The 115993-nt window shown below is 43.5% G+C and overlaps 4 protein-coding genes across 4 annotated transcripts; 3 read left to right on the top strand and 1 right to left on the bottom strand.

Annotated features, from left to right (window-relative positions):
- Positions 1-5601: 5601 nt before the first annotated feature.
- SPTLC2 (serine palmitoyltransferase long chain base subunit 2) lies at positions 5602-68746 on the top strand (the record flags this gene model as incomplete). Its single annotated transcript, XM_079536808.1, has 12 exons — positions 5602-5733; positions 17045-17239; positions 28579-28733; positions 29736-29884; positions 30194-30318; positions 30904-30997; positions 33547-33652; positions 34462-34681; positions 36440-36566; positions 63456-63591; positions 64354-64483; positions 68627-68746. The coding sequence occupies 12 exons, from the start codon at positions 5602-5604 to the stop codon at positions 68744-68746; spliced, it is 1689 nt and encodes a 562-aa protein (XP_079392934.1).
- Positions 68747-75656: 6910 nt separating this feature from the next.
- On the top strand, positions 75657-87887 carry ISM2 (isthmin 2; the record flags this gene model as incomplete). Its single annotated transcript, XM_079536769.1, has 6 exons — positions 75657-75791; positions 84552-84812; positions 85162-85522; positions 85918-86058; positions 86878-86955; positions 87370-87887. The coding sequence occupies 6 exons, from the start codon at positions 75657-75659 to the stop codon at positions 87885-87887; spliced, it is 1494 nt and encodes a 497-aa protein (XP_079392895.1).
- Positions 87888-96283: 8396 nt separating this feature from the next.
- AHSA1 (activator of HSP90 ATPase activity 1) lies at positions 96284-101445 on the bottom strand (the record flags this gene model as incomplete). Its single annotated transcript, XM_079537850.1, has 9 exons — positions 96284-96456; positions 96861-96912; positions 97436-97537; positions 98284-98418; positions 98729-98817; positions 100373-100490; positions 100842-100924; positions 101079-101269; positions 101366-101445. The coding sequence occupies 9 exons, from the start codon at positions 101443-101445 to the stop codon at positions 96284-96286; spliced, it is 1023 nt and encodes a 340-aa protein (XP_079393976.1).
- A 538-nt stretch (positions 101446-101983) lies between these two features.
- On the top strand, positions 101984-113386 carry VIPAS39 (VPS33B interacting protein, apical-basolateral polarity regulator, spe-39 homolog; the record flags this gene model as incomplete). The annotated part of the gene is made up of 19 exons (XM_079537010.1): positions 101984-102076; positions 102171-102270; positions 103495-103635; positions 104600-104638; positions 104965-105029; positions 106496-106552; positions 107504-107596; positions 108251-108284; positions 108733-108835; positions 108923-108950; positions 109139-109212; positions 110143-110218; positions 110498-110632; positions 111151-111192; positions 111561-111650; positions 112094-112180; positions 112558-112647; positions 112994-113098; positions 113366-113386. The coding sequence occupies 19 exons, from the start codon at positions 101984-101986 to the stop codon at positions 113384-113386; spliced, it is 1473 nt and encodes a 490-aa protein (XP_079393136.1).
- Between the last annotated feature and the right edge of the window lie 2607 nt (positions 113387-115993).

Below are 115993 nucleotides of genomic sequence, written 5' to 3'. Positions count from 1 at the left end.
CAACTTAAGGCCATTAGCCCTCATCCTCTCCCTGTTACCTGGGAGAAAAGACCAGCCCCCACCTTGCCACACCCTCCTGTCAGGGAGTTTCAGAGAGCAATAAGGTCTCCCCAGAGCCTCCTCTTCTCCAGACTAAACAATCTCAATTCCTTCAGCCGTTCCTCTTAAGGCCTGTGCTCCAGACTCTTCACCAGTTTTGTTGCCCTTCTCTGGACGCACTCCAGGTCCTCAATGTTTTTCTCGTAGCAAGGGGCCCAAAACTGAACACAGTACTCGAGGTGTGACCTCACCAGTGCCACATACAGAGGGATGATCATCTCCCTAGTCCTGCTGACTGTACTATTTCTGATACAAGCCAGGATGCCATTGGCCTTCTTGGCCATTTGGGCACACTTCTGGCTCACTTTCAGCCAGTTGTCAACTAACATCTTCAGATCCTTTTTCTCCATTCAGATTTCCAGCCACTCCGCCTCAAGCCTGCAGTAACACATGGGCTTGTTGTGACCAAAGTGCCACTTGGTCTTATTGAAGCTCACAAATTGGATTCAGCCCATCAATCCAGCCTATCCAGATCCATCTGCAGGGCCTTCCTACTTTCAGGCCGATCAACAATACCTTCCAACTTGATGTCATCTGCAAACTTATTGAGGGTGCACTCCATCCCTTCATCCAGATTATCAGTCAAGATATTAGACAGGGCCAGCCTCATTGCTGACCCTCATGGAACACCACTCATGACCGTTTGCCAGTGGATTTAACTCCATTCACCACCACTCTCTTGGAAAAGCTCTCCAGCCAGTTTTTACTCAGCTAAAAATATAGCTGTTTATAAGCCATAGGCTGCCAGCTTGTCCACGAGAATGCTGTGGGAGACAGAGCCAAAGGCTTTACTAAAGTCTAGGTAAACTATATCTGTAGCCTTTCCCTCATCCACTAGGCATGTTGCCTGGTCACATAAGGAGCTCAGGTTGGTCAAGCAGGACCTGCCTTTCATGTACTCATACCAGCCAGGCCTGATCCCCTGGTTGTCCTGAACATGCCAAGTAATTGCACTCAAGACAATCAGTTCCAAGACCTCCCCCAACACCAAAGTCAGGCTGACAGTTCTCCTGTAGTTCCCCAGATCCTTCTGACCCTCCTTATAGATGGGCATCACATTAGTAAGTCTCCAGTCATTTGAGACATCCACAGTTGATCAGGGCTGCTGATAAATGATGGAAAGTAGCTTAGCAGTCACTTCCACTAGCTCCCTCAGTATCCCCAGGTGGGTCCCATCTGATCCCATGGACTTGTGACAGTCTACATGGAGTAGTGAGTTGCTAACTAATTCCTCCTGAATTAGGTGTTATTCTCCTTCTCATCACCGTCTTCCAGCTCAGGGGGCTGAGTACTCTCAGGATGGTAAACACTTTTTTTCCTGGAGTATCAGCAGAAGCTCTCTGTTCAAGCAGGCTGGTCTTCTCCTGTTGGGACCTAAAAGGAGGTTCAGAACTTGAATTTGTTCTGAGTTTATTTAGATCATCTTCTTTGCAGCCATGTAGTCCAGAGACACAAGCTGTAATCACCCATATAAACAGGTACCTCATATGTCACACTGAGCCTGATCAGAGCTGCCCACGGGTATGACACCAGGAGCTCTGTGGGATGTGCTTGATGCTGCTTATGGCATCAGCTGTGCCCTGTGATGCATCCCCGTGCTGGGACCTGTCCTCATGGACATCCTGGGCTCTTCTGTCACTACAACCCAGGGTAAGTGTGGCTTTCCCTCCCCCCGTTCTGTACCAGAAGGGGAAAGGTGTCTCTCAAGCTCCATGTTAGCGTGGTTCATTGCAGAAGACAGGGTGGGTCTGAGGCCCCAGGTGCAGAGAAGCACTACATGAGACTGCCAGGTCCTGCAGGAGTTTATCAGCAGGTTCCTTCATGTTTTTTCTTTCTTGTCATTCCTAAACCAAAACTGAAACCATTGTATTGTACGAGTCTGTGCTAGTTGTGTTTCAGGACAGTCTGCAGGTGCCCATGTGTGGAAGGGGTCTGGGCTCTCTCATTGAACAGGTAATGTAACAGTGTGATCCAGTGCCCAGCAGCAGAAGCAGCTTGTCCGCTCCAGAAATGAGGCATCAGCAAATGAAACTCCTGCGTACACAGTGGGCAGGGGGCAGAGGGTGTTGCCTCAGACATTCCCTGCAGGTGCTGGCTGATGGACCATGATCCCATGGCACAAACTGGCCAGTACAATTCAATCATTTCTGTTCAGGTGGAGAGGAGCAGGAAAGAAAATACCAACAGTCAACCATGGCAACAGGGGGAAAATCCTTCAAAAAAAATGATATAGTATGAGGGTCCCTAGTACACCTCTCTCACTTGCTCATTCATTTCCTTGCTTTTTCATTCATAATCTTCTTTACATTTCCTCAGAAGTAATTTCAGCTCTACAAAAGCTCTCTGCTCCTTCTCCAGAAAAAGCTCAGCAGCAAGAGCAGTCCACGTGCTTTACCAACAGCACTAACTGCACATGCAATGAAGCAAGTCCACTTGCCACAAACATCCAAATGCTGAGCACAGGTGATTGCTGTTCTGATCATTAGAACCTTCCTAGCAGCACCAGCTTCACAGTCCTATCTTGTAACATGAGAGAGGGGACGTGGCCCATCCCATCCTTTGTCTCTGCTTACTGAAACCAGGTGAAGAAAGAATGTTTCTCAGACAAGTCTGTACGCGCTCCAGTGGCAGTCCAGATAGGGGAGCACACACAGCACACAGCACACAGCACCACAGCCTGTAAGAACAGGAATATGGCCTCACGCAGATCTAACTCTTCGTGCCCTCACACCCAGCCTGGACTTGCAATCCTTGTGCCTGTGTTTGTATCTTCATTATGAAAACCTCTCGTGTCCATAGGTGAGTCAGAGATATGAAGCATGTTGGACATGCTGCTCTGCCCATAAATGGGCTGAAAGAAACTGTAAAGCTCTCTCAAGCCTTCCTCGAGAAAGAAAAATGACTTCCAAAAAAACTAATTAACTTTTGCTAAGGACCCTATGTTCATACCTAGCTTGCAGTGAGATTCACGACAGAGGCCCCAGGATGCAACTACAACACAGGAGAAACAAAGAACAAAACCCACTATCAATAATAGCAAATTAGAAGAGGATGAGACTATTCACTCAACTTCATCCACCTGCTAAATTTGCATTGTGCTGAGATTTACTCTGGTTGTTTCAAATTACATTCTAGTAAATACTACAGCCCTTCCCTCTCAATTACTCTGGAGAAATCAAAGGTCAAACTCTTCTACGTTTTCAGTATGTATTTAGGCACTTTAGTTTTATTGCTCTCCTCCTACCAGCTGTTTGGTGGTGTGGTTTTCCTTTTGTGGGAGTTTGTTTTTATTGGTGGTACCAGCAAAATCTGGGAATTAAACTTGCCAACCCAGATGACAGGTTGGAAAGCCAACATTATTTCACTGCAGGACTGGGTGCTTGGGCAAGCATTCCCACTCAGCGTGCATACCTGTGATCCAAAGCACAGAGATTTTACACATTTTAACATGGGAATGTTCATACAATTTCTATGAAGTACCTGCCTATTCCTGGAATCGCTGTACATATCAGAATGTGGTACTACACATGTACTGTGTTAATTTAAGATTTGAGTAGGATGTCTTTGGTGACAAAAGGTTGCATGTTACATAAACCAGGTGCCACGTATCTTCAGAAACCTATTTACAAAAAATATGGCTGTTGACTAAGTTTTTAACTGGTGCTTTGATATTGTTATGGCTCTTATTATCAACCCCAGCAGAGAAGTTTAACTCTTCCACAGAGTTGGTGGAGTATTGAGTCTCTGCTTCTTAGGCTGCAGATGTTCTCCTTATTATCTAGGAACAAAAACTTTCCAAAGAGAACAGTTCCACTGAGGTGTTCAAATTACTTGCTGAAAGCCCTTAATTTATTGGCAGGGAAGGTACAAAATCTATTAACAGCTATCAGAGGTGGTTTTTTTTCATTTGTTTCTTTTGAGGGGAGCTATGACAGTAAACAAAATCTCCCAACCTGCAACTCAGCAACCACTTCTTGCTGCCTTCTCCATGCTAGCCCCTCAGGCTGTAAACAGCTGTTTACGAGGGTTGATAGTGACAGGACAAGGGGGAACAGTCTTAAACTGAGACAGGGAAGGCTTAGGTTAGATATTAGGAGGAAATTTTTCACACAGAGGGTGGTGATGCACTGGAACGGGTTGCCCAAGGAGGTTGTGGATGCCCCATCCCTGGAGACATTCAAGGCCAGGCTGGATGTGGCTCTGGGCAGCCTGGTCTGGTGGCTGGCGACCTGCACATAGCAGGGGGGTTGAAACTAGATGATCATTGTGGTCCTTTTCAACCCAAGCCATTCTATGATTCTATGGTGCTGAGAATTGGCAGAAGTTGTATAAAACAGGGCACAAATACAGACGCTTTTTGGTTTCCTCTGGTGTGATGTTTGCCAGCTCAGACAAGTAATATGAACCCTCAAAACTGAGGACAGAGCATTTAGTTTGTCTGGTCTCAGGACAAATGTATTTCCAAACCCCATCAGAAAATTCATAGTCAAACATACAGTGAGTCTAAACACAGGCAATTATCAGCCTACCAGCAGCCAGGGTACCACCCAGCAAGGCACTCAGGCAGACACAGCTTTAAGTCCCAGTGTAAACGCTACTGACTTCAGCTGTGTGTAGAACTGGTCTGCAGGGTTTGTCTGTCGGGTCACCTGCTGTCCAGGCAAACAAGGGCCAGAACTGCTCCTCTCCCTGGCAATCCGAGGGCATCAGCAGCTGACTTTGACCTCTTAAAATCGTTGCTTGGTGAACCTCACCCAGTAGCTCTCCCATCCCAACGCTCACTGACGGCTTCTTTTGTCCCTCACAAAAGCCGCTGTGACCCAGCCCGAGGCCCGCTCGCCAGGGACAACCCCCACGTCCCAAGGAAACCCGTTTCCTTATTATTTCTTTCACTTTGAACAACGAGAGCGGGCACGGCGCTTACCGGCCACAGCTCTCCTCCTGCTCCAGCGACCAGAGCACCATTGGGAACTGCAGGAGCATCAACTGGAGCAGATGCGCACACGGACGAGCATCGGCGCGCCAGCCCGCCCAAGCGCCCCATTGGCTGCCGCCTCAGGCACCGCCCTGCTATTCCCCCTATCATTGCACACAGCCCCCAGTCCGGTTCGCGCCCGCCCTCCGTCTCGTGCTGCCATTGGTTTCCTTATCCCCTTCTCTTCGTTCCCGGTTCTGTCTCTGACGGCTGATTGGGCAGCAATCACCATCTGGCTCCGCCTCGCTCCGAACTTTATGCTTTGCGACTGGCCGGCCGCTCCCTTCCCCTCGTTCCCCGCTCGCTGATGGGCGTGCTGCTCTCCCCATTGGGCCGCGCCCTCACGCCCCGCTCCTCCCCCCGTGCTCCACAGCACGCCGCGTTCAGTCGCCGCTTGTCTCTTCCCCGAGCGTGACGTCTCTGCCGCCCATTGGGGGAAGCAGCGGCTCGCGCTTCCGGTGCGGCGCGGCGCGGCCGGGTGGGGGCAGCGGAGCGGGAGAGGCGCGATCGTGTCCGGCAGCGGCGGGATGGAGCGGCCCGAGCGGGCTGCGGCGGCGCCGGGGCCGGGTGCTCAGCCCCGTGCCAACGGCTGCAGCGGCGCGGCCCACGGAGGGCTCCGCAACGGCTACGTGCGCGGCCTGCCCGCAGCCGACACCCAGGTCAGAGCGCCGGGAGTGTCCTGCCGCCCGGGCGCGGCCGGCAGCGATGCGAGGGAGGAGGTGGACGGGAGGGGAAGGGAGAGGGGGGGCAGGGCAGCGCCCGGCTCGGGAGTTCGGGGCGGGCGAGGCAGCGCCTCCGTGCTGGACTCTGAGCGGGCCGAAGGCAGCCGGCGGGCCGAGGGGAGAGCTGGGGGCCTGCGGCGGAGCCCCGCGGAAGTTCGGGTCTCGCAGCCCCGCTAGTGGCCCGGAGCCCGGGGGCCCCGCGGGTAACGGCGGCCGGGCCGCTGCCCATGTCTGGGATGCCTGGCCATCCGGGCTGGCCGTCCCGTGCCGCTGGGTTTCTGTGGCTTTAAGCTAGAATACCGCTCCCGTGTAACAGGTCCGTGCTTTAGCAGAAAGCAGCAATTAGTTCCTTGATGCTGCTCTGTTGCTACAGGTGCGGTGTGTCCTCTGAGCAGGAGCTTCCTAATCCGGGAGAGTGAAGGGCTTTGTGCAGTGCTTCTCATCTTGCTGTGTTATGGATGTATTGCTGGGCGTTTGCACCTTCACAGTTCTAGTTGTTGTCCTGCAGAGCACCCAACTTTTGTGTGGTCATGTTAGTGGTTCTCCCAGAAGCGGTCCCAGCAATATGGAACTTATTTTATCAGAGGTCTACACCTGATACTGCTGCTGGAGAGAAGCTTTCCCCTGCTGATGTCCTTCCTATTGCTCCCTATTTTCCCCTGCAGTTCCTCAGGGAAAGTTCATACTGTCACTGAGTGAACCAGGTTGAGAACTGATGCAGGCTAAAGGCACGCTTTTTGTTTTTCTTCCCAGGTTTAACCCAGGTCATTTCCTGCATTTCCTTCCCTGGGTGGGCACTCATGGTCTCTCCCTGGCACTCGGGAGCAGATAGCAGCACACTGTTGGGAGTGAACAGTCGGGGGAGGTTACGGCACCTTTTCTTGGCAGCTTATCCAGGTTTATTGTTGAGGAAGTTATGGCACTGGCAGTCTTGCTTTGCAGGCACCAAAAATTGCTCACTATGAAGCCTTAGGTTTAAATCTTTGTACTAAGCATGAGTAGTGGTGGTGTGCGTTCTGTTCTTCTTTTCCACCCCTTCCCCCAGCCCGTTCCACACATTTTAAGTGGAGGTTCTGCTTTAGAAGAACAGCAAAGAATGGAGTGAGGGAACATTTTCTTCAAGGATTGTATACAGCTGCATGTTTGGAAAACGTGAAAGATGGAGTATGTGAATGGAAAAGCTGCTGATGTCAAGCTGAAGAAGTTCAGTGTGTTATGAGAATTCATATTCATTTGTTGGCTTGTGTATGATAGTGTGTTTGAATATGTCTTGCAAACCAAAGGCACTTGAGATGATCGCTTCTAGAGAGAGGAACTCTTACTGTAGTGCTGATGATCATTGAACATCTTAGCAAAAAGCTGAAGTCTACTCATGCAAGGTGATTATAAGAAAGCTTTAAAGCTTTCTGGCACCTGCTTGTTGATCAAGAAGTTGTTTATGATTAGAAACCATGTGTTCCTTTCTCCAACGTCTTACATGGTCCAGATCCCTGACTTTCAAATTGAGGGTCAAAGTGTTAAAAGTCCCTTAATTGATGCTTGGGGACTGCTCAGGGCTACTCATAGTTTACAGGTTTTTTTGTTTGTTTGTTTTTCAAATATCAGCTGTTCTAGGAGTTTAGGACCCCCAAAGATACTGTCACGAAAACAACAAAGATTTGGCTGTTTGGCTTTTTTTTTTTTTTTTTTTTTTGAATCTTCATTGCTCTGTCTCTCCATAGGAGAACATGTTAATGCTTATCGTGCGTTAAATATATTTGTCTGTGTAGGTAAACGTTTGCATGTATGTATGTACCATGTATAACACTTGAGAATATGCAAGTGGCAAAGTCTGTGGAATGCAAAGTAATTGAGTACCAAAAAGGAGGTAGCTTATACGTGTAGTAACTGGGTAATAGGAAAGAACAGAAAAGTAAAGGATAGGCAGGGAAAAAGATTCTTTTGCAAGAGTGCCTGTTTGGTGCCTGAGAGAAGTAAGAGGCAAGAAGGTTGAGAGAAAATTAATATGTTGATGGAAAGAGGAAGGGGAAGAAAAGCCTTTGGTATAAGGAAGTGTTGCAAACGTTGATGATTTATCTGGAAAAACCTGGAGCTTGTGAGAGTATCACTCAGATACATCACCACACCTTCCTGTAGGGCTATGTAGGACAGGCAGACTTTATGTCTTTTTAACAGTGTAGAAAAATAGTAAGATTAACTGTACCTAAGATGTTTGTGCTGTAAGTTGCTCAAGTAAGCTTTATTTTATTCAATTTTTTTCCCCTATAAAAAAATTCAGGTTCAAGGGGATTATCTTTACAGCACAAACTTCAAGTTGTGCTTACAGCACTCACCACAATGAGAGACTGATATTTAAAATTGAATGTTCTCTACTGCCATTCCATCATGAACAGAAGAGGGTGGGAATGTTCACCTTCATTTTTAAATGCTATTTTGTCTCCTGCTGGGATCTAAACTGCTCATCCTTTTTCTTGCTAAGAGAAGAAACCTGCCTGCTGAAACTGTGGGAGCTGACTTTGGCTGCCTTGGAGATAATGAAATATTATCAGTAGCTCAGAAAGGAATAATTTGAAATTAGGATTTCAGCATGTAAAGAAAATCATTCTGTTCAAGTACCGAGATAAAGAAAGAGCTGTTATTTTGCTTTGCTAGGAAGTCCTGTGTTCAAAGTACTTTGATTCTGCAAACAATCAATCTCTTTAGAGATTCAAATTCAGTGAGTGCAACAATCCCACTGTAAGCTTTTTTTGTTAAAACAGGAACAGTAAAAATGGTTGAAGAACCATCTAGCAATTAAAAACTGTGGAAAGTTAGTGAAAAAAGTGAGCAACTTCTGATGCTGTGTACATTTAAGAGTGTGTGATTAAAATAAACTAATATTTGAGTTCTTATGCTTTAGTGTAATACCACGCTAGGTAAGATGAAGGCCTGACGTCCCAGAGAGTATTGTCTTGAATAGAGGAAATAAACATAACTGAGAGAAAGAAAGCAAGTCAAGTAAAATAATAGCACTCCAGGTTGTGTGTGATTCTGCTTTTTCTGTTCTTCTGGTCTCTTGGAGAGGGTGCTACGTGAGCTCAGTAGAAAAAACAGTAGTGAAGTTTTATTAAGACACTTTGGAATGCTATTTAGAGTGCAAGAATAAACACTTTTCCTTTCTGTGATACAATCTTAGGCTGGAATATGTTTCTCCAATGCAGTGTCTTTCTCTGAAACGAACAACTAAGGATTTTTTAAGATTGTGTTAAAATAAATAAATTCTTGCTTAGAGCAGGGAGATTGGGACCTGTTTAGTAAGACAAGATGCCCATGTTGACTTATTGTAATCTGTCTGCTACTTTGAACAGAAGTTCACTAATGTGTTTTTCTGGATTTCTTAATTGAGCTTCTCACGTTAGGATGGCTTCTCTTACAGTTTTAGATGTTGCTGAAGAAATAATCTCAAACTAAACAAACAAAAGAAAAAAAAATGGAATATAGGGTTGAGATTTCAAGTTTTTAATTTGTTGTGCACAGTACTTCCAAGTCAGTTATGTAAGTGTATTGTACAATACACTTATACAAAGAATTATACAAAGAATTTTTAAATTTCTGGATGATTCTAGGTTTTCAAATACTGTGCTAGAGTGATTTCCAGTTAGTGTATTACAGACATCCTTTAGTAAACAGGGTTTCACATGACTTCCTCAGGAAGGGAAGAAATACTTTGATTAAAGAGAGGGGGATGACTGAGAAAGCTGAATTCCTTTAAAACTGTTACAAGTCCTGAATTCTCACAGCATTAACACCAGCAGCATAAGCTTTTTGCTAGTAAGTGTTCAGCATGCACTTGCCAAACAGCTTCTGTGGTCCTTTGAGCTTGCAATTAATCACATTGCACAAAATCATCTCATGAAGTGCTTCAGGGTGCAATAGAATGCTGGCTCCATCCTCATTTTATAGATGCTGTTGCTGGAGTCGGATTGAGACTTCTTTGGGAGACTGTACTTCGGAAGAGGAGAACAAATACTGGAAGTTTTTCTCATTACAGCGAGTTCATGATTGCAGCGATATGAATAACTTTCATTCGAGGTGAACGAATAACCTTCACTTCAGATGAAGGTTAAGATAAAGATTTTTTAATAACTCTGTCTGCTAATTTTATATTAACATAAGAGGTTTGAGTATGAAATTGGTTAGTTTTTTTGAGCCTGTGTGCAAATTTTAAAATGCAAGTACTTCCTGACAGACAGAAATTGAATACTCTAGGATCTTAAGAACTAAATCTCATGAACATACTCATGAGGAAGTGAGAACACATGGAGCACTGTGCCCGGTACTGAGTTTCCCATTAAGATAGTCACGCATCCTCATCGGTCTATGAAACCATTGGAGGGCAACAAGAGGCTGAGGAAACTGAAGCATACGAGGTATGAGGAGAGACTGAGAACTACATTTCTTAGCCTAAGGAGTAAAGGTCCAGCTGGTTGGTTGGAGGTTGCAGAGAAGATGGTTCCAGGCTCTTGAAACTGTGTGGCAATAGGATGAGAAGCAACATGTTATTTGGAAGAATGAGAAACACTGACTAGATATTAAGGATGGTTTTGGTTTTTTTTTTTTTTTCATGAGAACAGTAAAATCCCGGAAGGAGTTCCCCAAGAGGCTGTAGTCTGTCCTTGGAGGTGTTCAAGTCTAGGCCGAATGTGACCCTCAAGACCCTGCTGTGCTCAGACCTCCTCTGAGCTAGGGGTGGACATGATGGCCACTGGAGGTTTCTTCTGACTGGAACTAGTCCATGATTGCACAGATAAACTCCTGGACTTTAGGAATGTGCCCTGGGTTAGACATGAGTGTTTCACCCTTGAACCCTGATAAAAATGTAGATGTTTGGGTTTTTAGCATGTATTCTGAGGCTTGTGTCAGGCACAAAGAAATTTATTGCATTCTGTTTCTAGCTTGGCTTTTTGATAATATGTTGCATCAGTAACACAAAACTGAACGGAGTAGAAAATTGGCTGACCTAGAAAAGACTGTGATCTCCTTCAGATGTTCTAACTGACAGAACTATTTCTGAAAAACCCTATCTGTGCAATGAGGATACTTTCCTAATAACAAATGTAATTATTAAAGTCTATAAGCCTTTGTGGAAGGAATAGCTAAACACATCTTTCTAGCTAATGAGTATTAGAAGCCATCATATTAAATTAGTGACTGTAACATCAGTGTCAGACTTGTCTGAAAATTTCTTTATCCGTACTAGTATAAGAACAAGCCCACAGTATAAGAACAAACCCACAATTAATGTGACTGGCTTCTCTTAAGTCTGTGTGTGTTACTGAGGCCAGTTTGAATCAAATATTGAAATAATGTTGAAACTACCATTTTAAATTAAGCTACATTGTTCCTTAAATGCTCCAATAACATTTTATAACTATATGCAAAATCACTTTTTGTTACAGCAACTACATGAGTGGGATCATTTTGAAGCAAGTTGTTTTCCTGTCTTAAATGTACAGCAAAAGCTGTTTTTCTTAAGTAAACATCATACTTTCAAACTCTCGACCAGAAAACCAAAGCTTTATTTTGATTTTTTTCTATTGACTTCAGTTTCTCTAGGAGCACAAATTGGGAGCCATGCTGAAGCTGGGGGCAAAACTCCCAGCCTTCATTAAAACATCATTCCTTGAGAAAGAGCTGTTCTGCCTTGAGAAGTGCAGCCTTGCTGACTGCTTATAGCTGAAGAGGCAGGAGCTGAAATATGTAGGAAGTGGTGGGTTTTAGCGTTTGTAAAAACTTGAGAGCCTGTGGCTTGGTCTGTTAGTGATCCCCTGACTTGTTCTGTCTTTGAAATTCTTCATTGCACACTTAATAACTGAATGTATGTAAGGCATGTTTTATCAAAATGCTGTGTATGTATCAGACTGATTGAACATATTAGATAACATAGTAGATCTGAGGTAACAAGATAAACTATCAGGAAAAAGTGTATTCTCAGGAGAGTTCTGATGGTCAGTTGTATACATGTAGGTCAGTACTAATCACAGGCAAAAATAGCTTTGATTGTATCACTCATTTAAAAAAGGAGGTATACATTTAAACTGTGAACGTGTGTGAGGGATTTATACTTCTTGCGTGGATACGGCAAAGGCATCCTAGTTATCAAAGGAATGTCAAATTTGTTGGGAAATAATATTTGCAGATTCAAGTGTTTGATAATCTGCACCAACAAGAAGAAATACTTAAGTGGCAATACACCTGTGTGATAAAGTTTGTTGTGTTTAAAAAAAAAAACAAAAAAAAAAAACAAAAAAAAAACCCTCCAATGATATTTTTTTCTTTCTCCTGAAAGATTAAAATGTGACTCAAACCAGTGCCTTCTAATTTTGGTAGTGAATCTCAGTGTTTTTACCATTGCAGCAGTTTGAGATGTGAAGGCTAAGAACAAAGCAGCACAAGAAGAAAGTCTGGAGGTGACAGGGAGGAGTTAACACAGAATAAGTAATAGCTCAGGTGAGGCTGCCTCGGGGAAATTACCATTTAGCGCTGTAGTTTCTTTCATTCTGATTCTCTTGATTCCATATAACAAATGTGACTGCTTTTGAGGTACATGCCCTGTCTTTCCATGTATTCCCTGTAACTGACAGGAATCTTTGACAAAAAAAAAAAGCAAGCAACATTGGGAAGTAGTAGTAGTATTATACATCTAAAACCAGAAGCTGTATGACTCCTAGTGGAATATCTGCAATATGTGTGGTACGTGTCATCAGAAGCTGCTACATTTTAATAGGAATTTTGCAGAGTTGTCTTCCAGCAACTTTTAAGGCATTTACATAAAATCACTGGGCTCATCTGGCTTTTGTTTTTCCTTGCAGCAAGAAGCAGAGCAGTTTAGCAGTTTTTTTTTAATACGGAGTGTTGTAGTTTTCCTAGGATAGCAGCGTAAGTGCTTATGGTGTTCACTGTTAACTGTGTTGCATGTGCTGTGCTTCTGTAGCATCTCTGCCTGAAGTGTATGCCACTTGTGCAGGGTATTTACCATGGCAAATGTTTTTAATAAACAACTTTAAAAGATTCATTGATTAAATCCTGTCTGTACTGTCTGCACTGGTGTCTATGCATGTTCCTGTGCTTACACATGGCTTTTGTCTTCTTGCAAAACTTCTGTAATGCTTTTGGAAGTTTATGTGCTGTCGTCCTGCCCTACAGTTGGAGTTTGGCTTTTGCATGCTCCTCTGTATTCACCTGTTTCTGCCATGCTGACTTTGATGAGAGGGAGCTCTTAGCCTAACTGGCTGCTGACATAGGTGTAGCACATGCCCTGAAAGCCCTTTCTCTGACTGACCTTGAGAAATAAGCTTTTCATTAACATATAGGTTAAGAATAATGCTAGCTTGATGTGTCCTGTTTTGGCTGCTTGCAGTGGGAACTTAATAATGCAATCTATCTGTTTGCTTGATTCTTTTTCTCCCCTTTATAAATCCATGATAGGGTGACACATGGAGGTCCTTCTGTGAAGACCTGTCCAAACTTAGAAAAAGGGCAGTTGTGAAGGTGCAAGTAAAAGCAAGTTTACTGTTAATGACTTTTATCAGTTGCATTTTTCCCTTACTTTGATAACTCTGATGGAGTTATCTGTGCACCTAATAAGACAGCAGAGGTCTCTGCTGGTGAAGCATGCAATTAGCTACATATCTAGTTGTGAATTTACGTTTAGTGGGATGACTTAAATGAGAACTGTGTCTGTGTAGAAGACACTGCTCTGTCCCTGATGCCAGGTGGCCTGCAATCGTGCTAAGAGCTACCAATGTAAGAATGTTACGTGAGAATTTGTTTTGTACTTGTCATTGAAGAATTTGCCTAAAGTGAGACAAGAAGCAAAACCTTTTCTCTGTGGAGCTGGAGTCTGGTTCTGGTGGTCCCTGAGCTTAAGGCGCTGCAAGAACTGATGCTGTCTGTAGGACAGAGTGTTCTTTAAAGCACAACTTTGCACAGCGCTTAGGTAAGAATGTAAGCTGAGGCGTGCTTACAGTGTGTGTGTACATCCATAATCCCATCCTCTGTACCAGAGACACTATCATGATAATTGTAGGAATTGTATGTAGGTCACTCCAAAACTAATGACTCCTATTTATTTCCACGGGAATCACAACAGTTACAAAGAACACTATAACACTACTTGATAGAGCAAGTTCTCAGCTACAAGATGCTGTGTTTTTGTTGTGTGTGTTTTTTTTTTTTTTTTTGTTTTTTTTTGTTTTTTTTTTTTTTAAACATAGTCACTACCATCAGCTATTTGCTGCATTTTTACCAGCTGTGAACAACAGTCTGCACTCATCAAAATCTGTACCAGCGGAGGATGACCTGCTGTTGCCACTGCTGAAACACATCACCCAGTGCCTCAGTATGCTCACATCCACTGTTTGGTCTCCATAAACATTCAGCAAGTCTTGATGAATGTCAGTGGGTGCCATTTTTTCTGCCTGGAGGAATTCAGTGACGCGCTTTTGCTTTTTCTTCACTCCCATGTCAAACACTGTTTTGTCAGGCTGTCCTTCTGCTCTGTATGAGCACAGTGGTAGAATAATACCAGGAAGTGAAATTAATTTGTCTTGAATCGATGCTTATATTACTTAAAGAGTCTGTCAAAAATAACATTTCATTAAGAAAAGGCAAGGCAACCTTAATTTTAGCATTTTTCACAAGCAGGGGCATCTCTAAAAGAGAAAAAGTGTTACATACTGTTTCTGATTAGAACTGATTTATTTATTTATTCATCAGTAGCTATTGGTGATTAACCTCAGCTGTTAGTTTGTAACCTTTTGTCTCTTCCTGAGAAAGGCATTAGAAGCTTTGATGTGATCTCCATTTATTAGGTGCTAAGCCATTTGAGTTGTCACTGCCATCTGTCTGCTCATCCAGAAATGAGCAACTACTTACAGACAGCTATAGGTAGTAGATGTTACACATCTCCAGAGTAGCTGCTATTCGGAGCCCAGGCTGTCAGCTTGAGGACACCAAATTCAACTGTAATTCATCAAGTTTTGAAATTGTAGTAACCTGGGAGCTTTGCTGCATGATGCAGTAAAACTTTGTGGTTTCATGAATTGGAGCTACAATAATAAAGTTAAGAGGTCTTGAGAGTATTAGGCAAGAGAAGGCACTTGTGTTTTTTTTCCTGTGCAGGGTTGACTTACAGAGCCTGCTGATTGTCGTTTGCTTTTACCCCTCCCCAGCAGCTGTTCATTCTTGTTTGTTGAGATCTCTTAAATGAGTTTGTGGAGCAGTGGTGTGAAGATTGTTAGAGTCTAATAAATAACTTTCTGCAAATCACTGTATTTGCAGCCTGCGTCAGTTCCATGTTGTTGGAGAGATGCTGTGCTGAAAGTCAGGTTAGCTTTCATTGTGCAAGCCAGAGCGTGGTGCAGATGGCTCAAAGTGGGAGTGAGTGGGACAAAGGGAGACGCTTTGGTTGGCACTGTTTGTGAGGAAAACATACTGTGAAACTCTGGCCTTGATAAAACTTTTAAGTTGCCTTCATCTTAGCTGCAGTTTTGTAAGCCTAGGGGGATTTCTACACTTGTCTGAAATTTTCTAACTTAAGCCACCAGGCAGCATGTTTTAAAAGTACTTCAGTATTAAACCTTGCCTCAAAGCACTGCAATTCTGTTATTTATATCTGGCATAAGTGCAGCTGCTAAAATACATTTCTACAGTATCTTTGTTTTGTTTCCACGCATGTACGAGTTCTCAAGTCTTGACAACCACAGTCACTACACTGTGAAATTCTATATTGCTCTGCAACCACCTGGGTGTGTGTTGGCAAAGGAAATAGGTAGAAATGGGTATTGGGGGAAAGGTAGTGTTGAAGTTCGTGCTCAGTTATTGACTGCGTAGCTATAGCTTGATTGTATCTTATGAAGCTTCTAAAAAGTAAGCTTAAGATAATAGTATCACACTTGAAATACAGACTTGCTACAGCATCTGGAATGAACAGATGCTGGTTTCCAAAGAAAGTATTGCATGGAAAGCTTGTGTGCTTTAATTGATTTGTTAGCTGTTAAATAAGTTACTTCAACTCTGGCTTCCCTTCCCATATGATCCTATGGATGCCATGCAAAAATGACCTGTACTGTTCTGCTGGACATGATTATCATTCTTTGATGTATTTAGGACCATCCTTTTCCCGAAGCGTTGATGTTTCTTTGGTTACAATGTTTTAAAATAGACTCCTTATTGTATTTGCCTATAACTGAAATTTGAGAACAGTCTACAGAAATTCAAACATCATTGTTGACCCGGCTCTTTTTTCAGTGTGCTGTTATTATTAATGTAGTAACTTATTGAAGCTTATCTTGGTTTCCTTCTTGTCATCCAGCCACTCCCTTGCACATCAGGCAACACCCTCCATAGTAGGTTTGGAGAAAGTTACAGAATTGTATACCAATAAGTAGTCTAGTTAAAACTGTGACATTCTTACAGCTATGGTGTTGCCTTGGGTGAGCACTTGCCTTGTTATTTCAAATACTTTCTGTAACAGTCACCAATACAACACATCAATCGTAATTGAGGTGCACACCTATTATGCAACTGGTCAAATTCTTTTTTTCGGGAGATAGCTTTTAGGTAACAAGATGATGTGCCGTGTGGATTTGATGCAGAAAGCTTTGCTCTGTTCTGTGTTCTGACATATATGCAATGTTGAGGCTGTGTATACAATGAGTTGTTTGTCTGTGATGCCATGTCCACCACATGGATGAGTACAGTGGTTATGTCAGCATCTTTAGGCTTAAGGCTATGGAGAAACACAGAGGATACTTGTTTTCTTACAGCAGTGTAGGCTTCCATAGCAGAATCTTGTTTGAATATTGTCCAGTTCTTTTGGATCTCATAATCCCGAGAATGCATTCTTTATCTTATTGAACTGTTCATTTCTGTTTCTGGATTTCTGTGGGTTTTGTTTAGTTGGATTTTTATTGTGGGTTGTTTTTTGGTGTTTTTTTTTTTTTTCCCTCTTTGGTAGGTCTTGAAAATCTCTGCTCTGTGAATTCGGTTATTTGAAAGTCTTGGTGGATGAGGAGGCTTTTTCACACCAGCCTTGTATATGGAGACTAACAGTGTTTGTCATGACTGAACCTAGCTGGAAGAATTAGGATTTGGGCGAGGGGAGGGCAGAATCAGTTACAAGATCAGAGGGATTACTCAGAAATGCCTGTTTGATGTTCCTTGAATGACTATCTTACAGCTGCCTCTGTTTAAATTTTTACTTCAGATAGATCACATCGTGCACAATGGAGGATTATACAAAAGACCTTTCAATGAAGCTTTTGAAGAAACACCAATGCTGGTTGCTGTGCTGACCTATGTAGGCTACGGTGTTCTCACACTCTTCGGGTATCTGCGAGATTTCATGCGGCAGTGGAAGATTGAGAAGTGTCAAAATGCAATAGAAAGAGAAGAACAAAAGGTAAAGACTGAGAAATTTCAATGTGGAAATTGTATGGCTGAGGCCTCTAGTTTAAATATTTATTTGCAGAGCAATATTGTTCAAAATTTTCTACTGTTCTCCTTGTATCTGAAATGCTCTGTGTGTTATGCTGGTACTGTGGTATGGTTAAACAAAACAATGTTTTGTTTATTTGGGTTATTTTTTGGTGGCATACTTATATGGTCTGTTTTACTGGAAACTACATCAACAATTATGTCAGTGTGCTGAGTGATGCCTCGGCTGCAGAAACAAGTGTTTCAGGGAGAAACACCTCGTATGCCAGCACAAGTAGCAAGAGAAATGCTTCTTGAAGGATCGAGCTGGAGTTTCACAGCAGTGGTATGCTTTCTGATGCTGTTCTGGTTGCTGTCTGTGTTTTGATTTGGAAACATTCTCTCCAGCCCAAGTATCTGTAAAGAGAAGCTTGCAGTAAGAGCCAGAGTGTAAATTGGATGATTTTGAATTAACATGAGATTCAAAACGGTATTGGGTTAGCTGGTGAGTAATTTGAGGCACTGACTCACTGATAGCATTTAAAGAATTTTAAAAGCCTTTTAGTGAAAGTTTCTGTTAGCAGTTAAAAAGTCTTGCCATCTCCAGCAGTTAGTCTAATACCGATAATCTTAAATTGTTTTAAATCATTTTTAGAGGCCTTTAGTCCCCACTCAAGTTACTGTTAAGGAGCTGCCACTTAAACTGGCAGTTTGTAAGCTATTTCTGCTAACTGTGAACTGTGAGCAGTGTGAGCTGTCCTAGCATAGTGTGAATACCAGTGAGGTTTCCTCCGAAAGTCAAAGTAGATTGGCTTACTCTTGCTGACTAGGGTTCTGTTTTTCTCGGTCACCGATCCAGCTTACAATACTTCAGGGCAGTTTGTTTTTCACTCTCTGGTTTCTGGTTCTCTAGGCAGCCACACAAGCAGTTGGAATTGGCTAGCAAAAAATGAGGGTGGGGGGAAGCAGCTCAAGAATATAAACAAATTACTAAGGATAGGAGAGTGGAAGGAGGAAAGACAAAAGACGACTTCTTTTAGAGGCAGCATGAGGCAAAGTTTGTATCATGCTGTGGTAGATGAGATAAGATGCAGTGCTGATGCCTAAAATGATTTCATGGTAGCTTCTTCATATACTTATAGTAGCTTGTGGTAGAATTAAGCTGACTCATGGTAAGACACATAATTCCAAAACAGAAATATTCTTTCAGGAATTTAATGAGGAATAGATATTTCATGTTTGTTAACAGTGGGGAAGCTAAATTTATACTATTTCCAAAACTAACTTCTGGAATCTAGAAGTAAAACTTTTATTCCCTTTCAATATCCAAAATCTGAATGAATATTGCAAGCTAAATCTCCATTTGTAACTTGATGTGTTTGTTTAATTTGAGCTACTTTGGTTTATATCACTTGAGAATATGACATCATTGTATTTTTCTACTTATATCCTTGAAATTGGTGCAGAAAAGAAGAGCAAACAGCTGCAAAAATATACCAGTGCTAGATGTTAGGAGTTTAAATATTTGTACTCATGATACTTGAGGATTAAAAAGAAGTAACTGAAAGATTGGCTACTGTATTTCTGTGAAATGCTTGTTCCCATACCAAGTGGGAAAGGTGCCTGCTTACAGTAGCCTTTTTCTATGAGAGTGGTGATAACTGTACATTCACTTCTGTTACAGAAGACCTCAGGCAGCAGTTCTGATTGGGGGTAGGTTATTGATATTGGGTTCTCCATAAGGACTGTCACAGGTGACACAAGCAGAGAGTTTGTTAGCAACTGATTATCCCAGTTCAAAAATAAATTTAATCTTAATTTTTTTATTTTCTAAATTAATTCTAGCATTGCATCTTCTCCTGAAAGGATTCTGTTAAACAAGTAAGTTTCCCAGATAGATGAATTGAAACTCCCTGTGTGTTGACCTTGGCTTTCAGGGAAGAGCTGCACGTGTTGTGTTTTTGTTTTGTGCATAAGATTTCTGTGGCTGGATCTCGTGAGAAGCACTTCTATCTGAAGGCTCAATTTGCTGTGTATCATGTCATGGATAGGCCAGTCTATACTGCATATGGATGGAAAATAAGAAGTTCTGTTCAAAAAAGTTCAGGAGTGAAAGAAATGCCAGTGTAGTGTACTTCCCTAAATCATGTTTTTAGTGCTTAGGTTGGAACAGCTATTTCTGATGCTGGACAAATAGAAAAGTGATCATGTTAGATCCAGAACTTGACCTCACATTTTGATGCTTTGAGCTTTTTTGTCTGCAAATGAATTGATGGTAAGGTGTTGCAGTGTACCCAGTGTGGGAGCCAGGTTTTGTTGTGGTACAGGGGAGTGCTCAATATCTTGGTTTGAGGCATTTTGTCATTTTCACATACTTGAATCTCTCAGGCAACTGGCTGACATCCCTATTGTCCTTTAGTAAAGAGGTATAGATACCAGCGTGCAGGAAAAGCTTAAAACTCCTGTTTTTAAAATTTAATATATCAGAGAAGCCCTGGTGTAGTTTCTAGCAGATTTAGGTCCAGTGACCTCTTTATGTGAAGTACTATTTTTATTACATGAATCTCAAATTGATTATAAATTTCTTAGCAATCAAGCAAAACAATTAGCTTTAGTTTTCTGAAATAGTTTATAAAACACTTTGTAGGTGAAGAGCTCAAAGCAAAGGCATTGGAAGTAACTGTGTAGATGAGCAGTATGAAGATGTTCTGTGTGAGCAGAACTAAATTACACTCTGCAAGGAAATGTCCCATATAGGGCTGAATGATGCGTCCTGAAGTCATGGAATTGAAGTATATGGATATTTCTCGTGGTGTGTTTCTGAAAATGATTGAAGTTAACAGCACTGAGTAAGCTTCAGTCTGGAATGTGGTTTTAGGAAAAAAAAGAAAAAAAAAAAAAAAAAAAAAGGGGAGAAAAAAGCCTTGTGATTTTTTTGTTTCGGAGAGCACTTGATTTCAGTAGCTAAGTTCTTGCTGAAACTGTTACATCATATTGTGTGCACCAGAACTAGAAAATGAACTGGACAAAGATAACTGGAAGAGTAGGATTTCTAATGCATGTATGTTGGGACTGCCTCTGACAGTGGGTAAATATCTTGCAACTTATTAGAGAGCAGCACAAAGCAATGAATGATTCTAGAAAAAACTAGTATTTGCCAGCACTACACAAAAAGGTAAAGGCTTTGCTAGTGTGGATTACCAGGAGGGTGTAGTCATTGTGTTTTGGCATCAGTTCAAATATATCCATCTGGGCTTTTCCTGGAAACTGGTATGTGTAGCATATCCTGTCAGAAACACTGGTCTGTTTTAGGCATGGGTGAGTGGAAAGATAAAAACTGCCAGTTACCCTGGAATCACTGTATGTGTACTCAGTTTAACCTGATGCTCAGGTGTAACTTTTTCAGTAGCCATGCTTGTAGCATTTCATAGGTAAAAGGAAAACTGCTTTTGTACTTCTCCTGATCTGATTTACCTACTAATTACATTGTCTATTTTGTACATGGAAGCAAACTGTCTGAATGGGAGTGCTAACTCTTTAATGTACCTCTCTGTGCTTGACTGCTTCCCTGTGCCAACAGTATTTCTGGTATCTGAAGCTTTCGAACATTCTACAATTGGATTTGTGGGGACAAGTACATTTGGGGTGGTGAACTGGAGACTTCTGCTCAGTATTGTCTTAGCATCTGCAAAGCTCATTGTAGGCCTGCGAGAATATAAAAAATTGCCCACAGTTGCTGCTGGACTTTTTCTTGTCTCACATAGCAGTGAGATGGAACCAGCCTTTTTCATTTTTATTTTTTTTTCCTTTTAGAAGCCTGTTTGTTGCATTTGCCTGCCTGATTTCCATTCAGAGTTAGTTTTGTTTTATTGGGGAGGGATGCATTAGGTGAATTGCAGGTAAGCCTTGTTGGTGCTCGTGGCACCATCTGTTAGCTTAGATGCAATGCTGTAAAAACTTGGCTCTAAAAGCAACATAATTGCTGTGTTTGCATGTTACTGTGCTCCAAGCTAATGGTTACAAAGCTCTCATTTTGACCTTCACTTATATTACTAATTAACAATATGATGAAATCTTGGATTTACGAGTTGCCTGTGCTAAGGCACTGCACCCCAAGGGAGAGCTTTATTCTTCCCTTGCTTCAATTCCTTACTGAAATTGCTATACTTTTCAGGCTTATGGAAGATCTCTAGTCCTTAAGTTTATGCATCTGAGGTTCTTTCACTATTAATGTTCTAGGTTTTTAATGCTTCCTTAGCACTCCTAAAAAGTAAAGCTAGTGTCCTGTATTGGACATGAGTTCTTTTACTCATAATTTGTTCCTTGAATTTCTGTTAACTTTTGAAGCACACTTTTTTTTTTTAATCTCACGATAATCCATAAGGTTTAAAGAACTTCACAATAACGTCTAAGGTTATGCTGCTTGTCTTGTAAGATTGTACTTGCATTATATCTTGGTGATATCGACCTGTTGTGGGTGCCTATCTTTCTCTCACCAGTTGAGCTTGTTAGTCTTCCTGCTTTGTCACCTTGTTTCAAAATGAAACACAATTTATCTGATTAGAAACATGAGGTAAGATTGGACTGTATCAGCCCAGGCATACCTGCTTGAGTTAGAACAATGACTAATTTGCAGCCTCCATTCCTAGCCAAGAACCTTGGCTAAAATTTCAGTTGACTTCCTGGGTCACATAGTTAATGTGCTTCAGTAACTACTGCAAAGTCACATTCTTATGCAAAGTGGTTAAGAAAAGCTGGAAGTGGTTAAAAATATCTGAGGTTATAACTGAAGTTCAAATCTCTTAAATTTTGTTTTTTTGTTTTTTGTTTTCTGCTTTTTTTTTTTTTTTTTTTTTTTTTTTTTTTTTTTTTTACCTCCTCACTTCATCCATCCCTATCTAAGATCCTGTAATAGAGCTTTCAAACACTTACCAGTTAACTATTCGGAATCTTAAGTCATGAATTGGGATCTTAGTGTATTGCTCCAAGTACTGTCGTGCTTATCACCACTTTGTTAGAGTGAAGTATTCATATATGAATTAAGCTTTTGAATGTGTTGATGTTTTTTTCCACTGCAAAAGGGTCAAATTTGTAAGTGCTTCAAGCCTGAAATCTGCCATCTTTTTGGGACAGTGAGATACTGAAGGTGAGGAAGGTTAAAGTTGTGTTACTTCTTCAGAAAACTAATGATTTTCCAGAGGATTATAACATTATTTGTTTACTTTCCACCTTGTTAATCCAATTTGATGGAAGGCCTTCAGAGGAGACATGGCAAAAGTGAATGCCAAACTATACTTCAGTAAAGGAACAAGGAAGAAATAATTCAGTGCATCGTAACTCTTTGAAATCTCATTCCCATTGTCTTCCTTTGCTGAGGAAGGACATAGAATGACTTGGGTTGGAAGGGACCTTAAAGGTCATCCAGTTCTGACACTCCTGCCATGGGGAGGGTCATCCCCAACTAGACCAGAGCCCCATCCAACCTGGCCTTGAACTCCTCCAAGGATGAGGCATCCACAGCTTCTCTGGGCTGCCTGTGCTGGTGCCTTGTCATCTTCTGAGTAAATAATTTTCCCCTATCATCAATCTAAATCTTCCCTCTTCTAGCTTAAAACCATTTCCCCTTGTCGTATCAGTACTGGATGGTGTAAAAGTTGATCTTTATCTTTTTCTTTATTCTGTGAAGGGGAGATCACTGGCTAAATCTCTTTTTTCCATAATTGAAATGATGAAAAAGAGTATCTTTGTGCCTTCTTGGCGTGTCATTATGTGCAAGCAATTCAGAAGGGAAAGTAGATGCAGCAACATTTACCTAGAAGCTGTCTTTCCTGTGCAGCTTCAGGCAGGAGGATGTAAAAGGTGAATCTAGATGGTTTGTTTACTCTAATCTAAAAGTTATGAAACCATAAAATGGGGAAGCTAAAGGAAAATGTACTCTTCCTTCAGTTGAGCACTGCAAGTAGAAGCTTCTCAGTACTTATTTGTGTGAATTGTTATTAAAGAAACTGGTATAAATGCTCCCAGTTCTGCTTCCGTGTTAGAAATACCAGGCACTAGTATTCGGTCAGACAGATCTTCTATCTTATCCTGCCACCTAATAAAAAAATGCCTCTCTCCATATTTTCAGTTATGTTGTTAAAAACAGGAAGAAATGTGATGCTGGCTCTTTACCTTTGTCATAAGTCTACATTTTCCTTTTGTAGTGTTTTACAAAGGCTTGTTTTTGCGACATTAGCAAATGAATTCTGTATTGTTATGATCACTGAATGTCAAACTTCCTTTAAATTTAATAGCAGTGATGGAATCTCATGACTTTCAAGCATTTTAAGTAGGCCAGAAAAACACGTTCTTGAGTGCTCAGATGTCCTTGCTCTCACACTTTGGGTGACACACAAGAACGTCAAACTGTTTTCCTGAAAAAAGTTGGAAGGGAAGCTGGAATTCAGGAAACTCTCGTGCACAGAAAAATCCTGTGGGACTTCAGTCATGATAAGCTATGGAGAACAGAGGTGCCATAATGAAGTTTAATTGTTTGGCTTCTGAATAAAAAAAATGTGATAAGTTCTAACAATAGCTCTGTAATAATAGTAATGCTGCTTTATTATATGCTTTTCTAACATACAGAAAATATAATAGAGTGCCTCAACTTTCTCAGTGCTTTCTCATTTCCAGGTGATGTTGCACTGGCACATGCTTTGAGAAGTAACAATACTGTGTTTAACAAGCTTTGTGTCAACGGTTTATGGGCTGGTCCGGCCCAGTTCCGTGACCAGCAGGGCGGAGGGATCTGCGGATCCGCGCCTCTGGGAAAGGGGAAGCAGGGGACCCCAAAATACTTGAAAACAACAGCACTAATCTGAGGTGGAACAAATGATTTTACTAAATATAGTATTAGTAAAATACAATGAGAGAGAGAGAGAATCTGTTTGAATTGTATAGACCTCACCACAATGCTGGGGTGAGAAGTGCAGTCCAGTTGAGTGACTGAAGTACAGACGGCAAAGTGCAGATGGCGAAGCGCAGGCAGCGAAGCGCAGATAGCGAAGCGCAGACAGCGAAGCGCAGGCGAAGAAGAAGGATCAGGTGACCTTGCATGGAGTTATATCCCCTTGCTGACCGCAAAGCCTCCTGGGGAAATGCAGTTCTTCTCCGTCGGACGAACATTCGGCAGATATCAAACCCCACCCCCAGTGCATTACATGATGTTATGGTGTGGAATACTGATGACCAAAAAATCATAAAACCATGACATTCCACCCCTTATTCTACATCACTACATCATGCTTAACACATGGGATTACAGACTGCACTCCCCCAACATCAAATTCCCTTGTGGTACACACTGAACATCCCCGTTTTTCTGCATCACCCACCAGGTGGACCCAGGTCCCTGGGCAAAGACAGTTCCGCGAAGAGGTTTGCCCTTCCCAGAAGCAGGAAAAACCCAAACTGCTTTTCCTAACATGTTCTTTACATGTACTACAGGGACCTTATCTCCCTCTACAATATGTAGGGAGCTGGATTGGGTAGGACCATCTCGACTGATTGATCCTCTGGTGTTAACCAGCCAGGTGGCTTCTGCCAAATGCTTCTCCCAGTGTTTAAATGTTCCGCCACCCATTGCCTTCAACATGGTTTTTAACAACCCGTTGTAGCGTTCGATCTTACCAGAGGCTGGTGCATGATAGGGGATATGATAAATCCACTCGATGCCATGTTCTCTGGCCCAAGTATCCACAAGTGAATTTTTAAAATGAGTCCCATTATCTGACTCAATTCTTTCCGGGGTGCCATGTCGCCACAGGATTTGCCTCTCCAGACCTAATATGGTGTTTCGGGCGGTAGCATGGGGTACTGCATATGTTTCGAGCCACCCGGTTGTTGCCTCCACCATGGTGAGCACATAATGCTTACCATTGCGAGATCGTGGCAAAGTGATATAATCAACCTGCCATGCCTCCCCATATTTGTACTTTTGCCATCGCCCTTCCTCCCAGAGAGGTTTCATCCTCTTAGCTTGTTTAATTGTGGCGCATGTATCACAGTCATGAATGATTTGTACAATGGCATCCATAGTTAAGTCCACCCCTCGGTCTCTGGCCCATTTGTATGTTGCGTCTCTCCCTTGATGACCTGAGGTCTCATGGGCCCACCGAGCTAAAAATAACTCACCCTTGTTCTGCCAGTCCAGGTCTATTTGAGCCACCTCAATTCTGGCAGCTTGGTCTACCTGATGGTTATTTCGCTGATCTTCTGTAGCTCTACTCTTGGGCACATGAGCATCTACATGACGCACCTTTATAACCATATTTTTTGTTCGGGTAGCAATATCTTTCCATAGGTCAGCAGCCCAAATAGGCTTGCCCTTTCTTTGCCAATTATTTTGCTCCCACTGCTGTAACCACCCCCATAAGGCATTTGCTACCATCCATGAATCAGTGTAGAGATAGAGCATTGGCCACCTCTCCCGTTCAGCGACATCTAAGGCCAGTTGGACAGCCTTTACCTCTGCAAATTGGCTTGATTCTCCTTTCCCTTCGGTGGCCTCTGCAACTTGTCGTGTGGGGCTCCACACAGCAGATTTCCATCTGCGATGCTTTCCCACAATACGACACGATTCATCTGTGAACAGGGCATATTTCTTTTCATTCTCTGGTAATTCATTGTATGGTGGGGCTTCTTTAGCACGAGATACATCTTCTGCTGGTGGTGTTCCAAACTTTTTACCTTCAGGCCAGTCCATGATGACTTCTAGGATTCCTGGACGGCTGAGGTTCCCCATCCGTGCTCGTTGTGTAATCAGTGCAACCCACTTACTCCAAGTGGCATCAGTAGCATGATGGGTGGAAGGAACCTTTCCCTTGAACATCCAGTTCAGCACTGGCAGTCGAGGTGCCAGAAGGAGCTGTGTTTCAGTACCGACTACTTCGGAAGCAGCCCGAACCCCTTCATACGCAGCTAAGATCTCCTTTTCAGTTGGAGTGTAGCCCTCCTCCGACCCCCTGTAGGCTCGACTCCAGAATCCCAAGGGTCGGCCTCGGGTCTCTCCTAAGGCTCTTTGCCACAAACTCCAAGTGGGGCCTTTCTCTCCAGCAGCAGTGTAGAGGATGTTCTTCACATCCTGTTCCATCCGTACTGGCCCCAGGGCCACAGCACGGGCTATCTCTTGTTTAATCTGCTCAAAAGCCTGCTGCTGCTCAGGACCCCACACAAAATCATTCTTCTTCCGTGTCACCTGATAAAGTGGGCTTACAATGAGGCTGTAGTTTGGAACATGCATTCTCCAAAAACCCACTACACCCAGAAACGATTGTGTCTCTTTCTTATTAGTGGGGGGAGACATGGCAGTGATTTTGTTGATCACATCTGTCGGGATGTGACGACGGCCATCTTGCCACTTTATGCCTAGGAACTGAATCTCCTGGGCAGGTCCTTTCACTTTGCTTCGCTTAATAGCAAAACCAGCACGGAGAAGGATCTGGATTATTTGCTCTCCTTTCTCAAAAACTTCCTTTGCTGTGTTGCCCCACACAATGATGTCATCAATGTACTGTAAGTGCTCAGGAGCACCTCCCTGTTCCAGTGCAGCTTGGAGCTTGTTTCGTTCGATTATGACAGTATCTAGCTCAGATTGGAGGGTGTGTTGTTGAGATTGAAGATTGTCGAGCTTGGATTGCAGGGAGTCTCTCTCAATTCGGAGGGCATCTCTCTCAGATCGGAGGTTTTTCCTCTGGAGCAGGAGACTCTCTCGCTCATTTTGAACTTTTTCCCTGAGACTCTCCCTTTCAATTTCAGAAGCTCTCTCTCTCTCCAGGATAGTATTGAATAAGGCCCGATAAGCATTAGCCAGGCCCCAAATCATATGTGCCTCCTCAGAACTGCCCAAGCCGCAACATTCCTGCCTTAAATAGCTGTTTAGACTCTCGGGGTCTTTCAGGTGTTCTGGAGTAAAGTTCCATGAGACTGAAGATTTCCATCTGTCTAAAGTCTTTCCCAGACCTCTCCACACTCCCTGCCACTCAGTATTCTCTGGTTTTGGGGAGGACATGCTCAAAATATAATAAATACTAATACTGAGCGAAATGATGAGCAATACATTCAGGGAGATTAGTAATGCGACTAGGTGTTCATTCAAAAACTGCATTACAGGCTGAAAGGTGAGACTGGAAACCTTAAAAAATCCCAGTCCTGTAAAATTGACAGCTGTCTCCGGAATTGTAAGCCACATTGTACGAACGTGCCAGGTCCATATTTCCACCCATGTTTTCAATTGATTGTATATGCCGATTGCTCCATAGAGCAAGGTGGCCAGCTTAATTAATGCCCAGTATGTTTTGAGCATTAGGAAAGAAGAGGCAGCAGCGTGCAGCCCTTTAAGAGTCAGTTTCACTACAGAAAGCATTTTTTTTTTTTTTTTTTTTTTTTTTTCTTTTTTTTTACAGAGGCAAGATAGTAAAGCTCAGAGTTTACAAATATCCTACGATACTGGCAGTCCGCCTGGAGTTCTCAAGGTCACGTTTTCAGAGAGTAGTGGTAAAACAGATAAGCTTTCCCAACGGAACTCTCCGAGAGCAGAGAGTCTAAACAGCTAGAAAGCAACTGTTGCCCGCATTCTCCACCAAAAATGTCAACGGTTTATGGGCTGGTCCGGCCCAGTTCCGTGACCAGCAGGGCGGAGGGATCTGCGGATCCGCGCCTCTGGGAAAGGGGAAGCAGGGGACCCCAAAATACTTGAAAACAACAGCACTAATCTGAGGTGGAACAAATGATTTTACTAAATATAGTATTAGTAAAATACAATGAGAGAGAGAGAGAATCTGTTTGAATTGTATAGACCTCACCACAATGCTGGGGTGAGAAGTGCAGTCCAGTTGAGTGACTGAAGTACAGACGGCAAAGTGCAGATGGCGAAGCGCAGGCAGCGAAGCGCAGATAGCGAAGCGCAGACAGCGAAGCGCAGGCGAAGAAGAAGGATCAGGTGACCTTGCATGGAGTTATATCCCCTTGCTGACCGCAAAGCCTCCTGGGGAAATGCAGTTCTTCTCCGTCGGACGAACATTCGGCAGATATCAAACCCCACCCCCAGTGCATTACATGATGTTATGGTGTGGAATACTGATGACCAAAAAATCATAAAACCATGACACTTTGGTTGGAATTTTTTTCAGGACTTAAGAATGAAGAGTTCTCAACTTTTTCCTGCATTTTCTTGATTTATTTTACTTTATTTTACAAATTACATTCATTGATTCAGAAAACACCTTGTTCCTTTTATTACCAGTTTGCTGTATTGTATTGTTTCCTTTCATTTTTGATGTGTTTCAGGACTTTGTCCCATTGTATCAGGACTTTGAAAATTTCTATACCAGAAACCTCTACATGCGCATTCGAGACACCTGGAACCGTCCAATTTGCAGTGTGCCAGGGGCCAAAGTGGACGTGATGGAGAGAGTTTCCCATGACTATAACTGGACATTCACGTGAGTCAGATTGAAGAAAAGGCTTCCACCAGCTACTTCTAAGTAGGGTCTCTAAAAGCACATTGAAGGCTTTGAGGTTAAAGAAGTGATGAATTATGTTTATTTTGAGATTTACACTGGCTGTTTTAAACCACGTCTGGCCACCAAGATGACTATGTGATCTTTGGTATTAACACTTACCGATGATTCTGCATGCATTAAGATTTCATATATAGTCTATGAAATCTATATTCCAATGGTGAGACGTACGCTTTTGTGTGTGATGCACAGAACCTGGAGTGGGTCCTTTGGATTGCCTGACTTCTCGTGCTCACTTAGAACCAGTCCAGACACTTGTAAATTTGTGAAACACAACCAAAAATTTAAGGGCAGATATATTTTGTTGTCTTCTGTTTTTTTGTTTTTATTTTTAAATTGGAAATGACATAGCACGAGGCTTGACATGAAGAGGTTTGCAGCACAGTATTTGGTGAAACTAGTCATATTTTCTTGGCTTTCAAGGGGAAAATAATTAAAACTTCATTTTCCACTAAACTTCTTTTTTAATCTCCTTGTCACGTAGCATCAGCACAGCAGTGCCAGATGTGTTTCCTTTCCATGGTTAGAGGATATCCTGCTTGAGGGGCTGCCAAGTTAACTGATCTAGATATCTTATTTTCTGATTGGACAGCAAATTGTGTGTTTCTGAGATGGAGGAGGAACAATTTTGAAAACAAACTGTTTGAAAATCCTGAAGTAATATTTGATATAATAGCATAACTGCCTTTTTATATAGACTGTTGCGGGAACTTCCATTTTTAGTTTGCAACTATGAGAGAAGGAGAATGTGTTTTTTGTTGCTGGAGTTTGATAACGAGGATCAGTGCTGAAAAAATTTAATTGTTGATTTTATAGACTTTTTACTAATGTTTCAGTACATACTCTATGAAACTCAAAGAAGAGTGTTCTGGCTGAGTTTTGCAATGTTGTGTGTCCTAATTTTTAATGTTTTTTTTAACACAGGTACACAGGGAGAGTGATAAAAGGTGTTATTAATATGGGTTCTTATAACTACCTTGGATTTGCACAGAACAATGGGACTTGCCAGCAGGCAGCAGCTAAAGTTCTGTCCCAGTATGGAGCTGGGGTGTGCAGCAGTAGGCAAGAGATGGGTAAGTTGGAGGAAGATAGGACGTTCCTTCAATGTTTGTTTCAAAGTATTTAATTTGATCTCAAATCTTCTGAACATTACTTATTTCAACTGGAACTTTAGACTAAGCAATAAAGAAATCATTGTTTTAGTGAAGATAAATTGTCCTTCTGGGTTTAGTTTATACAGCACAGCTGTTGATTTGTTAATGTTTACAGTGTTACTGTCTGGGGTTTTGAGTAAAGACTGTACTGGTTGATGAAGATGTTTACTGTAGAATACAGCAATAGTGAAAGCTTTTAACCCTGAATTTCTTCTGTTTAATGCGCAGGAAACTTGGACAAACATGAGGAGCTGGAAAAGCTGGTTGCCAGATTTCTAGGTGTGGAATCTGCAATGGCATATGGCATGGGATTTGCAACCAACTCTATGAACATTCCAGCCTTAGTAGGCAAGGTATGGCTCAAGTTACTGGTAAGAGCACATCTAGCAAAGACTGTGGGTCCAGTTTTCTAAAATCTACTTGACTATTTTTTTTTTACTTCCGTGACAGCACCTGCAAATATTCTCTGTGGAAACTAAGTCACAGAAAACATTGCTAGCTTTGCAAAAATCTTTGGGCAGCAGCATCCTATGGACCAGTAGCGCTCCAGATCTTGAAAGAACAGCTTAGCATGTTATGGCTTGCTTCCTCAGGCTACTTGTTAGTATAGTAAACGGTGGTTCATTGACTTAAAGATATTTTGATGCTCTTGAGACACCAAGAATTAACTGTCATTCTGCAGGACTTCAGTGGGTGGTGAAACAAGTAATTATTTAAGCTAGCAGCAGTTGTGTGTCTTTATTTACCACATTAAGGCTGCAAATCATTTCTTAGCCAGTCTTGCCTGAGCCAGCTGCATTTATGTTGGATTTTTTTCCTTCGGTTGTTTGGTTTTTTTTGTGTTCTTAAATTAGCTCTGAGCAATTGAGAGTTTAAAGGTGTTGCGTGCTGTGAAACTTAACTTTTTCAATATCTTTCCCCTTCCCCTTCTAATTCAGGGCTGTCTAATTTTGAGTGATGAACTGAACCATGCATCTCTAGTACTTGGGGCAAGACTGTCAGGAGCAGCTATTCGAATCTTTAAGCACAACAGTAAGTATCAAATGGTGGACATTGCCTTTCTGCTGCATCTTCAGATCAGATGGAAGCTCTTTTCTAATACTTGGAAATCCCATTTCATGTAAGAAATCAGTTGCTGGTTACCTGAAAGGTCTGCTGCTGACTGCTGCTACTGTTCAGTCATTTTGAGTTGGAAATTGTTTTATGTATTCAGTCTCAAATAGTAAGGCTTAGATCATTAAGATGGGCTGACTTGCATCTCTGCATGTGAAGAACAACACATTGCTCTCTGGCAGGTTTACAGGCAGTGGTGTTCTAACGTAGCTTCTTGTTACCTGGTTAGCTCAGCACTGTCAAGCTCATCTAATAGTCCGTGTCACATAGTAACGTAGTCTTGTAGAGGTCTAGGTTATGATTTGAGGGAATAGGAAAGTTTTTAACTTTAGGATGAGATGCTAGCATGGTCCTACATTTAGAGAGCTTTAACAATAGAGATGTCATGGCTAAACTTGACCACTGTGTGCTCATACAGTGTAGCACAAAAGGGATTTCAGGACATGAAGCATTGATTAACTGCTACTTGTGTGTATTTTGAAAGCAGATACTTAGAATTGTCATTTGGCTGGTTTCAGCTTCCTCCAAGGGAGGCGTTTTATTGTTCAAATTAAAAAAAAAAGACTTTCTTCTTCTTAGTCTCAGTGAAAGACATACCATCTTCCTAATTCATGAAGTCGCTACCTTCATTCTTCAGTTACTCATAACTCGTAATGCGCTTTTATGTTATCATTCTCTGAGATCACGTTGACTCTTCTTCCTTTGAAATCTCTGGTGGTGACAGCAAAGTTTGGGTGGCTCTAGTTCTTTTTCTTTCCTTGTCCTACCGGGTGGTAAACCCTTTACTGTGTTTCTTTGTTTATTGTTTATTGTGTTTATTTAGTCTTTCTTGCTTTCTTATTCCCTATTGTTTGAGTGCTTTTCCTTAAAGAAGTACAGAGAGTACTGGTAACACTTCATTATTTTTTTTTTTTTTTGGTCACCATTCTTCATCAGTCTTGAATGCAGTGCGTTTTGGTTGCTGGGCAAGATCACAAAAACTTTGCACTCATCTTCTGTGTTTATATAGGCATGTTTCTGAATATTGTCCCATGTTCCAGAATTTTAGGGAGCGCTCACAGAAATATAGTCCTGGTTATTATGTGAGAAGGACTTAGAAGCTCTGGCATTATAAGGAAGAACAGATGTGGGATTATAGGGTACAAACTAGCAATGGTGAGCCTATGGGTTACTCTAGAAACTTTCTACATGTTGGAGATCCATGAAAGAGAATGGAATAGCAGATTAGAATCAGAAGGTAAAATGCAAGCAATAAACTGCATGTATTCTTAGTACTATCTTGTTATGGTCTATGCTGCTTTAATTAATCTCATTTTTTCCAAGACACTAATGGCTTCACTCATTATTTTTAGAAATTTTCATTTTTTTTTCCCTACTTCATTGTGTAGTTTGTCCTTTTTATTAAGGTTAGACTTACTTTGCAATCCTTCTCTTCCTTGAAAGATTAGAGCAGAAGGCATTTACTCTAGCATTTTCCATAACTGCACTAAATTCATCCTTTTTTCCGTGGGGGAGATATTGGAGAAAGGGATTATTCCACTGTTTATTTCGTCTTTGTCTTTTTTCTGATCACTATTTCTAACAGTTAAGTTGACCTGTTTTATTCTCTAATTTCTAGTCTAGTTCTACTTCATAAGCTCCACTTGCTGCTAAAATGGTTTTAGTCTACTGGTCGTCTTTTCATGATTTATGAGGTTCTTTGTGCCCTTTTATTTGCTTGTTTCTTGCTCAACATTTTAGTTTTTATGGTTGGATTGCTGCTATCTCTGTTTCTTCCTCACGATTTTTTATCTTCAGGACTGATTTCACAAGTATGCATTTGTTTATGTTACACTGTTAGGTGTACTTGGATTATGTCAAGTGTTTTTAGTCAAACCTAATAAGGTTTCAGATTACACGTCTACTAACATCATCATCCATCTAGCTTCTGGTATGCTTAGCATTGTCATATTTCCTGCACTCGTTCTCCCTTTTTCCTCCCTGTTTGTTTTTGTAGTTTCCCGTTCCACACCTTTTGTCTCTTTGTCTTTTAAACAGAAAATCCTTGTTCTTCACTTTGGTCAGTCTTCTACTTTGGCTGATTATCTTTGAGCTTGCTCCTTATTTCTATACCTAAAGACACTGTTGCCCCTTACATTCCTTTCTCTTTTCCTAGCAATGGTATGCCTTCCTCCACGCCGTATTCATTCTTCCTCTGCCCTCCTAGTCCTTCTTTGCAACTTGTGCTACTGCTTGTACTTTTAATTTAGGATGGTCAAATTCTGCATCAGAGTTTGTGTAATCACCCAGTCCCCCTGATCTCATCTATAGGCCTGCAGCTAGATGAAGCCTATGCTTACTGATTTATATATGGTCTCTCTTCCATACGTAATCCATTTGTGTGTTTTTGGAGTGATGCTATCTTTTGTCATGTTAGAGCTCAAGCCAGTAGCTGTTTCAGTACCATTTAACAGTAATTTCTGGTGCAGATATGCGAAGCCTGGAGAAGCTGCTGAAAGATGCTATTGTGCATGGGCAACCTCGTACACGGAGGCCCTGGAAAAAAATTCTTATCTTGGTGGAAGGAATATACAGGTACAAACTATACTTCATATTCCTAAGACCCTCTGCATATGATCTAGCTGCTTAGTGTTTGGGTTCCTTTGTCAAATCAAACTGAATATTATCACTTCACAGTTATTTCATGGATCTCTTATCTGAGGTTTAATTGAACTATGTATGCTTCACATCCTAAACTTTTTCTTGCTAGTATGGTAGGTGCACCTGGTATTATCACAGTGCTCACCACATCTAGATCAGGTTTTAGAAGTTAATCTAAATTGATATTCATATCAGAGCTGAGGTCTTAAATTGCTTGTCTATTCCATTCTTACTGTGCTCAGTGGATGATGCTGATGTGAATGGAATTATGCAATGTGAAGGTTTTTTGTAAGTGTGTAGGAGTATGCAGTAGGTTTTGCTAATTGGCATTAAAATCATCAATGTGACTTTCAGCACAAAACAGTTCAAGACAATTCTTAGCCCTAAAAACAGTAAGCAAGTAGGATGTCAGATCAAAATAGTGATGTTAGAGTGGAAGTAGAAAAGGGATAATTAATTTATTAAATTATCAGCAATGACATTCCTTTGCCTCTTATTGGTACTGCTACTGGTTTTTCAGTATGTCAGCATCCCAAAGAGGTTAAACAGGTAGTATATAGTTACCTGAGCAGTAGGTCCAAAGAGGACTTGTTTTTCAACTCTGCAGAAGAAAAATGCATATAGAAAGTTCTATGTGGTCACAATTAATAAGAGTAAAGAATAGAAATTTTAGTGATGTCTGGCTCTGCAAAGAGAACCCCAACCATTAAGTCAACTCACAATTAATTTCTGTTTCTCAACAGTATGGAGGGATCCATAGTCCGTTTGCCTGAAGTGATTGCCCTTAAGAAGAAGTATAAATCCTATCTGTACCTTGATGAGGCTCATAGTATAGGTGCACTGGGTCCTACTGGTCGGGGCGTAGTGGAGTATTTTGGACTCAATCCTGAAGATGTGGATGTTATGATGGGAACATTTACCAAAAGCTTTGGAGCTGCTGGAGGCTACATCGGGGGCAAGAAGGTAAAAAGCTGAAAATGTTATGGCTGTTTGAGGCTGGTGTTGTAGCTCTTTATTAAGCATTTCCATGTTGATTTGTTTCTTAAATTGCCCTTATTGTCCATTTGTTTCGTAATTTTACTTGCTGTCTAGTACGATGAAAGTCTGTTCAGTGCCAATGAGCCTAATCTAATAAAATACCTCATAATTCTGTAGTTTGCGTGTCGTCAGTGGTGAGCTTAGTTTTGCAGAAAGCCTGGTTAAGAGTGTAGTATCTTAGGAACTGTTAGGAGCCAGGAAGCAGGAATTTCTCAATATTACTTTTAATGAAGAAGGAAGAATGCCAAAAGCTTGAGGTTTTTCAGCTCATTTGAAAAAAATCCATTTCTTAGCTTAGCGTAGTGGAGATGATTTCTTCTGGACTTCAGAAGTTTGCTTTTGAAAAGACTTCTTCGTGTGTATGGGCACTGATTTGTATTGAAAGGTACTACTAGAACATACTGGCCTTTGTCAAACTGCTCCTTTTGGCAGGGATGATGTAGACAGTTACATGTGTCCCTTCATATATCCTTGCATGTATATTACAGATGAGACTTATAGTAAACCTTTAATTCAGAATAAAATTCCACTGTTTTCCTGTCAGGATGATAGTTGTTTAGATGCAAATAGTGATGTACTTCACTCCATCCGAATGGGGATGGGACTTGCAGAAGTTCCTTTCTGAGATTTTACTGCAACTGGCATAAAATGAGTCTGACATGTTAACCAGAGCAAAGCACCATCTTATTCTTTTCCCAAGGTAGCAGAATTAACTCCCTTGGTGTAAGGTGAAGCAGCCAGGAGTCCTTCATGGTTGCTTTTTAGGTACTCTGTGGAATTACTTCAGAAGAGGCCTTAAATACTCCTGCCTTGGGTCATTTCAAAATCCTTTTACAACTTCCTTTAATTTAACTCTGACTCCAGGCAGACAATAATATAAAATTGAATGATTCTGCCTCTTTATAATATATTCCCTGCTTGTGCTGTGGATGGGGCAATCTTAACAGTTTTATGATGGAATCTGTCCTGGCATTTGTACTGGTTTTTGTGATATTTTACTGGAGTTGTCTCATCATTATGAAGGGTTTTGTTTCAACTAAACAACAAGCAATCTGGATCAATGGTATGTTTGTCTTTTGTTCCCATATGACCTGTCTTTACCCCCTGAGCAATCTAGAGTGTATACTTACTTGGGAAGTGCAGGAGTGGTAGCCTAGATTCTTGCAATCTTAAAGAGATTTTATTTATATTGCAACAGTAAATGGGAGAAAGTAGTGTTTTGTAGCCTGTACTCTGTTTGGTGATTTCTTTTATGGGGAAGCAATTATATTGAGCATAATACATAAGCACCTATGGATACTGCTCCCCACTGTTTCACTTGTTTTATACTCCTATGATTATAATAAGTGCTCTTGAAATAAGGGTTTGCACACAATTTGAGTAGTGCAAGACACCTCGTTGCAATCTAATGCTGTTGTTATTGCTAAGCAGATCTGTCATAGTCACTTATCTTTCATCAATGGATATTCTTGCCCTGGGGATATAATTATAGGTAGTCACATCTCTGCTGCTCACATCTCAACTGTTCATTACTTATACTGTAAAATAAGTCCCTGAGCTATCTGTTCTTTTCCAGGACATGCTGGAAGAGGTTTGTTGTAATGGCCTAACTTACTCTGTTGCTAAAGCATTCCTCTGGAGTGCTGAAAAAGCTGTGTCTGATGGCCTCTTGTGTTTTTCTAGGAGCTGATTGATTACCTCAGGACTCACTCTCACAGTGCTGTGTATGCAACATCACTGTCACCTCCTGTTGTGGAGCAAATCATCACCTCCATGAAGTGCATTATGGGTGAAGATGGTACAACTTTTGGTGAGTCTTTGCAACATTAACCTGGAAGAGGGCAGAGAAAATTCATTCAGCAAATACATTCATGATTGCCTGTAGGCTTACTATCCTACTTGGCATATCAGCGTAATAAACGTGTAAAGTGTTTTTGGCTAAAGGTAAGTCATCCTAGGCTTACCCAGGAAAGTACTGTTTTGTATTGATTTTTTTGTTGTTGGTCTGTATGTAGCTTTTCTAGCTTTCCCCTCTTTTGTTCTTCTGTCCATTGTTATTTTCCCAACTTTTTAGAGTACTTTGTTGTATATTTTACAGTCTTGCTTGGTTACTGGAGGGGACAGTGGTTTTGGTTTTTCATCTGTAACGTAGCTTGATGTTTTCACCTTGGTTAAAGTAAATGAGGACATATTTTTAAAATCCCTTTTTACTTAAGGAGCTAGAGGCAGAATTCAAGATCAGAGGATTTAATACACTGATGAAGGTGTGTTCAGCTCTCTTGATTCAATTTTTTTTTTTTTTCATGCTAGATAAGAAAGGGAAGATCTGTAGAATTCTTGATTCATGTAAAGTCCTAAAGCCAAATTTATGCAACTTGCTTGCTTCATAAGTAGAGGTTGTTTTTTTTCAGGCATGAAATAAGTAACTTACACATCAGAAGGGCAGGCAGCCTTGAAACTGAAATTGTGCAGCACTTTGTGCATAGAATACTTTTCCATCTTCATTGTTTCTTAAAACATTGTGAGCAGCTCACACAGCATGGCAGCATAGCTCACAGAGGATCTCTCAGTGGCTTTCAATTCAGATGCTCTTAATATATTTAAGCATTTGAATGCTTATTTACAGTAGTTTCAGGCATCCGGCCACAAGGTGGTGGTGTGTACTGATGAGTGGTATTTGCTTTTGAACTTGGATAACCTGGTCAGTTAACTCAGCTGGTAACTCTTACAGTGGAAAAGTATACTGGTTAAATAACTTTAGAACCCAAGTTGTCCCTGTTAATGCCCTCAGAATGGATAATAAACTAATTTCAGACTACCTAAAAAGTTGTGCCAAAGTGCTGCATTTTGCATCTTAAAAATGACTAAGCTCTTTTTAACTAATGACGTGCTCAAGTGTCGATTGATTTGGGTTTCTTCCAATATCTGTTTGGTGTAATGAAGTGGAAAAAAGAAATGTGAAACAGAAATCAATTATAAACTATGCCATTTTTGCTCCTTTCTGAGGCTACAGGATAATATTCATTCAAGCTGTGAGAAAGGAAGCAATGTCCATGGTCTGCCTTTCTCCTGCCATTATACCAGCAAGACCCATCCACACTGAAATCAGGAACCAGTCAGTTAAAATAGCCTTAAAACTCAAAATACCTTTTTTTATTGTATTGCTTAATATCCACATCAAGCTATATCCTAGTCTGGTGCATAGCACTGCCAGTATTCCTAGCCACTCTTTCTACTGCAAAAAAAAAAACTTATGGTGTTTGAAGGCTGGATCATTTCAAGGAAGCTTCTACTTCAGAATTATGATTGAGTCTTAGTGCTTTTTTTTTGTAGAAGTGCTGGGTATAGCAACTGAGTAGCCTGTATAATCAATGAATATAAAGGTGTTATAATTATGAAATAAACAAGAGAGTTTAGCTAAGCAGGTTAGAATAACAAAAAAACAATAGATAGAAAGCTTACCCGTGTCCTAGGTTCGCTACAAAACTCTAGAGGAGGGATCTCCAGAAGAGATCCTTCCTTTCTGGCAGTCAGCTCTTAAATAGGTCTAGGAGAGGTGCAGCCAGGCTCCACCCCTTCTGGCAGTACAGGTGAATTGCCTTCAACTGTGCTCCATGGCTGACTCATTGCTCACCTCAGGTGATCCATCAGAGGTTCAGGCTGTGATTTAGCAGTTCCCATACACTAGCCACAGTTCTGTCTGGTCAAAAAGGATTTCTCAGCTACAGCTCTAGTGAAAGCGGTAGCATCTCTGTAATTATCTAACTCAGACTTTATCTAGCGTAAGTTCCTTACAGAATAATTCCTGCATGGAGTTGTGGAGTTGTTTTTTTCCTTTTTGTGTGTGTGTGTGTGTGTAATGCTGTTTCCTAGTTAAGCTCTTTAACTTCTTTGAGTCTTTAAAGATAGTAGTACTTCATAGGATTTTCTGTGTATGAAATTAGCTTATGTAATTGTGTGAATTGAACAGCTGCTTAGTGATAACATGACAAAAGCTTCTCCTTATTTAAGGGATTTGGCTGATAAACTTGTGGTTTTGATTCTGTGGAATTGTGTTTGAGGGTCTGAAGAACTGCTGTCTGCATTTGGTTTGACCACAGAAAGTCTGAAGTAGAGTAGTTCTGGAGAATTGTTAACTGTGGAAGGCATGCAAGAAGTAGTGCTAAACTGGAAACTGGGTTGCTGATAAGCATCTCTGAATAAACCAAGCATTACAAAAATGTAACTACTTTTAAATTAATCGAGCTGAACTAATAGATAAGGTGGGCTGAGATAGGACAGTGGGTTTTTCTCTGTTTTCCAAGGGTGCAGGAGATGGAGCTGAATCAGAATGATAAACTGTTTGCTAGATCCAAACCTTGTTCATTCACAACTAACTCTTTTAATGACTTCAGGAATGCTTGCTTGTAAAGTCTTTGTGGCTTCTTTATCTGCCTGTTTCTCTTCACCACTGCTAGTAAAAGTAATCATTCTCCATGGCATCAAACTTTTGCGGAAACTGTGGTTTCAGATTAGGATGGTCTGTAACTGAGGAATATGTCATAGAAAGTAATTCGTTTTTATGGATAAAAGATTTTTGTGTATTACTTTGCAAGAATAAATTAAAATTCTCTTCTGTGTTTAGGACTATTTCTGAATTTAGTGAAACATCTAGAGGCTCTGAATTTTCAGTACACGGTGTTGTAGTTACTAAAACCTTACATAACTATAAAAGAAAACATCTAGTTTCAGATCTTTCTTGCAAGCTGCCAGAGAATAAGCAAAGTATTTGTAATAGGCAGCACGCACAAAATGCAGATGCTACGAAAAGTTGAATTGCTGTTCACAGAGAATGTAGAACTGACAATCTGCAAATATGCCTGAACTGGGACAGCAGTCTTGTGTCTTGGATTCATTCAGTTCAAACTAATCTGTTAATTCCAGGTACTATTGATGCATGTAAGTGACTGTCTGGACTCAGTCTCTGAAAGCAGTTACAGGAACACATTTGTACATAAATGCAAGCATATTACTTTGCCTTTCAGCCAGACTGTAAAAAACAAAACAAAACAAAAAAGCAGTTTAACAGACAAAATGATGGTGGAGCCCTTTCTTGATTAAAAAATGTTCTTCCAATACTACTTCTGAAACTCCTCTACACTACTTGGTTACTGTAGTACATCTGTCCTATTTTATTTCTCATTATTTCTCTTACACTTGAAGACCAAGTAAATATGAAAGTAAAACATGCTTAACTTGTGATTACTTTGATAACTTTTTCAGCAGAACAGTCCTTAAGAGTGGTGAACATCTTAGGCATGTTAAATGTCTTCAGGGAGCTCTCTGGTCAGTGATAATGTACCACAGTCATTGTATTTGATTATGATATGTAGTAGAGTAGAGTGAAGAGAAGGGATGGAGAAAGCCTTTTTCACAGGTGAATTTTTGGTGCTGGTGTTCCAATTCAAAGTCATTATGACTGAGCCACATACAGGCAAGTGTTGCAGAAACTTGTCAGCGGCTCAAGGTGTGCTTCTCTGTCTCTCTGTTCAAGTCACAGAGTTGAATAAGTTATGGCTGGTTTTATAGATGAACATATTTTCATAACAATGATAGTAACTGGAAGAAAAGCCATAAGCAGCTTTTTGGGGGTTCACAGTCAGTATACACTAAGATGACAAAATGATTCCTAGAATGGGGCTCTGAAAACTTGTAGGGCCACTGAATTCTTGCCATTCCCATGGTGTTTTGTTTATTTAAATTGACTGGGGAAGATGAGTCACCTGGTGGTTATCCCGGTACATTAGATATTGTTAGCTTTTATGGTATTAAGTACTTAACCTGCCTTGGTGAATTTTTCAGACTCAATTGTTCTATTTGAAAGTTGACTTTTTGCTGTTACAAGCTCACTAGGACTGGGAATCTAGTTATCTCCTTTTTTTTGTAAGAGATAGTAATGTACCTTGTGCAACTGGGGCTCTGCTAGTATTGTTGGTTTTCAAGACCCAGCCTCTTTGTTGCCCTGATAATGTTGCATGGGGACAAATGAGGAAAAACACATAAAGGAACAAGACATGGGTAAATTAAAACATGCAAGATGAAGCCAGTCTATGGACTAGTTAACCTCTGTCAGAGATAAAATATAGTTTGTTCTCCTGCATATTAAAAACTGAATGTTTAATGTTTAAGTTTTAACTGTTAATAGCTTATAGAAGAGGTGAACTGCTTCTTTCCATGTCCATGGGTGTTAGTTCAGCAATAGTAGTTATGCATACAAGTTTACTGTCATGTATTTCATTGTCAGGAGGTAAGTATCCTATGCCTTATCAGTGCTATACTAAAATAGCATTTGTAGAATAAGTTATGGAGACACCTTCGACAAGATAACGTTTCAAATTTGTGTGAATATTGGCTTCAGCACTGTATAGAAAACCAAGTTTACTATCTTATATAGCTCTAAAGTTTTAGACAATGGAGATGGAAGTATTGCAGTTTGTCTAAACTATCAAAAACAACTAACTTTTGAAGGCTAGGCAGTTAGCTGTGTCTAGTTTGATAGGGTTGTCATCTTAGCACCTTAAATTTGAGTAACTAGTAGTGTATCTGGTCAGTTTTAATAATTAAAAAAAAAAAAAAAAAACATGATTTGTAATCTTGCTGTTGTTGTATGCAGTGAATTTGAGTGAATTAGATTTAAAAAAAAAGTACTGTTAAACCAATTATTATCAACAGCAATTAGGATGTACAGCTGTGTTGGCAGGGAACCGTGAGCTTAACTCAACAGTTCAGAAGGCTGGATCATTGCTATGATTTTGATATACCCAGGAAGATACACATTGGAAACTAAACTAAGCCTGACCCCTGTAAATTCTAGGAGAGAAAAGACTGGAATTATACTGTATAGAGAGAAGAGACTGTATATTTAGTTAGGCCCTTGAGTGGGTATATGACTTTAGCTAAATCAGCTGCCTTATCAGTAGGCTTCTTCAAGTCAGATATTCTGTAAACATTCCTCTTTTCCTTATGAAAATGATCCAGAAATATATGCAAATATACAATGTAAGCAGTGGCAAAGAAATAGCTCACATCATATTAGTTGATATAGAATTCTGAATAATGTATAGCATATTTGTAAATAAAGTTTATCTCTTGTCATTGGTAGCAGTAGATAAGCAAATGGAAGCCCTTCTGCTTGAAGGGGGAATAAACACTCCTGTACAAGGCTGAGGTTGAAAATGTTCAATTAGCATTAAAATCGTTTCGTTTGAATTTCCTCCAATAATGCACTTGTTAATGAGGTGTTAAATTATCACCTTGAGAACCCAGGTTCCAGTCAAAACTAATTTGAGCAAAGTGAAAACTTTTTTTGTTTCTACCCTTGAGAATCTCAAGCTGAGCTGGGAAAGGGTTGGAAAAACAAATACTCTAGGGGTTATAAAGAGAATTTCCTGCTTCTCTCCAGGGGACTGACAGCTTTAAACATCACTCTGTATTTGTGCTTCCAGCTGGGGATCTTTTAAATCCAGCTTGTTGCTGCATCCTTACCTCCCTCCCACTGTGCATGGCAAACCAAGAAAAATTGCTTTAACTTGAGCTGAGGAGGAGAAATCCTTCAGCTGCTGGTGCTTTGAAGATTGTTTAGAGGCATTAACAGAGCAGTTCCCATTGTTTTCTGCATTGGAATGTGAGATTCTTCAGTCCCACTTCTTTTGAACTTCAGTCAATATTGTGATGTTTGTGCAAGAGCTCGTAAAGCTTGATAACTCTGCATTTGCTTTGTTCTGGTAATATCCCAGTACATGCTATTTATGTTCCTATATCTACATAGCCTAAATATTGATCCATCATAGCAGAAATAGGACTAAGAACAGGGCTTTGCTGAAGTATTTTCATTTTCTTTCAGTTTGTTTACTATGTTTGAATTGAAGTGTATGGCTCTCTTTTTCCTCTCAACTCTTGGTGTCACATTTCTACAGTATGTCTGTAGAGTGCTGTTCCTCCTGGGAAAGGAGGAAAGCAGTAGGCAGCAGCTTGCTGGCATATATTGTTGGCAGCAGAGTAACTAAAAATGTTGTTAGTCTGTGAATGTCAAAGTAAAGCATTTGAAAGGAAGTAATCACAAGTAAGGTCACGTGCCCTCTTTTGGCTAATGAGGAAATTGGGTTCGTGATTCACAGTAGTTTACAGCAAAGTTGGTTTGTTTCTGTTTTTAATACCTGAATGACCCACATAAACACAGTTTCCTATCATCAGTCCTGGCAACTGCAGCAATTTTCTTTGTAGAAAAGTTAATACTAGTATTACAGTGTTTGCAATTACAGGCACGTGGCAAAACTTTGTGAAGTACATTTAAGGTCATTCCAATTCAGAGATTACAGGGAGAAAATAGATAAATTAACAGGTTTTTTTGATGTATTAGTGAAATTGAAGGATTGTTTGAAGGCTGGCATAGAGGGCTTTGGAAAGATATTATAGTAAGACCTTTCCTAAGGTTATAAATGCTCAATTACTTCCCTTCTTGTTTGAGAGTAGGTTAACATGCAAATATGAGGCCTGTGTAGTCCATAGGTATTTTTATTTTTCCCTATAATAATGTCTGATGTGGAGTGGACTGGAGCCTTTTTCTTTATGATATTCTCTATGTAGATCAGATTTGTTAAACATTAGCGCAATTTTTTTGAAAAGATGGTTTATTGTACAGATTTTTTTTTTTGTATATTCCTGGATGAAAAATATGTGGCTTTCTACGCTATTTCTATTTCTGTAATGTATGTAGAGAATATCTATGCTTTGTAATATAGGGTGAGTTCCAGCACGGCAGCAGTAATGCAAACAACATATAGCTATTGTTTGTTTTTTCTCTTTGAGGAGGATGGCTTCAGAAGAGATTTTTTACCTACTAATGTGAATGAGCTTTAGAGATGAAATTATTTCTTAGAATGCTGTCGTTTTTGTTTTTCTCAGACTTAAGGTGACTCTGAATACATGTTCTATACTGAATATATCCTTACTTTTTGACTATAGCTGCCTTTAAAATGTGGAAGTGGGCTTAGTGGCTGATCTTATGCCTGATATTTGTCTGGAGGTGATAGTCTGTATGTTTCTGTGTAGCATTTTATGACATTTGGCAATGAATAAAAGAAGGTAGTATGTTAGGTTAAACTATTCACAACTCATCCTGGTTTAAAAAAAAAAAAAAAAAAGCAAAACATGAAGAGACAATATCTTTGATCATCTTCTCTTGCACTATAATGGCACCCTTCTTATGTTGGTGTTAAAAATCCCAAAGCATAATTAGCTTTGATATTAGTTTCCATTGTAGAAAAACAGTATGCACAAAACAGATGGTAGATATAGTTTGCACTCGTTGCTATGTTGTAACGCTACTGAACTGTCTCCATGGAAGTCTATTATAAACATCCTTTATATAACATGCTTTGTCAAAGCTTGCACATTCCTTAGCTTGTAAAGAAGTGTGGTGTTTTTATGTGTTCCTGATGTTCTTTCTCTCTGGTGACTTCCAATTGGCCTGCCAACTTACTTGTATTGTACCAAGGTTTGAATATGTTTATTTCTCTCTTCACTGGTGCTTTGTCTTATTCACAGGATTAAGAGCAAAGATACACACATTTTAAGTTCCAGTGTACTGTAGTAAAAACAAAATTGAGTTCTATTTTTTTATTTTTTCCTCTGGGAGGTTAAGTTTCACTGATACTGTATTTTTCATTTTCTTCCTCCTCTTTGCAGTAGAGGCATCATGGTTAGTTCAGAAGAACAGTCTGAGCACACATTTCTTCTCATCAAGGCACAAGAATAGCTGTCAAGTAGGATATTTGCAACTGTCTTAGCAATGGCTGTGAATGTTATTCTTGGGACTCTGCATTTGTGAGAATGCACAACTTGAGTCAGTAGCAGTACCACCAATCTCACAAATCCTTTCAGAAGTTAACATACAAAGTCAGATAATATGTGTACTCAGGCAACACAAACTTAATTTGTTTGTTCTGGAGTGATACTCTAAATCTCATTATTTAAAATTATTGATCCATCTGATCAAATGCATTTTATATTGAACTTCAAAATAAAGATGACTGCAAATCATAATTATTAAGATGCGATGAATTTTATGCGTGTCACGGGTGTGTAACCAGATTCAGCTAACGAAGCATATTAAGCACAAACAGTTCAACAGTGCCCATCTGTGGAGGTGTTTAAGACCAGCTTGCATGGGACCCTGGGCAATCTGATCAAGTACTTGATCTGGCAGTTCTATACCCCTGTGGCAGGGGGTAGAGCTTGATAATCTTTGAGCTCCTTTCCAACCCAAGCTGTTCTTTGATTTTATGAATTCACGGTAAGCATAAATGAAGAATGTGAGGTGTTTTTTCTTCAGTGTGTGAATTTCAATAAAGACTGAAAAACCCTTGTAAAACTGAGGACACGGTATTTCTAGGTGTACCTGTTTTTGATCTGGTATAATATTATAGTTACTGTTGAAGTAAAATAGCACATACAGGCTAGACTTAATTCTAGTAGCTGTTAAATAACCAGTTGCAACAGTAACCTTGTCAGCAGAAAGTCCTTTCCAGAGTCTTAAATAAACAAAAACACATTTACTTTATACCAGAGAAAAGTCTCTGTTATGTTCTCCTATCTAATGAGAATAAGTTCTTGGAATAAATACAAGTCATTGGCTTTACATTTGAGGATGAAATGGTTCTTTGAGTTAACTCAAATAGGTAGCTTACATGGATACGTATCTACTGTCTGGCAATTCCTGTGTTTAAAATCAGTGTGCTGCTAACAATAAATAATGTATTTTAATTTGTATCCTCTCTTATATAAAATAAAAGCTCACATGAATACGGGATTGTTCTGAGTTTCCTAAACAGAAGAGCTGCACATTTTGTTTTTGTCTTTTTTCTTAGTGCTAAAACTGTGTAATTCAGTCTTTTGCAAAGCAGTGCTTACGTCATGGTAATTTAGGTTAAGATCAAACTCTGATATGTGAAGTCTGTTTAGCTGTTGTCCTTAAACATTGTCTATAACATCACATTTTGTGGTGGCCCAAGTATTTCCAAGTTTTGACAGAGAAATCAAACATAAGGGAATGTATGTCCCGCTGAATAATCCTTCTCTAGGTAATCCTGCAGACTTCAAAGACAGTTTGAGGTCAGCAAATATCTCCTTTCATTAGCATACAGGGAGTCTGAGATGCTAATCGCTCCGTATCCCTGTTGTGTGTCACTTTCTTATCTATATAGAAATAAAAGGCAGCTTTTTAAAATCAGGAGAGGGGAAAAAAAAGCACTGTAGCTCAAACATTAAGTCTTACGAATGTTACTGCTACAAAGTCAATGGTACTTAATGTTTCTTTTTTTTTTTTTTTAAGACTTAAAAATGTAAAAACATGTTCTGTTGAATTCTTCACAGCTGGAGTAGGCAGTTGGTGTCCCTTTAGATGTGAACTTCAGAGGACTGTATGGTGCCTTAGAACAAAGAAATTATTTTGAAATTTGACACTTGAACTGGATGATCTTGGAGATTTCTTCCATCCTTGCTGATTCAATGAAATAGTCCCATGAAAAAAGCTCTAGACTTGGTGGCCCGATAATCTCTTCAGCAATGTGAGAACAAATGTGTGGAAGGAGAAAATATTATGGGCAACGGATCAGCTGATGCATCATATTTGAGGGCACAAAAAACATGAGCTTCACTGCTTGTATGTTACATGTCTCAAATGCCAAACTGGCATAGGAATTATCCAGGTATTATGACAGCTGAAATGTTTCCATATCAAATTACAAGTAATCCTGTCTTTTTGTTTGTACCAAAGAGTGGTGGTCTCCCTGTTTTGGAGTGGCATTTTAAAATGTGAAATGTGAAAAAATACATCTACTAATTTCAGGGATGAATTGTAGGCTGTTTTGGTAGGTTGTTTTTTGTTTTTGTGTGTCACAATCCTGAAGGTATCTTCTATTTTTTGAGAATTGTAGCTTGCGTAAGTTTTGCAGACAAATGGAGCCTTTAAAAAATTTGGTCTCCCAAGAACTGTACTGAAGTTCACGGGACATAGGTCGGTAAAATTGACTGTGGACTGTGTTACATTTTTTCTGTTGTTTAATATAATGGCATCTCAATGCAAATATCAGTCTGCTTGTATGGCAGGATGGATTGAGGTTTTTCAATTAATAATGAGTTAGTTGCTGTCTTTAGAAATTTCAGGTTAATTAGGAAATGCAAGCTAAAAGGAAGAATAGCAATAAAACCTGTAGCAAAACTATTTAATACAGCAGAGGTGGAGAAAACAATATAGTACAAAAGAATTACAGTGTAAATGATTCATTATTAAGGTAAGATGATGCAGTTAGCATGTGTTTGAAAACAAACGATGTCCCTTACCTTTTTTGTTCCTGTATACACCCAATAGGAGTTGCCACACACTCTTCTGTGTATTCTTAGGGATAGCCTGCAAAATCTTCATTGGAAGCTACTGCAAAGGTGCAAGCAATGCTCAAACTCCAAGGAAAGTTAGTCATATTAGAAACAGAAACATACATCTATTTTTAGTGAAGCTTATTTGTTGACTGTGTTGTCATGCCCTCACAACATATGTTCATTAATTAAGAACTGTAGAGTCTTTACTGTCCCTAAGGTAAGAACTATCCTTGCCTGTATACAAAGAGGAGACAATTTCTTTTTTCCCTGTAAATTTTTTGTTCACGTGCATAATTGCTTCTTAGAGGACTGAGAGATGTTGTGTATTATCTCATCCCCACACACACCCTTTCTTTTTTATTTTTTTATTTTTTGAGTTGTAGTATTCTGAGTGGCCAGCCTCTAGCTACTGGTGGAGGTAAAAGCAGAAATGTGCATCAGTTGGGTGCAAAGTCATCTCTTCAGTTTTGGGCTTTTTCCTCCTCTGTTTTTTTTGTGCATTTTTTTCTTCAAAGGCTGTAATTTATATGTGTTAATTTGATCTTGTTTAGAGGATCATTTGAGAGTAAATTGAGCTAAACCGTCTTTTAATAACACTTTCAACAGACTTTGCTTGTTGCCATTCTAGAATTAGATCTACGTGAATGTTTCCATTCTATTTTGTTCTATGCATTTCATGGAAATGGTCAAACTTGGGCTTGTGGTTCCCCTTTCTTTTCCCGGGCCTGACACTCAATCTAGCTTTTCCAAGATGAACAAAACATTCCTGTGTTATGAAAAGAGGATGTGTTTCTTAATCACTGCATGGAATATATACTATTGAAAGAAGGGGAGAACAAAAGTAAAAATTTGGCTTGGAAGCAGATTCGGAAATGTTTTGTTCAAGTAGTTATTGCTTTTTATTTGGCAGAGTTTGAAGTTCTAGCGTGATACAGTCTGTAAAGAAAATCATCCAGTCTCTTATTTTGTTCTAAGAGAAGGTACTATTTGTGTTATTACTTAGTTATTCTTCAAGTTCTAATTCTCTGAATTATTTGAATGTAGTTGGGATGTGTTTCTAGATGTGTTAGTGGAATGCCAACTAGTGATGTTTTCATCCAAAAGAGGTGGAAAGCTGTTCGTCCTTCTCCAATTTATTTTGTTAGCTAGCCTCTAGTTCTATGTTTAAGAACTCTTGCATGCTAGTTCTCAGAGAATACAGGTTGCTATTCCTGCTTTCAAAATGCAACACTGTGGAGAAGAGGTACATAACCAGGAAAGTGATAATCTACTGTGGTTTATTTAAACTTCAATCTATGTCATGGACTGTTTAATGAAGTACATCTAACATTCTGTAAGACTTGTTACGGAGGAAGTTGAGGTAAATAGCTTTTAAAGATAATTCAAGATGTCTCTCTAGGTTTTTTTTGTTGTTTGTAATTGTATATCATCAGTGTCCTTCATGAGAGAATTGAGTTATGCTTTTCAAAAAGTGATCTCCTTCACTTCTGTGAGTCTAGTGGAGCCTGGAGCTGCACAGTAGGAGCCTGACAGACTGGAAGTTGCATTAAACAGCTTTGGGTTTTTATTGAAAACACTGTCCTTGGTTCAAAGGGAAGGTAATTATTCTGCCCTAGAGTGACAGCTGCCCTTTTATTGACAGCATACCATCTGGTTGTGGTAAATTATATGACTCTGGCAGGGCTGCAGCTTTTTGGTAGCAGTGGGTGACTTAGATGCTTCGTGTCAAGATTGATGGAAAATAAATGAATATTGTTTATGGTAATGATTTATTCCCCTGTTGTTGGGCACAAAGCTTTTTGCTTCTTTTAGCGTCTTTTAAACATACCTCTATGGGGGGAGGGGGACAAATAGAAAGCAAGATGGTGCATAGGGTTTTCCAGCAGTGAATTCTTGCTGCAGGTTCAGTTCCTTTAATCTATTGAGATAGAGCTTGAATAACTGGTAGTGAAAATCTTGTGTGCTTCACTTGTAATTGGCACCATTTATTGTCCTTTACCACCCTAGGACTATTAATGTAGTAAGGAAAGTGCGTATTGTTAAAGGGTTTTTCCTCAAGGAGTGCTAGTATTTAAACTTGTTGGTTGCTGTAGCTTCAGGGAGGTAGGTTCCTTTTATGAAAACTTGCCAAGTAGTGAATTTGCATCTATAAGTAAAAGGTAAGAGTGATGTTAGATAGCTTGTTAGCTAATTCATCCTCCTGGCTACAACTGCTTTTTGCTGCCCCAGCCAAAGTGTTATTTCTTCTAATCTGCCTAATTTCATGATATGCTCAGGCTCAGTTCTGTGCTCTGGCAAAAAAAAAAAAAAAGTCTGAGCCAATGATGATTGTTAAACAAATGTCTGCGTGGGTCTTGGGGAAGAGAAGCAGCTTTGATTCTTACATGTAGATTACAGCTCCCCTCTAAGATGGGGTTAAATAACTGCAAATGGAACACGTTGAATGTGAGACATACTGTACTGTATGATTTGTTGAGGATGTTGGATGGTCTCCACTTCCAAATTTTAATCTTAGTTCAGAACATGATGATTTTTTTTGTCACGGATTATAACTTCTGCTTCAGAAACCCCTTCTGTTTACTGTTTGTATTTGCTTTTTGTAATAATCACATCAATGCTATGTTGAAGCCTTTTCTTGCCAGGGTATGTTGATGCCTTTTGTGAGGCTAATTGCTGCAGAGAAAAGTGTCATCAGCCAGTTCTGCAAAACATTTTAGGGTTTTCTTCACTTGGCAAAGGTAGTGGTAGTAACGCTCATTACCAGTTCTTACTTTTCTACCGCTTCTATTTTTAGAGCTGGAATTCTTGCAGTTATGTTTGCACAGGATAGCATGAATAACATTTATCTTAGATTTAGATGTAAAGAGAAAACACTTTGAACTTTGCTTTGCTATGCTTGTTATTTCTGTGGCTAAGCAGTTTGGACATTCATGGGGGGATTGGCCGCAGGTTAAAATAACTGGAGCCATGTTAAGTTGTAACTAAAATTCAGCCAAGCATTTTACTCATAATGAGCAAAGTGCCCTGGCAACTTTGACTTGCTTTTTGGCTGCCAAGATATATAAGAAACGGATGTGTGTTATTTTGGGGTTTAGCAGCATAGGTCTGCATCTTTTGTGGGCAGAATACCTCAGCAGTTTAAATCCATTTGGGGTAGATGGCTCATGTCACTTGTGCGCCATGTTGATGAATAAAAAGTTGCAGCATACTTATTACTAGTTTGTCAAAAAGAAAGACTTCAAATGTCATCATCTGTTGTGGAAGCTGGCTAAGAGTGCAAGATGGAAAGGAGTTAACATAGGTAACTGCAGGTGTTTTCTGTATCTAGTAAATGATAAGTTTTGGATAATTTTGAGATTTATCAAAGAGAATGGAGTAGGAATTCCTGGAAATTGAAATTTAAGGTTGTTCAAACACTGGAACTAGGCTAAGTCATAGGGGTTGTGGAATCTCCATCTAGGACAACAGTCAAAACCCAACTGGTTATTGTCCTGAGCGGCCTGCTGTAGCTGACCCTGCTTGGCTTAAACCTTAACTTAAATCTACTCTTTTTCAGTTTAAAACCATTACTCGACGTTCTGTATTTGTACAGAACATATCTTTGTTTAAAAAAAACAACACCTCACTTCATCCTTATTACAAACCCTCTTTACTTATTGAAAGACTACAGTGAAGTCGTCCCAGAGCCTTTTCCATGTTAAACAACTTCAGCTCTTTCAGCCTCTCTTCATAGGGAAGGTGCTCCAGCCCTTTGATCGTCTTCAAGGGCCTTCCTTTGAACCCTCTCCAGCAGGTTCACGTCCATCTTAAGTTGGAGCAGAACATAACCACAAAACTGAACATAGTACTCCAAGTAAGGTCTACAAAGAGTGGAGCAGAAGGAAGGCATCACCTCCCTCAAGCTGCTGGTTACACTCTTTATGTTGCCCAGGCTTTCTGGGTTGCGAGCATGCATTACCAGCTCTTGTCCAATTTTTCATTCAGCAGTACCCCCAAGTTGATTCTTGTCAGAATCGCTCTCAATCTATTAATGCCCAGCCTGTATTCATGCCCGAGGTTGCCCCAGTGCACGTACAGCACTTTGTGCTTGACTTTATTGATGGGTCCACTTCTCAAGCACATCCATGTCCCTCTGGATGGCATCCTTTCCTTTGACTTTCGACCAAGCGAATACATTATCTTCTTGCATTTCTTGTTTAAGCCTTCTTTTAAGTCCTTCAGGACCAAACCTTTTCTTCCCACAATGGAGAATAAGGAAGTTCTCTCCAAGACATCAGTTCATTAGTGGCTACAGTCTGTATACTGATTATTGGGACCAGCTACTGCAGATTCTCCTCTAGGAGTGGAAGCATACTTTGGTAAAACATTCTGACATAACCTGAGCTAAATAAGGCTGTCTTTCTGACACTTGTAGGTCAGTCACCTCATGTTTCAGTTGCAGCTTAATCAAAATCTGTCACTGAGGCATCTGGTAATGATGGTATGTTTGTTAAAGCAGCCCTTCATTCACATACTTCTTAATGACTTGGACCCACTTTTGGCTAATTGCAATGACAGAGTCATTCTTCCCTGTGGATTTTTTTTGATGTACCATTCCTAAGGAATGCAAATATTGAAGGATGTGCACAGTAACCTCCCTCTGAATCCTTAAATGTAGGATTTGATAAGAATACAGGATGTGAATTAGTGTGACTGAAACAAGGTCAGCCTGGGGAAGATGCAGGTTGATTTAAAAAAAAAAAAAAAAAAAAAAAAAAAAAAAAAGAGAGAGAGAGAGAAAGGCAGAAAGTGTGATAGTTGGTTACTGACAGTGTATGTGCATAAATGAATACTGGTATATGAGATGCTTCCCGCTGCCAATTCTGTGAATAGTTGTGAGGCAGCTAGAACATACTTCTAAGGACTGGAGTGGCAAGTTCAACTGTATGCAGAAATATGTGGTGTTGAGGGTGGTAGACAGCTCTTAAGTGTGGAGCAAGTTCTTAAATGTTTATCTGCCACATGGTAAAGCAGCAGAAGTTAACAGCTAGTGTATGTCCAAGTGTTACTTTTCTAGTCCCAGAAAAGCCACTGCTGTTTTTGATAGGTGTTCATTTATACAAAAATGGTGCTGAGTCTAGGCAAAGAGATAACATTTGTGTTCTTTCTTTAATGGCTAAGGATTCATAATTTCAAAGTTTCATTGTTTCCTAAACATCTTTAATGGAAAGCTTATTACTAATGGAAATTACTCCTTTTGTATATTCATATATATTACTACATATTTTGTTTATGCTGGTTTGAAGTTGGTGAATTTAGGAACCAAGACTAACCAGGTTTGAAGCTGGAGGGTCTTTTAACCCATCTTATTTTTTGAGCGTTGTATCAGTAGCATTATACAGATTTACTCTCATTTCTTTAAAACTTGAGTTTTTGGACTGTTATAGCAGGTATTTTCTTGTAGAAAAGCTCCCTGTTCTAGCTTGGCAAGCATTGGCTTCAATCAAGTCAGTTGCTTTGTAATGCTACTTTTATTTAACTGCATAAAATATTTATTCATGTTGGTCTCTAACCCTATGCTGTATGTCAAAGTGCCTGCACACATAATGAAGTCTGCTGTTTGTGGCAAAAGGTGCCTCATCAGATAACTGTAATACTGTCAAGGCTGTGCTTGCATGAGTGACTGTTTTAGTTGATTTTATTGCCGTGTTACGCAGCACCTATTTTGTCACAATTTCTCTGAAAGCCTTAGGTCTGTTTGCTTGTGTCAAGAAATTACAGTTTAAATGATGCACAGATTGGGGAGTACAAAAAAAAAAAGATAATATTTCTTTCCAGTGTTTTGAATGCATATGTAACCTGCTCAGTCAGGTTCTATTGTGATCACCAGCATAGACTTTCCGGGAAACTGGGGCAGTGCCTGTGTTACACATCACCACAGTTTTTGAAACCTCTTTTAAGTTTGAATGTTTTAAATGGAGTTTCCTTAGCAGATCGTATTTTTCCATTCACATCAACAGATTCACATGATCTCTTTGTGGTGAGAGCTGTATCTCTTTATGATGAAGTTTGTGGTGCTAACAGTCTGTCTTGGCGAACTCTAAATGCAGTTGGGAGTTGCAAACAAAATCAGAAAGTTCAAATATAAAAACATCCATCTGGGCTTTGAAATATGCCAAAGGCTTCATTCTCACCAGTATATGTAAACTCAGTGAGTACACAATACATGCACCCAGCTGTTTTTTTGTCGTGCCTTTAAACTCTACTGGAACTGTTTAGCTTAACAGCATTTGCAATGACAGATACTTCATATTAGCGTAAGTTTTATTTCTCTGGGACCTTTCAATGCTAGGAACATTAGCTGCCGTCATTTTTCTTTTCTCATTTTTCTATTTCTGAATCCCTGGCTTTGCTGTTGCTTTTTTATTTATTTATTTTTTAAAAAAATTAGATTTAACTGCTTTCTTCTCTCCTTTACAGAACTGGGCATTTTGCTCTCCATTGCACTGGTTCCGCTGTCAGCACACTCATGTAATCCAGGCAAATCCCCTGCATACAATTGTGTTACAAAACCATAGACACGAGGTTAACTTGGAGTGGTCGTTAGCCAAGCCCTCCACTGTGGCTCCTAAAATAAATTGCTGCTAATGCTGCTGCCATATGGCTGACAAACACGAGCTCTCTACAGTCTTTTGATTTCCTAGCTCATGCTTTCAAGTGTGCTGGCTCTTAAACAAGGCTTCTCCTCCCACATTATTTGTAGTTTATCTCCTGAGTGGTGAACTCAGGAAGCACGCAAGTGTGTCAGAAGAATAAATAACTTGATTCAGCTGTCCACCTCGGTTAGTGGCTCTGCAGTGTTGGGCCGTCTCCCGGCTGCACCCGGCCAGGCTCTGGCCTGCCGTGGTCTGGGCACCAGGGCGTGCTGCTTGAGGTACAGCTGTGAGAGCAGAGGGCTTCAGGTTACCCCTGTGTAGCACTGGCCCCTAGTGGAAGTTCCTGGACCCTCCATCGCGTCGGGTTCACTATTAAAGCGTGCTTCCCATTTCCAGATTGCTTTTAAACCCAAAAAACCCAGCAGAGCTGTTGCTTCTCTCTTCGAACGTTTGCTAAATACTGGCATTTGAGTTGTTAAGCAGCAATGCACGTCTGTAGCACTGAATTAAAGGATGATACTAATTACTTTCTTTTTTTAAAGTTTGTCATTGCTTTGGCAGGTTCTCTTGGCATTTGCCTGCATAAGCTGTTACTTAATAAAGCAAATGAGAGTATAGTATTTCACCTTATATTTTTTAACATGTCTGTCTGCCATCTCAGATCACTTAGTGTAATTGTATATAATACTCAGCTGAAGACTTGTAATGAAAATCTGCAGACAACATCTGAAATGAAAGATACAGAATTCTTACTGCAAATATTGGCACCAGTGCAGCATTCACGAGTGCAAATTCAAAGGAGATGGTTTGATCTGCGTGAAGCCACCCGGTTCTTAGAACTCAAACACTGACGTAAGAAAAACATGTCAAAGGAGACAAGACCTGTCATGTGTGATGAAATTTTTACTCTCATTCCTTGTCATTAGCTTTTGTACTATGATCTCAGTACAAACCAGGAACACTGTTGTAAACCTTCATGTTTTTTTCTGAGCTGTTGTAATTCTGGTTCAGGGTTGCCTGTGTGGGGGACTGAAAAAAGAAAAGATTGCTATATGAGAGTGACCATTCTGGCCTTGTACAGGTGAGGGCCTTTGGCAAGATTGATCATTGATTGATTCCTCCCTTTCTGCCTTAGGATGTGAGTTCATGTCATCTTTCTGACAAATGATGTTACAAACCTCTTAATATCTAGCAGATATTATGTTCCTGAGTCGTTAACATTTATTATGGCATTTGAGCATCATCACGCTCTCTCTGTGTAACTTTTCCTTGGAAGATAAGTAGTATTTAATGAGTACTGAAAAGGAATTTTGCTCAGTGTTCTGGTATTTTGTACTTTAAAATCTCTCTCCTAGTTTTCACCTTGCTGGCTGTAGCCCACAGATAGGTACTACCTGGCTTTGAATCTGCCTCATGTTTCCACTCAGATGTTCTTAACTGTCCTTTCTTAACCTGTCCTTTCTGCCATTTGGCAAATCTGTTCTGCAAATGTAACCACAAATCGTGCTTGACTTTGTGCTTCTTAGGATAAGTATTGAAAAAGGAATTTTCTATACTGTATATGAAAAATACTTTTATGTAAGTAAAAAAGAAAAAAAAAAAAAGGTACCTTTATGCCTGTTCTGCTTCTCTAAGAAGTTGTCTGTGTTTTTTAATGTTGAGGTATTTACAAGTTTAGTGTCCAGAAAACAACTTGAGTTAGTATGTTAGCATTGCAAAAGATCCTCAAGCCCTCAGGAGGCAGCTTAACTTCAGAAAGCTTAGTGGAGAATCTGTTAAATCAGCAAAAGAATATTGAGTTCCTGGTTGAGATTTGAAAAATGCTTGTTTCCAAAACAGAGTATGTTGAATTATGTCTTCCACTGAAATAGCCAACCAAAAGACAGAAATGTAGGAATAATAAACAGAATAGAAGTGTAAGCCTTTGCAAAAACAAGGGGATTTTAATGTGGAAAAATTTACAGGCATGAATATATTATAGCGTCACTCAGACTTGAAAAAACAAAGTTCTGGAGGATGATATGTACCCAAGGTTTCATCACCAGTATACGCAGTTAAATACTTCAAAATGTCAGAAACTACAGGTTTTCTGAAGTAGAAATTATTGCTGTCTGGCTTATTGATAGAAACAGTTATGAGGAAAGGGTTTCTTTCTATGCTAATGAAACAATGTTCTATCTTCAGTTGTTGATGCTGGTGCTCTCAAAGGCAAACAAAGAACATTGCAACTTGATCCATATCTTTTCCAAGTAGCGTGTATTTAGACCACTTTAATTTCTGCTTAGGGAGCAGGACATGATGGCATTACTGTTCTGTCTTCATAATGGACTGTGGCTGTTTTTTTTTTTTTTAGTGTGTTTTCAGTGATGGATGGATATTCTACTGTTTTTGTGATCTTTTACTATGTACAGGTTTTGTGCAAAAATAAAAACTTCTAAGCTGTGTGTGGTGAAGAATTTCCATAAAATTGGGTTGTATGTTAGCCATATCATTGTGGACTGAAGATTAATGGTCAGAACAGTCTTTCCACTTTTATTTTTATTCCATGTGGGGATATGGAGGCTCAGTTGTTACCAACGGCAATCAGTAAGCATTATTGTTTGTGTTATCAAATACTTTCAGTATTGTTTCACAAAGAAGGAAGTTGAGATCTGCTTCTTTGCTGGTTTTTATACACAAACATTTTCTCTCCCCAGCTACCATAATCTGCACAAGCACTTTTATTTGACAGGGAACTTTTTTCCTAAAATAAGAAAATTAACTTAAGTCATACAAAAGCATTAATAGAATCATAGAATCACCAAGGTTGGAAAAGACCTAAGAGATCATCCAGTCCAACCGTTCACCTATTCCCAATAGCTCCCACTAAACCATGTCCCTCAACACAACATCCCGTCTTTCCTTGAACACCCTCAGGGTCGGTGACTCCACCACTTCCCTGGGTGGAGTCCCTGGTAATACAAGGAGAGGGAAATTGTTTAATAAATTCTCTAGATAGATCATGGCCATCAGGGTAGGAGAAGCAAGAGACCTGCCTAGGTAGTCCTGTAAAATCAATAGACATCCTAGCAAACTGTTTCTGTGGAGGTCATTTTCGCATGAGTATTGCTGTGGTATTTTTCCCTATTTCCACTTCTTTTCAGTGGTCTGTGGGGACAGGACAAGGGGAAATGGCCATGGACTTGATCACTGATATGTGAAGGAACTTCTTCACAGTAAAGGGTGATGGAGCACTGGAACAGGCTGCCCAGGGAAGTTGTGGATTCTCCTCCTCTGGAGATATTCAAGACCCACTTGGATGCCTACCTGTGCAGCCTGCTGTAGAGAGCCTGCTTTGCAGGGGGGCTTGGATCTAGTGATCTCTAGAGGTCCCTTCCTGCCCCTACAATTCTGTGATTGTGTGATTTTATTCAGGGTAAACTTACTCTGGGATAAACTCCTTCCTTGACTAAAATAAGCCATACTAAGAGAAATGATTCTGCCACAAATGAGGAATGGTACATCTCTCAATAGATGGTTTAAGGCTTCTTACCTGTACCTCTGCATTATCAAGAGTTTGTAAGGTGGGTACACCTGAAAAGTGTGAAACAAATTGCATTAGAGATCTCATCTGCAAAAAGTTAATGGAGAGTTTCCATCTCGTGCTAAGATTAACATGCCCTGATCTTTACTGAGTTCTGGTAACTTAAAATATGCACTTAATATACTGCAGCCAATCTTCAAAATCTGCTTATTAGATGCATGCTGTTTCTTATCACAGGCAGTGTGCTGTTATTAATAAGTATCATTGCAGGTTCTCAGGGAATTTTTACAAATACTTACTAGTGTTTATCACATATAAAAAGTGGGACTGAGGACATTCCATTTTGTTACAGCTTCAGCTGTTTCAGTGAGACTGAGTACTTGGAGCAACAGATGTCTGTTTAGAGTGGAATAATTCTGCATGTACTGAACAGCAATCTGTTCATATCCAGAGATCTCTTTTTTTTTTTTTTCCTGTCTTTCATTTAATCATTAAAACTGAAGGTGTTAGCCTTCACATGGTATGGAAGATTCAGATATGAAATTGCTCAGTTTAACTTTGTTGTTCATGTTGGCAACAAAATACATGTGGAATTAAGAATGCAAGATTGAAGGTATGTTGAGCAGTTACAAAATTAGTTAATGAGCAAGTATATAGTAATTTCATTATAGCTGTCTGATGTGATATATTTTCCATTGACTGATATCTCTTGATCAATTAGAATTGTACAGGAGCTTTAGCATACTGATAAGTTTCACTAGGAACTATTTTATGTGTATGTCTTGCTGTGTTGCTTTGAGGCCTCTGTATAAGAATTAATTGAAAACTTCAACATTTAGTTTCCTTTGCTACTGTTTCACACACTTTTGTTTCAGATCCAGGTGACAACGATCCCTGGTGTAACAAGCAAATAAAATCCTGCTTGTGGAGTGGGTTGTTTTGTTGGTATTGGTTTTTGTTGTTGGAGGGACAGAGTGCCGCTCACCCCCTCCCTGAAGTTGGTTTCCTCCTCTAGGAGTGCAGTGTTGGTCAGTAGACAGTTTATGTACAATGCAACATGTCTTTTATTTCTCGTGAAGCCCCACTTCAGTTGTTGAAGTGTTGCTTGGAAGGACAGATTTGTGACTGTTTTCCAATTACTGCCTTGAGATCATGAGGAGCAGAAAAAAAACATGTCCTAGTTGAACTAAATTTTCCTTTGAGTCCAGTGCCATCTATGTTAACTTATTCGTTAGCCTTGATAGCTGACAGAAATATTGTAAATATTAGGTATTTGTAGCGGGGCTTTTACTACAAATTCTAGGTCGTCTTTGTTCTTTGTAGAAACTATTTTTAATTTGGAGTTGAGAAGTTACTCAGATATGAAAGGGATCCATCTTTTACTTTATTTTTTTAATATATTCAGCCTGCCCGTGCAAAAATTCTTGGATAGTTTTTATTAATCTGCTTTTTCACTAAGTAAAGAGTTGTCCAAGAATCCTTGCAGTGTTTGGACATTCTGTTTAAGCACAAGCTTCTGTGGTTTAAAGAGCAACGTGGCTAAATGATTGTCACTATTTGTATTTAACCAACTCACTGCAAGAGTTTAGATTTGGTGCGCTGGCATGTGCAAATTTTTTTCGTTGTTATTCTTTATTCTGCAGATAACTAAGGTAAGCATCAACTTCTGCTTCAAAATTCTTGAAGTACTTGCTTGAGTATCTCTTAGATTGTTTTCACTATAGCTAAAGTTTATTTAAATAATGTGATCCATAAAATATGGTAGTCACCATGGTGATATATCATCCCTCTCACCTGTGAGAGTCTCCTCTGGCAAAGATGCTGATTTACTTTCCACCAGTGTTATGGTAGATATCCATCTTATGTGTATTGGCTCAGCTTGCAGTACAAAACACTCCTGTTGCAGTCAAATCACGCTTCAAAGGTTCTGCACTTGATGGAATGGGCAAGTAATTTGCTTAGAGTTTAAAAATATAAAAGCATGCATCTGTCATTCTTAGCTGTGTAAAGTTGATAGCAACCACAAGTGCTATGGGCAGCACAAAGGCATTAGAGGAGCTTTTAGTTACTCTCAGTCCTGCTGCTGTGGGAGTTTGCATGTTAATAATGCTTGGAGGGGGAAAGGAGGGGGGACTGCAGCTCTATCGGGTATTCTGCATTCAGTGTGTAGAGCAAGCTGTCTGTTGGTATGAAAATGAGCAGAGTAGGTTTAAAGTGACTGATGCCATCGTGAACTGGTATTAGGTTGTGTCAAGTACAAGCACATTCCTCTTCTCTGTCAGCAGTAAATGTTGAGCTTGTTTTAACTACATGAGCAAAGGTAGTTATTGCATCTTTTCTCTGTTCTTGTTTCTTTCTCTGCTGAATCCACACAACTACAGCTCTGAGCTAAGGGCTGTAAAGGGGGTGTGTTTCTCCTCCTTTGATGGCATGTGACCTGTAATTCCATGGTAGCATGTTCTTTAGGGGGGTGGATGTAGGGTTTAGGTTAAATGATGTCCTGACTGCTATACGTGTTTTACTAAATTGCAAGAGCAATCTTGTTAGAACTGCAATAAACTTGTAAAAGGGTACAAAAGCAAAGGACAAGTTATTAGCTAATACTCCTAATTCCAACATAGGTCTGTCAGTAGTTAGTTTAAGCTATTTACAGGGCCCATAAGGGACTTGAGATCAGTTGCTGTGATAAGGGGTTCTAGTTTTCCAGCCTTCTGAAGAATTCAATTCCAGTAATCCTCTCTTTCTTCCTTCCCCTGAAGGTCATCACATTCCACTTTCCTAGATTAAAGGATGTTACCAGAACTGTTGCACAACTCCTGTGCAAGAACAATTGGCAAGGGTGGTGTCTGAGTAGGCCTTCTCTGAGTGATCTGAAAATGAAGCTGCGTTGGAACTGCCAGGAAAGCCAGCTGCTGGAGGAGTGTTGCAGGCCTGGCAGTCTTTCTAGGCCTTCAGATGAGTAGATGAGGACAGAGCTCTGAGCTTTAGAAAACATCTGGGCTGGGAAGGGATTTTTGAAGATCTGTCTGAATACCTGAATGTGATTTGGGTAGGTGTGGAATTAGCAACACCGGTACCTGGTCACTGCTGTCTCCAAGCAATGCGTGCTTCAGCTTTGTGCTCATGGAGCCCATGGGAAAAACTGTAGAAGCAGGTAAGAGCCTGCTACACCAGTGGGGCTGAATCCCAGCTCATATTAACAAAGATTAAGACTGAGTGTATGCTTCTTGCTTTATACTGTAAACTGTACTCAAAGTAACACTTGATATTCCTCTTACAATAGTAGAATCCTTAGAGTTGGAAGGGACCTTTAAAGGTCATTTATTTCAGCTCCTCTGCAGTGAACAGGGGTGTGCACAACTAGATCAGGTTGCACACGGCCTGGTCCAGCCTCACCTTGAAAGCTTTCAGGGACACGGGGCATCAACCACATCTCTGGGCAGCCTGTTCCAGTGCCTCACTCTAAAAGACTTCAAGTGCAGAATTTTATATCGGTGTAGAAGACTAAGCTCAATGATGTGCAGAGGAGAAGAGCTGCATACGGTGCAGGAAGAAGGGAAGCTAGAGGAACCTCTGCCAGGTTCTTGTTCATGCTATCTGCACACTTGACTTTGTTCACCACAACTGCCATTCTTTCTCAGACAGTGATAGTGATGCATGGTTGGTACTGAGAAGTCACCATTGGATATACTCTTACGATCTCAGTAATTTTGTTGTGTTTGTGGCAACAAGTTTTTAGAGAGAGAATCGCTTAATTAAGCTGACAGCTCTGGAGCAGAGTAAAAGCTGACAAGCTTCTCAGGCCACAGGCCTTTGAAGAATGCAGCTGTCTTCCAAGTTTGTCTGTTGCTTTAGTAGTTGCTTATGTCTCTGTAGAGAGCTGTGCATGAAACTCGTATCTCAAAGCACTCTTCAGTATGTAAGGACAAATCTAGAATCATTAACTCGTTTTATGAGAGTTTATGGAAGACTGTGGAGCAATTGCCAACTACAAATTAAGGTTGCTTTTTCATCTTTAGCCTGGAAGGTTCCTGGCAATTTGGAAAACTATGAAGGTGTGGAAGTTTCATCTTCTGCTTAGCTGTACTGTAAATTCCGTGCTGTGTGGTATGGGAGAATCTGCATTCTTGGCTGTGTAAGAGGGGCAGATCGCAGCAGTTACATCCAGCGGTGTAAGTTATCTCAGTGCTCCTGCAGCCGTGAAATTTCATGTTTAATTTGATAGAATTATTGACATGAAATGTTGTCAAAAGTTGTGCATTTCTGTACAGGGACAAGCAGATGCATCTTTCTCAGGAGATAATGTGTAGCTTTTTTTTTTTTTTCTCCTTGTATATAGGTTGTTCTTCTAAGCTGACCTTAGCCATTTGTGGTTTTATTGTTTGCCTGAACGTTAGAAATGCAAGCAATGCCATTTAGCCCACTATCTCTTGTCTCTGGACTAGGCCTAGTTTGATTCTTTGTTTGTGGGATTTTTTGTTTTAGGGTTTTGTGAGATTTAACAAATACAACAAAACATTGCAGGCTGGGGTATCTGAATAACCAAGTCATTAGTTTGGAAACATAGGAAGAAGCTGAATCTCAGCTAGATCAGCAAAGATCAGGGTCTGATCTAATGTGAGCCAGTTACAAAGTAAGTTTCATAAACGCAAGAAGCATTTTAATGAAGTCTTGCTGGTTTGGGGTGAAGAAGGGAAGAAAAATTAAGCTCCTTTAGAAACTCTAGGGGATAAAAGATTAAGAAAGCAAGCTGTTAATGGAGGAGAAGGGAAGTTTTAAATGGCAGCAAATACAATTAAAAGTACCAGCTCCTGCCCACAAATAACAGACCAAGTTTTGCAAACTCAACAGGTTTCATTCCTTTTTGTTACATTTCTTTGATGGGATTTTGCCTTTGATTGCGTGGTGGTGGGTGGAATGTCTGATACTCTTGGCTACAAATACTGTATAGGTTCTTAAAACTACATTTGTTCTGGCATAGGAGCTTAGCTGTGTGGGTGTGAATGTTTCTTTGAGGCTTGGTGTTCGTTTTGGGTGATCACCTTATGTTATCTACAGCTTTAAAGGGGGGGCTATTGATATCTAGCAGCCAACTTCACTGTGGTATACATCAGCACTGCTGTAGATTTAGTGCTTAAGTATATGAATTACTCTTTTGGTGAAGGTAATGTCTAGATGATCAATTATCCAAAAAATATACTGTGTGGACCTGAGACAAGCAACTATAAATGTTACCTATCGTTGTCTTATCAATGGCATAGTGTTTAAGCTTTTAAGCACATTAGAATACTAGCTAATCAGAAATGTATTATTGTCAACTGCTTAGGAAAGATGGTGCGGATCTTTTCCTGGGCAATACAGAAAAGTAATACACTGTGCTGGGTTAGAATTTAGCTGATAAATAGATTATCCCATGCATATCTGAGTATCTGGGATATTTGAATTTTACTAGCAGTCTAATGTCCTGTGTGCAAATTTTGCCAGGTGTCCAAAAAAAATCAATTCAGAATTGGCTGATCACATGATAAATTGGCTGCTGCTGCTTGTGCATAATGAGCTGGATTATCAGAGGTAATCTGTTTAATTTAAGCCCAGCTTGCTGTCAGTGAGAAAGGTTACGGAGCAGCCGCTTGATCAGTTCAGCAGGCAGATCTGAGAGGAATGTGGTAATTCCATCAATACAGACAGGCAGGAATATACGGTGAGAAGCCCCAGCTGATCAATATGATACCAATATTCGTTAGCTATTCAAACTATAAGCCAACCATTCTTTAGCATGCAGGTATCAGTGAATTTTGAACAAACTTTGCTGCTTGTTTAAAAGCAGCTTATTGTACTGTTTTGTATCTCTTGATACAATTCAGGTATGGAAAAATTAGGGGGGATAGATTAGACAGTTATGCTTGTTCTTCTCCATTCAGTAACAGCCTTATCAGAAAATGAGAAACTAATCCTGATTAAAAGAGAAAGAAGAGACTGAATTCTAGTTTGTGTTTAATTTTAACACTTCTGTAAGCACAAGTTGTGCATTTGTAGTCTGTACCTAAGTGAGAAGAGGTCTTGTGCTGCAGTTACACATGTGGTTTATGAATGTTGTTTCTATTTGTCTTCATTTCTTTTCTAGGGAGAGAGTGTGTGCAGCAGCTAGCAGAGAACACAAGGTATTTCAGGAGACGACTGAAAGAGATGGGCTTTATCATCTATGGAAATGAAGATTCCCCAGTTGTGCCTCTGATGCTGTACATGCCAGCAAAAATTGGGTAGGTTTAACAGATTTTTTTTTTTGTCCATCTGCTTTAAAGTTAGCATGCTACAAGAATATTAAGACTTTTCTAAATGTAAAGAAAGACTGCTTTGAAACATGGCATGTAGTGGCAAAGCTTGTTCTTATTCACATATAGAGATTTTTGCATCTTTCTTAAAAATGTTTGGCATTAGATTAGATGGTTTTTTGGTGGGTTTTTTTTTGTTTGTTTTTTGTTTTTTTTTTTCAATTTGAGTGTTCCCATGATAAGCACTTCAAAAAGCAGTACATCCTGTGGCTCTGTAATGTGCCTCAATTGAATTTAATTGGTAGAAACAAACAATTTTGAAATAGCAGAAGCATTTGCTTTGGGATATTGCAGCAGGGGGCATTCCTCATATAGTCAAACTTCTGAGCCTTAGTTCCTGTTTCCTATCTGAAGGATTTTCAGGCTTAGGTTACAAATCCATTTAGAAAGAGCCTGCCAAAAGACCAGCCTCTGCCACATATAATCTTTCAGCTTTGTTAGAACTTAATACAGTGAAAGCTTTTGAGGAAGACCACCTTGGGATTGAATTAAAGAGAGCCTTTGTAATTAGATGTTCTACCTCCCTGAGAAAGAACTGGAAGCTCCAACTTGTGTTAAAGGCTTGTTTAACGAAGGCATTTATAGGTAAACGTACTAAGACCTTTGTGCTGTCACTGCTCTGTCTCTAAGGTGTCATTCTGACCAATTTCCCTTGATTTATTTATTTATTTATTTATTTATTTTTGGCAGTGCATTTGGGCGTGAGATGCTAAAGCGGAACATTGGTGTTGTGGTTGTGGGCTTTCCTGCAACTCCCATCATCGAGTCCAGAGCCAGATTCTGTTTGTCTGCAGCTCATACCAAAGAGATGCTTGATACGGTAAGTGTCTCATCTTGTCTCTGTCTTGCTCGTGTCTTCTGTAAACAGAGATAACAATTCTAGTTTTCCTGGGTTCTTTTTGTTGTGTTGGGTTTTTTGTTTTTTTAAAGAATGGTTTGGTATACAATTTGTGTTTGGTATACAAATTAATTAAACCTGATGTTCAAAGTTGTCTGTAGTAGAGTGGGCGCCATCTCCAACAAATCAGAACAGCCTTCTTCAGTAAATTTCAGGGACTTTTTCCCATTTCACATATGCAAGAGAGATGGTCTGATTCCCTTGAGATACTTTTTTTTCCTTTGTTAAATGGGAGCATAGTGACATTCTCAATTAGCTCTGTGAAAGATCATTTGATTGGAAGAGGTGCTTGGGGAAAGACAAGAATATGATCAGAGGAACTGCAGGCTGGACAACCTCACCTTGATCCTTGGAAGGATGATGAAGAAAAAAAAATTCCTTGAAACTATTTCCAAGCCTATTACGGACAAGGTGGTTGGGAATAGTTATTGTAGAATGATGAAGGAGAACTTGTGCCCAGTGCTCAGGTATGATCGGGTGGAGACGCTTTATAATGTGAACAGCAAATAGGAGTTGTAGTTTAAGCAAATCCTTACCAGCATATCAACAACAAAAAAATGTAGTTTTAAGCCTTTAATCCTTAGCTGCCACACAGTTTCCACATCAGTAGCGAAAAATGGCCCTTCTTGATTTTAGATTTGCTAGGAAGAGTAGTAAGGCAGTAGCATGTAGAGTTTGATAAGTATATCAGGTGCAGCTCTGTACCAGTAGAACCATTTGCTTTATATCTGTGGTGCTGTACTTATTGCTTTCAAACTATTTCTGCCCTTTAAGACCTGAAGGATTCCACCCTGACACTCCAACAACCAGCTGTTAAAGGGGTTCCTTTCCCAGCTACTTGTCCTGTTACTTTTCCTGTAATTATGCTAAGTAAATTGTTTCTGTTCTAAATAATTCTGAAATGCTGTTTTTTGAGAGCTCTCTCCTTCTCTTTCTTTTCTCTATTGTAAAATCAGTAATACTAGACTTAAATTACTTGGAGCATAGCATTAGAAATGAGTGCATTGAAACAAATGGGGGAGCAATAGCTTCTGATCGAGTAGACACAGGAGAATGAATGGGAAATAGGTGGGAGGAGGGGAAAAAAGAAAATGTAAGTCTCTGAAATCGTATTCCTGCACGGTGAGCTGCAACTTAAACTGCGCAAACTTGATGTGCTGATGCTATCTGAGCAATCACACCATCTTGCTGTCTGCTACTCTGTCTTCTCCTGGTGACTAACTGGCTGGTTTCACAGGGTATTTATAGGCACTATACTTGCTCTCTTCTAAATCCAATCTGCAATTTTTATTACTCTGCTTAAAAAAGCGCTCTTTTCTTATCAGTCTACTTACATGTCTTCTAGCTTTCCAGAAAGTTTTGTGTGTTTAGCTCTGAGGACTCACTTCTAAAGTATACATCTAGGTGCTAAATGCTCCAAACCAAGGAAGATGCTTGTTTAATATATTGGGGTTTGTCTGCCTAAGAAAATTAATCCAGGACAAAATGTATGAATTTTGAAGTGAATGAAGAAACCTTGATTTTTATCTTGGTGTGTGAAGGCTTTGTTCCAAGTTGGCATGAAGTGCTTTGGAGTTTAAAGTGACTGCATGCCCTGAACCCAGAACAATGGCAAGTGGAGTTAATAAGTAGCAAGTCTTTGTGTCAGTGACTGTGTTCTGCTTTTCTGCTGACACAGTGAAACAGAATCAGCTTCAGGCAGCTAGTAATTAAGACCATGGTCAGATGGGTTCCCTCTGCTGAACTGTGGCAACGATATCCAAGAGGAAAATAAATGAAGTGAGTAGAAGTGGAGAGAGCTGGCACAGTTTCCACAAGTCAGTGGTACAGAGAACTTGGTAGCCCATCCATGTGTGCATGGATACTAATGCTGTTATTGTGGCATTTTTTTGTAAATAAAATTAATCTGAGTACAGAGCAAGGGGAGAAGCTTATCTTATACTTGTATAAGATATATACTTGTATACTTGATATTTGTAATGCTTCCTTGTTCTTATTAAATAAAACCATGTGATGGGGAACAGTTCTCAGTTACAATTTTAACCATTTTATGTAAATAAAACTTTCCTGCCTGAAAATATTTGGCTCAGGATCAGAGTGAGGTCCTTCATAACCTGCATCCCTGTGGGTTGGTGCTTTCTTTTTAGTGATGAATAATATATATTACACTCTTGAAATCAGAGTTCACCAATGCCATTTCTTTTGTAGTCTTCGTTAGTCACATGGTCCTTTTTTGTTTTAAATTAATAAAATCCTAAATCTGCATTCAAGAATAACAGTTAACAGACTCTTTCAACAGAAATTAACCTTAAATTGTTTCCATATGGGGTCTTTAAGCTCTGGCAAACTGTGCCCACGCTCTTGTTTGGTTTTGTTTTTATTGAGGTCTAACTTCTGGTCTTGTCATTCCCCCAGATTTTAGAATGGAGAGGTTCTTGCTGCCAGATATAACAAGCATGAGGGGCCGTTGTTTAAAGAAATAAGAACTTGGACTATTCATCCAGGAAGGAAAAGCATGTAGGGATATTAACCTCCATCTGCCAGCTATTCTCAAGAGATAGGCATTTGACCCAGAACATGTTAAAAGTGGAGTGTTGTTGTTGAATTAATGGCATTCTGAAAGAATGCTGAACGTACCTATCTGAACAAATCTAAAATGTAAGGGAGTGCAGAATGCCAGCCTTGGGAGTTCAGAAATCTCACTTAAGTTGGAAGTCATCTTCTGCACATATCTTTGTCACTCACCATGGATAAGATAGATAATTAGTATGACATACTGTTGCACATTTATCTTCAACAGCTGACTTATTTTTACCACCTTGTTCCAGGGATGGTCTCCAGAGAAATAGAAGCTTAAGGTCTGACTTCTAACAAATTCTACTGTGAGCCAGTGTCTTATCAAAGAGATTGCATCATTATAGAGGAGATTCAACTCTATGAAAGGGTAGATAGCAGCAGGACAAGGGGAAATGGTTTGAAATTTAGGGAGGGAAGGTTTAGGTTGGATGTCAGGGGGAAGTTCTTTACAGAGAGAGTGGTGAGGTGCTGGAGCAGCTGCCCGGAGAGGTTGTGGATGCCCCATCCCTAGAGGTGTTCAAGGCCAGGTTGGATGGGGCCCTGGGCAGCCTGATCTAGCATTAAATGGGGAGGTTGGTGGCCCTGCATGTGGCAGGGGAGTTGGAGATTCATGATCCTTGAGGTTCCTTCCAACCCTGGCCATTCTGTGATTATCTGAGCAGGGACTTTCCTCATTTCTTATGCTAGCAAGTGCTTGACTTCTGTAGAACTTCAAATGATTAGCATTCAGGTCATATGGTGAAAGGTTTTGCAAGCTCATTAGCAGTGCTCTTGGCCACGAGTTGGCTAGGTGTCCCTCTATGGCTACAGTTAGAGAAAGCTTCTTTCCAGGTGGAAAAAAATGCTTGGGGTCCTATTCAGAATGGCTTTTCATTCCTTGACAAAAAATATCCCATACAATACTTAGCACATCTCTAATTGCACATGGGCAACTCAGTCTAATCAAATACAGATATTTTAAAATACACCAAGAAAAGCTGCTAGCATAAAATATGCTATTTTTCACTATCCTGTAATACAAAAATTATGGTATTTTAGTAGTATATAGTATACCAACAAATACAGTATTTTCATACTGAACGATAGAAAAAGAGGCATCAAACCTCAAGTACGTTTTCCTGTTTCAGCTATCTTAACCCCCCCCAGAAATGGAGGACTGCTTTTTCTCAACTGATCCATGTATGGACAGGCATGGCTTTAATCAGGCTGACAGTGAAAATTAAAGTAGTATTGCTAGCTGCTATGTTTGTGCTTTGGAGTTGGAATACTCAGGTATGTTCAGAGTCACTGTTGGTGAAATTACTTGTGCCACTCACTTGGTCTGGAGTCTGCCAAATATTAAAACACAAAAAAATTGTGCGTACCTGAAGCTACATCATTCTAGTCTGGTAAATTTCCACTTGGCCTGTGGGCATGCAGAAAGGAAGATGTGCTGATAGCTTTCTTGCATTTGTTTTCCCTGCTGATACACTGTGGTCTCTTTCTCAGGCTTTAAAAGAAATCAATGAAGTTGGGGACCTTTTGCAACTTAAATATTCCCGTCACCGTTTGGTACCTCTCTTGGACCGGCCATTTGATGAGACTACATATGAAGAAACAGAAGACTGATCTCCCTCCATATGCCTTGGTGGGAGGGACATACCCCCGTGGGACACTCTGTGGCATGCAAGCCACAGTCTGTGAACAACACACTTCTGACTGCTTAGTGTAAAAGACATTTCCTCTCAATACTGAAGTGGCCACCATCAACTCTAAATGGCATTTTGTAAATAGAGAGAGGAGAAGGAGGAAAAAAAAAAAAAAGCTTTGATTCATGTGTCTTCAGGGTCTGGCCCTAGAGGTGCTTGGCTTTATTTCTTCACGTTGCTTTTTTTATTTATTTGTCTCAGTAAGTTCACAGCAATCCACGGTGGCTGTGACTGATGAGCTCAGTTTTTGTATGCACCAATAGCCTCCCAGATGCTGGCTGAGATGTTGTGAGCATGTGTGATGCTGGCATGGCAGCATTTCCAGTGTCACTGCTACATGTCTGACCTTGTAGTAAGGGGTGAGCTGACCTGTCTGTTGATTGGAGACTTCCTAGAGAAACTGTTGATTGCTAACTTTGACATATTTAACAAGACTGATAATCAACCAAAGCTTTTTTCTTTTGCTGTTACTTGCTTAAAACTTGAATATAGCATTTTTTAAAATAAATGTGTTGCTGACGCATCACTGACAGGACCATTGTTCCCAAACATTATTTAGTTTTACAAGTCTCAGGCAGTAAGACTTCTGGGACTCCAACTACTTTTCCTTCCCAGTATGGATACCAGATTGTCTCCTGGGTTTGACAATAATTATCCTCTTCAAATAGGGTAAGTGATGGAGAGATTGTATTGTTGCTAGTGAATTTTAAAATGGGGATGATTCGTCTTTTGTCTGACATACTTCTGTGGCTTTTTGTTTTGTTTTTTAAGCTGGTCTTAATGTGTATTGCTTTCTTGATTTCTCATCTTCGCATTTCTTTGTCTTTGCTTTAGAACTAGTATGAAACCACAAACAAGCATATCTAGTAGCTGCTAGGTTCTGGAAAGATGTTCTTGGAATTAAGTAAACTATAGCAAGTGTTCTGCTGCTTGTTAAGTCTAGGACCTCTGAATAATCAGACTTACATGATGGATTGGAACTACTTATCTCATACAGGTCTGTGAAAGAATGATTGCTACCCTCTGCCACACTAATTCACTGTTTCTTGTCATGTATGGGATTTTCTTGTTGTGCAAGGCTTTTATGCAGAGAGTATGAACAGCCTGGATCTGTATCAAAATGCTTCAGCTAGCCAGCAAAGTCTCAGTTGGTAGCTGTATATCATGTCTATGTAGGCCTTCCCTGAAAAGCAAATGTCTTCACAATTGTGATTAGTTTGAGATGGTTATTTTTTTGTATTTCTGTTACTGTGACATCAAATCAATGTTCACTGAGCCAATTGCTGTTAATCTTTTCTTTCCAAATTCCACACTGTCCTGCTCTGATCGAAGTTTTGAATAGCCTCCTTTGCTTTAGCACACCTAGGAGATGGACTATATCATAGTCATTGTGTCTTGAGTTTTTTCAGTAAGCAAAATGGATTGCTTAAGTGATACCAAAAATGTTACGACCAGGATCAGTTGCAGTATAGTTCTTGGTGTGTTTTGTTTTTTCCTTTTTACATACTCTTTCCTCCTTCCAGGCATACAGATTATCTGCAAAAATACTAGTGCTTTAACACTGCATAATTTGGGTTTGGGTTAGCATGATGTTCTTTGCAGAAGTTTTTAAACAAATTCTTCATCTTAAAGTTAAAGCAAACTGCAGTCCAAAGTAATGTGGTGTTTATATAAGTTATTTTATGTTCCTTCTTGCAAGTAACAGGGAAAGAGCTCTTTGGTCCCTGGAACCAAGCAGTTCCACAAGTACATATTGTTGATTAAAGCAGAATTGGTTTCTCTTTTACATAATATCTTCACATCTTTGTAGATCTTTTTAATATAGCTAAAATTAGAAACACCGTTTTGACTTCTACCATTGCATTTCATAAATTTAATTAGATGAGAATTAAAACTGCTATCAGAATAGGTTTGGGTTAACCATTTCTGTTTCAGTCCCCTAATGCTGATTTGCTGGCCTTCTGGAGCAAGGTGTGTGCAACCCAAGAAGTCTGTAACCTGCATGTGCAGCCTTGCTAGCTATGAAGTAATCTCATTTGTTCAGCCACAGAGTAAACTGCAGTTACGTGAGCTTACTTTAACATTCGACCTTTTTCACCTGCATTCTGCCCAGGACAAGCTCTGACATTCCAGCAGATGACCTGCTTTCTGACTTGAAGCAGCTTTACCTCAAAGAATTGTTCTTTTCCTTTCTTGTTTGTAGCAGAGAACAAGAGGAGGTTAGTGCAGGAATCCCCATTCCTGACTCCACTCCTGATACTGTTGACAAAATGGAACAGCTTGAGCTGACAAAACCAGCTGACTCAGAGACATAGGCCATGGATCAGTGGGGAGTTGTTGAGCCTTCTGAGATGTACAGCATGCTTGTATCTGCAGTGTGGTCAGCCAATTTGAACTTTGTGATGTGTTAAGTTAGAGATGGTAATAGCAGACAGTACAAGTCTCCAGTCTTAATCTTGTTCCTGAAATTCAGTTTTTAGGGCAACTTATTTTTGGACAGGAGGAAAATGGCTGAATAAATCTCAATAATCCAAATAACTCCTATGTAATGGGTCTGGAACTGTCAGTGTTTTAAAGTTATAAATCACCATGTTGGAATTCCTGTTGTGCTTGTCCCAGTTGTACTTGTTTGAGGAGATGGTGTTCATGCTAAACTTCAGCCTTTAAGTATTTTTCTTCTGTGTTATGCTGTCTGCATAGGACTTTGAATTCCAGGTTTCAAAGACATTTTAGGAATCATCCAGGCCATTAGTAGCATTTGCAAACTAACTACTTGGTCACATTTCATTGCCATGTCCTTTTGGAAAAGCAACATTTCCAACCTTAACATAGCCAGAAGGCGGTTATTTAGGGGAACCTGCTTTGCTGAACTCTGGTACCTCATAAAACTACTCCTGAAAATGAATATTTCTAACAATGGAGCATTTTTGTGTAAACAATTCACCGAGCTTGAAAGCCAGGAAAATCATTTCATACCTGTTGAAACACTCTGCTCCCACAGGTGAAGGAGCAGACCACTGCTGGTTTGTGGTAGGTAAGCCTATAGCATGCACACCGTCACTGTGGTGTATAGGGAGGACTGCTGATCTGATGTTTATGTACTGACGAGAAATCCGTCTCCATTCATTTCTACTGTTAGGACAAAAGGAAAGAACCAATCTTGAGAGATCACAAAGAAAAGCTACTTGAGAAATAGACTCCAGTCCCTGCCAACTTCTTTGAGACATTCTAATTGAAAATGACTCTTGGTATTTCTTAAGAGGGACAAAATTCAAAGGAAAATGAAAGCTACTTTTGAACAAAGGATTTTGCCCTGTACTGTACATTGTCTAAACTTATTCATAAATATACAGTAGTTACTTTCCCCATGCCTCTCTAAAGAACTTAGCAAGAAAGAGTTTGCCTCTGCTGAGCTGGGTGATAGAAGTTCAGAAGACTTTAGAAGCTGCTGATCGTATTCTTTTAAGAAAATAGACACTCTTATTTCCCATCAGTGAAGAGTGTGAGATCTGATGCTTGTTAAAATCTGGCCTTTGCAAATCAGAGACCTTTGTTTTGAGGAGCCTGATTTGTGTTTTTTCTAATTTTTTTTTTAGTTCTTTGGCAGAGTGGAAACAAAGTAGGGTGGTTTTTTTTCTGTTTGTGTTTGTAACAAAATATTCAGGGCTGCTTTTTTTAATTGCTTTCGGTTTTTTTTACACAAGATGTGAACTCATGTATAATATATGTATACGGTGTATTTAACTTCCAGTTTCTGTTTTTTTTTTCCTTTTGAAATAGCATCTTTAAAACTATTTTGGTTCTTGGTTTGGTGGTGTAGTATGCTTGTGCTTTAGGCAAAATCTCAGGAGTGAACCAACCAAGCATCTTAAGGTGATGAAGTCATTTAGTGAAGGAATCACATCATCTGTCCTCTTTTGCTGTCTCTTTAAAAAATGTAGAAGTGGAACCTGCTGCACCTTCAAATAGAATAGGAAAGGGGAGTGTTCCAGTGAAATCAGTGATCCAGCCCTGTGCTGTGTGGATGAAGGAAATCTGACTTCCTGATACAGCAGGGGTGGAGAAGGGGGTAGTTGGTCGTCAGTAATTCTCAGTGTGCAGGGATTTTTCATGAGTACTGGAACAAGGATCCTTAAGGTAGGAATGCAACTTCAGTGCCCCAGAGGGATACTTCTCTAAAACTTTTCCATGCCGAGTAATCAAATACTTTTCCTGCGCAAATATTTATTTCTTTACCTTCAAAACATCCTTTACTTATACCTGTCTTCTCACCAGAAGCCATATGATCTATTCAGGCAGATCATAAGAGAGGTTAGAGAAAAGCTGTGAGCGTGAGCTGTGTGCTTCTTCTGAGAGAACATCTTGCAGCATTGTATTTGGAATGCATGAGCTCCCTCAATTCATCACAGAATGGAACTTGTGCAGATTTACTCTGCACTGAGTAAATTGCTTAGTGAAAATGGCTGCAGTTCATATGCAGCCTGTGAAAGCCAAGCACGCCGGGATCTGTGTGGCTTGCAGCTTGTTTGGAGTTCAGAGGTAGTGGTGTTCTTTTCTAATGGTAGTGAAGCACTGAGCTATCAGTGAATGCCTCATACTCATCCCTCAGCAGGGGAATTGCTGGCTTCAGAGCTGGTGTTGGACACCAGTTGGGAAAGCACCAAAGTTTGTCTCTCAAAGTTTTAAGAGGAAGAAAACAAAACCCAGAGCCTCATATGTCACTGTGATAGCTTGTGTTCCTGCAAGCATTCCCTGTCTCGCAAGTTGTCTGTTTAAGGGTTGGGTTGTGAATTTAGAGCACAGCCATGTTTGTGTGAGTGCTGTGCTTTATCTGTGACAGAGGAGAGGTGTTTGGTGCAGACACTGTTTACATCCCCGGAAGGGGTGGGTGTAGGAGTTGATGACTGTGTGTTGAAGGCCTTAAACTGTGACTCTTGGTATGAAGAAGTAAAATTAAAACTGACCTTGGAAGATGCAGTGGATTTTAAGCCGTGTAAGAATACTCTGTGCTCTTAGCTAAGCAATATGTGCTCCTGTTTCCTTGTGAGGGGAAAGGGCCAGCTCTGCTTTCTGAGCCCAGGCAGCAGCTGTTAAGGAGCAGGGAGGTGCATATTTAAGGCCAAAAACAGTGCAGCTCTGCACTGATGTTCCTATGTAGTAAACATTGGTGACTGGCCCTGGGCCGCTGCAAGCATGAGGATAACTGAGAGGGTTGGTGATGTCAGCAGCAGTGGCAGCTAGCAACGATTGCAGCAGGAGGTGACGGGGTCTCACCTGAGTATGTCACAGGTTGGTGTAGTTCCAGAAATACCCTCGGTGATGTAAAATGTGCACCAGAGCAGCTGGTTTTTATTTTTATTTGCCAAATCTCATGCTGTCCAGACAGCGTTTCTGCTACCCCCTACCGGTATACTGAGCTAACTACAGCCCCAGCCTTCCGCTGTCGGAACAGCGAGAGGTGAGCAGCACTGGAGCCTGAGGCTCTGGGCCATCAGCCCGAAGCCAATGGTGGCCCACGTTTCCACGAGCCCTGGGCAGCATTACCGAGTCACGGCACTTAATCCTGAATTGCACTGTGTTCCTATGCCTCTGTGTTGCTATAATGTACATATCTATTGGATTCTTTTGTAGATAAAACATTTTAGATAAAATTTTTAAATGGGCTCCCCCCCAAATATTTTATGCCAGATGTCTAGTTTTTTTTACACTGGGGATTAACATGAGGTTGGATGCTGTGTGGTCAGGGAAAAGATAAATGGATGGTACATTGACTTTAAAGAGGTAACAATGCACGTTTTAAAAGAAAACTGGAGGAAAAAAAAAAAAACTGCTTGGGAAAAAAAGAATCCATTCAACTATATTCTATGTTCTGCATAATAAAGAGTTTAAAAAGAAAAGCTCTGGTTGCTCTTCCTTAATGCCGTCTGCAGGGCTGGGTGAGCTGGGCGCTCAGAGGGAGCAGCGCCGTTCGCCGATCCCGCGCAGGAGCTCTTCTCGGGGGCGGCGGAGGCTCCGCGCCCCCCTCCGCGCCGCTCCCGCCCCTCCGCCCGGCGCCGCTCCCGCGCTCACTGCAGCCGCGCCGCGCCCTCCTCGCGTCACGCGGCCGGGCCGGGCCCCGCCGACCCGCGGCCGCCCTAGCGCCGTGCGGGGGTCCCCCGCGGGGCAGCGCTCGGTGCCGGGGGCCGGCGCCGAGGAGGCGAGCCGGCGGCAGGGAGCGCCGCGGAACAAAGAGCCCCGGGCCGTGCCCGGCGGTGGGGCAGCGCCGGGGAGAGCCCGTCGGCGGCCCGCGGCCATGCCGCCGCCGGGAGGGGAGGAGCGGCCGGCGGAGCCCTGGAGGGGCCGCGCTCGGAGGGAGCGAGGGGGCGGCCCGGGGACGCCCGGAACCCCCGAGCGGGGCAGGGGCGGAGGCGCGGCGGGGTCCGGCCCGGAGCCGTCCCGCGACGGGCGGCGGTGCTGCGGTACGCGGCGTCGCCAGAGGAGCGGCGGCCCCGGGGAGTGACTCCGGTGGGGGAGGAGAAGAGGAAGAAATCAGAGTGCCGCGGGCCCGGAGGGGGTGGGGAGGCGAAGCCCTCTCCTCCCCCCTCCCGCACGCACTTGCGGAGCGCTCAGAGTTGCCCTTCAGCATCGGCGGCACCGGGAGGCGAGCCCGTCGTGCCCCGGCTGCGCTTCTGCTTTTTCCTTTTTTTTTTTTTTTTTTCCTGCCCGTGTTTTTTTGTAGTAGTTGTTGTTGTTATTGTTTTTACTTTTTATATATATATTTTTTTCCTTCTGGTCGGTTTCCCCGCTCCTACCGAGGGTCGCCGTGCCCGGCGCTGGACAGTCACGGAGCGATGCCGCTGCCAGGCGGGAGGGTGGTGCTCGTCCTCGGCTTCGTCCTGCTGACAGCGCTCGTGGCCGCCGTGCGGGGGCTGCCCGTCAGCAGACAGCGCGGCGGGCCCAGGGAGAGGAGCTCCAAGCTGGCCGAGGTGAGCGGGGAGCGCGGCCGACGGGCGTGGCGCGGGGGCCCAGGTGAGAAGCGGAGGAGCCCGGCCCGGCCCGCGGTGCTGCGACTCTGCCGGTCCGTCCCTGCAGTGACTACGGGCGGCAGCGGGGAGAGCCGCTGCTGCCGGCGGCCGCTCGCGGGTATCTCGCGTCGCAGCGGTGTGAGGCGAGGAGCGCGGCTCTCAGGTACGGCGCAGGGTGGTTGGTCGTGAATGGGGAGCGTCGTGCCGAGGACCGCAGCAGCACGCACAGCGTGTCCCGCTTCCTGCAGGAGCGCAGGCATCCAACGCGCGGAGTTCTGAGGGCGGAGGTCCGGGTGAGACGGAGAGCGGAGCCCTGCGCTCCCACACGCCGCAGCACGGCGGGGAGAAGGTGGTCGGTGTTGTCCCGTGTCTACTAACACGTGGGAGCTGCGTTTTGAGAGGGAGTCCTCTGTTTCTGGCGCACGTAGGCAAGAAAGTTCAGTGCTAGGGAGCTGGACTGGGTGACCTTTCAGGGTCCCTTCCAACTCAAACGATTCTGTGATGACTCCATGATGAATTGAGAGCAGTCGTGCCTAGCATGAGCTGCAGCAGACAGCACGAGTGCAGTAGTGCGGTGGTTAAGGAAAGCGGGAGTGATTTTGGGTCATAGGCACAGATGGTTCGTGTTGAAGAGCCGATAGGTCCGGTCTCTATGGCAGCAGGGCCGCCACATCTGGAGTATTGGTTACACTGTGGGTAATGCCCTGCAGATGTGGGCAGGACGAAGGGGCCCGCAGGAGAAAAACAGAAGTGATGGAGCGGGGCAGATGGACAGCCACAGCTATTAAACAGTTACAGAGTGATGACTTATTCTAATTAAACATCTTTAAATAAAACAAACATTTTTTCTTCATTTAAATTTAAATGGGATTTTTTGTAATCTCTACTGAGCCTAAGTTGCCTTTCTGTGCTAAAGCAACGCAGAAAAATTAAAAGGCCATTGTAGCACTTTTGAGTTAGAAAGTCTTTTAGTTGCAGGAAGGACAGGCAAAGCATGCTTTATGGGTGCAGCCTTGTTGGTGTGTCCTAGATGCTGCACACCTGCAAGGGCGCCTCACTTCAGCCCTTGCAAGATGAATCGAGCGCTCACATTTGCTTTCTCTCCACTGCGATACTGTGCAGAAAAGCCTTGCCCTAATTATTCTTGAATCTTTTTTATTCATTCTCTTTCTTCCAAACCGCGCCTGAAAATCTAACAAGAGAAGCCATCTACAAATTGTCTAGCTCTTTGGCTATGTTTCAGGAGGTGCAGGGGCTCCAAAGCAGCATGAATTGAACAGCAGGGATTTCTCCTGCAGGCTGGCTGCCTTGTAGCCACACATGGGCGGCTCTGCAGCAGCTCACTGCAGTATCCCCAGCTCACACGTAACACTCCAGGTTTGGGTAGCAGAGTGCTCAGAGTGCTCGTGTCCCTGTGGGGACAGCTCGTCACTTTGCTTAATGCCTTGTTTGTTTCTGAAGTCAGGGGGTTTCAGTGCAAAATGTGTTTTGATAAACTCCCTGGATTCCAAAATCTTGGCTTTGAGCATTGTTGGTAGATGTTTGGATTCTTTCCGACTGATACAAATCAGTTCCAATGCTCTTCTAGGAAGCATGAAATGAGTGATGCTCCACCACAACAGCAAAGCAAGCTCTAGAAGTGACCAAACTTGTGTTCACCAATACAGCTACTGTGTATAGTTGTGCATAGAGGTACCTTTAACAGCAGCAGTACCAGCACTGTGCTGGCAGTGAGTCTCCTGCAGTGAGGCCATGCTGTGAGATCCAGGAGTGTGCTGTTGGAGTTCCCCTGTCTGAGGCTGCAAGTAAAGCTGTTGTGATGAGAGATAAACGATGGTAACAAAAGAAATGCCAGACAGTGCAAGGGCTGTACTGACTGTAGATCATAGGCTTGTGAAGCTTCTGGTGTAACTGGGCCCATGGGAAGTAAGGAAACAAGAACAGTGCTCGGTATTGACCGATCGCATCCGGCAGTGAGAGAAGCAAGGGAAACAGAGTTTGGAATGAAAGTTCTGCACTGAGATGTTCTGTTTGCTGAATGAAGTAGTTGTGGCAGTTTTGATCAAAATCACAAGCAGCTGGGGGCCCAGGCTGGAGGAGCACATGGAATTAAGTGTGGCATCAGGTGGTGCGTGCCTGGCACTGCAAGCAGAGGGAAGGGATCCCAAGCCAGGTTGGGTCAGCTGTGCTGGAAGGAGGTGGCTGGACTGGAGCTGCCGGGCTATGGCCAGTTCCCTCGGCACCTGGCAGTGCAGGCACGCTGCGTGGGGACACTGCAGGGACAGGAAGGGTCTAGGTGGCACCCCGGCCCCTGAGCCTCACTGCTGTCACTGCGCGGGCAGCCCTGCTGCGTCAGCGGCAGTCACTGCCTGCGGATGTGCTTTTTACCTTTTCATTTCTTCAGCAATTAAGCGTTCTTGTCCCTGGCTTTGTCCTTGGCAGAGGTCGGATTTGCAGGCACAAAACGTGCACTGAAGCATCCTTCCGCCCTGAAAGGGACTCTTTGTGCGCAGGGAGGTACTTTACCCTTTGTAGCAAATTTCCTTTTGAGGAGTGCCAAATTATCTTAGTCAACACAGTTGAAAACCCTCCTGCCCTGGGGCCGAGTCAGGCGCAAACAATGGGAGCTGGGTGCAGGGGAGCTGCGCCACCGGGGGCTCCTTCCTTCTCGCTGTGCAGACGTGGCTGTGTGGCCCCACAGCCAGAATCAAAGGGGTTCCTGCAAAAGGCACACGGAAGGGAAGGGATTAGGCACAACCTCTAGGCATCGCCCGGATCTCCCTGGCACAGCGACTGTTCCTGGAGAGCACTCCCATCTCCCCTGCTCTTGCTGGCCTGGACCAAAAGCCCCCACGGTCCCACAGCAGCTGGAGCTGGGGCCGAGCGCTGCTGACGGAATCGGGCTCCTGCATAGCTTAAGGACTGATGATGGCAGTTGTGCTTCCAGCCACAGTACCCTCAAGCGCAGCTGTGACACATGAGCAAGCTGGTGTAGGGCATGCATCTGGGATTTCTAGGTGGTGTCTTAGGGTTGGGAGTGGAGAAAGGAGCCTTTTGCTTTCCATGAAATCAGTAAACGTTTTTCCACTCATAATAATTCCCAAACCATCCACCTGGCACTTCCCCGTGGGTATGGTGAGGCAGGCCGGGCCGCTTGGTGTTCCCAGCCATGTGGCAACTGTGGTCTGTTGGTGCTCAATGAAAACACCACAGTCAAGAGGCAGGGCAGGGCAGGCAGCAGCTCTTCTGTGTAAAAAAGCTCCCATTACAGACAGAAGTTTGTAAAAGTGTGAGGACTTCTTTACTAATAGAACATTTTTGAGGGGAACATTCATTAGGCTGTCAGATGCTTTTACATGGCCAGCTGTAAAAGTTGGCTAGCACACTGTGTCTCAGGGCTGCTCAGCTTCTGTACCTCTCCTGTGTGGCAGGACTCAGGTTGGCCTGAGGAGCTTAGGTGCCTTAGAGATGAAGACACCGAGAGAATGGTGACCCACCTGCCCAGCAGCCCCAAGTAGCTCTTGACTGTGGGTTGCATTTATCTCCCAGGGAAGGAAATAGGTTCAAAGGGAAAAAAGCACTGTAAATTCCTCCCAGTTATTGCTGCTTTTGCTGCACCCTGGTGCTCCCAGCTGGGCCAGGAGCATGTCCTGAGCTGTGGCGGCAATCATTGTGCAGGGCTGTTCTCTCCTTGGGAGAAAGAACTCCAGGCTGGTTGGCAGGAACTGCATCGCGCTTCTCCGGCTGTGGGGAGGAGGGACGGGGACACTTGCTCTGCTCTGTTTGGGTGTTTTGGTCTCAAGGTTCTGCCTGAGCTGCAGTGGTGGAAGAGGCAGCAGCTGGAGCAGTCAGAGGGCTGCGGTACCCAGGCTGACAAATGTATGTCATTAGCTGGAACAAGTTAATGGTTACTGGAGCACATGGGTTTTAGAGCTGCAACAAGTTAACGGCAACTCAGTCAGGCACATTAAGAGCTTATGTGAATTAGGGCTCAGCTATGTTAACAGAAAACATGTGCCCAAGCAAGGGGTTTACCTGAGAGAGCCAGAGGGTATGGCTCTGCCTGTCCCCCTCTCTACATGGTCCCTGAGGGGCCCTGGTCCCGCTCCCACTGCTGTGCTCTGTCCGGCATCCAGCCAGCTGGGCAGCTGCAGGGTCTGGAGGGCCCTTCTAGGCGAGATGCCCCCGCCTGCAGCGTGGCCTGCTGGGGCTGGCCTGTGAGCGCAGTCCCTCAGCACAAGGAAGGCTTGGGGCCTCAGATGCTGCAGGGATATCTTGGCTGTGCCAGCTGGACATCCTGCTGGCCCCATTTGGTCCTGCACACAGCCACACGGTGTCCTGACTCCCCACAGCCATGTTTCTCCATGCTGGAGTGTCTGCCCTGCTGGGTCTGGCTCTGAATTAGAGACAGTGTAGTCCCAGACCTTGGAAGAGTTCTGAGATTGCAATTTCCACAGTTATGGCAATAAATGGGGGACGTGAGGCAGCCTTTGATGCTGCCTCCTGTAGCTCCCTCCTAGGGACAACTGGGCTATGGCCATTTAGAATTAGAGTGTTTCCTTATGATCTGAAGTATTTTGATAACTGTGAAAGTTATAGACATGGGGGTGCAATATCTGCTTGGCTCTGTTTTGTGCCAGCTCCTACTGGTCCATTAAAAACAAGATCTTCCCACACCAGAGCGATAACCAAGTGCCTCATCTGTTCCACGAGCACTTACAGAGCTCTCCCAGAACATAAAGGGAGCTGCTTGTGTCATTATTTAATAAAAGAAAACCAAAAAAAGAACTCACATGAGTTGATCTTTAGGTGAAAAGGCAAGCAGAGCAGCTGGGAGGTCTTGGTCCCATCCTTTGCTTGCATTACAGCCCCCATGCAGGTAAGAACGTAGACAGAATGGAAGAAGAGTGGAAGCTGAAGGTGTGTGATCTTCAGGAGCTCTTCTGTCAAAAAAGAAAATTCTGGTCTCTGTTTGGTACATTGCCGGTTCATGAGCAGTCAGGTTTGCAATAAAGCACAAGATGAATGCTGAAAAGTCAGAGGGAGCTTGGAGAAAAGAGTAGAAAGATGCTTGTGTAGGCTCAGCTCTGTTCAGGAAAAGATAAATACTTCTGGTTGCATTCTTATTTCAGTATAATGTGGTAAAACTGTATAAAGGAAACAACACAATCAATAATGATTAAGCAACAAAAAAAACCTCCATTCCTTATAGCCCACAGTGCCACACAGCTTTCAGCAAATGTGTCATTTTCTTCACTGCATTGTTAACGACCCCCAAGCATAACTTGAATGTTGCCTCTCATGTGACTTACACGTGCACAGATTTCAAACTAAGTGAGTTTATGTTCCCACTGACCAGCTTGGGATTGGAGCAGGCAGAAATAACATCCTCCAAGTGCCAGTGCACAGGTTCCATCGATGTTTCGCCCCCTGTGAGTTGACTGGAGTGTGCTTGGCTTGGGTTTATCCTGCTAACAAAGACCAACTCTGCTCAGCAACACATGGAGGTGCAAGGAGTGCTGCCACTGGGTTCATATGTAGAGATCTGGCAGCTTTCAGCGGCTATGAGATGCTGTTGGGGGGATGCATATTGGTGATGTGGGTAGCAGCAAAGTTTTGTCATAGGACAGCCTAGCACAGGGACTGATTTGATGATGCTTGCAGGTTTTAAACTGCTTTTTTAACGCAGGGTTAATTCAGAGTCTCATAGAGTTTACAGCCAAGTTGCAGTTTTTAAGACCAGAAGAAACAGTCAGGTTTCTTCTGCTGAATTTCTTCCCACCACAGATGCTTTATATATGTTTGGGCCAGTACCTTGTGCAGGGCTGCCTCCACAAGAGATAAAGCTTCTTTCTGTGTTAGCTTGTTCTTGTGGTTAGTCACCTACAGCATCAAAGCATGATTCTTATTTTTCAGCTAAATTTGTATGGCTTTGACTCGCAAACATTGGTTCCTATTATGTGTTTCTAACATTGGTTCCTATTATGTGTTTCTGTTCTGGATTAGAGTCCCTGGGGCCTGATGGGTTGTTTCCTTAAAGAAGTGGGAAATCAAGTTGATTGTTTTATCTTTTTAACCTGACAAATGAATTGTATGAGTCTTTAACTGGAGAAATCTTTGGTGCCCTTGAACGGTTTTGCATCTGTTCTCTTCAACATTTTCAGATTTCCAAGCAACTTCAATAGAACTGTTTGGACTAGAAATGAGAAAATATCAGCTTTTAATCTCTCTTCAAAATGTGTGGCCTTTCCCCACACCTTTTCCGTATACCCTGTCAGCCCTGTTAGGTACAAAATGTGTGTGGCACTGGGGTGAATTGCTGACAAGTTCCTTCCACTTCCTAATGCCTATGCTCAGTTTGTGCCCTGAGGTGTTTAGGTGACTCTAAACGTGGGAGAACTGGGATTACTTGGGAAGAGTTCCTGGGCTGTAGGAAGGCAAATGTGATCCTGCCACTTTGATTTTATAGCCTTCAGCCTAAGCACAGTGTTCACAAATCGAACAAAATGCTGTTTCTTTCCCAGCCAGATAAGACATCACTGGGCATCATGTGGACAAGGGATGAAGTGGCAGTTCCTAGTTTAGTTTTTCCTTTGCTAGTACAAGCTGGTCACTGAGGAAGGCTAGAACTGGGCAATGGCCAGGAGACACTGACGGCTTCCAGGCACCACGCTCTGCATTTCTGATGCATGGTGGCAGACTTTCTCTCTTGATGGTAGAAGATGGGAATTGCCAACAGCATGGTTTGCTGCATTTTACTGATGGTGAGGTTTAGGCTAGAGAGGACAAGCTGAATACGACCTCATGCATAAATCCCATGCAAAGGCTCTGTAGACAGGATTGTTTTAGCTGCAAACAGGCAAGGTCTTTTTTGTGAGTCACCTGTGGGGGCCACCCAGGCAGACACCCGCAGGGGTCTTTGTGCCCCCAGGCATCTGGGAGCAGAGGGAGCTCTGTCTGCCCAGTAACGCTTCCTCAGCTCGCTCTTCTGTGACACTTTTACATTTTCCCTGTGGGAACAGTACTCTGAATTTCTTCAGCTTGTTTGGGCGTAAAATCTGAATTAGGCAGTGGGTGTAAGTTTGGAGACTTAGAGTCTGCTCCTGGCTCAGTCGCTGTGATGTTCTTGAGTGAGCTCGGATCTCATTGCTGGAGACCTTCATTTCCACGTGTATTACATTTGGGTCCTCTGTGAAAGGAGCTTACCCATTAAGGCCCATTAAGCTTGTTATGTTCGAGCGCCAGCGTCTGCTGTCTGTGCTGTGCCCAAGGGCTGCACCAGGCCCAGTGCTGCGGGCAGTGCTGTGTGGCCAGCGCTTGCCCAGCACGTGAGGCCATGGCCAGCCTTCCCTGTCTCCCTGGCAGGGGCTGGAGGCCTCGAGGAGGGACCGCGGGGTTGCTCTTCTGGACCCATCTGGTGAAGTCTGTCACAGGCTCTTCCCTGCGCCCAGCCCGCTCTGGTCAGCAGCCAAGGGACCAGCAGTGTCCCTGCTGCTCTTTTCCCTCCCCCGGGAATGGGGAGGGGGATGCGGGCTTTGATGAGCGGGCACAGGACTGGGGACAGGCTGTGTGTGCTCATGAGAGCCTGGCCGGGCTCCAGCTGCCTTTGAAGTGCTCCAGTGATCAGGATGAAAGGGAGGGGAGTCCTTCTCCAAACCATCTGGCTCTAATTGCAGGTAGAAATGCCTCTCCGCATCCCCCGTGGGGAGGGGCATGCCGCTCTTGGTTAATCCCGCCACTCGTCTGGGCTGGGGTGGAGGGCGAGAGTTTGGGAACAAAAGGGGGTTTCAGCCAGGCAGCCAGAAATAGAGGCTTGGTAGAGCTGCTGGGGCTTCGGACACCTCTGCGCCCAGTATGGAGCCGCAGGGCCCTGGGGAAATTCCCAGGGAAACCCATGCCGTGACAGGGCTTTGCCATTTGTTCCGTCTCTGATTTCATCCCTCTGATTCACACCCTTCCATGCCAGTGTGGAGGTGAGGGCTGTGAGGACACAGAGCCAACCTGGCTGTGCGGCAACTGAGGGTCCCTGCCCGCTCCTGCCAGGCCACTCAGGGCTGGGCAGCAGGGCTCTGTGTGTGTCACTGAGGTGGCAGTGGCAGACAGTCACTGGTAGTACATACAAGTAGTTTGCTTTGTTGTATTTGGCTGGGCATTCTTCCCAAGGAAATAAAGGCAGTTTGATTATATCGACAGTTCTGTTTCCTCCTTTTTGGGCAGAATCTTAATTCTCACTTACTTAAAGCAACATGGGTTTAGTTTTAAGTCATCTGCACTAGTACTGATACACAGAGTGATTTCTCTAGGTGAGAAATCTTGTTGTAAATCCCGTCATGTGAGCTCTGGCAGCTCTGTGCTCATGAGCAGCCGTTGATGTTACCCATTGCCAGGAACCATGAAACAGCCAAAAAGGGAGAACAAAGTGGAATGCCAGGTGGCACCAGGAGTGGGACAGCAGAGACATGCAAAGAGAGGGTGATTGATGGGATGGAAGCACAGCCTGAGCAGATCTGTAGGCTGCCTGAGTGCATTGAGGTCCCAGCACAATGCAGGCCTCTTGGTGTTAATTAATTGTTAATCATTGTTCTGCTCCATGCTGCAGTGAGATGAGGCAGGAGAACTGTTCGGCAGAGAAGAGCAGATCCTGCTTTGCTGGGCAGCAGCCACCCTCAGGAGATGGCTGGGTGAGCGAGGGGCCATCCTCACTGCCTCTTCCCCCTTCAGGTCTCTGCCTCATCAGACCCCCGTGCAGCCGGGGACGAGGAGCTGCCACCGTCGGGCAGGGCACGAGGCCTGCGGCGCAGCGGGCAGGCAGGCCCACGGCGGCATCGGCGCCGTGGAGCCACTCAGCAAACGGTGAGGAGCCTGGTGCATCCCCAGCCCAGTGGTGCTGGCCAGGAGGAAAGCCTGCCCTTCATGCTGGACTTGCAGAGCTTGCCAGGGCTGGCCAACGTTGACCTGAGCGCCCAGAACCCCAACATTCAGGTGAGAAGTGGGGCTGGGTGGGATACGGGTTGAGTGATTCCCTAACAGAAAAATTTTCAAGAGCAGCTTTCTATGGCTTTGTGTGGTTGTGTCTTGGTATCTTGGCAACTGTCACAGGTGCAAATAGCAGCTCAGCTTCTGAGGGGCTCCACTGGCCAACCTGCAGCGTTGCCACAAACAGTGCCTTTCATTCTGACCCTGCTTAGTCCCTCCGAACGATGAGATCTCTTGTGCTCATAGTCCTGTATACCAAAGCAGCTATGGAGCAGTCCTTATGCCTGAGGACACGCCACAGCCATGCCATCAGCCGTGCCTTGACTCGCCACTCTGCCTTGTATCTGGCTTCCAGGTAACCATTGAAGTGGTGGATGATCCTCAGGCTGAGATGGAGATGGACCTGTTGAAGGAAACAAGCAATGACTGGTCCTTGACATCCTCTGAGTGGTTGTCCCACAAGGACCTCTTCTGGCCTCTTTTTTGGGAATACACTGACCCCAGTGAGGAGGAAGAGGAGGAGGATGAGGATGACAATATGGGTGTAGGGGACAGGGATGAGGAGGAAGATGAGGAGGATGAGGATGAAGAAGAGGAAGAAGATTACACTGCGGAATATGAGGAGGAGGAGTCCATGCTCAGTGGAGTAGGTGATGACTGGGAGCAGCGGTGGCCCAATCAGAAGAACTGGATCTTTAAAGAAAAATATAATTATGGTGAGTCCTCTTGAGCATGGTCAACAGCAGCTGTCCTGCAAACCAGAACTGTCCTCCCCTGCTCAGCCCACCCACAGCCCTGTCTCACTGTAGTGTGAGCACCCATGCCCAGGGGACCTTGAGCACCAGGGAGGTTGGGAATGGGCAGTGATGGCTGGGTCTCAGAGACCATGAGCATAGCTGTGAGAATGAGAGTCTTTGCTTGAGGGCTGCCAGTGAGGGCGGGGTTGGCTCTGAGCATCATGTGTCTAGGCAGCGCAGGTGGCCCTGTGTCCTGTAAATGGCATCTGAGGAACAGGGCAGAGCTAAGAAATATCTGGGGTGGCTGCTGGTTCCTTCCTGCTGAGGCTTTCTGCAAGATTCATCCCTCTCTGCCTATCCTGTGCCACATGCAGACTATGAAGATGAGGAGGAATGGAGCCCTTGGTCTCCTTGCAGCATCACTTGTGGCAGTGGCAACCAGAAGAGGACACGGTCCTGTGGCTATGCCTGCACAGCAACAGAGTCAAGAACCTGTGACCTGCCACGCTGCCCTGGTGAGTTTTTGGCCATCCTGGTGTTCAAGCACTGTTGGGACACTGTTCCACCCCAGCAGAGGCTGATCCCCCCACTGTTATTGCTCAGCAGGCTGGACCTGCTGCCAACATGGGGAGGGAGGGAAAGTGGCACAGGGAGCAGTCTGCTCTCAAGGCAGGGACACTCCTACCTATCAGGTCAGCAAGGGGACCCTTGTTCCTCAAATCCATGTGCAGGCCCCAGTTTTGGCTGCCCTCTCGATTTTGAAGTGCCAAATCCCTCTTATCCAAAGGACTGCTCGTGGTTCAAGAGCTAGCTAAGTTGGATATGATCTGGAATAATGAATGTGGGTGCTTATTTCCATGAAGAAGCTCTGGTGGGGCTTCATGGTGCCACAGGCAGTTGTGTAAAGTGCAGGGATGGTGGATTGAGACCCCAGCTCCCTGTGTAACGCCTCACACCTGTCTCGCAGAGAGCCTGAAATCCAGTCCCAAGGTTTACAGAGAGCCATCTCCATGCACTGAGATTTGCATAATCCCTGTGTCTGTGCCCTTATGGCCAGTTAGTCTTGCATGTCTTCCTCCTACAGGCACAGGGCCCTGTCACCAAAGCAGTGGAGGGAGAGGTGCCCTTAGGGAGGAAAAAAAGCCTGCCTTCCTTTTCTGGACGCTTCATCTCTGGAAGTGTTCAAGGCAAGGCTGGATGGGATCGAGGGCAGCCTGATCTAGTGGATGGCAACCTTGCCCACAGCAGGGGGTTAGAACTAGATGATCTTTAACATCCCTACCAGTCTAAGCCATTCTGTGATTCTTTGTTGGTTTTTTTTTTCCCTTCTCAAGGAGCAGAGGGAGAAATAGTCTTCCCTACAGAGGAGACTCCTTTCAGAAGTGACAACACCACAGAGCTATTCAACTCAGGTCAGCTTCTGCCTCGTGCTTGTGCTGGGGGCCTGGGTGCTTTCATACAAAACCCTGTGGGAAGATGCAGCTGGCGGGGAGGGCTGTCCTAGAGGCTCCCTGGTCTGTATCCAAACCTTGCTCCTTTCATTGCCATGTGCAGGCTTAGCTATGTTTTATTGCCAGCAGTGCTGGCAGTGCTGACCCAGTGACTCCCACAGCCATGAAGGATACGATGAAAGCGGTCCTACTCCATGGCTTGCAGTGGTTGAAGCCAGCCATGGCGGGATGCTGCTGTCCTTCCCCTCCAAGAAGCCTGGTGGCTTCTGCCAAGTTTTGTGGAGTCTCCTGGTGGAGCTGGCAAGGCTGCGGATGAGCAGTGGCAGGGCAAGGAGGGGTGCTTGTGCCCTCACTCTTTTTCTGCCTCTTTCCTAGATGTGGACAGCTGTGAGAAGTGGCTGAACTGCAAGAGTGACTTCCTCACGAAGTACCTCAGCAAAGTGCTGACGGACCTGCCCAGCTGTCCCTGCTCCTATCCCCTGGAGGCTGTTTACAGTGCTGTCAACCTGCGGGATGAGCGACAGGGCAAGAGCTTCCGCTGGCGGGATGCCAGTGGCCCCAAAGAGCGCCTGGACATCTACAAGCCTACAGCACGCTTCTGCCTGCGCTCCATGCTCTCCCTTGACAGCACGACGCTGGCGGCCCAGCACTGCTGCTACGATGAGCACACTCGCCTCATCACCCGGGGGAAGGGTGCTGGCGCCCCCAACCTCATCAGCACTGAGTTCTCCCCAGAGCTGCACTACAAGGTGGACATGTTGCCCTGGATCCTCTGCAAGGGCGACTGGAGCCGTTACCATGCTGTGCGACCACCCAACAATGGGCAGCAGTGTGCAGACAACCCGGCTGAGGAGGAGTACCTCTCCCAGCTGCAGGAGGCCAAGGAATACTAGCCACAGCCATGCTGAGAGGAGACATGGGGCCACCACGCATCTGGCCGCTGACAGATCCTGCCCTGACCCATGCTGCAAGGGCTGGAGCCATCCCTCGTGTTACCCTCCCTTAAGGCGCAGCTGAGCTACAGCCCTCTTGATGGGCTCCTCGTGGGGCCAAGTGGAGCAGGGTCTCATCGCCTCAGTGGGGCATCTCAGCTCCCAGCAGGTTTGTGAGGGTGCAGGAGTTTGTCACTGTGTCACCCCAGCTGTGCCACTTGGGGCAGGCCCCCAACCCTGCTCATTTTTGGGCACTGCAGAGCTGGGGTGCAGGGGATGAGAGGCAGGGGCTAGTGTCAGGGGAAAAGGGTCTGCTCCCTTGTACTTTTTCTAGGGTCTCCTCCATGGTCTTGCAATGCAAGCTATGAGTGAGCATCTGCAGTGTGGAGTGGCCTCAGTTCCCATTGGTGTCATGCTGCATCTGAAGAGCTGGCTGGATGCAGGCAGGGCTGCCTGGTTCTGTTGGTGTGCCTGCCCTGGCACGTGCTGGCCTCTTCTACAAGAGGGGATCGTGCTTCGTAGAGGGACAGGGCTGTCCCAGCACTGTATGTGGAACGGAGCCTCCCCTCTCCTTGGCTATTTGCATTCACAATTGGGAAGGAAAAGGTGGAGGCTTAACAAGGTTTTGTGGATTAGTGAGCGTATGTGGGGCAGGGCAATGAATGGCCACATAGGCTTCTGTGGCAAGATCATCTTATCTCTCTGGTTTTAGCTGCTAAAGGGAGCACTCAGTGCCAAAGTGTAAGAGAGGTGGACCTTTGAAATAGTTCTTCACAGGAGAACCATACAGGTCTGCGTTGCAGCCTCTCTACCTCAGTGCTTAGGAGAGTAAGCTGTCTGCTCCTGTGCAAGTTCTATCACCAGCCCTGCTCTGTCTCAGATTCCTGGTGGCTCCCCAGCAGGCTTCAGTGCTTGGAAGCCAGTTCAATATGGCCCGGCATAGAAAGTCCTACATTTCCTACCCACAGCAGCCAAGCCACCACTTGGTGCTGTTACTGGAAGAGGAGCAAAAAGTTCTGAGCCGAGTTCCCTGTGGTGATGAGGACAAATCACCACTGGGAGCATGTGACTTTGCCCTTTCTTGAGTTTGCTGCTCATCTCTTGTCCTTCTGAATGCATTCTCTGTGTGGTGTTTGCCTAGACCCTCACCAAGAGGCAACCAAGAGAAGCATGTCCTGGTTGCACCCTGCTACTTTTGGGGCTTGCTGCTTTGCTGAACAAGCAGACATTGTTCCAGTTGAGGAAGAAACATGCTAGTAGTGTCAATACATGGTGTCTGCAAATCATGACACTCCCCATGGCCACTTTGGTCTTGCCTGTTGTTTTTTTTTTTTTTTTTATAGTCTTACACAGATTCTTGTCAGTGTCTCCCATCATGTTTTTGGGAATTCCAGAGCTCCTGAACTTCACACAGGAAAGTTAGGCTGAGCACCTTGATTTCTTTGCATTCAGTAGTTGAAACTGGCTGAAACTGTTCTCAACTTTCATTTAGCAAATCTTTTGCATCAGAGGAAATAAAAGAGCAATTCAAGCAAATAGGAAGAAGACTGGAGTAATTTCTGAACTAGAGATTTCAACTAGGGCAGTTGGTTACTCCTTGTTCTTTTGCAGAACACTGTCAGACCAAAAGATGTCTGTCTAGGTTCTGCTGGCCTTGAATTGGCCATCCTGTGCTAGTTCTGTCCTAATCCCAAGAGCCTTCTCCAGGATGAGTGAACATCCATAGTCAGATAGCTCTTTGGACAGTCTTTCTAGGACTATCTAGGATTATAAGCTGAGTATCTGTTGATCCTCTTGCTTCAGTTACTAGTGGAATATTGCATCCATAGACATCAGTAAATAGAGCTTCATTGCTGGTAAAATGAAAATACTAGTGAGGTTATTGCTGAATTATTTAACTGTTTTTTCACACTTAGATCCACAGACCCCAGTTGTAGGTGCTATCAAAATATAGGTAGGTGCAGTCCATTTTCCAAAGGGCATGCAGTCTTAAGATGTCAGTCATTACATAAAGAGTAAGGAGAAAAATGCAACCAACAAGCATGGATGGAAATACAGACCATGGTAAATCACTACTGCATGCTCCCTAGCTGAAGTGGTTGTTTGCTCCCTAGCTTCCTATGAAGAGGTAATTCATAAAGAGATGGTCCAGAGGGGATGACAGTGATCTGGCATTTCGGTTCTGGGAGCCTGAGATGTGTGCAAGGATGCTCACTGACAGATATGGAAGCATCAGTACTGGAAGCAAATAAATTGAGTGCTGAGCTGTGGAAGAATGAGCTTCGTGCCTTCTGTTTCAGAGCAATTTAATTCCCATAAGACATCTTTAACTAATACGAACAACCACATGTTCCTCATGGACAGTATTGGACCTGTGCATGGAAGGGAGACCTCTGCAAATAGTTATCTAGAAAGAGACTTTTGGTAACTCAGCCAGTTTATTTCACTGGTCTCCAAGGCAGCAGCCCTAGTGAGGGCTGTTACCCAGGTATTGCCCACTCCCATGGTTATACTGGGGATATCAACCAGTGTAACCCCCCCAAAAAAGAAACTGTAATTTCTGCAGTAAATGCAGTTACCATCCAAGGGCAAGTAGAAACACTTATTGCATTAGGCCCCTACAAAAATCTGATTGAAACCCAAGTGGCTGTTCTGCCTGGCTGCCCCTGTGGATTGGAAGGTTACAGGCATGAACTGGAGCAGGAAAAATGTAACAGTGATGCTCCTCCCTCGCACCTTACACACCAGGAGGCTTTGCAGTGCACCATAAGAAAAGTAGACATTGAGCAAGCATTTATTTTTACGTGCCATCAAAGATTCTGTCCATCCCACTGCTATTTAAGTGATGAATCTCTTACCCTCCACTCTATAAGTTTATTGTGTTTTTTTTTTTAATATATAATATATATGAGATTTATTTCTACAAAATTTCATAGAGAATTCTTTATTCTGACACTGCAATAAAGCACTTTATGTATGTGTGTGTTGCTGATGTCATTCAGTTGGGACTGAAGCATACACTGTTGGAACCTTTTGTTCTGTCTGTGCAGGATGATGCTGCACTGAGTGCTGAGTGCCTCCGGTCCCTTCACTGCTGTGCTGCAGGAGCCTGGCTTTGCTTTCTTATCATATGCATGTGGTGATGTCGAGCACATTTCAATAGCAGAAGTGCATGCAGATGCTTCTGAATGTTGTGAGCAGCAGTTTCCAGTTGATCACAAATGCTCAAAGGAGTCCGATTTTCCTGACGCCATTTCCAATCAGAAGGTGACAAGGCAGAAGAATGCAAACCAGGGTACTTTGGATTTCTTTTATAATTGTGATTCAAATCCTGGCAGCTTGAATTGTGCAATTGTAATGGTGCAGAAGGCTCAGGTCTCATGTTCTTTCCAAGCTTTGTCCATCCCCAACATGTACATGGTTTCTTCATATGGACTATGTGTGAGAGTTGTGGTAGCTGAAAAGCAGGGGTGGGTGATGCTGGTAGACAGGGGCTGTGTATGTGTATGGGTGTAAACTGACTGTAGAGAGAGACATTGTCCATGTGTGTCACCCACTTCTGTCACTTTTGCATGTATCTGTGTTTACCTCTCCTTCCCCATCTCCTGGCATGGCTAATGGCAGAGCTTGGTGGGACATGGCCTTTCTCTGTCATGCCTCAAATACAAAAGAGCTGTAAGATATCGATGAGGTTCAACTAACAGCAATAACAAAGAAGGACAAGAACATGGAATGGGAAGCCAAGGGATGCCAGGGGAGGGCTACAGGAATTGAAATTCTGCACAAAATGATGGAAATCTCCTACAAGATCATTGGGGGCTGCTGAGAGGTGCACTGCCTGTGCTTCAGCCCCGATGCCAAGTTTTATTACATACTCAGACCTTACAGGAGCACCCTGCTAATGACAGGTGTGTGCATGAGAGCAGATGAGAAAAACACAGCATCTTCCCAGCTGGAAAACTGATTTGGCAAACAAGCTCCACAGCCAAAAGCTAATGATAGCAGAAGGATTAGCAAAGCTTTCTAAGGATCACAGCTTTTTGTGGCTGTTAATTTGCTGCATAAGTTGTGACCACTTCTAAGCAAGCTCCTGTTATTTCCAGCTGTTTACCCTCCCCCTCTCTTACCCCTTTTGCCTTGTGCTGGCTGTGCACCTGTCAAAGTCTATCTGGGACAGCAGTGGGTGGCTCTGCTCTGCAGCTGCCTGGCGCCATTGTTGGCCCCTGCCTGGGGACTGCAGGCTGTTCCACCAGGCAAAGGATGCTCCAACACACCAAGCTCCCCTTGGTCTCCTTTGCATCAAAACCACCATTGCCTGCAGCCTGACTTGGGGTAGCAGGGTGAGCTTGGCTCTCAGGAAAACAGCAAAAAGTCACTCTGCTCCTGGAATCAGAAGTTACTGCTCATACAACATGCATTTATTCATCAGGTGAGGTCCCTGTGTTACTGGGCCTTGCTCCAAAACTCTCTTACAGAAATCTTACAGGAATACTCGGAGGTGAAACAGGATGAATTACTGCCCTAGCTCTGCAGGAGAGGAAAGGGAGTACCAGAACTGGAGATGCTGTCTGAGACCACAGTCTGCAGCAGTTTCAAGTTGTATTTTTGCCTGCTGCTCTACACACACCACTTCTCAGCCTGGTGAGTTGTCCCAACCCATTTTGGCAGCTTTGTGTGTGGCTCAGCCACACCACTTCCCTGACATCCAATGTGCAGTGGAGTGGAGCAGTCTGGGGCACAAGGTCTGGCCTTTGCCTGGAACACAGCAAAGTTGGTTGTGATGATAGTCCTTGGGCCTTGACTTAAACCTGAGCCTTTGGAGATGGAAAGAACACCCTTCCAGGCAGAAATCAAGCATTCTAGCCTGCAATGGGACGTCGCTGTAGCAACACATCATGCCACAGTGGATGGGCCCCCATGTTCACAATCGGGAAAGGAATTTCTTGCCCTCCTTCCCCTGCCAGGCAGCATCCAGCTGCCCCTCAGAAATGCCGGAGATGAGCCCAGCTGGCAGGGCCTGGCCCCTGCTTTGTTGAAGGTATGTCAGCTATTCTCCTAACCCAGCATGGGGCCTCGCAGTATGGACCACAGCCCTGCCTTGCCAGGCCCCACACAAGGTCCCCCAGGTGGTCTGATCCCCAGCAGCACACCCTACTCCAGCAGACCCTGCTGGGCTGTCCTGCAGGCACTGGCTCTGGGAGCTGAGCAGCATTTGTGGGACCACCGTAGGGCCTCTGATGTGGCAGGAGAAAGGCCTTTGCACCTGGAGTGGTGGATCACAGATAATGGATTTTTATGGGACCTCCTAAAATCACATAGCTCTGCCATGGGGATGTGGGTAAATCATCTGTAACCAATGGGCCCTCTCTCTTAAAACTCTCCAGAGATGGAGAGGTCGCTGTATTCCTCAGATTTACTGTTCTCACATTTTCCTAGCAGCCAACCTAAATCCTTTAGCTTTTAAGCCTGGTGCATCTTATCTGCAGTGGTCACAGAGAGCATATTATTTCCTTATTTGCTCCTACCTCTCACATATTTGCAGACTTTTATCACTGCAATCCCTCTTCCCTTGCCTCGCTCCTCTATCTTCTCATCTCCAGACTAAACAAATGCTGTCTGTCAGGTTTTCCTCAGAAGCTGCACTCATTCTTGTTGCCCACCGCTGGACTTTCTCCATGTAAGCCACGTCTGTCTTGATATGTGCAGGCTCAGAACAAAGCTGTGGAGCTGGAGCTATCTTAATGCTCTATGGAAAGATTTCTTCACAGAGCCCACAGACCTGCTTGGGCAGCTTTTTTTTTCCTCTTTTGTCATTATTTAAATTTATTTTCATTTGAGAATTCACCATAACCCACCTACCTTAAATGTCTTTCACAAATGTGTTCCAAGCCTGTCATTTCCCCGTGTATGCGTGTTAGTGGTTGTTCCTGCCCCAGTGCAAAGCTTTGCAATTCAATAAGGTCAAATGCACATGTGTTTTCTCCTGAATTGCTTTTCAATTTAGTCAAGAATATTTTAAACTCTAAACTTTAACATCTATCTCTGATGTCTCATTGCTGTGAAAAATTCACTGCTTAGTTACGTTTTCTGGTTGTTTCACTATTGTTTTTTGTTGTTGGATTTTTTTTTTCATTCACAAGCCTTTCCCTCTTAGCTTGTGTCATTTGAGATTCTTGAAGACCGTCTTGGCACAGGAATATGAAGTTGCTTTTCTTTCTCATCTTACATACCTCTCCCTCCCCAAATAGCTGAGGGTCTGCAAACTGTGTCCAGATCTCCTAATGCTTCCAAGCAAAGCAAAGGTCTGGGGCACCTCATTAGCATCTGTATGGCTGCACCAGATGTCACCTTTAGGTGGACAGGTGGATGCTTTGCTGAGAACAGGCAGACTTTGACCAGCATGAAGTAAAGTGAGGCTCCACAGCAGTACTGTAAGGCATTGCCACTACTATGCCCCTCACAGTAAGTATATCCTGATACCTTTTGTCTCTTGGCCTAAATGCTAGCTCCGAGCCTGGCGTTTTAGCACCAACTTTCCTTCAGGAGTGGATGAATTTCATGCACTATGTTGGGAAGAGCAGCCCCAGCCTGGCTACCTGTCCTGTGGGGGTTGCCAGCACAAGGGGCATGGAGCCAGCTGGGGCAGCACTGGCATAACTTACGGCTGTCAGTTCTGCTGGATGACAAGCCCTCAGGCAGCCTTTGAGCGAAACCCAGAGCCTGAGAGCCTCTTGCTCACAGGCTGCTGGCTGAGGCCAAAGCGTGTCCTATTAAGAGTAGCAGCAGGATGCCCAAAGTTTGTGATGAAAGGAAGGCAATTAAAATTCCACTTCAGCTGCCTTCCTGTTCCACTTCCTAGTTTTCCAGCAGCAGGTGATTAGCTCAGCCTGTCTTCTGCGGCCCTTGCTCAGCTGTGCCAGTGAGGCTACACAGACAGCAGCACTGCTGCCACAGCGTGGTCAGCGGGCCAAGCATTGCCAGTACAGCGCAGTTCAGGTATTGGGTTGGTTCAAGTTAACTCAGAATGAGCTTATCTTCCATTTTCAAAAAATTTGGCTCTTCTCTTATCAAAGCTCTCATCTTATCTGGGCTAGTATGTTCACAGAGGTTTCACATTTCCCATGTTTCAGCCCAGGATTGTCTAAAAACAAACACATGCTGTGCAGTAACATCAGTTACAATGTCAGCCTCCTGCATCCTGCAAGACACTTACAGTAGCTCACCCATGCACATGAATCCCAGGAAAATACTTCCAGCACCTTTCTCAGCCAGATGGCCTTGAAGGGTACAGTGAGGGAACATGGATGCAGGGAAGTCTTACCCTATGTACAAGTGATTGGTCCTTCCTACAATTTCCTTTTCAGTCATATAAAATTCCTACCACACCCTTGATATTTCTAAGCACTATACCATAAATAATCACTTCAGGATAATGCAAGAAAAAGTCACCCTACTGATTTTACATTGACACTTCCAAGCAGAACTCATCTCCCTTTTCTCAAGACCTGGTTATGCACTTCAGAAGACACTACCAGCAGAAGAGAACAAGCCAGCAGTTTTCTCTTCCTCCCCCACAGAAGCAACAGCTGAAGTGGGGTCAGCCAAAAGAATTGCACCTTGTTTATTTTAGGGGAATAAATCCACCCCCACTGAGACACTAAGTTTGTTTTGGCCTGCAGCTCTTGGAAGTAGCTGACCCTTGCTGGAACCATCTTTTAGGTGGGAGTTTCCCCAGCAGTGGTCTGCTGATTTTCTTGGACACTGGGTGACTAAATGATTGGCATTCCCATAGTAGAAGCTGGTGTAAGTACATGAAAGGATTATGTAAAGAGAGGGATATGCAAGGGAGGAGAGGCATGGCTTTAACAGGATCTTAGATCCCTTCAAAAATGGCAAGGGTTTGAAACATTTATTAGCAGATCAAAAGCAGAAAGAAAACAAGCAGCTGCTCAAACTAAAAACTGCACCAAGCTCATGCCCTCTGTGCATCCAGAAATGAGAAGTAAATCACATTGGGATCAACAATCCTCATTGATCATTGTATTTCCAGACGGATCCCTCCCTCAGTCTGGCCACTAAACCTTTGAACTTAAGCCCATCTGAGGACAGAAGTACACGGTGTTTTTTTTAAGTTAGGTTTATTTAGCAATAGAAGTATGTACATGTAAGAGAATCCCCTGCAGCACGAGACATGCATGAAGCAGTGAGGGACTGAAAGTGGTGCTGCTCAATGGCTTTCCTCATCACCTATCATCCCACTCTACCCAGCAGCAGGGCCAAGATTAGAAAGGGAGAGGTGAGAAATGTATCAGTCCACGTGGCAGAGTCTTCAGGCAGCATCTTTCCAACAACCATTATTAAAACAAGCGGGCACCGTAGCCAAATGTCTGTTTAATGCCCTCAAAGTAGTAGCGCTGCCAGCCTTGCTTTGTTCTCTCCTCCTCACTGGCAGGAATTCCCTTGCCTTCCAAGCACACCTCTGTCTCACCACCTTTGTCAGTGAAATTCAAGGTAATTGTTGCAAAGTGCCCTAGAGGAAACAAAACAAACCTGTCAGCAAGTGCAGTACAATACGGAATATCCTGAGGAGCTCCTTCTCTCACAGAGCACCACTTAAAAAGACTTCTCAGGATCCTTCCAAGAAGGATCTATTTATGATTGCTGCAGGCCCTCCTTACAAAGACAGGTTGGAGACAGTTCTGTTTTCATGGGGTTGAAAGCAGCCACAGCCAACCAAGCTGAAACTGCTACTTCATCATTCCTAATCCCTAGCTGCTGCCTTGGGGTAGCTCATGACTGTGACTTGACTGTGTAGGACATGAGCTTGGCTAAGACACCCTGGTGATTCCCCAGAGTGAAGTGTGGCAAGCAAGGCTGGAATTCTTCAAACACAAGCTAGAGCTGTAATACCATAAACCAATTTGGACAACTTACCAGCTGGCCAAGACTTAAATCTCCATTTCATAACAAGTTGCTTCTCAGGGACCTTAAAAACAAAGAGAGACTGAGAATAATTTCCCCCCCTTCTCCCCCCCCAAATTCTGCAGTCTAATTTAAAACAACTATAACTGTGCTTGATGTGAAGTCTTTAAGAGTCCCCTGAAAACACCACAGCCTTATTTTAAGTGGCCTTTTCTTTCCACTCATCTTCCAGGAAGGTAGGCCAGGCTGAAGCAGATAAGGAACTTAGCTCCAGAAGAATAAAATGGTAGGAGGGGTAAAGATGAAAAGGGTCACTTACTACAATTAACACCTTTCCCACCCTCAACAAATAATTAAAATTGCACAAACACAGGAGAGATGCAGGACTAGATAACAGCTTTTTTCCCCAGACCCAAGTCCTGTACACAGACCCATGCTATAAGAAGCCCTTCAGTAGGCACAGCAATTAACTACCGGGTAACAGTTAGGGATTTGTGATTCACAAATTGAAGGGCTATTGAAAAATTGCTTTTTCAAAAACAAAAGCTGCCCCAAAGCAAGACGCAGCTGCATTAATGAGTACTTACTAGGTCAACAAACTCTCCTGTGACACTGCCATCCAGCAACTGAAACTTGCCTCCTTTATCAGCCTCCAGGGCTGCGTGTGCGTGGGTGAAAGCTTGGACCATCTGAAAAGAATTCAGGAAGGGACGTGGGTTACTTGACATTATCTGCTTGCAAAATTATTGCCTAATACCTCCCATCTAGCTACAAAACTTCTGGAAGAGGAGGCAAGAATAAGTTCTTCACCAAGGAAAGACAAAAACATTGCCCTGGCCAGAAAAGCAAGGCTACAGGTGATAAAGCAGCATTTTACTTACCAGGGGAAAAGAACCCCTAGCTTTCACTGAAAGTTCTATGCACTTGTTCTCTGAATTACAATTTGATTAACTTTGTTGAGTTCCTTAGACAAACCTTTACTTTATTCTTAAAAGCAGGGGAACTGAAAACTAAGATTCTGAATAACGATACAAAGCTACTATGTATTTTACATAACAGTATGTAAAGGAGAGGAATCTGTTCCATAATTAGGGTTTGATAATACCTAAACTTAAAAGTAAAAAGCAAACAAACAAAAAAATAATCCAAAAGCACGCAAATGTAAATCCCAAGAGATCTGATCACATGCAGTAAGGGATACACCTACAGATAGGTGCTGACAGCTGTCTGGAACTGGCTTCTGGATGGCATTAATCCACTCTTGTCAACTGTGTGAAGAAATGCACACACGAGCTTTAAGCAACTGTTCTGCAGACCAGCTTTCTTATTCCATTCTCATGGTTTATGAGTGTCCAACAAAACGCCTTAAAAAGCTTCTTAAGAACAACCTCCTATGTGCAGCAAAGAGCAGTTCTCAGAACAAGCCTGGAGTTACCTCTTGAGTAACGAACACTCGGTAGAGCTCCTCAGGAGATGTTAAGAACGTGTCCTTCAAGCTGATCTTACACGTAGGGATCTTGACTCCTATGGACTTGGACTGTGCTGTGGCAGTACTGCTGCTAGCAGTCGTCTAGCAAAACAACAAACAAAACTGGAACACACCCGCATTTTTTTTCTCCAAAACCTCAACAAGCAGTCATGTATCCCAGGAAAAAACAAAGGCCTTGGGAAAAGATGCAATACTTTGAGTACAAAAGGCAGATTCATTAATCTGCTTGAATAAGAAATATCATGTGCCACAAATAGCAAAAGGCCTGCACTATAGACTGCTAGTTAGTAAGTACACATCCCATGAGCAGAAGCTGCTCTTGTAAGCCCCGGTATCCAATACACCGTGCACGCTGTCAGAGTTCCAAATGCACACTTGCAGTTTTATTTACCTTGCTGTCTTTTGCTTTAGGTGCCACTTGAGGTGCTGCTTCCATATGTTCACCATTCACTGTAGGCAATATCATGCCCTGGGTGAATTCTGGAAAGACAGAAATGTGCTCATGAAACTAATAAAAGATCAAGCAAGCCTTTTATCTGTTCTCTGAAACACACAGCTGAAAAGGCCTTCCTGGTTTCTGCCCTGCTTTTACTAGCACCACATCTTGAAACCAGTTAAAAGAAGTAAAAATAAATAAGAAGGAAACAGGTCTCACATGGCACCCACTACTCCCTACCAAAGGGTATAACAAAACCTGTCCACAGTAACAGTTAGGAGCTTCCTTCCTATATCTAGCCCAAACATACACCATCTTACACTTGTTACTTTCGCATCATGGTTTGCCTTGCACTCACATTTTTTTCTCTCTCAGTCTTCAATACAAATAGCAACCAGATTTCAAATACTTCTATCTTGATCTAAATCAATCATACTTTTCCATTCCTTTACAGACCAGACTGTCTGTCCCTTTCTCAGATCACTGTAGCACAGAATCAAGTTACTTCCAACTCCATCTTCAATTTATGGTCTTATGCAACAAGGTAACATACCCTTGGATCCAGGGGAGGTCCTACCAGTGCCCTGCCCAGCAGTACTTGCGCAGCTCCACTAGAAGTTGCAAGCCTCTTTTGTCATCATGTTTGCTTTTCATATAGCTCTATCACTTCTGCCTTTACCAATTATAGAACAGTTGGCTCACTCCTTCCTCTTCATTTGTTCACATTGGCAAAATTCCATCATATATCAGAACGTTATTAGAAATTGTATAATCTTGCACGCTGCAGTTATATTTCCCACCAACTATTCTTTATTCCAGCCCACAAGATCATATGAATCTTTTTGAACTGCATTCTCATCTTCTTCTATGTGACCTCACTTCCAACTTGCACACGAACTTAACACCCAAGGATACTGAAACGTGAGCCAAGAACAGCAACCAGCAGTGGTTTGAACAGAACTTGAATGACAAATGCCTGTGGCATAATACAGTAAAACAGATATCACAGGAACTCTTAACATTTCCACCCCATACTAGAGTGCACAGCTGAACTCAACCAAAGCATACTTCTGGAATCAGCTTATATTCTAAAAAAAGTTTTTCCAGATGCTGAGACAGCTCACTCACTGACAACAGCAAAATCTACAGAGCATTTTCAGGTTGTCAGTTGCTCTCGCACCCAAATAGCATTAGCTGTCTTTAGCAGTGTAGCAAAAGAGAAAAGGCCATCTTGAAGGGAGAGAGCAAGATGAAGGCCAGATTCTACCACATGTAGTAGGTGATATTCTACACTGGTAGGGTAACAAACACATCTTCCTGACTTTGTTTTCCTCTATCATTGAGCTTCAGTACACACAGGAAAGCCATGACACACTGTTGTTGGATTACCACTGAAGACAGCATTTCTGGATTGTGCTACAGTGCCCAGAGATAGCAGCAGTACTTGCCAACTGCTAACTACTTCTAAGAGACAGAAAGAAAACTGTTGTTGCACAGACAACTTCCTGAGTAGACAGGGTGAGGAACCCGTACTCCCCCCTCTCTTCACATTCAACACTAACCCGCACAGGTCTTACAACACCTCTTCTTCTGACATACCTGTTTTGAGAGTGCTAATGTAAGTTTTTATTGCATCTCTGATTTTTTTTGCACCTTCTTGCTTCATCAGGGTCTTCAAGTTAGTGTCAGGCTCATCTTTAGCAAGGCTGACAAGGATCTAAACAGGAAGGATAGGTGCTAGTTAACAAACTGATGCCCACACAATTCTTTTAGTGCTTGATACAACATCACAGAGAGACTTTAGCCATGCCTTCACATGCAGCAGCACAGCTTTGAAGTCTTTCACTTCACCTACGTCAGCCTACGTTCACATGCACATCTACCTAAGAACTTTCATATCCTATGGATCCCGTACAACTAGAAGACTGAAATTCATCAGACAGAGACTGCTGAAGTTATGTTGTATCTTTGATGTTCAGAGTTTCTATGGAAAAGAGATACTCGTTTTCTCTGGATTCCCCCAAAACCAGAGGGGCACCCAGCAGTACCGGCCCGCTGCTGGGCTTACCTCCACTTCATCAACGTCATTCTCATCTGAGAGATTAGGAATCTCCACGTAACCTTTGTATTTCACTCCTGTGGTCGAGGTGCCTGCAACGATAATGGTTTTCTTCAGATTAACACTTCCTACTCCACCCATTCTACACACAGCCTCGTACGGCATCACAGCGCAGCACTTCGGAAGCATCCGTCATCTCACACTCGAACTAACGGCCTCGAAATAACGGCAGCCGCCGCCACTCACCCGTCCAGGCCAGCTTGATGGCCCACTCGTAGAAGAAGATGAGCTTTCCCTTGCGGTTGTTGATGGAGGCCTCCCCGTCCAGCTTGCTCACTTCGGTCACCTCGCAGGCCCCCTCCTCGCCCTCCACCCTGACGGGCAGGAGGAGGGCCTTCAGCCGCTCCGTGGACCAGTTGGACGCGTCCCGCTCCGTCCTAAGAGAACAGCGGCCGCCGTGACGCCCCGTGCCGGGCCCCGACCGCCCCCCCGGCCCTCCACAGCCCCGCGGCCGTCCCGGCGCGGCCGCTCACCAGTGCCAGTTGTTGACGTTGGTGGCGTCCGCCCGCTGCTCCACGATCCAGCGCGGGTCGCCCTCCCCCCACTTGGCCATCGGGACCGCCGCCGCCGCTCCGACCGCCCGTGGAAACTGCTAGAACCGCCGGCCCCGCGCCACCTCCCGGCTTCCGGCACCGGCACGGTCCCTTCCGGCGCTTCCCCCGCCCCCCCGCCCAAGTTTCTCCGTTCCGCCGGGCGCTCCGGCCCGGACCCGCGGCTCCCGAAGCCGCCCCCGCGGTCGCACCGAGCACCGCCGTCACGGGGCGGCCGCCAACAAAGGCCCCGACCCCGCGCCGCCACGCGTTGAGAGCCGGGAGTCGCAGCCCAGCGCCCGGAGCCGCGCAGTGCACGCCGGGACTTGCAGTCCCACTGCGGCGCGGGAACGGGCGGAAGGCGGCGTGCAGACTGCCCGTCCCGGCGTGCCCTGCGCGGCGGCCGCCCTTCCTCCGGTGCCGTGCCGTTGCTGTGCCGCTGCCTGGGGTGGGAGGGGAGCGCGGGGAGGTGAGTGGCGGCGGCGGGGGGCTGCGCTCGGCGGGACGGGACGGGACGGGACGGGACGGGAGCGGCGCTGAGGCCGCGTGGCGCCGTTGCAGATGAGCAGGGCGCGGGCGGACGAGGAGGAGTACTGGCACAGCTCCAAGTTCCGGGCCTTCACCTTCGACGATGAGGATGACGAGCTGTCCCAGGTGGGAGCCGAGCCCCCGCCCCGCCCCGCCCCCCTCCGCGCTGTGGGGCTGCGTCCCCACGTTGGTGTGTGAGCAAACTGTCTTCTTCCCGCAGCTGAAGGAATCTAAGCGGGCGGTGAACAGCCTTCGGGACATCGTTGATGATGACGATGACGATCTGGAGAAGGTCAGCTGGAGCGGGGAGCCCGTGGGAAGTAAGTGCGGGGTGCCGCGGGCTGGCCCTGGGTCTGGCCAGCCGGCCTCTCCCATCACGTACTGAAGCTGTCCCACGTCACCTCTCCCTGTCAGCCCCCGAGGCTGAGCTGTGTGCTCCTGGTGTCCCCAGGGGGTGGGTCTGCCGAGGCCCAAATAGTATAAACAGAGTGGGGACAAGTGGATGGAGTTCATTTTGGTTCCCCCATGTATATCTTAGAGCTTAGAACAAATATTTTGGATGTTATGGCCTCACGTGCACCAGGCTCCGCTGACCTGCAGAGTTCTTTCACACCACTGTCTGTCACCATTTAAGATTCACCCTGCTTTGTCCCTGCAGTGCTTTAAGAAGACATTTCATGGTTCAGTGGGTGTTGGTAATCTGTCTCCTGTGGTTAAAGTCTGAAAGAGCACTGTAAGTGTATTTCTAGGGGTGACGGATGTGAGTTCACAAGCCACACCTGATGCACTTTGCTGGTTTTGGGAGTTCATGACCTGCAGATAATGGCAGCCAGTGAGCCACTCTCAGATAGTGAGATCTTAAAATGTGGGTCACCCACAGTGCCTTCAAGGAACCTATTCTTGTCCTGTGTTGCAACTCTTCCCACCAGTTCTGACCTTTTCCCTTTTCCCACCTGAAGTCTTTACCTATCATCTGTTTAGTTGCACCACCACATCCCCAAAGTTGATTGTTCTGTAGCTGTGCAAAAAGAGGTGACAGCTGTGTTGCAAGCAGAAAGAAGACAAATGCACTGTCAGCAGCAAGTGTGCATTGACAGCTGTTTTGTCTGTGTAGGGAGGAACTTTATCTTAGCTTTCTAGTGCCCAGGAAGGTGTGCTGTAATGCTTCTGTAATTCAAGATAAGACAGGGATTCTTTGTCTTGCTTTGTTCCTTTGTATTGTGCTTTACCCCTGTACAATTACACACAAATGTTTGGTGGGATATGCTTTTTTTTTTGTTTTTTCCCTCCCTCTCCAATATAAGCCATAATAAGCTGCACAACACTGCTGAATGCAACCATTTCTGGCTGTAGGGCAATAGGCAACTCTTTAGTAAGTAATATGACATGGGATTGAAATTCTTTGCTGGGAGTCTAGCTTTGGTGATGTGCTAGTGCAGAACTGAGCAGGATACGCTTGGTAATATTCATGCCCTGCCCCAAGATCTGTATTTACAGAGTGGTTTTCTCATTCTCTGTTCTAAATTACCTCTGTCTGTGCATAGGCATCTCCTGGTCAATCAAAGAGACAGCCTCCAGCAGCAGCTCCCTGGAGGGCCGAGACACTGGTCTACAGAAGGGCTCTTCCTCCTATGCTGCTCTTCCTAAGCAGGTTTCCTCCTATTCCCTGAGCAGCTTGTTTAAAGGTAAGGTGCCACATATGGGTTTTCCCTCAGGAGTATCAAAGAGAAATTATGTTACCTTACGTAAATCATTTCAGTGTGTTACAAAACAAGGAAGCTCTAATTATTTTTCTCTATGGTAGTGTTATCTGTCATTGGTCAGAAATTGGTGACTGTGCCTGTCTTGTGCAGAGGTACCCAGCTCTTTCATTAAGGGACGTGGATTTGAAGATTTTGGCTTCTGTGGAACCAAGCTTAACAAGAATAGGAAGGTAGAGCTTGCCTGATTACTGCAGTCTGTTTTCATAATGGACAAGAACAGCCTACAAAAGGACTTGCTTGATCCTTGTAGGCCTCATTTGACCCTCAGCAGTGTAGAGAAGATGGCTTGATTATCCTTTACTTGGAGCTCAGCTGGCTGCTGTTGGTTGGTTCAAAAGGCACCTGGTAGCAGCAGTGGTAGCATAGCTGCTGGTTGGGGATTGTGCAGCAGGTCACTGAGGGGAATTAAGCAGCTTGCAAGAGTTCAGCTCTGTTATCTCACAGGACAGCAAGCCAGCTTTTACTTTGTCACTTTCTGGTGTTTTTCTACTAACGTATTTGATAATACTGTGAAAAACTAAAGGCATCAAAATTGCAGCCCTAGTGAACTAAAGTGCCGGTGTTGCGGTGGCCTAAGCAGTAGTGCATGCTGGAGCCTCTGCTTTGCAGGTAGATGAGCAAATTAAGGCTCTCTCACCTCTCCTAGCTGTGGCAAAGAGGAGACAGATGGGGCTAAGACGCAGTTTGTGATGCCACAGACTATTTCAAAGATTTAGACTACAAAGCAGGTGAGCCCCAGCTATGCCAGCAGCATGAATCACTTCATGAGAATGGCTTGTGCTACACTGGCATAGTGACAGCTCACCAGGTTGCAGCCTGAACTTGTGTTCCCTTTGCAAGAGATGTGCCAGTGAAGAGTCTTTCATGACATTTGTTTTGATTGCAGGACGAAACAGACTTCCAAGTTTGCCGTCCCTTTCAGACGGTAAGTTTTGAATCCCTGTCTCTCTTTGGGAGGTTTACGTAAACCGAAGTTTCTCCAACAAAGAGCAGTGTCATTTTCATAGCACTGCAGAAATCAGTTGTCTGAAAGTTGTTCAGCAAACCAGAGGAAGTGTTGGCGTGATGGTCTGAAGGAATCTGATTATATACTGACGGCCTTTGGGTTTAGAGCAACTTTATACTGCCATTTGATGCTTGACTTTGCATCTTCTACCACAAAAGGCAGTTTTGGAAGTGGGTGTGAATCAGGATTGTGGTGTGTTACTCAGTTTTGTCCTGTTTTTTTTTTTTTTTTTTTTTTTTTTTCAGCCTTCACAGACACAGGAGTTAAAAACTATGCCCCAGAACTGCGCAGACCAAAAGCTGAGTACAAGGTGAGCAGTTCAAGTGACAGTGCTCTAAAGGTTCCATAAAAAGTGATTGACTACTGTTTCAGATGGCAGAAGACAATGGAGGGATTAGAAAAGGGAGCTGTGAAATGTGGAGTCAACCTCATAGTAACTTAGGTGTTTTCTGTTTCTTTCCAGAAACAAGGAATTTTGTTGGGGGATATTAGTTATTCCTTCTTGCCCAGCAGTCTCTGTGAAACGATTACCTCTTTAATTCTGGATCTGATGAATTGGCATCACTTAGGCTTTTTAAATGAAACCTAAAGGTTATGAATCACTGTAATGCCCCACCTTGATCAAGGGGCAGAGAGGTGAGGTACCAGTTGTTAGGAATGTTCTTCTCCCAGAGAGGCAGTGTTAGGTGTTGCAGAATCTAAGGGATTTGGGGACAGGGTGAATTCCTCCTGTCCCAGCCTAGTAGATGTGAAATTGTAATTCCATGTCCCCAGGTTCAATCAGTAACAAAGCTGAGTACAAGTTCCCAACAGATACAGATAAGCATGCTAGTAGCACAGCTGGCCACACATATTAACACAGACCCCAAGCAGGATAGAATTTCAGTAGTGGAACATAAAAGTACTCTATGGGTGTTTCCAATAGCTGTTCTGAGCCCTTTATGCTCGGAACTTCTCAGACTCATGTGCAGTGGTCCCCTAATATGGGAAGGGACTGCGTCTACATAACAGACTGTCTATCTGGTTTTTCAGTAAGCTTTTGATTAATTCAAATTCGTTGTTTGTTCTGGTTGCTTCCTTTCTCTGTCTCTTTTGAGGCAGAGGACGGCATTACAGTCACTGGCTCACAAAATTGTAAATGTATTCTTAGAATTTTGAGTTCTGAGAAGGGGCTCATACCACCTTTTATATGATGCTTCCAGATTGTAGTGTCTGTAAGCTCAAGGGGAGGAGTTTGGGGCACTGCAGAACCTGTAGCATGTTACCTGAAGATAGTGTAACTGCACTTAACTAGACCTGTGGGAATCTCCAGGCACTTGCCCAAAGCTGTTGGGTTTTCCAGTCTGCTGTGGAAGGCCCTCCAGAAGTCTGAATTGTAGTAAGGAAGTGATTCCTTTAGCCTCAGTTCTGGATTTCTTAGTTTTGCATGTATTTTGTTTGTCCTTCTGTAAGTAACACTGGAGCTTTTATTTGCAGGCAAGACAATCTTCTGAAATGCACTTCTTGTAAAGAATGTGATGATGGCCCTTTTACCAAAGCAATAGAAAGATTTTCTGTTAACTTCTGAGCCTCTGTCTTTCTCCCTAGTCAGCATATGGACCCTGAATGCCCAGTACCTACACCAGAAAGGATGTGTACTGCTAACCATCCTGGAGCATCCGAATGACTGAGAAGTTAGTCTACACCGGGGCCATCACTAATACAGCACAAAAGGAAACTGACTTGGGAATGCTTGTCTAAAGTGGCCTCCTGAGCTCTTTGTTTCTCTTATGGCAGGATTACAGCAATGACTGGAGCCCCAGAGATACAGTCCGGCGAATGCAGAGGGGCAAGGTAAGGGCATTCCTCCTTCATCTGCTTGCTAGGGAGAATAACTGCTCCCAGACTGCTTTACACTCCCCTGTGCATCTGGCTGTTCCAGGAGCAGGAAGGGAATCCATGTTGCTTACAGCATCTGTCCAGAATGGTGTGCTGTGCCTGTCTGTTGCTTTGCCAAGTGGCAATGCAGAGATCACTTCAGGAGACCTGCAGGGTTTTGTTGGGTTGTTACTTGAATCATCCCTTCAGTAGTCTCTGACAGAAAGTGTCTGTACTTCTATGCCTTCCTCTACCCTTTCCATTCCCTGGGGCTGGGTTTTTGGAAAAGATTAGAGATAATGAAAATAGGATTAGAAATAAAGAAAATAGGAGCAATATTGGTTACACTAGAGCTGGAATGTTGGTCTCGACTGCCTCAGTTTGCAGTGAGTCCACAGGAACTGTGTGCAGGGATTGTCTTTAAAGTGCTTTTGAAGTTACCTGTTCTTAATGTGGTTTTGTTTTGCATATGTCTCCTCAAAGGGGACAGATGGACGAAAGGCTGACAGAGGTCACAGTTACAGAATAAGAAGGAAGAGTTGTGCAGCTGTATTTTTCTGTTTTCTTCAATGGAAAGGTTCCTTCAGAGTTTCCTCCTCCTGACAGAGGTGGTGGCTTATAGCATGCAGAGAAGTTTTGCTTGTTTCAATTGTGCTGTTGCAAGTGTGCTTGTACTGAATGCGCAGCATCTGCTGTTCTAATCCAGGCAGTAATAAGAGCTAACTGTATGCTCCCAGCTGACAGATTGTCGGGGATCACACAGCACATGGTTTCAGCAAAATGAATAGTTCTCTGGTGGTTGGTGGAGCAGTTATCTGTGTTGCTGAAGGGCTCATGTGGGAAGAATAGGTAACACCTTTGGACTTAGTTCAGCCTGGAGACTTGCTGGTGTCCTGTATAGCTACTTCAATCTCTTTTTATCTTCAGGTCTGTTCTCTAGAGAGGTTTCGCTCCCTGCAGGACAAGCTGGTGCTCTTGGATGAAGCTGTGGCGGGACATGATGGAAATGTCATCACAGCTGTGAGTCCTCTTGGGTCCATATAGGGCTGAAACTTCCTGGATGACCACACAGAGGGTGTTTGTGTGAATACAATACTTGGCAACCTAATCTTGCTAGGTTGGGGTTGTTCTTTAGTTCAAAACAAGAAGTTACTGAAAATTGTCAAAGCCTATGGCTGAGAAGTTCTGTATTGCTGCTGGCTTTCCTGCCAGTCTGCAGAATGTATGTTGACCACTAACAACTGAGTCAGCCAGAAATTGTTCTTTGTAGCAATTTCTTGAAGGCCAAGGTTTAATCTGCTTACTGCAGCACAGAAGATTTGAGGGGCCTCTCTGTTTTTTCTGGTTTCCAAAGCATCAGGCAGCAGTTGCAGTGTCAAAGCTTCCCTGATCCAGGTCTTCTAAGCCCTTGGCTCCTTCAGGGAATGGTTTTTCTTCGTAAATCTCTATCTCACTTAGCTAAGCTCCAGAGAAATTGGCAACTGTGGCCCTGACTCACTGCTTCTCCTGTGTTTATGGGTAGCAGAATTCACTTGAGTGCTGTAAGAGCTGTGCCTTCAGAGACCCTTTGCGTAAGCTTCCCTGCGTCTTGGCCAAGCTTGACAGTTTGTTGTCTGTCTTAATTCTGGTGAAGACTCTTATGTTCAGCTGAGAGCTGCCTCTCTGTGCTCACAGGTCCTGATATTCCTGAAACGGACACTAAGGAGAGGTAAGTGTGACTGGGGTCAGGGTTTCTATTGCATGTTTCTGTTAAGGATGAGGGGGCCAGTTCTTCTACTGGGTCCAAGTCACAGAGTCGGCAGCTGAAGTATCACTGCTTTGCTGAACATGAAATGTTTTTGTGGTAAGTGTCATGTGGGAGGGGGTTGGTGATGCATATGAGGAGTCCCAAGGAGGAACTTTGAGCACTGGTCTGTAGTGATGGTGATAGGGTAAATTAAAATTAATTTGTAGGGGTAACACTCTACTATGAATCCTCTTTGCAGCCTAGAGAACAGTTTTCTCTTGTGCTCAAGCCTCCAGGCATGTGCTTTGAGTTGGGTTAATACTTCTGAATCATACAAAAGACTTGTAGTTCCATGCACTACACTTAGCCCCATCAGTCTTGGTCATGTTAACTTGCTTTACCCCCATATGTGTATTCCTTTTTCCTGCAGAGGTCTTGTTTCGAGAGCTGGAGGTGCGGCAGGTGGCCTTGTGTCATCTCATCCATTTCCTCAAAGAAACGGGTGAGCAGAAGCTGCTTCTGGATCTGCTCAGGTGAGGGCTTGCCCAGCCATGTGGCAAGGCTGAGCACCCTGCTAGGAACCTGCCTCCAAGTTAATGCTTGCTTGTTCTGTTTTGCAGGTTCCTAGACAGGACTGAGGAAGTTGCTGTGAGTATTCCCTGGAGCAGAAGCTCCATCTCCTTGGCAAAGGAGTGCAGAGCATGGGAAGGGCAGAAAGAGGCTGGCTGTAGTATCTGGTTGTTTAGATGACAGCTTTGCATTCCTGTTTTGCCCCCTGAGGTCCTGTATGTCCCAAATCCATAAGAACAGGCTGCTTTTTTTCCGTCTCTCTCCAGCTCTCACAGTACCGGGAGCATTTGAACATCCAGGATGTAGAAAAGAAGAGAGAATTTCTGAAGGGCTGCATTGGGTAAGAAAAGATGCAGGAGAATGGACTTAGATGTGGATGCTTCACAAAAGCTGGTAATAAGGACAATTAGACCTTTGTCCTAGCACCGCACTTATGTAGCCCCAGAACTGATACTGGTTTTACCTCAGTGGCAGTGCAGTATTGTGGACATAATGTAGACCAGAGAGGAAGAATTAGTGATCACTACTCTAGCATCTTTTGCTGCTTACTTGGGGCCAGAAATGCTTCAGAGACATTCTGAAGCGTGCAAAGCTTGGTTGCCTGAGCACTTAAGGAAATTGGTAGGGGCATGGTAGGGGTGGCCAGCAGGGACAGGGAGGTGATTCTCCCCTTGTTCTTGTGAGGCCCCATCTGGAGTACTGTGTCCAGGTCTGCAGTTCCCAGTACAAGAAAGACAGGGAGCTGCTGGGGAGGGTCCAGAGGAGAGCCACAAAGATCAGGGGACTGGAGCACCTCCCCTATGAAGACAGGCTGAGGGAGCTGGGCTTGTTCAGCCTGGAGAAGAGAATGCTGCTGGGTGACCTCACTGCAGCCTTTCAGTACCTAAAGGGAGCCTACAAACAGGAGGGGAATTAATGCTTCAAAAGGATAACAGCAGGACAAGGGGACATGGTTCAAAGTTGAGGGAGCCAAGATTTAGGTTGGATGTCAGGGAGAAGTTCTTTACAGAGAGAGTGGTGAGGTGCTGGAGCAGCTGCCCAGAGAGGTTTTGGTTCCCCCGTCCCTGGAGGTGTTCAAGGCCAGGTTGGATGGGGCCCAGGGCAGCCTGGTGTAGTATTAAATGGGGAGGTTGGTGGCCCTGCATGTGGCAGGGGGGTTGGAGATTCATGATCCTTGAGGTCCCTTCCAACCCAAGCCATTCTGTGATTCTTCCCAAGTATACTGGATTAAGAGCTGCTGACAGTGTTTTCTTCCTGCATGTATGGCCAGACTGCCGTTTTCAGCCGAGGATATCTCCCACATCCAAGACCATTATACCCTGCTGGAGAGACAGATAATCATTGAGGTATGAAACCTTTGATTTGCTGGTCAGAAGGTGACTAGCTATGAGAACCCTATCTGTCCCTAGCTCATACCATGCTGGATCTAAACAGCCTGGCTAGTGTAGTCTGACTGCTAAGCACGCTGCTGATCCAGGCCCACGTGGGAAGTACCAGACCTCAGACTTGAGAGCGCGTTGAGGCTGTGCTGGTGCTGTCCTTTCATGACACTCTACTCAGGTGTATACTCAGAACTAGATCAGGCAGCTGCCCTGACTCATGTTCACATCTTTTTGTTTCCTCAGGCCAATGATCAACACTTGGCAATGGCTGGGCAGTCAGAGATATTTCGGAAATACCCTCGCAAGGCCTCAATTCTCAACATGCCACTAGTGACCACTCTCTTCTATTCCTGCTTTTACCACTACACAGAGGCTGAGGTGAGGATAACGTAGAAGGCAAGGGTTATGTCTCATCCCTGTAGCCCTCAATATTTGGAGTGGTTAAGTTGGGCATGTTAAGGAAAGAATGAGAGGGAGGTCAGATTTCATCTGTAAGAGAGACTGAGAGGAATTTCTCTCTCCTTGGCCTTCCAGGGCCAGTTTGGAGATTTCTTCCTTAAGACAGGACATTCAACCTGGAGTGGCATGTCAGGGAGTTGCCTCCTGAAGGAAATCACTGGCTTGTGTTGCAGCTTCCAAGCAGACAGAATTAGCCCTCAATTATATAAGGCTATTGGTCTCTGGAGTGCTGAAAGTGCACCAGCTTCAGGGAGCTAATGGGGTGGGTTAATTGCTCTCTTCTGTCAGTTCTTTGCTCCTTTGTCACTTTCATGAGCAAAAAGCTTAAAGACTTCAAGGGACATTCATCATGTGCAAAGCAGAGTAATTGAAAGCGTCTGAGCCTCTTCCTTGGTGTCCTCTGCTTAGTTTGCAATCACTGTTTGCTCTCTCTGTAGGGAACATTCAGCAGCCCAAGCAATCTGAAGAAGACATTTAAGGTATGTGCGCTTCTGGCTGGTGTGGCAGCACCAGCTGAAAATGTAGGCAGCCAAACTGTGTTTAGCAAGGGGACTGGCTTGGAGCTTGAGGGTGTCTGTGCTGGGGCAATGTAGGGAACACTGCATTCTTCTTGACTAAAGCCATTTCAGAAGCTCAGAAAGGTACACTGAAAACAGGGGCCAACTAGCTGCAACATCACCTGTAAATTCCCACCTCCGGCTCAGTGGCCATGACCTCAGGCAGTATCTCACCTCCTTGCCTGGCTGTTGTGAGTTTTGACAAGATAGAGGCAGATACCATTCTCCTCCGTGCCACACAGTCCTGCTAAGCTGTGCTAGTGCTCTGAGTGCAGCTCTCTGCCTTGCAGATTCCTGATAAGCAGTATGTGCTGACTGCCCTGGCTGCCCGTGCCAAGCTACGAGCCTGGGAGGATGTGGATGCACTCTTAACTACCAAGGTGAGATGGGGAAAGCCTTACTGGGGACTCAGTTCTAAGTACTGATATCTACTAATAGCTGGCTTGTTCTGGGTTACCGAACAGACTTGTTTATTTCAGCAGGACCCAGCATTTCTGGTACAGGGTGTTACATGTTCCTCTTTCCCTGAGCTCTGCTGGGCCTGAATTGGCTGCAGCTACTGAGCCGGAGAAGGGGGCTGCTCTCATGCACTGTTACCAGTTGGTTTGCAGCCAGCTTTAGCTTAGGCACTGAATAAAGGGCTCTGCCAGTAGTACATATGGTGGCTGGCACGAGGAGAGATGTTATTTCCTTCACTGGGGAAAAACTGTTCTTGCTTTCAGATTCAATCTGTGGCAGCCATGTTCTTTGACTTCAGCCTCCTCTGGCAATGGCTGGAAAGATTGACCTTTAGGATTAACGCAGGGTTTGGCTGTCATTTCAGAACTGGCTGGGCTACACCAAGAAGAAGGCACCTATTGGCTTCCACCGGGTGGTAGAGATCTTGCAGAGGAACAATGCACCTGTCCAGGTGAACAAAGAGCTGCTGCTTGTGTGCTCCTTCTCTTCATTGAGGTTTGGACCATGACCGATTTCCCAGGTCACCTGCCTGCAGAGCACGCTTTCCACAGTGTATTTCCAGCTGCTTTTGCTGCATTAAATTTCCTTATGTTTCATCTGTCAGGATGCTAAACTGATCCATAGGGATGAGACAGTGCAGGGCTTGGGACTTTCTGAGGATGGCCTTACCTTTTTGGGGTTCTTAGCAGACTTGTCCTGGCCAGTTGTTGCCCTAGGATGGAAAGGGCCAAGTCTGTGTAACCAGTGCCTTTGAAAGATTTTGCGATGGGTGTGAAAGAATGAGGCAGGAAATACCTGCAAAAGGGAACTGTCTTCTTTCCCTTGCAGGTGCTGCAGGAATATGTGCGCTTAGTAGAGGATGTGGAAACACGGTTGAACCTTGCCACCAAATACAAGTGCCATGATGTTGTGATTGATGTAAGTCTTTGCTGTGTGTATGAGGAGAGGGGACAAAAGCCTGCTTTTTCTCCCTAACTTTCCCATGTCACTCTACTGTCATGCGCCTTGTGAAGTTTTCTTATTCCTGTGGCTTGGGAACAGCATATTGTTCTTAGTGAAAGCCAAGTGAGCCAGGAGCACGACTCCTAGAGTATGTGCTGTGCCCAAGCCTCTCTGCTTGTGCAAATGGACTGTGCAGACCCAAGTTATTGATTGGAATTTGAGGGGAGGTTGAGGGGTTGATACCTACTCATCCGCAGGGCACCATCTAACTGATGAAGTGTCCTCATCACTCAGATAGATGCTGGTTTTGTTGTTTGTCTAGACATACAGGGATCTAAAGGATCGCATCCAGCTGATGGCATATAAATGCAAGGTGGAGCGGGGCTCTGCAGAAGAAGAGAAGATAAACAGCCTACTCAGTAACATGGTAAGAAGCACCTGCTTTTTCTACAAACTTTTTGAAGACAGCCATAGGCTAGGTGTGCAGTAAGGGCATGACACCTACATTCTTTTCTCTCTGATGGGAAGTTAATGTTATGTTTGGGGTTACATTCAGAGTAAGAATGAAGGGTGATGCTGATAAAAGTAGCAGGTTTTTGCCGCAGTTGCCCTTTTCATGGTCTGTGTCTTGCTAACTTGGCCCAGGGGAACTGTGGTCAGCCTGATGTTAGTCATGCTTTGTTCTCTCTTTTAGCAAATCCGGTGGAAGAACTGAGCACCAGCGAAGTAACCTGCTTGGACGTTGCCTTGCCAGTACAAAAGGAAATTGTAAAAGCTGGTCCAGCGCCAACAGAGCAGCTCTGTTACTAATCATTGCATGATCAGTGTTTGTCAGTGACACTGGGTGCTCGTGGGACAGAGGCATTCAAGCAGGTTGAAGACAGCTGCTCTGATGCAGCCAGTGAAACCATGGTACTGATCCACGAGGGTTGATTCTTTTTGGAATCTGATTCTCTTTGACCTGGTGTAGGACAGTCATGGCTTTTGTTTACAGAGGGAAGTTGCTGGACCAGGCAAAGTTGTGTTTGCTTATTGTGGTGTCTGGGCTCTTTCTAGCAAGAGGAACAGGTCAGTCATTCGTGGGTCTCCAGTAGACAATGCTGACCGACCAGTCCCTGTAACATTCAGGCTGGCTTGAGCATCACCAGTCATGGCTGTGGAGAACAAGGCCTACTGGACTGTGTTCTTCCCACATCAGAGTGAGAAGGGGGAAAGGGTCAGCTGCACTTTGAAGTCTTTCTTGGTTTGTTGTGGCTCACACCAGGAAAGAGGTTTTATGAACTCCTGCAGAGAGCCAGGGCAGCAGCCTCTGCCTGTATCCCTATGCTGGCACTTGGCAGCTCTCTGCAGATCCCTTCATCAGGAAAGAGTGGGCACGATGTGTGGAGCTGGTCAGAGCTGTGCTACATTGGATGGAGAGCAAGAAGGGGACCACTCACTTAGCACAAACCTGATGATCCCAGGAAGGATTGAATTGCACTTTCTCAGAAACACAATTCCTCAGGCAACTGCTGGCTTCATCCTTCCAGACCTCTCTTCAGTTCCTTAAATAAAGCTGTCTCTTTCTCCTCAGGCTGTTTATTTCCTTTCCACATTATGCACTTTGCTGCTCTGTTAGCAATTTATCACACCTCCCTCAAAGTGAGTATGCATGTTGTTTTCTCATATCCTGAAATATCACTGTGAAGAAGCCTTGCTTGCAGCAGTACCTTGTTTCATACTTTCCATGCCGTCAGTACAGATTAACTCATTTCTGTGTTTCAAGACCATTTGCTGCCATGAAGGTTCTCGTACAGAGCTGAAGGCTCCGTACAGCCATGTACAAGTCTGAGGGCAAATTTGGGCTCCAGCATCCCTGCTGCACTGTGCACTGTGCAGTCTCAGTTTCTGTGATCACTCTTGTTAGTTTTTTTTTTCCTGTTTTGTTATTGTTGGTTTTGGGTTTGTTTGGTTTTGTTTTCCCCACAGAATCATAAGCATGCTTAGGTTGGAAGGGATTTCATGATCATCTTGTCCCTTTCCCCTGCTCAGGTATGGTCATCTGAAGCAGGTGGACCGGGATTGTCCAGATAGGTTTTCAGTGTCTCACATTTGGAGATACTGGCTCCTCAGCCTAATTAATTCTGTTCCTGTATTTGACCATCCTCACTGTTAAAACAATAAATTAAAAAGTTTTGTGCTTGTATAGAATCTCACACATTTCAGTTTGAGCCCAGTGTGTCTCGTTCTGTCACCATTAATGAGCATCTCAGTCTCTTTTATTCATTTCCTCCCATCAACTACATGCATTGATGAGTGTTCACCTGTGCTCCCCTTCTCAAGCTGAGCAGTCCTAGCTCTCAGCCTCTCGTATGGAAGATGCTACAGCCCCTTAGTCCCTTTGCTAGACTCTAATATATTCATGCTTCTCTTGCATTGAAGTGTCCAGAATGGGACACAGAACTCTGGGTGCAGAGGATGGACTGTCTTTGACCTGTTGGTGCCTTTCTTTCTAATGCAGCCAGGATGCTGCTGGTTAGGGTAATGCTTTCTGCCAGGCTTATCCATGTACCCCAGCCCAGGAATTGCTGGGCTGTTGCTAGTTGGAGTTAATGTCAGGGAGCAGCAGGTGAAGCTGAACAGACCCTTGCAGGAATATGGTTAAGCCCAAGAATAAATCTCACCTGTGTTCCCCAAGCTTGTATCCTGGATACCTCATCTGTGGGAGGTTAGGAGCAAAGTACAGCAGGCTGTGCCTACTGATCCCTGAGCTTGGTGCACAGAATGCAGTGCTTCTGACCTGCGCATATTGGATTTCCAAGTAAATGCATCCTTTGGCTTGAGGGGGTGGGTTCTATGCAAGCAGTTAAGTCTAAGTGGCTACAGATCATTCTAGAGCTTGCATCTGTATTAACAGTGTAGCAGGTACTGCCCCACCGGTGTGGATGATTCGGGGACAGCCTTAGTGGGATGCATGGTTCTTAAACCCTATGTGCTTTTAGCACTTATCTATTATTAGGCAGCCGAGTCCAGATGATGAAAGTAAATAATTGATAGATTTTAATGGAAGGAAGCAAAAAGAATAAGGAAATACAACTTATCTGCTCTCACCAGCTGAGGTGCACCCCTTTCCCATGACCTCCCACAGGCAAGAGCCTATGCAAAGGTGCTCAGCCCCCTCCCTTGTGGCTTGTTTTTTCATGCTTGCCCAGCTGCTAGCCCTAAGGGCACAGCCATACCCTGCAGAAAAAGCAGAGCCTGCTGCAGCTCCTGCTAGCCTAAGCCCTGCTATAGGAATGCTGCCAGCTCCCAGGAAGGGCTGAGAGTCCCATGGAGCAGTGGT

The sequence above is a fragment of the Tetrao urogallus genome (assembly GCF_951394365.1).
Source record: "Tetrao urogallus genome assembly, chromosome: 6".
Classification (NCBI taxonomy): Eukaryota; Metazoa; Chordata; class Aves; order Galliformes; family Phasianidae; genus Tetrao; species Tetrao urogallus.
The sequence above is the reverse complement of the archived record's forward strand: the minus strand, read 5'-3'. Positions and strand labels throughout refer to the sequence as shown.